This window comes from Anomaloglossus baeobatrachus, chromosome 2 (assembly GCF_048569485.1).
Source record: "Anomaloglossus baeobatrachus isolate aAnoBae1 chromosome 2, aAnoBae1.hap1, whole genome shotgun sequence".
Taxonomy (NCBI): domain Eukaryota; kingdom Metazoa; phylum Chordata; class Amphibia; order Anura; family Aromobatidae; genus Anomaloglossus; species Anomaloglossus baeobatrachus.
In genome coordinates, this window is record NC_134354.1 from 433,775,885 (window position 1) to 433,920,063 (window position 144,179).

The 144,179-nt window shown below is 44.9% G+C and overlaps 1 protein-coding gene and 1 long non-coding RNA gene across 2 annotated transcripts; both read right to left on the reverse strand.

Annotated features, from left to right (window-relative positions):
* Positions 1-14,664: 14,664 nt before the first annotated feature.
* On the reverse strand, positions 14,665-15,803 carry LOC142290226 (uncharacterized). The gene is made up of 3 exons (XR_012750246.1): positions 15,694-15,803; positions 15,190-15,373; positions 14,665-14,728 (listed from the first exon to the last, which is right to left on the reverse strand). It is a non-coding gene; the product is annotated as an uncharacterized LOC142290226 (long non-coding RNA).
* Positions 15,804-22,738: 6,935 nt separating this feature from the next.
* PPM1D (protein phosphatase, Mg2+/Mn2+ dependent 1D) lies at positions 22,739-80,657 on the reverse strand. The gene is made up of 6 exons (XM_075336244.1): positions 80,055-80,657; positions 53,056-53,281; positions 49,812-49,936; positions 45,034-45,221; positions 40,515-40,754; positions 22,739-26,463 (listed from the first exon to the last, which is right to left on the reverse strand). Exons 1-6 carry the CDS (start codon positions 80,419-80,421, stop codon positions 25,945-25,947), a joined length of 1,665 nt encoding a protein of 554 aa, XP_075192359.1. The 5' UTR covers positions 80,422-80,657; the 3' UTR covers positions 22,739-25,944.
* Between the last annotated feature and the right edge of the window lie 63,522 nt (positions 80,658-144,179).

A 144,179-nucleotide genomic window follows, 5' to 3' on the forward strand; every position in this document is an offset into this window, starting at 1 on the left:
GTCAAGTCACCGTTGTGACACCAGCTGTAGTGCAGATGTCACAGGGGGGTAAGAGTTGATCAGGAACTCCAATGACCTCCTGGACGTCACTGCACAGTGCACACATACAGCTTGCTGGATACTCACCTGTCCCTGCAATGCTCCGGCTTCCAGATCCTCGGGCAGTGAATAATCAATGAATATAAAGAGAGACGGTCAGGAGCGGGAGGTGGCAGAGCTGAAGATAACAGCGCTCGATACAGGTGAATATAGAACAGCTTTTTATTTCAAAGACCCGTGTTTTCTCCGGTACGTGTCACATGTATGACCATAACCATGTGTGTGGCTTGTACCTGATAAAACACGGACGTCTGAAACTGCCTAATGGGAAGAACCAATGCATCAAGGATTATTAAAAACTGACACATGAACCAAAAATAAGTCCATTACACTGAGGAGGGGTGTAACCATGAATTGATTTTCATGTATGGGGGAAAAAGAATATTTAAGGAAGGAACCTGCTGATGTGGTATATAGATACAAGACATCTTGGGCAAACCTACCAAGCTTTCCTTCAGGACACGCTAGTGATTTATTTTCATTTTGTCTTGAAGCAACTTTTTTCTCTGTAGTATCTGGAGCTCTTGTTCCATTGTATTTCCATCACGCATTTTTCAGTTTTTGGGGGTTCCCCCCCCCCCCCTAAGGCTATGTTCACACAGGGCTTTTTTTGGGAAGTTTTTTTTCTGACCAACACCTAATCTTGTGGCAGGAAATCTCCTTTTGAGTCATCTGCGTTTTTGGTGCGTTTTTTTTCTACAAAATGGGTTGTATCCAATGAAAAAACGTTGTAAAAAGATTGCAAAGAATTGACATGCTCATTCTTTGAAATCTGCAGCAAAAACGCAGCTATTTGCCAAAACCGGAAAAAAAAAAAAGGTATTCGTATGTGTGCATGAGATTTCAGAAATCTCAGACTTTGCTAGGACTGTAAAAAGCAGCGTTTTATTAGCATGGATTTGCATAAAACCAAGGCAAATCTGCAGCTAAAAAATGCAGCAAAAACTTAACAAAGGCCTGTGTGAACATAACCTGAGCCAATTTTGACTGCAACAAAGTTTGTTCTGCCCACCCCCCCACCCCCCAAAACAAATACATTTCAATGCAGTCTGTGAATGGTATTGCATAGTCACCCCTAAAAGTACAGCAACTAATAAGTCACAAAAATTCCAACTTGGTCTGAGTTTTTGCAGTACCATAGCGGGTCACAATGCGACCCTATTCATCTGCACAGCGATCTTTGGCTCCACAATCTATCTTGTGGCTAAAGTCTTTTGAGTAATCTTGGCTTAATCCTACACCTTAATAGGATTATAGCAATTGGCTAACTGAAGGTGGTGTCACACACAGCGACGACGACAACAACGTCGCTGCTATGTCACCATTTTCTGTGATGTAGCAGCGACGTCCCGTCGCTATCGCTGTGTGTGACATCCAGCAACGACCCGGCACCTGTTGTGAGGTCGCCGGTCGTTGCTGAATGTCCTGCTTCATTTTTTGGTCGTCGCTCTCCCGCTGTGACGCACACATCGCTGTGTGTGACAGCGAGAGAGCGACGAAATGAAGCGAGCAGGAGCCGGCATCTGGCAGCTGTGGTAAGCTGTAAACATCGGGTAACCAAGGGAAGCCCTTTCCCTGGTTACCCGATATTTACCTTCGTTACCAGCGTCCGCTGCTCTCGCTGCCAGTGCCGGCTCCCTGCTCTCTGCATATGTAGCTGCAGTACACATCGGGTAATTAACCCGATGTGTACTGTAGCTAGGAGTGCAGGGAGCCAGCGCTAAGCGCGGCTCCCTGCTCTCTGCACATGTAGCACAGCGACGCGTGTCGTTATGATCGCTGCTGCGTCTGCTGTGTTTGACAGCTAAGCAGCGATCATAACCGACTTACGAGGTCGCTGTTGCGTCACAGAAAATGGTGACGTAACAGCGACGTTGTTGTCGCTATGTGTGAACCCAGCTTGAGGCAGCCCCCTCAGCCACTGTCAAAATTCAAGGCTGGGGCTACACGGCAAGACCTCAAATCAGACAAGTCGCAAATGACTGGTTGTAAAGTCTAAAGGCTACTTTACACGCTGCGATATCGGTCCCGATATCGCTAGCGTGGGTACACCCGCCCCCATCTGTTGTGCGACACGGGCAAATCGCTGCCCGTGCCGCACAACATCGCGCATACCCGTCACACATACTTACCTGCCCGGCGACGTCGCTGTGACCAGCGAACCGCCTCCTTTCTAAGGGGGCGGTCAGTGCGGCGTCACTGAGCGGCCGCCCAATAGAAGCGGAGGGGCGGAGATGAGTGGCTGGAACATCCCGCCCACCTCCTTCCTTCCTCATAGCGGCCGGGAGGCAGGTAAGGAGAGCTTCCTCGTTCCTGCGGCGTCACACATAGCGATGTGTGCTGCCGCAGGAGCGACAAACTACATAGTTACTGCTGCAGTAACGATAATCGAGAATGGAACCCCATGTCACCGATGAGCGATTTTGCACGTTTTTGCAACGATGCAAAATCGCTCATCGCTGTCACACGCAGCAACATCGCTAATGCGGCCAGATGTGCGTCACAAATTCCGTGACCCCCAACGACTCCGCATTAGCGATGTCGCAGCGTGTAAAGCCCCCTTAAGGCACATGTTTGACCTGCGAAAATCCAACACATTTGGAACTTTTCTGCAACTCTGTAGTTACAATTAGAGTTGAGCGACGTTCGAGGTTCGCCAATTTCATGTTCGAGTGATTTTGGGGGTGCTCGAGATCGAACGCGAGCTTTATGCTAAAAGCTCGATAGCTCGAGTTACGTTCGAGAATGGTTCGCTAAGCAAAAAGCCTAGCTAATTACTAGCTGGCTTTTCACTGTAATATTATGAGTCACTCTGTGATTCACACTTATCTAATTTTCTAATTTCAGCGTGTATTGTGCGGGGGCGGAAGTTTAGATCAGTGCTGCTGGGATAATGGCGATCGCCTTTTTTTTTTTTTTCTTTTCCCTAAGCGTGCGTGCAGTGGGCGGACCAGCATGTTGGCCAATCCCAGACACACACACAGCTAAGTGGTCTTTTTTGCCAGACAAGCAAGGGCATGTGTCATAGGCTGTCCATGTCACATGTCCTTGCATTATAAATACGGGCATTTTCTCTCACGGCGCCATTATCTGCTTTCTGCGTGTAGGTGATAGTCACCGCTCACGCAGCTCCTGGTGCCGCTCCGGCTGTGTACGCTACACACACAGCGCCCTACAGATTAGGGACAGAAGTTTATTTCAGCCCTTTTCAGGGCTGATTTCCAGGTGCTCAGAGCCATAGGTGACAGTCAGGTCCGTGGAAACGCTGTATACAGCTTCAGATAACAGCGTCTGTGTACCTAAGCTCGGGGAATTCCTTGCTGCATTTCACCATTAGGAGGGATAGAAAGTGAGGCTTCCTTTCCTGTCCACTGACCCAGAGAACCCGGCCACTGTACCCACCTGCCCACTTTTTCCACGCTATTTTTTATAGCAAACAGTGCTGAATATAAGTGGCATCCAAACAGTGGCTGCTATACTAATTTTGTTTCCCACTGGTGCCAAGCAATTTTCAGCACCTCTGCATTAAACCCTGGTGCACATTTTGCTACGCTATTTTTATAGCAAACAGTGCTGCCAGTTTTAGGGCCATAGTTGCATTGTCAGGGATAGTCAGTGTTAGTTCTTCAGCTGTCAATAAAGTTAGACCACCTCTGAAATCTACACCACCTCTCAATTTTTGCTACCACATTAAGTGACTAATCTTGTCGCTAACAAAATGAGTGGCAAAAGGACAGATGCTGGTGGAAAGGGGAACAGGCGTGTTGGAAAAGGAAAAAAAGTTTGTGTCCGTGGGGAAGGTGGCAAAGCTACATTAACATTTGCTGAAGATAAGCCATCTTCCAGCAAAAGTAAGATGTCTACTACTTTCCGTGGACAATCCGATGTGCTCCCTTTTTTACGGACCCGAACAACTGTAAGAAAGGTAGATGATAAACAAAAAAAGAACATGCTTGAATGGATCTCAAGTGGTCCAACAAGTGCCCTCTCCTCCTCCACCTCAACTACCACATGAAAAAAAAAAAACAGTTCTGAGTTGTCATCCCAATCACAATTGCTTTCTCCCAGCTCTCAAGTCTCCACCCGCCCTGCACAGTATGGTGTACCAGAGATGGCTGAGTCTGCAGAGCTGTTCAGTCACACTATAGCCTGGGAATCAGAGGTCTGCTCCCAAGCTACAGTGAGTAGAGACCAGGAAATGGTCTGCAGTGATGCCCAGAACCTTTGTGACTCAGATTCAGGCCCTGATGACAAAGTTTCTGAGCATAATGTAGACCCTCATTCCCAAACTGTAACACCTGTTGGTGGAGACAACGAGGAACATACTGATGACGATCAGACGCAGATGCCAGATTGGGATGACAACTTAAATATTCGGTCAGGGCAGGAAGAGGCTAGAATCCATACTAAACACTTCAAAAGACCATTTTAAATTTGATTTATCAATCTTTATTAACATGATTAAAAAACATAAACACTAGACATGATAGACATATTTAAAAGTTAACAAAACAAGGTGCAGGATGGAGGGTCCACCATAGTTCATTTATTTATAGTATCACAGAGTATTTGGTTCATAATAATATTCTCATTTATTTATAGTATCACAAAGCATTAAGTTCATAATAATACTTTACTGATTTATGTGTACCATATATCATAATCTATATATCCCCTCTTGCTCCTCAAAAATCAAGGGGTTAAACCTCTGTTTATTATTATAGTATTCGATACATCAAACCCAGAGGATACAATTTCCCAAACTTAGGATACATAAGAGAGTAGGAAGCCTCTCCGTTCCTTTAAGATGAATTGCCAGAGACCTTCCCAAACAAGAGGCAGAAAACAGATAAACAGTTGGTTAATTTTTCAAGATACTTTACCTAGGCAGACCCTCCCCACACCACTCCAACGATCGTTTCACGTATCTTCGTCAGGGACTATTTATTTTATAAATAAATGAGAATATTATTATGAACCAAATACCCTGTGATACTATAAATGAATTAACTATGGTGGACCCTCCATCCTGCACCTTGTTTTGTTAACTTTTAAATATGTCTATCATGTCTAGTGTTTATGTTTTTTAATCATGTTAATAAAGATTGATAAATCAAATTTAAAATGGTCTTTTGAAGTGTTTAGTATGGATTCTTAATTGGAAACACTTTGGGACCACATTAGTGTTTTTCTAGTTGATAACTTCCTTATGAGTAAATACAGGAAGAGGCTAGGTCTGAGGGTGAGGGAAGTGCAAACACAACGCTTGATGATGAAGTTCTAGATGCTACTTACTGTCAACCCACAGTCAGGCACTTGAGGAGGTGAACAGAGGCGGTGGAGGAGGATGCAACTGACGACGAAGTTACCTTGCGCCTTCCTGGACAGAGGAGGAGTATTGGTAGCACATCTACAACTGCATCCTCAGCCACCACTCTGCCTCTGAGCACAAGTCAGGGTGGCTCTGCAGGTCGCATGTCCTCTAAGCCTTGCCTAGCCTGGTCCTTTTTTGACCTTGCAAAGGATCTCCCAAATTATATCAACTGGTTTGGAAGGGGAAACAAGTTTGTGTGTACAGCTCTCTGACATCGATAGCACCAACGTTGGATGAAGGCAACATCATGTCTACGCCTGCACTTTCCTCATAAACCTGCATTTTCCAGGGACACCCTACTCACCACCGTCGACACACAGCAGCCAGATCTCTGTCCCTCAGATGTGGACAAATAAAAGGCCATTTCCTGCGACCCATGACAAAGCTAAGAGGTTGACTTTATCCCTCTGTAAGCTCTTGGCTACCGAAATGCTGCCTTTCCGCCTGGTGGACACAGAGGATATTTGAGACCTTATGTCTGTCGCAGTGCCCCAGTACCAGATGCCCAGTCGCCACTACTTCTCCAAGAAAGGTGTGCCAGCGCTACACCAGCATGTCGCACACAACATCACCGCTTCCTTGGCAAACTCTGTGTGTGAACGGGTGCATTTCACCACCGATACTTGGACCAGTAAGCATGGACAGGGGCGTTACATGTAGCTGACTGGGCACTGGGTAACTATGGTGATAGATGGAGAAGGGTCTGCTGAACAAGTCTTGCCATCCCCACGACTTGTGCGTCAATCCTCTGTCTGTAGAAGTTCCTCCAACGCTTATGCCTCCTCAACCTCGTCTGGGTACTCCACCTCCGCCCCAAGCCTGCCGAGTCAGGCCATCAGCGTTGTAACTGCGCACAAGGAATCGCGCACACCTCCTTACTATGCTCGCAGCAGAGCGCAACGGCATCAGGCGGTCTTTAGCTTGAAATGTCTTGGAAATAAGTCACACAGCGGCTGAGTTGTGGGCAGCTCTGCTGTCCGAGTTTCATAAATGGTTGTCTCCACTCAACCTGCAGCCAGGTAAGGCTGTGTGCGACAATGCTGCAAACCTGGGTGCGGCCCTTCGCCTGGGCAAGGTGACACGTGCCTTGTATGGCTCACGTGTTGAACCTTGTCCAGCAATTTTTAACACACTATCCCGGCCTAGATGGCCTTCTGAACAGGGCACGAAAACTGTCTGCTCACTTCCGCCGTTCAACCGCCGCAGCTGAGCGACTTGCATCGCTCCAGAAGTCTTTCGGCCTGCCGGTTCATCGCCTGAAATGCGATGTACCGACACGCTGGAATTCGACTCTCCACATGTTACAGCGACTGTGGCAGTACCGCCGAGCCCTGGTGCAATACGTCATGACGTATAGCCTGGGCCAACGAGATGCAGAGGTGGGGCAGATCACCCTGATGGAGTGGTCTCAGATCAAGGACCTATGCACCCTTCTGCACAGTTTCGACATGGCGACGAATATGTTTAGCGCTGACAATGCCATTATCAGCATGACAATTTTAGTCATTTTCATGCTGGAGCACACGCTAACACTATTCGGAGTCAGGGTGGTTCAACAGGAAGGGGAGGAAGTACATGAGGATTCATATGCGCAAGGGTTAACAACGTCACAAAGGTCCAGACATTCATCATCACCAAGGCGGCAGGCATGGGATGGTGGGGGAGAGGGATTAACAAGGGCGCATGGTAGCAGGCAAAATGTTGAGGAAGGTACAGGAGAACATGAAGAAATGGAGGACGAACTGTCCATGGACATGGAAGACTCAGCGGATGAGGGAGACCTTGGTCAAATTTCTGTTGAAAGAGGTTGGGGGGAGATGTCAGAGGAAGAAAGAACGGTTAGCACCTCTATGCCACAAACACAGCAAGGACTTGGTCCACATGGATGCGCAAGACACATGAGCGCCTTCTTGCTGCACTACCTACATGACCCTCGGATTGTCAAAATTAGAAGTGATGATGACTACTGGGTTGCCACACTATTAGATCCCCGGTACAAATTTTGTGAAATAATTCCAGCCATAGAAAGGGACGCACGTATGCAGGAGTATCAGCAGAAGCTGTTACTCAATCTTGGCTTGGCTTTTCCACCAAACCCCAGTGGTGCACGGAGTGAATCTTACAGTTGTAACTCGACAAACATGGGACGTTCTCGTCATCAACAGTCTAACCGTACCAGCAGCACTGTATCTGGTGCTGGTAACAGCAATTTTATTGAATCTTTTCATAATTTTTTTTTTTTTAGACCATCCTTTGCAAGGCCAACAGAGACAAGAAGTCTGACACATAGTCAACTGCTGGAGAGGATGATACAGGAGTATCTCCAAATGAACATCGATGCCATGACTTTGCATCCTTGCTCATTTTGGGCATCAAATCTTGAAAAATGGCCTGAGCTCGCCACTTACGCCTTGGAGATCTTGTCGTGTCCAGCTGCCAGCGTTGTCTCTGAATGTGTCTTCAGTGCTTCTGGGTGTGTGCTGACAGATAAGCGCACACGTCTGTCCAGTGACAATGTGGAAAGACTAACGTTCATCAAGATGAACAAGTCATGGATCCGCAAGGACTTTACTACCCCTGTGTAATCCTGGGGAGAGTAAATGCTTGTGGATTTGGAATGTGCTTGATGCAAATCTACCTGTCAAGTTTGCAACTGGGGCACAAGTGCTGCCACTGAAGGGGTGGGTGTGGCCCAGTTTTTGGAAAAAAGGGAGACTGCTTGGAGTAACCCTTGCGGTGTTTTTAAAAATGAGCCAAAATGAACAAGTCATGGTTCAGCAAAGACTTTGCTACCTACCCCGGTGTCATCCTGGGGACAGTTAAGGATGGCGTATTTTTGAATGTCCTTGATGCAAATCTACCTGTGAAGTGTACAACAGGGGCACAAGTGATGCCACTGAAGTGGTGTCTGTGGGGCCCAATTTTTGGAAAAATGGGAGAGTCTGCTTGGAGTCCCCTTGCTGTGTTTTACATGATTTTAGAAGGGCATGCCATGCCTATATCTGTGTCTCCTCCTCTCTTTCCTCATCCAAATGTTTAGTTTTTGCATGAGTATTTGTCCTTATCACTGTCCCATGTGTTTGTGTTGTCTTGGGAGTTGGCACCTTTTGGACAACTTTGAGGGTGTTTTCCAGGTGTGTTTGTGATTGCCTCCCATTGTTTCCTATGGGGTTCGAGAGTTCGACGAACGGCTCATCGAACGGGGCATTGTTTGACGAACCGAACTCGAACTCTAGGGGGGTGGCTCATCTCTAGTTACAATGCAACAATATAGGGAATTATTAAATGTGATGCAACAGTGCTGGAGAAAGACATGGGACCGCACATCAAATCAGTTGATCTAACACAGCTAGTCAGAAATGTAAATATTTGAATATGAGGTTCTTGATGTAACATTCTGATCAGATTGTATGGCGTTCACTGCCACGCCACAGTGAACCTCTGATTAGTTCACTAACTTACATGAAGCCTTAAAGTGTGGCACTGTGCGCTAACCATCGGAGCAGCGACGATGCACCAGCAGGACAGGCGACCTGATGCCTCACAACAATATGCTGCAAGGCTGAGTGCCCATGACTCCAGGCCACACTGCCCCACCAACCTAATACCACCACAACAATGGCCGCCACACAGCACCAACACCCTGTGAAAGGAGCTGGAAAACTCCCTTCACAAGCTCCCAGGATGTGAACTGAGAGCAAAAAAAAGCAGAACCCCTCTTCTAGTCTCATGCTAATTAAAACCGCCTGTTTCAAATGAGAGGAGTGGTGTTTCAAGTATAAAAAAAAACAACAAACCATTCAAGTAGCATAGGTTACTTTCACACATCAGTTTTTTTCCATCAGGCATAATCCAGGAAAAAACGGATCCGGCGCCGGATCAGTTTTATCCCCATTGATTTGTATTAGCGCCGGATTGTGCCTGATGGTCTTGCGTTGCATCTGGCTTTTGGCGGATCCGTCTTAATTGGCTAATGCGGCGGCCGGATGGAATGTCTCTTGTAACGTTTTTTGTATGACAAAAAAACGCATGGCGCCGGAGTCGGCGCAATGCGGGGTGATTTACAATGGAAGTGTATGGACGTCGGATCCGGCGTAATGCGGAAAAAAACGGATGCGGCCGCCGGATCTGTTTTTGTAAAGTGAACATGCTCCAATTTATTGAAAAAAAAACGGATGCAAAAAAAATGGATGCGCCGGATCCGTTTTTTTGACAATTCAGGTATACCAGATAAGTAAAAAAAAAAAAAAAAAAAAGCATCAGTTTTTGCATATTTTGCGCCGGATCCGTTGCATCAGGCACACGCCAGATTGTGCCTGATGCAAAAAACCTGATGTGTGAAAGTAGCCTTAGCTGGAGAAAGACATGAGCGGCACATCCAAAACTTAGTTGATCTAATGCACTAGCAAAAAAAAAAAAAAAAAAATTCCTGCAACTGCCAGTACACAGTGTCACAGTGGCGGTGGTTGGCGCACAGCGCTGTACCTTTTTAAGGCATAAATAATGTCGGGACCCACTCAGAGGTTCACCATAACATTCAATCATCTGTATTAAGATTAGCTCTCCTTGAAGGAGGATGGGTATCTCATCTACAACCTAGTAAGGTTAGTACCCTATAAGTTAATGTCCAACTTTTCAATGCGATCAGAAATAAATTTCAATACAACCAAAGACTCATACACGGAACCTGTTTTAGGCCCTGTGCACACGCTGCGGATTTACTGCGGAATTGCTGCAGAAAATGTGTCTAACATTGCTGCAGTCATTCCCAGCAAATCCTATGGGTTTTAAAAAAAATGCTGTGTGCACAATGCGTTTTTTTTTTTATACTCGCAGATTTTCCGCTGCGGAATTAATGAGCATGTCACTTTTCCGCAGGTACCTGCAGTTTGTGCTATACATAATGGTAGAAATCCGCAGGGACCAAATTGCGGTAAGTCCACGCCAAATCCGTACAAAATTCGTGGCAAACCACGGTAAAACCGCATGTGGATTTCGTTGCGGTTTTTTTACCGCGGGTGCGGGATTCTTTTAAGAGGGTCCATTTTTTCTTTCTTAGGCTATGTGCGCACTAGAAAGTGACTAAGTGTGTTTTCTCCCTTTTTCTGTAGAGCAGAGCCTTGGTGATGAGTGCAAAATACTTGACGCAGCTTTATTGCCTAAAACCCATTATTCTCAGGCATCATTTATATTTTGGTCATTTAGAAAGAAAGACTTGGTCAGAAATTAACTACGTAGGGTAGCTACGTTACCTAGGTGATACTTGCGAGAGGCCCTAATTGGAGATTAGCAAACCCAATGTTCAGTGTTCATACCAAACACAGACTTTACCCCCCCAAAAATGTGAGTGCTTTATGTATGTTGACCACTCGCACAAGCATTGCTGTGCTCGGCCCAGTGCGAGCCACTTGCAATGTTTGCATGGCTCGCACTGGAGGTAAAATCAGCGTTATCAGATGTAGTATGCAACAAACAAACAAAAAAAAAAAAGGGAAAACCCCCACCTCCAGAAGTGTTCCGTTTATGGCTGGCTGCACGTGGGTGGGCAAGAGCCAAACTGCCAATTAGTGACTTGAAATGAGGTCCGGATCCAGAAACTAACTTTATCTAAAGTGCGGCCAAACCAAACAAACAGGTCGTGATTCGTTAAATAAGTTTTTCCAGAATTCTGGCATAGATTGTGCTGAAAAGTCACAATTTTTCCAACTTTTGCCATTTTCATGCTAGTTTCTCCCATCTCTGCCAAAATGGGCATGACCTCATGCCACAGCTCATGAAGAATACTGGCATTGCACACTTTGCCCGATGTGAGGAGTACCAGGTCTGCAGTCACAGTGACTGCAGACTCATACCAAACCAAGAACCAATTGAATGACCAAAAAGTAAAGATAGCTACACTCATTTAAGCAGTAGGAACCTATAAAGATGTGAGTGAACCAGCCAATATAAAAGTATATAATCTTTATTGAAAAATTTGTTAAAAGACAAACACATAAAACAGACAATGATGAGGACACATACAATTAACCTCAGGTGAACCAAAATATACAAGCAATAAATAGCATAAGTGCATAATGGTCATGTATCGGAAAAAGTGTGCACCAGAAAGGGGTGCTGTCAAAGTTTCTTTAAAGAGCCAATAGTCTTTAGGTAGATGAAGAGTGTCCCAAAGAACACCAATAAGATGGAACTGTATTAAATTTCAAGCTAAACAAAGCTTTTTTCTTCATTAAAGACTAAATGTATGAGAGCCACAATCCCATTGCTACAAAACGTGGCATATAACAGGGGAAACAAAGAATACATGTGTCTATGATATTAACAGGATATAATCCTATAAGATGCAAACATAATAGTTTATGAAAAGCGAATCCTGAATGGATCAGGTGGTATAACCACAACAATGTTTCCAAATGCCTACAGTCCCAAAAAGGGGAGAAGCAAGATCTCAACCATACATGTAAAGAAAAGGCAGAAACTGACACAAAAAAAAAAAAAAAAAAAAGAAAAAAAAAAAAAGTGTCAAAATATAACACTTTTTTCCACAGGGCTAGACTAGGAGGCCATATTCCCAGTGTTATAACAGATAAAGAGGCGGAATGGCTGCATTACCACAGTACTATACCTTTACAAGGAAACAGAGTCAGCCATAGGACCGACCCAAACACTGTGGTGAATCCACAAAAACACACACCAGAAGGGTGTTACAGGGCCCAGACTAAAAAGCCATATTCCCAGTGCTATAGCCGACAGAAAGGCGGCATGGCTGCAATACCACAGTAAAATACCCCTACAAGGGAACAAAGTCAGCCATAAGAACCAACCTTAGCACTGAGTGGCAAGCCCACAAAGACACAGACCAGGAAGATAATAACCTGAGGATAAAGGTACCCCGACACGTGTTTCGCAGAAAAGCTTCTTCCAAGGGGTGCTGATGCCAGTCAATACCCAGGTATATATACCCCCACTCACCAGCGTGATGTGTAACAGCGGCGCTCAATCACAGCTCCACGATCGTGCACATGGGGTCTGGCGTCTGACATCATCATGATCCGCCCATGTCAGACACATCATAGCATGGGAGGAGCATGGTGAGGTAAGGAGACACGTCGCCCCACAGCACAGAAAGTGGGCGGAGAACTGAGCGCTCAACACACACAGGGAGATGCAAAGATGTTGCCATTGAGAACAAAGCAAAACGTGTCAGTGGCACACCATTTAGAGAACATTCATACAAACAGAAAATGTACAGAGGTGCACGTAGGGTTCAAACCCAAAGAGTATAAGAAAATTATTCCAATTATTTAATAATTTTATAATAATGAAAAAAGTGTGAACCAAGTGTATAGATATCTCAATACACATGTATATCTTAGTACAAACATGCATACAAGAGTATGCACTTAGATGTCCCTGCAGGGATTCTTCACATAAATATATAATAACCATGTGAAAATTATATTTATAAAATACAAGTCTAAAGTGCATAATACAAAAAAATTGCTGTATTACAAAATAGCAAAAAAAGTGCATGGTGCATGTAAAATAGATACAAAAACACATAATAAAAGGTGTAAAGTGCAAAGATGACCCAACATATGTTAAGAGAATCTGAGAAGCCCGTATGCAGTGGCGCACAACGAAAGTCAGCAATACCAATGCTTGATACATATTGTGCAAAAAAGGGTGTTCGAAACCAAAGCAGGGACAATGTAAAAAGAAATAGAAGAAGATATAAATATATATACACATTGGAAATTAAAAAAAAAAAAAAAAGAAAAAAAAAAAAAAATACATGTGAAACCAAACAAAAATCTTTATTGAAAAAAAAAAAAAAAAAAAAAAATTTTTTAAATATTTTTGGGTAGAAAATTTGAGTAGAAGTACTCATCTATACATACGTGCACATATACATACATACACACATAAAAAGAGATAAAAGTGTGCCAGAGTTATTACATTAAAAATACAAGACAAAAAGTGCAAAAATACATATAATAGTGGTTAAAAATCCGCTTGTGAAGATATCAACAGGGATGGAACAAAAACAAAAACAAACAAAAACAGGGGAATTAGAAACAAATTTATTCATAAAAATACAAATTAAAATATACCAATGGGCATAGACTAAAAACACATATAAAAATGAAATTATAGGAATGGGACAAAACTCAAGACGTCATTAAGACCATATGGACGAACAGAACCAATCTTAGAGATCCAACGGGTTTCTAGTTGAGCTAACCGCTTCTTAAAGTCACCTCCTCTGTTATCCAGGATCACCTTATCAATTCCAAAAGCCCGCAACCCACTGCTATTACAGCCATGTTTAGACTTAAAATGTCGTGGGATAGGTTTTAGGGTGGAGGTATCCTGGATAGTAGCCGCCTTTTCAATGTCACGCACATGTTCTCTAATACGTGTTTTCAGTGGTCTAGATGTAAGACCAACATATATAAGATTGCATGGGCAAGTGGCATAATATACCACATGCGTCGTGTTACAGGTCATGTGCTGAGTAATCAGAAATTCGTGATTTCCATCACTGGACTTAAAATTCAAGGCTCTGACCATATTCGGACATGCAACGCAACTGCGGCATGGATAGAAACCCCATTTGGGTCCCGCTGTTCCAAAAGGATTGGTCTTGGGGCCTTCATAACAACTGTGTGTAATGAGATCCTTCAAATTAGGAGATCTCCTATACGTAACAGCAGGGGTCCGTGGGAGGTATTTAGATAGAGTAGCATCAGACCGAAGGATAGGCCAAAATTTCTCCAAAATTGTTTTAACCTCTTGCCATCTGTTGTTGTAGGTAGAAATAAATCTTACCTGCTGATCATTCTGCTTTTGCCTCTGTGAGTGTAACAAAACTTCTCTCTTAGTGTTCTTGGCTCTCAAAAACCCTTTCTTAATGCTCCTATTTGAGTATCCACGATTTCTAAAGCGATCGCTCAGGTCCTCAGCTTGTTTGTAAAAGGTATCTTCAGACGAACAAATTCGTCGAGTCCTCAAAAACTGGCCTGTTGGAATACCAGAAATAAGGGAATAAGGATGCGATGAAGTGGCATGTAACAATGCGTTAACAGACGAGGGTTTCCGAAAAACCTCAGACTGTAAAAAGCCATTAACATCCTTAGAAACCAGAACATCAAGAAATTCAATACTATATTGACTATACTTATATGTTACCTTGATGTTCATGGAATTCAAATTGAGCTTCTGCAGAAACGTAACCAGATCACCCTCTGAGCCCTGCCAAATCATAAAGACATCGTCAATATAACGGGTCCAAACAAGAACTTGTTCCATAAACTCAGAAAAATCAGGTGAAAAAAAGATACCCCTCTCCCACAGCCCCAAGAATAAATTTGCATAAGAGGGCGCAAAAGCCGCCCCCATTGCAGTACCTTGGAGCTGCAGGTAGAGGGCGCCCTTGAACAGAAAATAATTGTGGGTAAGGGCAAAATCAACAAGGGAAAGGAGAAAATGAATGTCATCTTGATCCATCATGGTCAAATTTAAAAAGGTCTCTACGGCTCTCATCCCATCATGATGGCGTATAGACGTGTACAATGACTCAATGTCACACGTCACCAGCCACATATCATCATCCATTTGAATATTCTCAATTTTACGGAGAAAGTCATTGGTGTCTTTCAAAAAGGATGGTAGATTTTCCACTATGGGTTTCAGATGGAAATCTATATACCTACCCACAATCTCACAAAGACTTCCATTTCCCGACACAATAGGACGTCCAGACGGTGACACTGTGCTCTTATGGACCTTCGGCAATAGATAAAGACAAGCCGTCCTAGGAGACTTAGGAATGAGACCTTCTTTCATCTCCCTATTGATTGTGCCATTTTCACAGGCCTCCTCCAAAATGGCAGATAACTGTGTGTGAAAAGAAGAAGTCGGATTGAACGTAAGTTTCTTGTAACAAGTACCATCATTCAGCTGTCTGAATGCTTCCTTTTCATACATCACGGTGGGCCATACCACAACATTACCCCCCTTATCAGCGGGTTTGATGATTATATCCCTTCGTTTTTTCAAGTCCTGTAGAGCCCTTCTCTGAGATTTGGAGAGGTTGTCATTTGGTACCTTAGTGGAAATTCTACTGAACTCCTCAGAAACCAGCCTCACAAATACATCTATATCGGGATACATGGTAAGAGGAGGAAATTTCTTGGGTTTCGGAATCATAAACTTACCACATTCAGTCGGGGCATCCTGTTCACCACCCAACTCTTTGAGAATTTCAATAGCCTGTAGTTCTTCACTGGACCACCCATCTGATTTTTCGTGAATTTTCTTTAAAACCAATTTGCGAGCGAAAAGGTGTAAATCCTTTATGGCTATAAAGGAATCAAACGAACAAGTGGGGGAGAAACTCAAACCCAAACTCAAAACATCAATTTGGTCAGTAGTAAGAGGGATATCAGATAAATTAATTACCTTCAGTTTAGTGTCCGGAAGGTGAGGAGTCTTTTTCTGTACAAAACCCTTGCCAACGTATTTTCGTTTTCCAAAACGATCATTCGTGTTGCTCCTCAGATTGTATGTTTCTGATTCATCCTCAGTAGAGGAGATAGACGTAGATGCTATGGATCGTCTGTGATGTCCCTTATTTTGTGTCGTCCCCTGCCATCTGTAGACTCTCTTAAGTTGATAGTCCTGGAGGTCTCTCTGGAACTTTTTGACTTTTTGTTCTTGGACTTCTTTCTCCCAAATAAGAAATTGTTTGTCCACTTCTAATTTAAAGGATTCCATGCTCAGTGTGGACAGGATCTCATTCAATTTCGTCTGGTTATTTTCAATCTCCTTTTCCACAGAAACTAAACTGCTTTGGTTAATCTCAATTAGCAGTCGGATTAAATCCTTGGAGCAGGTATCACAAACCTGTTCCCACTTGGTTCTGAAATCAAGGTCTTCTACAGGGAAGGAGGGCAAAATTCTCACCCGAAGGCCCCGAGGTATCAAATTTTTACTCAAGTATTTTTCAAGGGTAGCTTTACCCCACCAGATCCTAAGTCGTTTCTTTAACAGATATTTCAAATTATTTTTAATTTCAGAGGAGTGTCCCATTCCTACTGTGTCACTGATCGTGACCTCATCATTAAACAATGTATCAATACTGGACAGCCAATTCTTGTCACGGGATTTAATATCCATAATGGGTCAATCTGTAAACCACAGAAAAAGATATAAGAACCAATTGAATGACCAAAAAGTAAAGATAGCTACACTCATTTAAGCAGTAGGAACCTATAAAGATGTGAGTGAACCAGCCAATATAAAAGTATATAATCTTTATTGAAAAATTTGTTAAAAGACAAACACATAAAACAGACAATGATGAGGACACATACAATTAACCTCAGGTGAACCAAAATATACAAGCAATAAATAGCATAAGTGCATAATGGTCATGTATCGGAAAAAGTGTGCACCAGAAAGGGGTGCTGTCAAAGTTTCTTTAAAGAGCCAATAGTCTTTAGGTAGATGAAGAGTGTCCCAAAGAACACCAATAAGATGGAACTGTATTAAATTTCAAGCTAAACAAAGCTTTTTTCTTCATTAAAGACTAAATGTATGAGAGCCACAATCCCATTGCTACAAAACGTGGCATATAACAATTTTGGAGAAATTTTGGCCTATCCTTCGGTCTGATGCTACTCTATCTAAATACCTCCCACGGACCCCTGCTGTTACGTATAGGAGATCTCCTAATTTGAAGGATCTCATTACACACAGTTGTTATGAAGGCCCCAAGACCAATCCTTTTGGAACAGCGGGACCCAAATGGGGTTTCTATCCATGCCGCAGTTGCGTTGCATGTCCGAATATGGTCAGAGCCTTGAATTTTAAGTCCAGTGATGGAAATCACGAATTTCTGATTACTCAGCACATGACCTGTAACACGACGCATGTGGTATATTATGCCACTTGCCCATGCAATCTTATATATGTTGGTCTTACATCTAGACCACTGAAAACACGTATTAGAGAACATGTGCGTGACATTGAAAAGGCGGCTACTATCCAGGATACCTCCACCCTAAAACCTATCCCACGACATTTTAAGTCTAAACATGGCTGTAATAGCAGTGGGTTGCGGGCTTTTGGAATTGATAAGGTGATCCTGGATAACAGAGGAGGTGACTTTAAGAAGCGGTTAGCTCAACTAGAAACCCGTTGGATCTCTAAGATTGGTTCTGTTCGTCCATATGGTCTTAATGACGTCTTGAGTTTTGTCCCATTCCTATAATTTCATTTTTATATGTGTTTTTAGTCTATGCCCATTGGTATATTTTAATTTGTATTTTTATGAATAAATTTGTTTCTAATTCCCCTGTTTTTGTTTGTTTTTGTTTTTGTTCCATCCCTGTTGATATCTTCACAAGCGGATTTTTAACCACTATTATATGTATTTTTGCACTTTTTGTCTTGTATTTTTAATGTAATAACTCTGGCACACTTTTATCTCTTTTTATGTGTGTATGTATGTATATGTGCACGTATGTATAGATGAGTACTTCTACTCAAATTTTCTACCCAAAAATATTTAAAAAATTTTTTTTTTTTTTTTTTTTTTTTTTTTTCAATAAAGATTTTTGTTTGGTTTCACATGTATTTTTTTTTTTTTTTTCTTTTTTTTTTTTTTTAAATTTCCAATGTGTATATATATTTATATCTTCTTCTATTTCTTTTTACATTGTCCCTGCTTTGGTTTCGAACACCCTTTTTTGCACAATATGTATCAAGCATTGGTATTGCTGACTTTCGTTGTGCGCCACTGCATACGGGCTTCTCAGATTCTCTTAACATATGTTGGGTCATCTTTGCACTTTACACCTTTTATTATGTGTTTTTGTATCTATTTTACATGCACCATGCACTTTTTTTGCTATTTTGTAATACAGCAATTTTTTTGTATTATGCACTTTAGACTTGTATTTTATAAATATAATTTTCACATGGTTATTATATATTTATGTGAAGAATCCCTGCAGGGACATCTAAGTGCATACTCTTGTATGCATGTTTGTACTAAGATATACATGTGTATTGAGATATCTATACACTTGGTTCACACTTTTTTCATTATTATAAAATTATTAAATAATTGGAATAATTTTCTTATACTCTTTGGGTTTGAACCCTACGTGCACCTCTGTACATTTTCTGTTTGTATGAATGTTCTCTAAATGGTGTGCCACTGACACGTTTTGCTTTGTTCTCAATGGCAACATCTTTGCATCTCCCTGTGTGTGTTGAGCGCTCAGTTCTCCGCCCACTTTCTGTGCTGTGGGGCGACGTGTCTCCTTACCTCACCATGCTCCTCCCATGCTATGATGTGTCTGACATGGGCGGATCATGATGATGTCAGACGCCAGACCCCATGTGCACGATCGTGGAGCTGTGATTGAGCGCCGCTGTTACACATCACGCTGGTGAGTGGGGGTATATATACCTGGGTATTGACTGGCATCAGCACCCCTTGGAAGAAGCTTTTCTGCGAAACACGTGTCGGGGTACCTTTATCCTCAGGTTATCTTCCTGGTCTGTGTCTTTGTGGGCTTGCCACTCAGTGCTAAGGTTGGTTCTTATGGCTGACTTTGTTCCCTTGTAGGGGTATTTTACTGTGGTATTGCAGTCATGCCGCCTTTCTGTCGGCTATAGCACTGGGAATATGGCTTTTTAGTCTGGGCCCTGTAACACCCTTCTGGTGTGTGTTTTTGTGGATTCACCACAGTGTTTGGGTCGGTCCTATGGCTGACTCTGTTTCCTTGTAAAGGTATAGTACTGTGGTAATGCAGCCATTCCGCCTCTTTATCTGTTATAACACTGGGAATATGGCCTCCTAGTCTAGCCCTGTGGAAGAAAGTGTTATATTTTGACACTTTTTTTTTTTTTTTTTTTGTGTCAGTTTCTGCCTTTTCTTTACATGTATGGTTGAGATCTTGCTTCTCCCCTTTTTGGGACTGTAGGCATTTGGAAACATTGTTGTGGTTATACCACCTGATCCATTCAGGATTCGCTTTTCATAAACTATTATGTTTGCATCTTATAGGATTATATCCTGTTAATATCATAGACACATGTATTCTTTGTTTCCCCTGTTATATGCCACGTTTTGTAGCAATGGGATTGTGGCTCTCATACATTTAGTCTTTAATGAAGAAAAAAGCTTTGTTTAGCTTGAAATTTAATACAGTTCCATCTTATTGGTGTTCTTTGGGACACTCTTCATCTACCTAAAGACTATTGGCTCTTTAAAGAAACTTTGACAGCACCCCTTTCTGGTGCACACTTTTTCCGATACATGACCATTATGCACTTATGCTATTTATTGCTTGTATATTTTGGTTCACCTGAGGTTAATTGTATGTGTCCTCATCATTGTCTGTTTTATGTGTTTGTCTTTTAACAAATTTTTCAATAAAGATTATATACTTTTATATTGGCTGGTTCACTCACATCTTTATAGGCTCATACCAAACCAGCAGAAACACCTTTTAGGCCCTGTGCACACACTGCATTTTGCTGTGGTTTTTGCTGCAGAATTGATGCGTTTTTTGTTCATGTAGTCCTTCCCCAGCAAAGTCTGAGAAATCCAAAATGCTGTGCGTACAGTTATTTTTTTTTTTTCCCTACAGGTATTGCTGCAGAATTTCTACAGCAAAAAGCAGCATGTTACTTCTTTTCCACAGGTACCTGAGGTTTTCCCGTGTCTTGCCATTGATAATGATTAACAACCACAGGGACAAAACCGCATGCGTTGAGTATGTTTTTTGCCGCAGGTGTGGAGTTCTACCAGAGAGTGCTTTTTTTTGCTGAAGAAACATATCTACCCAGTGTGCACAGGACCTTAATGTTTCACTTGCAGCTTGATGCATGAATCTAGGTTTTCCAGCATGGCAGGCCTCATGACAGACTGACAGTGGGTTTTCTGACCTGAATTAGACTACCTTTTTTGTATATCATTACACCTGCAGCATAGCCAGTCTGTACACAGAAGTCTGAATTCTGCTTGCTGGTGGTATTGAAGGCTAGCACTAATGGTTCTAGCATCGCTGTGCATTTAGTATAATTTAATAAGGAAAATTTTGCCTCACATTGTGTAAGTGCTATACATACCGATACGATTGGGTTCTATATCTGCTTGTACACTGTGCAGAATTATTAGGCAAATGAGTATGTTTTATCACATGATACGTTTTATACATGTTGTCCTACTCCAAGCTGTATAGGCTTGAGACCCAACTACCAATTAAGTAAATCAGGTGATGTTCATCTCTGTAATGAGCAGGGGTGTGGTGTAATGACATCAACACCCTATATAAGGTCTGCTTAATTATTAGGCAACTTCCTTTCCTTTGGCAAAAGGGGTCAGAAAAGAGGTTTGACGGTCTCTGAAATGTCCAAAATTGTGAGATATCTTGCGGAGGGATGCAGCAGTCTTGAAATTGCCAAATTTTTGAAGCGTGATCACCGAACAATTAAGCTTTTCATGGCAAATAGCCAACAGGGTCACAAGAAGCGTTTTGAGCAGAAAAGGTGCAAAATAACTGCCCATGAATTGAGGAAAAGCAAACGGGATGCTGTTTACCACCAGTTTGGCCATATTTCAGAGCTGCAATGTTACTAGAGTATCAAAAAGCACAAGGTGTGCCATACTCAGGGACCTGGCCAAGGGAAGGAAGGCTGAAAAACGACCACCTTTGACCAAAAAAAAACATCAAGAGTGGGCCAAGAAATATCTTAAGACTGATTTTTCAAAGGTTTTATGGACTGATGAAATGAGTGTGACTCTTGATGGGCCAGAGGCTGGATCAGTAAATGGCAGAGAGCTCCACTCTGACACCAGTAGGGTGGAGGTGGGGTACTGGTATGGGCTGGTATCACAGATAAACTTATGGGATCTTTTCCGGTTGAGGATGGAGTAAAGCTCAACTCCCAGACCTACTGCCAGTTTCTGGAAGACAACTTCAAGTAGTGATACAGGAAGAAGTCAGTATCATTCAAGAAAAACATAACTTTCATGCAGGACAATGCTCAATCACATGCCTCCAACTACTCCACAGCGTGGCTGGCCAGTAAAGGTCTAAAAGATGAAAAAAATAATGACATGGCCCCCTTGTTCACCTGATCTGAACACCATAGAGAACCTGTGGTCTCTCATAAAATGTGAGATTAACAGGGAGGAAAAACAGTACACCTCTCGGAACAGTGTCTGGGAGGCTGCTGCACGCAATGTTGATTGTAAACAGATCAAGCAACTGACAATCTATGGCTGTTGAGTGTCATCATAAAGAAAGGTGGCTATATTGGTCACTAATTTTTGGGGTTTTGTTTTTACATGTCAAATGTTTATTTCTAAAATTTTGTACAGTTATATTGGGTTACCTGGTGAGAATAAACAAGTAAGATGGAAATATTTGGTTTTTATTAAGTTTCCTAATAATTCTGCACAGTAATAGTTACCTGAACAAACAGGTATCCTCCTAAACTAGCCAAATCTAGAAAAAAAAAAAAAAAAAAAAAACACACTGCCAAAAATATTAAGCTTTGATATGAGTCTTTTGCGTTGATTGAGAACATAGTTGTTGATCAATAATAAATAAAAAAAAAAATCCTCTAAAATACAACTTGCCTAATAATTCTGCTCATGGTGTATTGGAATGCAGTGCTAGCATAATGGAGAGAGAAGATGCTGATATACCCTTGGGTTCCATACACCGGATGTTGTATCAGGTGTTGTCGATGGCGCATTGTAAATGACGCGGCTGGTATGTATAGTGACGCATTTACTTCCGGTACAGGGATTTTTGGGAATATAAGTCACTCGTATACTGATGTATTCCAAATCCTCCACTGGGGTGGCGGTTTCTCCGGTTGTGAGGTTCTGTATCTTATCCAGCCTAAGTTTATGGTGTGTGTATATAATATAATATATGAATTCTGTGTGCCTCACACGTGGTATTGGTCCACTTGAGCTTAGTGACCAAGGAGCATATGTGTTATCTTTTATTTTTTTACGTTTTTAATCAGTGATCTTTCATCACTTCTTAATGAGCACCTATTGAAGGTTTAATTTTGTTTGGTTTTTTAATGTACTAAAATAAAGCAAAAAAAAATACAGTTCTGCTATTTCTAAATAACTAAATGGCAAGCAGCACCTATATAAATTAAATTTGGGAAAATTTAGACATTGCGTTTTATTAAAAATAGGTAGAATAAGAACAGAGCTGCTTCAGTGATTTTATTTGAGATTTTGTACAAATCGTTGTATGCAGTTGTATCACCCATTCCTGCAGTGATAAATAACTTATATTCATGGATGTCTTGAAGGAAGTATATACAACTCAGTTTTTAAAAAGGTATTTAAAAACTCAATTACAGTTAAAATAAACAATTTAAATGTTTACAATGTACCAAAATCCTACCAACCAGTGGCAACATATGAACAAAAACAATTTATAGAGTTGCACAATAGACCATGAAAAGATAAATATATAGTACACAGTGTATGTAAAAGATTCAGAAAATAATCATTTCCAGATACTTCCTATATGAAACTTGTTTATCAAAGTGATTCAGCAGAGGTGAGCTGTTCCCATTAACCAATGTTCGTTGCTGGAAAGACTGTTTTACAATTCATAAAGTGTGTTTGTACTATAAAAACTAATTTACTGTGAGCCACATCTATATAGTTAATGCTAATTGATGCAGATCTGCAAAGCAGTGGTAACTGACTGATTAGGATAAAGATGTTGTCCAAGATTATACAGACTGCACCATATTTAGGTGTCTGGTACTGCAGCTCCACTCCATTCAAGGGAACCGGTCAGGTGATTCATGCTGCCCAAACCATAAGCAGCATAAATCAGAACCTGGTTGCAGGATTTAAAGCCAGGTATTTTTCCCTGAAATTTTCCAGTATTTGTGAAAATACACTTTGAAGATTCATCCGTTACTATAGGCAGAGACCAGACTAGCCCGGTCCTGTTAGGTGATCAACAGGTCTCTCCTTCACAAGTGCATAGGATGAAACTTGTAAATTACCTGCAGCGGCAATAGGAAGAGTTGGACTAGCCAGATTCTCTGTTGGAACTTCAAAATAGATTTTATTAGAAACATGGTTTTCAGAATAAACTGGGCTGTAATTTGTTAGCTGCAGCATGATTCACCTGGCATGACTCCTTTAGGGTATGTGCGCTGGTCTCTGCGTTCTATTCCGCAGCGTTTAAGTCACTGCATGTGCGTTTCAAAACGCCGACGCTTATCATTGTGCATGCGGAATTCATGTGTTCTGGATGCTTGCTCTGCCATAGACACAGTGTGAAAAGCATCCGGAACGCACAAATGTAGTGACATGTTGCTTTTTAGAACATAGCGTTTTGGCAAAATATTTCAGCAGCCGAAACGTAACGTGCGGATAGAATTTGCATTATCATCATAGATTGTGCTGGGGACGCAGGACGCATGCTTTTATGCTGCAGTGCAGAATGCATCGTAAAAGCATGAAAAAGCACACTTGCGCACACAGCCTTAAAGTTAACAGGGTTGAGTTGCAATACCACCTGTGGTTACATCTGTCACTGTTTGGAAGTTTTGGGGTTTTTTTTTTCTAAACTTGAGCAACCACTTTCAGAATTGTAGGTTTCCCATTCGCATAATAGTGGATTCACACGCAACAGATTTTGCTGCAGAAATGTAATTCATCTCAATCCATTAGTTTTGTGGCAAATAAATAGATTTCATTCAGACAAACAAGTCAGTGCCAAAATCAAAACCTGCAGCCTGAGGCCACCCAAAGACTACATTCACACACCCATGTGAATATTACGATCCAAGGGAAATGGACTGGTTTTTGTCCCAAAGGGCCATGATAACACGCCATGTGGGCCGACTAGTCTGGGGAAACTAAGGGGTACTTTGCACACTACAACATTGCAGGTGCGATGTCTGTGGGGTCAAATCAAAAGTGACGCACATCCGGCGTCGCTGTTGACATCGGAGTATGTGAATCCTTTTTACTACGATTAACGAGCGCAAAAGCATCGAAATCGTATGATCGGTGTAGCGTCGGTCATTTCCATAATTTCGGAAGGACAGATGTTACGATGTTGTTCCTCGTTCCTACGGCAGCACACATCGCTGTGTGTGAAGCTACAGGAGCGAGGAACATCGCCTTACCTGCGTCCCGGCTACAATGAGGAAGGAGGTGGGCGGGATGTTTAAGTCCCGCTCATCTCCGCCCCCCCTGCTTCTACTGGCCGGCTGCCGTCGCACGACCCGCCCCCTTAGGAAGGAGGCGGGTCGCCGGCCAGAGTGACGACGCAGGGCAGGTAAATGCATGTGAAGCTGCCGTAGTGAAAATTATCACAAGATATCGGAGCTGCGACGGGGACCATCGCACTCTGCATCGCTACCATTGGCTTGCGATGTCGTAGTGTGCAAAGTACCCCTAACACCCGATGGACTAGCCAAGGGTTCATTTGCATCTCAAATAGACCTTTAGAAATACTTTTTCTAAACATGTTTGTGTCCATGTCCAATGTCAAGTTTCCTTTAGGATATTGATCATAGTACACAGCATCTTTGTTTTTGACTTTACGTTTACTAGACTATTCAGTACAAAAGTAATGATAGGTGTGGTTTTGTTAACTTTTACGGGGATTCTGGTCATTGAATGTTAGCAAGAGCTAATACGGGCACGTAAATGTACCACATCCACACAACAGGTTTGATAGAAGCAAGGATAATTTAGAACTAGTTTACCAATCTAAATTTATTTCTTCATGATGTGATCACTTCCAAGATTTCAGTATTATTACTTGGATCTTTGATTTATTTACATAGGATAAACTAAACGTCAAATGTAGACATGTGTCAACTTTTGTAAACAGAATAAAATCCTGATCTTTACTATTACTTTAAGAGCAAACTCAATTGCCTTATCCCACGCTAATTCTGGCTGCATTATGACTAGGAAGCATTTAGCAAAGAGCAGACATGGCTGGTAATAAAAAAACAAAAAAAAACAAAAACAAATTGTCAATAATAGATTATTATTCCAATATACTATGATAGTTGACTTTAAAATAAGAAATGGTTATAAAATTAATTTATACAATAAGATAATGTCACATTCATTTATGTACATCATAACTGTAGATTACCAAATTAGGCAAGTGATCCTAAAGTGGAATATTTAAATATATAAAAATTAAGTAAAATAGAAGTAACATTATTACTAGCACCTATCTGCAGGATTGGAGGTCCATAAGCCTGCAGCTGGAAGTAGACTGGTATGTCGTATTAAATCACTGAATGAGCCCAAGTCTTGAATGTGAAGTGCTGGCTGACAACAAAGTGTGTATTGCATTAAAAACAAAACTCCTTAAGTTACCTAGGAGTTAATGGTTAACCATAAAAACAAGACAGGAAAGCATTTAACACACACATATACTTTTACGGGGCTGATGTAATAAAGGATGTCCAAGTTTCTTCTGCCCTCGAAGACTGCGTCTCATTATCACCCTGTCTGTACTTCTCCTCTTTGGGGTAGTAGAAGGGCTCTCGGTTATGCCCCCACCTCTGGTAAAGGTCCTTCTTGGCTTTTTCAAAGCAGGGCCGCAGTTGGACTCCTCCAATGTCCGTTTTAATGACAATTGTTCCATTTCAGTTTTTGGATTACTACTTCGCGTTCTAGTACCTTTTGCACCAACACTTGATGATGCTTCAGGAAAAAGACATGTTGGGGAGAGGCTTAAGGAGCTACTGCCCCATTGTGAATGACTGCCACTTTCTTCGGGTTTTCCTAAATCCCCTAGGGAAGAGGTTGAGAATACTTTTGATCTGCCTGACTCTGAGCCCCACTTGCTAGAAGTATCAGAAAAGGCATTTCGGCGGATGAGAGTTGGAAGAGAATCAGAAACGGAAAGTCTCCACCATGGATCATCCTCCAACATCTAGAACAAATGGAAAAAACAATCATATTAGAGTATTCAATTTACTACTATTTATAGAAAAACTGAAAAGTATTTGATAAAAGCCTTTCATTTTGCTATATTCAACTTGTTTTCAGTTCTCCAACCAGGTTTTGACCACACTGTAGTAACCCATAAGCAGAGAAACTAATGCAGAAAATAAATTTACATTGGATGTAAAGCTACTGTATTCAGAAAAATAAAGTTACTAGTGTGTTACATAGGTTGAAAAACACCCTAGGTCCATCTAGTTCAACCATCCTCAATCAAATTCTACATTTTGTCATTTATAACCGACAATGTTGTGTGCACCGAAGAAATCATCCAGCCCTTTTCTAAAAGCTGTTATAGTATCTGCCTTGATAGGGAAATAGTGGTATATCCCTTGGCACTTATGCAGGTCACATCGAGTTGTTAGAGGTAACCAAGTACAGTTCAATAATATCTGACCCCAGGATTTAAGAAGTGCAAAAGCTGGTAGGTGCACACTAGCTCCAATTAGCCTCTCCAACGTATTCGAAGGGAAGCAATGGGTTGTCATTGTTATCATAATAGCGATGCGCATATACAGCTCGCTGCCAGAGATGTTAACCCCTTAGTGACCCATCACGTACTGGGTACGTGGGCAGTCCGCGGCAATCCACACACATCAGCTGATTTCAACAGCTGACATGTGTGGCTGCTAGTCGCCAGTGGAACCACGTTCCACCTGCGACTATTAACACTAGAAGTCCCAGAGAGGGGTCATGTAACATTTCTACCATTGGAACCCTATGGAGCTCGAAATTCCAGATACTTCTAGTGTTAACCCCTTACATCTCACTGCCAAAATCTGGTAGCAAGATGTATATGCGCGCAGCCATTATGACTTACTCCACCTTCATCGGAAGTGACATGATCACATGATTTCCAGTGGTTGCCATGGTAGCACAGGGTCATGTGATGACGCCTATAGCTAACATGAGTCAGTCACTTTCTTTCAATGCTGGAATAGTGCCAGCATTGAAAGTAAAGCAGCATATCTGCAGATTTCAGCTCTGTAGCTGTAATCTGGAGATATGGAAGAGCGATCAGACAGCTGATCCATATAGCCCCCTAAAGGGACCTAGGAAAATATTAAAAAAAAAAAAAAATAAAAAAATAAAATTAAAATTTAAAAATAAAACCTAAAAGTTCAAATCACCTTCCTTTGAAAATTAAAGGGTTAAAAAAAAAATATACACATTTGGTATCGCCGCGTTCAGAAACGTCCGATCAAAATATAAAATTAATTAATCTGATCGGTAAACTGCATAGCGTAAAAAAAAATTAAATGCCAAAAATACAATTTTTGGATCGCCGCAAATTTTGTGCAAAATGCAATAACAAGTTGATCAAAATGTAACGTCAGCTCGAGACCCAAAAAAAATAAGCCATAACAGCCATAGATCCAGAAAAATGAAAAAGCACTACAAGGTTTCTGAAAACAGCACAAAACGTGCGCCACTTTTTTTGGCCACTTGTGAATTTTCTTAGAAACAAGTAAACCTATTCATGTTTGGTGTCTACAAACTCGCACCAACCTCAAGCATCCCAGCGACACATCAGTTTTACCCTATAGTGAACACGGTGAATAAAATATCCCAAACACTATTGTGCGATCACACTTTTTTGCAGTGTTCCAGTATATGATAAAACTTATGGTTTCATTTAAAACTACAACTCAACCCGCAAAAACCAAGCCCTGTATGGGAATATTGATGGAAAAATAACAGTTACAGCTCTCGGAAGAAAAGGAGGAAAAAAAAACGCAAAACGGCCGGGAGCTTAAAGGGGGTTAATAGTCGCAGGTGGAAAGCAATTCCACTGGTGACTAGTAGGCACATATGTCAGCTTTTGAAATCAGCTGACGTGTGTGAATCGCCGCAGAATGCCCATGGCAGGGGGCGGTGATTAACCGCACACAATCCATGACGTACCAAGTACATCATGGGTCGCTAAGGGGTTAAACCAGGCCTTAAAAAAAAAAAAAAAAAAAAAGCATTTGACAATAGTGTATGCATAAACAAAATGTGCATTAAAATATGTCCACTAGGAATGTATCTAGAGGAGTTTGAGGGGGAAAAAAAACCCCCTCACATTCTATGAAAATCCTGAAGAAAAAAAAAAAAAATGCTTGAAAAGTATATATCTAGATTGAAAACTGCAGGTTTGACAATCTCTTATCAGCTGCAGATCTCCCACCTCTCTTTACACTGAGCACTGTATGATCCCACCTACACCACTGATTGGAAGCTGTGTATAGGCAGAAATCTTCCAGTGGTGGGGTTATACAGAACGCATGAACATAGAAGACTATAGGGCAGCAGGTTTATTACAACCCCTGGCAAAAATTATGGACTGACCTGGCTCTGAGGATGTTCAGTTTTTTTACTTTTGTTAAAAAAAGGAGATCACAGACATGGCACAAAACTAAAGTCATTTCAAATGGCAACTTTCTGGCTTTAACCCCTTAACGACCGCGGGCAGTAAAATTACGTCCTAAACGTCATAATGTTACTGCCCGCGGTCCTCCGGCGGCAGCATGCCGCAATCGGCGCACATCTCAGCTGATTTTCACAGCTGAGATGTGTGCCTGCTAGGCATGAGCAGAATAGTTATCTGCTCGTGCCAATTAACCCCTTAAATGGCACTGTCAATACGTGATCACGGTAAAGTTTTACTTACCGCCCGATACCGGAAGTCACGTGATCGCATCACGTGACTTCCGATAGTTGTCATGGTAGCACAGGGTCATGTGATGACTCCTGTACTACACATGACTTGCTTTCACTTTCGCTGTGCCAGCGGCACAGCAAAAGAGAGAGAGCGTATCTGCTGTTTACAGCTGTGTAGCTGTGATCAGCAGATCGTGCAGAGCGATCGGATTGCTGATCGCAATAGCCCCCTAGGGGGACTAGTAAAATAAAAAAAAAAAAGTTTTAAAAAATTAAAAAAAAACAAAGTTCAAATCACTCCCCCATTCGCCCCATTGAAAATTAAAGGGTTAAAAAAAATAAATAATATATACACTTTTGGTATCGCCGCATTCAGAAACGCCCGATCAAAATATAAAATCAATTAATCTGGTCAGTATACGGCATAGCGGCAAAAAAAATTCCAAACGCCAAAACGTCGTTTTTTTGTCGCCACAACTTTTGCGCAAAATGCAATAAGAGGCGATCAAAACGTAGCATCTGCGCAAAAATGGTACCGTTAAAAACGTCAGCTCGAGACGCAAAAAATAAGCAGTCACTGAGCCATAGATCCCGAAAAATGAGAACACTACGGGTCACGGAATATGGCGTAAAACATGCGCCACTTTTTTTGGACAAACTTCCGATTTTTTTTTAACCCCTTATATAAAAGTAAACCTATACATCTTTGGTGTTTACGAACTCGCACTGACCTGAGGCATCACACCTACACATCAGTTTTACCATATAGTGAACACAGTGAATAAAATCTCAAAAACCATAGTGCGGTTGCACTTTTTTTGCAATTTTTCTGCATTTGGAATTTTTTTGCAGTTTTCCAGTACACTATGTGGTAAAACTGATGGTTTCAGTTAAAAGTACAGCTCGTTCCGCAAAAAATGAGCCCTCACATGACCATATTGACTGAAAAATAAAGTTAGTCTCAGAAAAAGAATGGCGAAAAAAAAAAACGGAAAGCGAAAAATCGGCCGGTTGTGAAGGAGTTAATACTAAAAAAAAAAAAACACACACAAACATAACAATGTGCTAGCCAGTAACTCTTACTTTTCAAGACCAAACAGAGGGAAAAATTATGGAATCACCCTGAAAATGTTCATTCCCAAAACTAACACCTGCATCAAATAAGATCTGCTAGTAAGTGTGCATCTAAAAAGGAGTTATCACACCTTGGAGAGCTGTTACATCAAATGGAATGACATGAATCATGCCTCCAACACGAGAGATGTCAATTGAAACAAAAGGAAGGGATTACAGTATCAAACTCTTAAAAGAGGGTAAATCATCACACAATCTTGCAAAAGATGTTTGTTAACAGTCAGCAGTGTGTAAAATCTACACCAAATACAAACAACATGGGATGGTTGTTAAAGGCAAACATACTGGTAGACCAAGGAAGACAGAGTCAAGACAGGAAATTTAAGGCAATATGTCTCCAAAACAGGAAATGCACAATAAAAACAAATGAACAAATGGGAGGAAACTGGAGTCAATGTCAGTGACTGAACTGTAAGAAACCGCCTAAAGGAAATGGGATTTACATACAGAAAAGCTAAACAATAAAAAGATGACTGCCTGAAGGGAACATGTAAATTTCCACAGTCATCGATTATATGGGGCTGCATGTCTGGTAAAGCCACTGAGGAGATGGCTGTCATTACATCTTCAATAAATGCCCAAGATTACATTGAAATTTTAGACACTTTTCTTATCAATTGAAAGGATGTTTGGGGATGATGAAATAATTTATTAAGATGATAATGCATCGTGCCATAGAGCAAAAACTGAAAACATTCCTTGAAAGTAGACACATAAGATCAATGACATGGCCTTCAGATAGTCCAGATCTCAGTCCAATTGAAAATCTTTGGTGGAAGTTGAAGAAAATGGTCCATGACAAGGCTCCAACCTGCAAAGCTGATCTGTCAACAGCAATCAGAGAAAGTTGGAGCCAGATTGATGAAGACTACTGTTTGTCACTCAATAAGTCCATGCCTAAGAGACGGAAAGCTGTTATAAAAGCCAGAGGTGGTGCAACAAAATACTAGTGATGTATTTTTTTTGTTTTTCATGATTCCATAATTTTTTCCTCAGAATTGAGTGATTCCATAATTTTTCCCCGTTTGGTCTTGAAAAGTAAAGTTACTTGCTAGCAAATTATGTTTTCAAGATTTTTTAGTGTTTCTTAAAGCCAGAAAGTTGCCATTTTAAATTACTTTAGTTTTGTGCCAGGTCTGTGATCTGCTTTTTTTTTTTATACAAAAGTAAACAACTGAATGAACATCCTCAGAGCCAGGCGATTCCATAATTTTTGCCAGGGGTTGTAATACTCCGTCTAATGAATCTCCTGTTGATAAAGCTACAACAAGCAGTCCAGTAGTAAGTGATATCACTGGAATCAGGGTCTCTTGCTCACAGATGGGATAGCCAAAACCTGGCGACAGATTCCTTTAATGCTGCTGTGATTCTCCCACTATGCTGATTTAATGTCTGTAAAGGACAATGTGGCATGTGTCTTTTTATAGCCAGTGACTGGCCCCAGTGGCGATATCGCTGTGGATGGAATATCACCCCTGTGGCCAGTGAGACTGGCTGTCATGCTCATCTGACGTTTCATTATGCTGGAGCATTTGAGGGAAAACAAGTAAAGAAATATATAGCTTCTAAATAACCCATCTAAAATCATTAACATTCCATTGTTCATGCTCATCATGATTTCAACAGATTAATTATCTTACCTGTATTCTGTTAAATGGGTTCTTCAGTAATAAAAATAATTTTTTAAATAAAGTGGCTATATACTTTATCTAACTGGACAAAACAAATGCAATTTTCTATTTATTCTATAGCTAAATTAAAATGATTGCCCCATTGTTATACTGACTGAAAGCAGTCCTAGAATGTTAGGACTAGTGACTGTGAGCATGTGCAGTAGATACTCTGCCCAATCTTCATATATAGGAAGAAGCTCTCTTGAGATATTCTAATACAATACATTTTTAGCCAAACACTTGGATTGAAAATAGACTCGTGTGAACGTAGCCTTACAGAGCGCATTGTAATTCTTTAATGATCTCCCTAGACAAACGATTAGGATTTGCTAATGAAACATTAAAAAGGGGTGGTTCACCCATATTCATTAATAGCCACATCGATATGTTGAGAAACAAGATTTCACCCAAATACCTTGTGTTGCTAATAGTGCCTGTGAGCGGCGCTACTGCGGACCGCTTTCCCCCCCCCCCCCCATCACCTGACCGGTGATGTGACATCAACTTCCTGCTCACCTGACATCACCACGGCCGGCCCCAGTCTCCGTGAGTCACTGGGCTGTGGCTGGAGTTTCACCGCTGATCACAGCCCAGCATCTCCCTGCTCCCTACTTCACTGCAGAGCACGCAAGCAGGAGCGATGCTGGGCTGTGATGAGCGGTGAAACGCTGCCCACAGCCCAGTGACTCACGGAGACTGGGGCCGGCCGCGGTGATGTCAGGACAACTGGAAGCTGACCTGATATCACCAGATCCCCGAGGTCACAGAGCCCAGGGGTCCCACGCTGACAGAAGAGCAGTCCGCAATAGCACCGCTCACAGACACTATTGGCAACACAAGGTATTTCAGAGAAGAAGGGAATTTTGTTACTTACCGTAAATTCCTTTTCTTCTAGCTCCTATTGGGAGACCCAGACGATTGGGTGTATAGCACTGCCTCCGGAGGCCACACAAAGCAATTACACTAAAAAGTGTAAGGCCCCTCCCCTTCTGGCTATACACCCCCAGTGGGATCACTGGCTCACCAGTTTTAGTGCAAAAGCAAGAAGGAGGAAAGCCAATAACTGGTTTAAACAAATTCACTCCGAAATAACCTCGGAGAACTGAAAACCATTCAACATGAACAACATGTGTACCCGAAAAACAACCAAAAATCCCGAAGGACAACAGGGCGGGTGCTGGGTCTCCCAATAGGAGCTAGAAGAAAAGGAATTTACGGTAAGTAACAAAATTCCCTTCTTCTTCGGCGCTCCATTGGGAGACCCAGACGATTGGGACGTCCAAAAGCTGTCCCTGGGTGGGTAAAGAAATACCTCATGTTAGAGCTGCAAAGACAGTCCTCCCCTACGGGGAGGCAACTGCCGCCTGCAGGACTCTTCTACCTAGGCTGGCGTCCGCCGACGCATAGGTATGCACCTGATAATGTTTGGTGAAAGTGTGCAGACTCGACCAGGTAGCTGCCTGGCACACCTGTTGAGCCGTAGCCTGGTGACGCAATGCCCAGGACGCACCCACGGCTCTGGTAGAATGGGCCTTCAGCCCTGATGGAACCGGAAGCCCAGCAGAACGGTAGGCCTCAAGAATTGGTTCTTTGATCCATCGAGCCAGGGTGGCCTTAGAAGCCTGCGACCCCTTGCGCTTACCAGCGACAAGGACAAAGAGTGCATCCGAACGGCGCAGGGGCGCCGTGCGGGAAATGTAGATTCTGAGTGCTCGCACCAGATCTAACAAATGTAAATCCTTCTCATACCGATGAACTGCATGAGGACAAAAAGAAGGCAAAGAGATATCCTGATTAAGATGAAAAGAGGATACCACCTTCGGGAGAAACTCCTGAATGGGGCGCAGCACTACCTTGTCCTGGTGGAAGACCAGGAAGGGAGCCTTGGATGACAGCGCTGCTAGCTCAGACACTCTCCGAAGAGATGTGATCGCTACCAGAAAAGCCACTTTCTGTGACAGTCTAGAAAGTGAAACCTCCTTCAGAGGCTCGAAGGGCGGCTTCTGGAGGGCAACTAGCACCCTGTTCAGGTCCCATGGATCTAATGGTCGCTTGTACGGGGGTACGATATGACAAACCCCCTGCAGGAACGTGCGTACCTTAGAGAGTCGTGCTAGACGCTTCTGAAAAAAGACGGATAGCGCCGAGACTTGCCCCTTAAGGGAGCCGAGCGACAAACCTTTTTCTAACCCAGATTGTAGGAAAGAAAGAAAGGTAGGCAATGCAAATGGCCAGGGAGACACTCCCTGAGCAGAGCACCAGGATAAGAATATCCTCCACGTTCTGTGGTAGATCTTAGCGGACGTGGGCTTCCTAGCCTGTCTCATGGTGGCAACGACCCCTTGGGATAATCCTGAAGACGCTAGGATCCAGGACTCAATGGCCACACAGTCAGGTTCAGGGCCGCGGAATTCCGATGGAAAAACGGCCCTTGGGACAGTAAGTCTGGTCGGTCTGGTAGTGCCCACGGTTGGCCGACCGTGAGACGCCACAGATCCGGATACCACGCCCTCCTTGGCCAGTCTGGGGCGACGAGTATGACGCGGCTGCAGTCGGATCTGATCTTGCGTAGCACCCTGGGCAAGAGTGCCAGAGGTGGAAACACATAAGGGAGCCGGAACTGCGACCAATCTTGCACTAAGGCGTCTGCCGCCAGAGCTCTGTGATCGCGAGACCGTGCCATGAAGGTCGGGACCTTGTTGTTGTGCCGGGACGCCATTAGATCGACGTCCGGCCTTCCCCAGCGGCGACAGATTTCCTGAAACACGTCCGGGTGAAGGGACCATTCCCCTGCGTCCATGCCCTGGCGACTGAGGAAGTCTGCTTCCCAGTTTTCTACGCCGGGGATGTGAACTGCGGATATGGTGGAGGCCGTGGCTTCCACCCACATCAGGATCCGCCGGACTTCCTGGAAGGCTTGCCGACTGCGAGTCCCCCCTTGGTGGTTGATGTATGCCACCGCTGTGGAGTTGTCCGACTGAATTCGGATCTGCTTTCCTTCCAGCCACTGCTGGAAGGCTAGTAGGGCAAGATACACTGCTCTGATCTCCAGAACATTGATCGGAAGGGTGGACTCCTGCTGAGTCCACGTACCCTGAGCCTTGTGGTGGAGAAAAACTGCTCCCCACCCTGAGAGACTCGCGTCTGTCGTGACCACCGCCCAGGACGGTGGTAGGAAGGATCTTCCCTGTGACAATGAGGTGGGAAGAAGCCACCACTGCAGAGAGTCTTTGGCCGTCTGGGAAAGGGAGACTTTCCTGTCCAGGGATGTTGACTTCCCGTCCCATTGGCGGAGAATGTCCCATTGAAGCGGGCGCAGATGAAACTGCGCAAACGGAACCGCCTCCATTGCCGCCACCATCTTCCCGAGGAAGTGCATGAGGCGTCTTAAGGAGTACGACTGACTTTGAAGGAGAGCCTGCACCCCAGTCTGTAGTGACCTCTGCTTGTCCAGCGGAAGCTTCACTATCGCTGAGAGAGTATAAAACTCCATGCCAATACGTTAGCGATTGGGTCGGTGACAGATTCGACTTTGAGAAGTTGATGATCCACCCGAACGTCTGGAGAGTCTCCAGTGCAACATTCAGGCTGAGTTGGCATGCCTCCTGAGAGGGTGCCTTGACAAGTAGATCGTCCAAGTAAGGGATCACAGAGTGTCCCTGAGAGTGCAAGACTGCTACCACTGCCGCCATGACCTTGGTGAACACCCGTGGGGCTGTCGCCAGACCAAATGGCAGAGCTACGAACTGAAGATGGTCGTCTCCTATCACGAAGCGTAGAAAACGTTGGTGCTCTGTAGCAATCGGCACGTGGAGATAAGCATCTTTGATGTCTATTGATGCTAGGAAATCTCCTTGAGACATTGAGGCAATGACTGAGCGGAGGGATTCCATCCGGAACCGCCTGGCGTTCACATGCTTGTTGAGCAGTTTTAGGTCCAGAACAGGACGGAATGAGCCGTCCTTTTTTGGCACCACAAAGAGATTGGAGTAAAAACCTTGTCCTTGTTCCTGAAGAGGAACAGGGACCACCACTCCTTCTGCTCTTAGAGAATTCACCGCCTGCAGAAGGGCATCTGCTCGGTCGGGATGTGGGGAAGTTCTGAAGAACCGAGGCGGAGGACGAGAACTGAACTCTATCCTGTACCCGTGAGACAAAATGTCTGTTACCCACCGGTCTTTGACCTGTGGCAGCCAAATGTCGCAAAAGCGGGAGAGCCTGCCACCGACCGAGGATGCGGAGGGAGGCGGCCGAAAGTCATGAGGCAGCCGCCTTGGAAGCGGTACCTCCGGCTGCTTTCTTGGGGCGTGAGTGAGCCCGCCAGGAATCAGAGCTCCTTTGCTCTTTCGGAGTCCCTTTGGACGAGGCGAACTGGGGCTTGCCCGAGCCTCGAAAGGACCGAAACTTTGACTGCCACTTCCTCTGTTGAGGTTTGCTTGATCTGGGCTGGGGTAAGGAAGAGTCCTTACCTTTGGACTGTTTAATGATTTCCGCCAATTGCTCACCAAACAGTCTGTCTCTAGATAATGGCAAGCTGGTTAAACATTTTTTAGAAGCAGAATCTGCTTTCCATTCCTTTAACCACAAGGCTCTGCGCAAAACAACAGAGTTGGCGGAAGCCATTGCGGTACGGCTCGTAGAGTCCAGTACCGCATTAATAGCGTAGGTCGCAAACGCAGTCATTTGCGTAGTTAAGGACGCCACTTGCGGCACTGCTGGACATATGAAAGAGTCCACCTGTGCCAAACCAGCTGAGATAGCTTGGAGCGCCCACACGGCCGCGAATGCTGGAGCAAACGACGCGCTAATAGCTTCATAGACAGATTTCAACCAAAGGTCCATCTGTCTGTCATTGGCATCTTTAAGAGAAGCCCCATCCTCCACTGCAACTATGGATCTAGCTGCAAGCCTGGATATTGGAGGGTCCACTTTTGGACACTGGGTCCAGCGTTTGACCACGTCAGGGGGAAAGGGATAACGTGTATCCTTAAGACGTTTGGAAAAACGCTTGTCCGGATTAGCATGGTGTTTCTGGATTGATGCTCTGAAGTCAGAGTGGTCCAGAAAGGTGCTCAATTTACGCTTGGGATACAGGAAATGGAATTTCTCCTGCTGGGCAGCTGCCTCCTCTGCTGAAGGGGCTGGGGGAGAGATATCCAACAGCCTATTGATGGCCGCTATAAGGTCATTTACCATGGCGTCACCATCTGGCGTATCCAAATTGAGTGCGGTGTCAGGGCTAGACTCCTGATCACCCACCTCTGTCTCATCATATAGAGACCCTTCTCGCTGAGACCCTGACCCGCGTGATGACGTGGAGGGTCTCTCCCAGCGAGCTCGCTTAGGCAGCCTGGGACTGTCATCGGAGTCAGAGCCCTCAGCCAGTGATGCCTGGGACCCCCGTGAAGTACGGATTAGTTCCAACTGAGGGGGACCGGGGAACATAGGGACAGTAGTGTCCATGGTCTGAGCAACTGGCCTGGACTGCAAGGTCTCCAGGATTTTTGTCATAGTCACAGACATCTTATCAGCAAAGACTGCAAATTCTGTCCCCGTCACCGGGGCAGGGTTCACAGGCGACTCTGCCTGGGCTACTACCACCATAGGCTCTGGCTGACGAAGTGCCACTGGGACTGAACATTGCACACAATGAGAGTCGTTGGAGCCTAATGGTAGATTAGCCCCACATGCTGTACAAACAGTGTATACAGCCCGTGCCTTGGCACCCTTGCGTTTTGTGGATGACATGTTGTTGTCTTCCCAGAGCAATATAGGGTATACAGCCAAGAAGCGACCGTACAGTGCAGTATATATCTATAGATATCTGGTACAGGAAAAAGTACACCAATACACACTGTGGCACAAGAGGGGCCAGCACTAAAGTGCTGCTTACCGCCCGCTAAACGCGGGTGTGTGGTCCAGAAATCCCTAGTCTTGGGTCTCCCAGAGCCTGTGTCCGTCCTCCAGCCAGAACTGCATGCAGGAATGGCTGCCGGCGTCCTGTGGAGGGGGGGGCGGGCCCTGGGCGTGCCAGACCAAAAGCGGGAAACCTGTGTCCCACTGTGCCAAGTGAGAGGGCTGGAGCATGTAAATAAGGCTCCAGCCCTCGGCGCTGAGTAAACGTACAGCGTCTCTCCCCTTCCCTGATTGACAGGGAGGGGGCGGGAACGAAGCGGAGCTAGGCCGCAAAAGCCGGGGACTAAATTTATCAGCGCCGCCGCCGTAAAAGCGCGGTCGGCGCTAAGTCCCCGGCGCACTACAAGTCCCAGCCGCGCCGCCGCTCCGAGAGTGGCCGGCGCGGTAGTTCCCAGCACATGAAGTCACACAGCTAAGCTGCTGTGACTCAAACCCCAGCGTTACTGTCCCCGGCGCACTAACACACCCAGCAAGTCTGGTGTGTGCGTGCCCGCCTGAACGGGGACACAGAGTACCTGAAAGTTGCAGGGCCTTGTCCCTGAATGGTACACAGCTCCGTATCCAGCAGGTTCTATGGGTCTGTGGATGGAGCCCGGCCTCAGGGCTTGGGGGCCGGTAAGATCCCACTTCCACAGAGCCCCTCAGGGGGATGGGGAAGGAAAGCAGCATGTGGGCTCCAGCCTCCGTACCCGCAATGGGTACCTCAACCTTACGAACCACAAGTGGGGTAAGAAGGGAGCATGCTGGGGGCCGTATATGGGCCCTCTTTTCTTCCATCCGACATAGTCAGCAGCTACTGCTGACTAAACAGTGGAGCTATGCGTGGATGTCTGACCTCCTTCGCACAAAGCAGAAAACTGGTGAGCCAGTGATCCCACTGGGGGTGTATAGCCAGAAGGGGAGGGGCCTTACACTTTTTAGTGTAATTGCTTTGTGTGGCCTCCGGAGGCAGTGCTATACACCCAATCGTCTGGGTCTCCCAATGGAGCGCCGAAGAAACCTTGTTTCTCAACAGAATATCATTGTGGCCAATAATGAAGAGGGGTAAACCACTTCTTTAATAAGAACACTTCATTTATTTTTTTTTTTTAATCCTGAAGGACCCCATTAAAACACTTAAAAAAAAATAAAAAAATCTTAAAATAAGCAAAATCCTTAAAGGGAATGTATCGTCAGAAAAAAATAAACAATTCAATAACTGAAAAAATGTAAAGTAATAATATTTTAATGTTTTGTATACATTTTTTTTTTTTTAATTGAGCAAAATATAAAAAAAAAAAAATTAAAGTTTGATATTTTCCACTGTTAAACACTAGGGGGAGCAGCTTCTGAAATCCTACAGAAATCCAACTGTAGAAAAAAACTCAGATAACAGCTGCAGTAAAGTTGGCGGAGTTTGCTCTTCTGTGTGTGATGGCACCCCTCCGCCCTCCCAATCTGAGTGTTTACAACAGAGAATGACATGTAGGGACATCGTGCAGAGCCATTTTGTTGGTGACCACAAATGTCTAAAGTGTCACCAAGGACAGCAGGAGTATCACCTAGGACAGGATTAGATACACAGCTCAGCAGACAGTATCACACAGGAGAGGATTAGATACACAGCTCAGCAGACAGTATCACACAGGAGAGGATTAGATACACGGCTCAGCACAGTATCACACAGGATAGGATTAGATACACAGCCGTGCAGACAGTATCACACAGGATAGGATTAGATACACAGCCGTGCAGACAGTATCACACAGGATAGGATTAGATACACAGCCGTGCAGACAGTATCACACAGGATAGGATTAGATACACAGCCGTGCACAGTAGCAGCGGCGGTACTCACATGCAGTGGCGCGCACACACACACACACACACACACACAAACACACACAAACACACACAAACACGCAGAGCGGTGGCTGGGGAGAGCGGAGGGAGGGGGTGTCATCGGAGACGATAACGGGGAGGGGCGGCGGTAGCAGTAGCGGGGGCTGGGGAGAGCGGAGGGATGGGGTATTATCGGAGACGGTAACGGGGAAGGGGAGGAGAGGCGGCCCATACTCACATATCCCAGCGGTTGACAGGGGTATAGTGGAGCAAACTGCATACACTGAGCGCCACAATGATGGCGCCGATCTCCTCCCTCTGCTGTGATCTGGACATCCCAGGGGGTGCGTCCAGGTCACAGCAGATGCCCACTATAATGTAAATGATGGGGTCGGATCCCGACTACAGTTCTCTATGCACAGGGGCTGCCATAAAAGGAGTAACTGTCGTTACACACACACACACACACACACAGCAAAACCAGCTGCCTCCAGTAAAATTAGAATTAAAATAAAAAAAAACTAAATAAGCAGCGATTTTTATTTTGTATTAAAAATACTTGATTTCATAATCACTATTTTTAATACAAAAATAAAAAAACGCGATACCTTTTTAGGATTATATGTATTTAATGGGAAGGTAAGTCCATATAAAAATAAAATTTTATCTATTAAAATAGAAGTATAAAATCTACAGGATAAAATAGCCCAACAATATTTCAATGTCCTTTTCTCTTCTTTCAAATTGAAAAATGCGCACTGCTAGAATGCGGAGAATCGTAACCGGCTGTTACCTTGATTGGTGGCGTGGAGCATGGCGATGTGGACATGAGGTGCGTGTCCTGGCTGTTGTAGTGTGTACTGTCAGATAAGTTAATCACGAGCTCTTCATTAGCACAACACCTTTGCTTGTCTGATTGAGAAGAGATGCAAATGACAATGGCACTGGTGTTGTCGGCTCGTAGCATACGGTGTCTCCATTGGGTAAGTGCACGACTCACAAGCGTTTTTGCAAAGGATTGTCTGCTCTCTCCCTGAAAACCAAAGTAACAATAGTTTAGAAAACATGAGAAAAATACCCCAAACCATGAAATTATTAATTTCTAACGCCTTACCACCAAAGCCAGTTTTCATCTTGACCAGGCTAAAGTTGGGACACTGTGGTAGAAATGCTTATACATATCCTAGAGATTTGGGGTTATTGTTTTATTGCTTGTTTGTTTTTTCTGACACAACTTTATTGTTGCAGGAAAAACTTAGAATTATATAGTTTGCACTTATTTACAAAAAAACCCCCACAAATGTGATAGTCGGAATTTTTTTATGCCATTAGAGCACAACTCCCCATTTTTTTTTATTATTATTATTTCAGTGCTGGAACGGCGCGTTAAATCCAAGTCTCCTGCCTCAAGTCTTGTACTCGCTCTCCCGCGGCTTCACCATTTTTCAGTGTCGCTGCAATCTCGCGGTGTCTTCTTGACCTCATAACTTGTAAGTGGCAGGAAGTCAGAAATGACATCAACAACGCTCAATACAAGTCTATGAGAGCCAGAATGAGGCTCTCACACTTGCATTTAGTTTTGACCCTGGTGCCTGCTCCATGAAACACGGGGGCAGCCGGCAGGTCACAAAGTGCTGGAGACTGACAGGAGCAGCAGTGATAGTGAAGCAACCAGAAAGTGAGTATTTGATAGGGGTCTTTGATTTACAGCACCACTCCAGTGGTAAAAAAAATAAATAAAATGCTGGACTGGTGCTTTGAACAGAATTTGTCACCAGGGTTTCGCTACCTCTGATTCCAGCAATGTGTTAATTGCTCGTCCGCCTTCTGTCATTTTGATAAAAATCACTTAACTGCTGCATATGCGCCCTCACCACTGAATGGCAGCTTACAGCTCACCTACAATTAGTATTGGCGATGCGTTATACTGAGCTCATGATATACTCAACTACTGGGTCATAATCTCTTGCTGATAAGGCCATGTTCACACAGTGCATCTTTTGGTGCGTTTGAGGTCACAAAGATGCACCTAAATGCATGCATTTCCTTCTCCCAGCAAAGTCTGACATTTCCATTTTGCTGTCCACACTGCATCTTTTTTTGGCTGCGTTTTTGAAGATGCAGCACGTCAATTCTTTTTGCGTTTTTCCAGCGTTTGAGCCCTTCCAGTCAATAGATTTGACTTAAACACATTGGGCAAAATGCAGTAAAAATGCGGCAAAGAAGCATATGTTTTTTGATGTGGTTTTGCAGCCAAAATCGCTGCATCGTTGTAGTTACAAAAGATGTACTAGCCTAATTGACATGCTGCATCTTCACACTGCTTTTTTTTTTGTCTGCATCTTGGCTGCGTTTTTGGACAGCAAAATAAAAATCTCAGACTTTACTAGGGGAAGGAAATGCATGCATTTAGGTGCATCTTTGTAACCTCAAAAACAGAGTAAAACATGCACTGTGTGAACATCGCCTAAATCTGAATTTATCAAAACTACACCAAGCAGCCCAGTAAGTGACATAGCTGGAATCAGGGTCTCTGCCCCTACATCATGCTGCTCTCAGATTAGGTGGTGAAACCCTGGTGACCGATTCCCTTTAAAAACAGTCATACTAAACAAAATAGTTAATAAATAGCCTTAAAGTAGACACAGGATAAATGCTATGTGCCCACGTTGCGTCCTGTCCCTGCAGAAATTTCTGCAGCGATTTGAACAGCACATGTGCACTTCAAATCGCTGCAGAAACAATGAGTAATGAATGCAGTGAAAAAGCAGATTCCATGCGCTCTGGATGCAGCCTCTCCCATAGACAGAGCGGGGGCTGCATACAAAACGCATGAAAGAAGTGACATGTTGCTTTTTAGAACACAGCGATTTGGCAGCATGCAAATCGCTGCGTTCTAAAACGCAACGTGTCCATGGATTATGCAAAATCTTCATAGATTGTGCTGGGGACGCAGGACGCATGCAGTGTTACGCTGCGGTGCAATACGCCTATATCTGTGGACACAGAGCCTACATCTGCATTATAAATCTCTTTTTTAGTATACTAGAAGGGTTAAAAGTTTAGCAGCAAATTTCTATACTTTAACAAAATATACAAATCATTTTTTTTTAAGGACCACTTCACTTTTCAAGCGACTTTGGAGGAGCCTTTGTCAGAAATCCCCCCAAAAAAAGATCCCATTTTAAAAACTACACCCTTCATGGTATTGAAAACTGCATTCAGAAAAATTGTTAATCCTTCAAGCATTTCACAGGACATAATGCATAAGGAAAATAAAACACTAAAAATAAGTGAGGATTTATTTTTCTTCCCCAAAAATGTTAGTTTAGCAATGTCAAAACAAAAAGTTTGGCGCTAACAGACAAAAAATGACTGCACAATTTGTTATTAGGGCTAAGCGGCCCCGGACTGTTATAGTCCGTATCCACGTGGTTTCAAAGATGCCCGGGCCTGGGATTCCGGGTGTACGATCCAGATTCAACTATGGGGAAATTAAAGGGAAAATAAAAAAAACAAGAATTAAGCGAGAGTGTCATACTTAGAGACTTTGTGTCATGGCGGCAAACTGCTTCTGGATCACGCATCCACTTCTTGTACTGCGTAATAGGCTCATTGCATACACAACTTTCCGTGCTTTCCCCGCCCACCAGCCGTCCCGTCTGTGATTGGTTGCAGTTACAAGCCCCCAGCCGGTGACAGTGACTGCCTGCAGTCATAGCTCATCACGACTCAGTCAGTCATTGTCTGCACTCACAGCCGGCAGTCGTGTTCTATGGCCGCTCGCTGTGAGATGTACCAGAGCTGAAAGCGGCGTGGGACCTCATGTGGATTACGCCGGGTGTGTTGGGGGTTAATAAAGTGGTGAAGGAGGGTGTGTTTTTGTATTTTAGTCCAAATAAAAAGGATTTTTTCCTCTGTGTTTGTACTTATTTACTTTCATGTGCAGGTTATTGATGCAGGTATCTCATAGATGCCTGTGCCATCACTAACCTAGGGTTTAGTAGCAGCTATGCGCTGTTATTAACCCCTGCTATTACCCAGATTGGCACCACACCAGGGCAATTCGGGAAGAGTCGGTAAAGCATCGGGATTGTTATATCTAATAAATGCGGCAATACCGGGGTGGCTGCGGGCTGAGAATACCAGCCCCCAGCTGGCTTTATCTTAGCTGGGTATCAAAATTGGGGGGGGAACCGCAAGTCTTTTTAAAAAAATCAAACAAAAAAAACCAAAACCATGCAATTTCTCTTAGGCCGGCGTCACACTTGCGAGGGACTTGCACGAGTCTAGCATCGCATCACCAGGAACAGCCGCACACTCTTCTGACAGGAGCGGCCCGCATGTATTTCTGTGTACATGCACACTCACCATACTGACCCATAGACACTTGTACTGCTTTCCCTGCCCACCGGCCGTCTTGGCGCCTGTGATTGGTTATAGTCAGCTGACACGCTGCCACTAAGGGTGGGGGCGCATCTAACTGCAACCAATTACATGCGCCTGTGGGTGGACAAAGCAGTGAATATTCAATTGTCGGCTCCAGGAGGGAAAGTGTAACCCGGAAGGAGTTTGCCACCATGACACAGCCTCAGTGAGTAAACCGCACACACTCCTACCTCCCTTTCCATTCCACCAACGTTTTTAATCTCTAGATTCTGGTCCCCATAGACTTATATGGGTACTGGATTCTGGAGCGGATCAGGGTTTTTTTTTTGTTTGTTTTTTTTTTTTCAATTGAACAGGGTCCCATTTTTTTGCGAGTTCGACCAGCTCTAGAACTTCTTAATAGGCAGATTCCCCATTTGTAATCTTTTTTTTTTTTTTTAAATTAGGTGCCACTATTGGACTTCAGCCTTCATTTAACGGATTATTAGTCTGATGTCCTCCTAAACTTATACATTACAGGGTATTAGACCGGTCAGTGCTACGTTGACAGTTCACCCGTTAAACTCTGCCTTTGGCAGGACATAAGCCTATGTACCTGGCACATCATGTCACTGGAGGGGCTGCGAGAGATCCACATCCCACTCACAGGCTTCTGCATGTGGCGGTCGCTATTGATGTGGCACTTAGAAGGTTAAACAGACAGGGACAGTGCTGGCCCTGATCTCTGCTGAAGGAGCACAGCTGTCAGTTACGTAAAGTTACAGCAGTGATCAAATCATCACCAGGACATACCAATATACCCATTCGTGGGAACCTCTTCTCAATTACTATTAGGTCTTACTGTATGTCAAAAATAAGTGGGGGGGGGGAAGGGACCCAGATTAATAAAACGTGTACCACATCTTAGAAATGTTCATGCTTACATTAACATAGGACTTCTCTTGCTCTTGGCACAGTGAAACTGCATCCTGTGCCGTGACCATGTTCCAAAGACCATCGCTGCCAATAATGATAAACTTGTGCTTCTGTGGATCAATCGTGTGCACACTGGTGTCCGGCTCTGGAGATACCACAAACTCACCACTGTAGAAATCATAACTCCATAGATCACCTGAAAGTAGAAATAGTGCCAAAAGGTTTCATTACATTACAAATAACAGTTATGAATAGTTTAATAAATGAAAAAAACTGAAATCATCTCGTTAAAACTTTAGATTTTGAGGTATCTATCCACAATCACCTATCCAAAGGAAAAGTAATATCAGGAGAGGTGTCCCTGGGACGTCCACTAATCACAAATTACTTTCTTACAAGGACTGTAAAGTGTAACACATTCCTGTTTTCCTCCTTTTCTATTTTGTAGAACTGATTTTTGCACATTTCATGTCTATTTTTTTTTTATGTACTAAGCATTGTGTTTATTAGAGCCTAAAACTTTTATAGTTTTGACTTGATAACCTGAGTGTCTCTGTAGAGACGGCAACGTGTCTATGTGACCTGTGTATGGCTAGAGTGGAGCACGTTGAGTACATTGTGTGTGCGGCATTGACACATACCCATTTGGTCAGTGGCAGCAGTAAGAATTGTGATGGGGTACATGTGGTGCTCAATCTGTAGCCTGTAGAGTGGCTTGACCCGATTGTCACATCCACGTCTACACCCTGTACTCTAAGCCCATCTCGAGGTGAGCTGTAGGCTCGGACACTTTGAGGATACCCCAGAGTTTCCCCAATGGACCCAAGTTACAAGATACCATCTTCATTCCAGGAATCAGTGACAAATTCCAGCATCATCTATTATACAGTCATATGAAAAAGTTTGGGCACCCCTATTAATGTTAACCTTTTTTTTTTATAACAATTTGGGTTTTTGCAACAGCTATTTCAGTTTCATATATCTAATAACTGATGGACTAATAATAATATTTCTAGATTGAAAGGAGGTTTATTGTACTAACAGAAAATGTGCAAAATCCGCATTTGAACAAAATTTGACCAGTGCAAAAGTATGGGCACCTCAACATAAAAGTGACATTAATATTTTGTAGATCCTCCTTTTGCAGAAATAACAGCCTCTAGTCGCTTCGTAGCTTTTAATGAGTTCCTGGATCCTGGATGAAGGTATATTTGACCATTCCTGTTTACAAAACAATTCCAGTTCAGTTAAGTTTGATGGTCGCCGAGCATGGACAGCATGCTTCAAATCATCCCACAGATTTTCAATGATATTCAGGTCTGGGGACTGGGATGGCCATTCCAGAACATTGTAATTGTTCCTCTGCATGAATGCCTGAGAAGATTTGCAGCAGTGTTTTGGATCATTGCCTTGCTGAAATATCCATAGCCTGCGTAACTTCAACTTCGTCACTGATTCTTGCAGATTATTGTCAAGAATCTGCTGATACTGAGTTGAATCCATGCGACCCTCAACTTTAACAAGATTCCCAGTGCCGGCATTGGCCACACCGCTCCAAAGCATGATGGAACCTCCACCAAATTTTACTGTGGGTAGCAAGTGCTTTTCTTGGAATGCCGTGTTTTTTTGCCTCCATGCATAACGCCTTTTTGTATGACCAAACAACTCAATCTTTGTTTCATCAGTCCACAGGACCTTCTTCCAAAATGTAACTGGCTTGTCCAAATGTGCTTTTGCATACCTCAGGCGACTCTTTGTGGCGTGCTTGCAGAAACGGCTTATTTCACATCACTCTCCCATACAGCTTCTCCTTGTGCAAAGTGCGCTGTATTGTTGACCGATGCACATTGACACCATCTGCAGCAAGATGATGCTGCAGGTCTTTGGAGGTGGTCTGTGGATTGTCCTTGACTGTTCTCACCATTCTTCTTCTCTGCCTTTCTGATATTTTTCTTGGCCTGCCACTTCTGGGCTTAACAAGAACTGTACCTGTGTTCTTCCATTTCCTTACTATGTTCCTCACAGTGGAAACTGACAGTTTAAATCTCTGAGACCACTTTTTGTATCCTTCCCCTGAACAACTATGTTGAATAATCTTTGTTTTCAGATCATTTGAGAGTTGTTTTGAGGAGCCCATGATGCCACTTTTCATAGGAGATTCAAATAGGAGAACAACTTGCAAGTGGCCACCTTAAATACCTTTTCTCATGATTGTATACACCTGCCTTTGAAGTTCAAAGCTCAATGAGGTTACAAAACCAATTTAGTGCTTTAGTAAGTCAGTAAAAAGTAGTTAGGAGTGTTCAAATCAAGAAATTGATAAGGGTGCCCATACTTTTGCACCGGTCAAATTTAGTTTAAATGCGGATTGCACATTTTCTGTTAGTACAATAAACCTCATTTCAATCCAGAAATATTACTCAGTCCATCAGTTATTAGATATATGAAACTGAAATAGCTGTTGCAAAAACCCAAATTGTTATAAAGAAAAAAGGTTAATAGGGGTGCCCAAACTTTTTCATATGACTGTATTTTTCCCCATTTTACCCCAAGTTTTCTACTACTGTAATCATATAAAAAATCTGAAAGAATTCTTAGTGTCTCAGGAAATTAGCAATGTCCCTTTCCTTCTTAATATTGGCTGTTAGGTAATTAGGTGCAGTAGGTATCTCCTGACTATGAAAAGGGACTGAAAAAAAATAAAAATAAAAAATACTAAGCTTCCCCTCTCACTCATACTTCCTACAGACCAATGTTCCAATGTGACCGATGCTGCCTGTGATTGGCTACAGTGGTCATTTTCAACACAGGAGGCTTAGCCATATAGTGATAAAGGACCGTGCAAGGGAGTCATTGAAGCACCAGTGAAGGCAAGTGTATAGTGACATTTGTTTGTTCTCTTTACTAATCCAATGTGGGGTTTTTTAATTCAAGATTTAACAGATAATCAAAATCAAAATGCAAAATTGGAAATAAAAACAAACATCAATATAGACAACCACCCAAAAAAAAAACCAAACAAAAAAAAAAAAAAAAACTTACATACATATAATATATATACATATATACACACACACACACACACACACACACACACACACACACACACACAGTGCAGATTAAAAGTTTGGACACACCTTCTCATTCAAAGAGTTTTCTTTATTTTCACGACTCTGAAAATTGTAGATTCACATTGAAGACATCAAAACTATGAATGTTACACATGTGGAATGAAATACTTAACAAAAAAAGTGTGAAACAACTGAAAATATGTCTTATATTTTAGGTTCTTCAAAGTAGCCACCTTTTGCTTTGATTACTGCTTTGCACACTCTTGGTATTCTCTTGATGAGCTTCAAGAGGTAGTCACCGGAAATAGTTTTCACTTCACAGGTGTGCCCTGTCAGGTTTAATAAGTGGGATTTCTTGCCTTATAAATGGGGTTGGGACCATCAGTTGTGTTGTGCAGAAGTCTGGTGGATACACAGCTGATAGTCCTACTGAATGGACTGGTTAGAATTTGTATTATGGCAAGAAAAAAAAGCAGCTAAGTAAAGAAAAACGAGTGGCCATCATTACTTTAAGAAATGAAGGTCAGTCAGTCCGAAAAATTGGAAAACTTTGACAGTGTCCCCAAGTGCAGTGGCAAAAACCATCAAACGCTACAAAGAAACTGGCTCACATGAGGACCGCCCCAGGAAAGGAAGACCAAGATTCACCTCTGCTGCGGAGAATAAGTTTATCCAAGTTACCAGCCTCAGAAATCGTAGGTTAACAGCAGCTCAGATTAGAGACCAGGTCAATGCCACACAGAGTTCTAGCAGCAGACACATCTCTAGAACAACTATTAAGAGGAGACTTTGTGCAGCAGGCCTTCATGGTAAAATTGCTGCTAGGAAACCACTGCTAAGGACAGGCAACAAGCAGAAGAGACTTGTTTGGGCTAAAGAACACAAGGAATGGACATTAGACCAGAGGAAATCTGTGCTTAGGTCTGATGAGTCCAAATTTGAGATCTTTGGATCCAAACACAGTGTCTTTGTGCGACGCAAAAAAGGTGAACGGATGGACTCTACATGCCTGGTTCACACCGTGAAGCATGGAGGAGGAGGTGTGATGGTGTGGGGGTGCTTTGCTGGTGACACTGTTTGGGATTTATTCAAAATTGAAGGCATACTGAACCAGCATCTTGCAGCGGCATGCTATTCCACCCAGTTTGCATTTAGTTGGACCATCATTTCTTTTTCAAACAGGATAATGACCCCAAACACACCTCATGACCTGGCCTCCAGTTACCATACATGAACCCAGTCGAGATGGTTTGGGGTGATCTGGACCGCACAGTGAAGGCAAAAGGGCCAACAAGTGCTAAGCATCTCTGGGAAACCTTCAAGACTGTTGGAAGACCATTTCCGGTGACTACCTCTTGAAGCTCATCAAGAGAATGCCAAGAGTGTGCAAAGCAGTAATCAAAGCAAAAGGTGGCTACTTTGAAGAACCTAGAATAAACGACAATTTCAGTTGTTTCACACTTTTTTGTTAAGTATTTCATTCCACATGTGTTAATTCATAGGTTTGATGCCTTCAATGTGAATCTACAATTATCAGAGTCATGAAAATAAAGAAAACTCTTTGAATGAGAAGGTGTGTCCAAACTTTTGGTCTGTACATACATACATACATACATACATACATACATACATACATGTATATGTATTTATCACACACACACACACACACACACACACACACACACACACACACACAATGTAGGTTTAACACTAACCAAGTGCACGAGCAACGGCGAGGAAAGGGATTTGGTCTATTACAGTACTTCTTCTCACAGGACCATTGTGTGTCAAACGTGGTCTTTTCCACACGACTCGGTTTACTCCGGATTTATTAATTACACTGCATGATATAAGGAACAGTTACATATTTATAACAATTACCATGATAAATGCACTGCTCACAAAAATTAGAGGGTATTACAAAATGGATATGAAGCGATTTAGAAGAAAAAAAAAATCTCTCTCTCTCGTCCCCGATCCGGATCCCCATTGATTTACATGGACGTGGATTCCGGATCGGATCCGTACTTCTGCGACAACCCGATCCGCCGGACCCGGATTATAACCGATCCGCTCAACCCTATTGATTATATGTTTCTGTTATTTAAAAAAAAAAAATACAGAATGATAAAAAAAAAAAAAATTATAATAATAGGGAAAAATAATGAAAATGACATTTGCACCATATAGGAACTAGGGCAATATAAAAGTGCTTTGCTACACTGTGGAAACTAACAGCAGAAGAAGAAATTGATTTGATAGATTAGGACAGTGAGGTTGCCCGGCCTTCAGGTACAAGTCTACAGTCACTACCCACTGACCCTGCCCAATGGCTGTTCTACTAACCAAACTAGTTGCATCATACATACATATATAGCAAGTGAAATAAGTATTTAACAAACACACCACCAATTTTCTAAGCAAATATATTTCTAAAAGGTGCTTTTGACATGAATTTATCACAAGATGTTAACGGCTCATCCAGTCCACACAGGCGAAAAAAATCAAACCATAGATGGCCATAAATGGAGTTATGTGTAATAATAAAAAATGACATGGAAAAAGTAATGAACACGCTTACTGAAATGTATTTAATACTTTGTACAAAAGCCTTTGTTGGCAATGACAGCTTCAAGACGTTTTCAGTTTGGAGAAACTAGTCACCTGCATTGCTCAGGTGTGGTTGTGGTCCATTCTTTCACACAGTTTTCAAATCCTGAAGGTTTCGTGGGCTCCTTCTGTGAACTCTGCTTTAGTTCCATCCATAAATTTTCTATTGGATTCAGGTCAGGTTGTTGGCTCAGCCGTTCTAGCAGCTTTATTTTCTCTCTCTGAAAGCAATTGAGTTTCCTTGGCTGTGTGTTTGGGGTCATTGTCTTGCTGAAATGTGTCCACCCTCATTTCATCTTCATCATCCTGGTAAAGGTCAGCAGATTTTTATCAAGAATGTCTCAGTACATTTGTTCTTCCTTTAATCACATGAGTGCCAGTGCAGTTTGCTGAAAAACAGCCCCACACCATGATGTTCCCATCTCTAAACTTCATTGTAGGGATGGTGTTTTTGGGGCGATATGCAGTGCCTTTTGGCTTATTATTTTTCACTAAATTGCAGAATACTTTCTAATTACTGAAAGATTTCAGGTGGTGTCATGATTTTCCAAGGCTTTTTACACCTCTTTCTTCATGTGTAGAATATGCTTTCCCTGTGTCATTTCTCACTATTACATGGTCACTAAATTTATGGACATCTGTGGTTTGATTTCTTTATCTGTGTGCATTGGATGGGTTGTTACCGACATCTGGTGAGAAATTCATGCCAATAGCTCCTTTAGAAAAATATTTACTGCACTTAGAAAATTGGCGACATGTAGTCATGAAAGACCACTACCATGCTCAGGTGCTCTGTAAACTTAACGAGCAGTTGGGTGCTTGGATGGGCACAACTCAAGTATAATGGAAGTCATTTTTTCAGAGGACTTCCCAGAAAAATGCTCAAGTTTCCCATTGACTTCCATTATACTTGTGTACCCAAGTCGCACCAATCACAGCATCCAACTGCTCGTTATAAGTACCAGAGCATGGTAGTGCTCACTCATCACTAGTGACATGTTTAATACTTTTTTCACCCAATGTATGCAGTGTGTCCACCCATATCCTGTTCACCGCCATTAACTTAAGAACGGCGGCAGCTATAGGCATAGAAGTGGTGTCTAGGTATAGTAAAGTAGCCATGGGCTACGCAATGAAACCATCTATAGTGCCACCTGGTGGAAAACAACAGATTTAGCATTTTTATCTTGAAAACTGAATGAGAGAGAGAAAAAAAAAAAAAAGTGAATTACAAAGTTGTAGGGCATCATCAATTCAATACGAATCGACACCTTGCATACAGAAATGCTATGATTAGACATGTAAAACTCACAAGGCTGCGGAAGTGAAGCGATACCTCATGGAGACCTTCCTACAAGACATTGGGTATGGTGGCTGTGTGGAGTGGCCTCCACGCTCACCTGACCTGACCTCATTGGACTTCTTTCTGTGAGGTCACATCAAACAGCAATGTGTGCGACCCCTCCACCAACATTGCAGGACCTACGACGACGTATCACAGATGCTTGTGCAAACGTGTCACCTACCATATACAGTATGCTGTCCAGAGTCCAGATGTGCATTGCAGCGGACGGTGGCCACTTTGAGCATCAAAGTTAAATGAGCGCCATATGCGTGACCAGCATTCAATGTTATGGGGGGTCATGGGTTTCATATCATAGCATTTCTGTATGCAAGGTGTCGATTCGTATTGAATTGATAATACCTTACAATTTTTTAATTAACTTTTTTGCTGTATCTCGTTCCGTTTGAGATAAAAATGCTAACTCCGTTGTTTTCCACCAGGTGGCGCTATAGGTGGTTTAATTGCGTAGCGCATAGCTACTTTACTAAACCTAGACACCACTTCTATGCCTATAGCTGCCGCCGTTCTCAAGTTAATGGCGGTGGACAGGATAACATTGGATAGACACACTGTATATGTATCTTTAAATCCTTTCATTATGGATGTCAAAGAATCTTTCCCCTTGACCAGTATTTAATTGACTGACTCGGGTACAGAAAACTTGAAAATGGTAGAACAATTTTACAGGCAACATATAATCTCCAGGGATCATTAGGAGCATCTATACTGAATTACTGAGAGAAGTGTTAAAGTAAAATAGAATTTGGCACACTCTGTAGAACTGTTTAATGTTCTTGCGAAGCAAACTAGAAGGGGGTTAATATTAGAACAGAAGTACTGTTGAGTTTATTAAAGGAGTTGTTCAGTCATCACATACTGATAATCTATCATGGAGATAGTCTATCCATACAAGACAAAGCCACTAATCAGTGGCTTTAAGCAGCGGTGGCAGCTGTGCCGAACAGTGCGGTAACATTAGGCTAATCCCAACCAGTCAACATTACCTGCCCCCAAGGCCTTCAATTCTCTCCCTTTCTCTGGGTAGCTCAGGTTTGTGATCTTGCGTTACTTCTACAGCCTTCAGGATTTCTTTAGGACTATTCTGCAAGCCAAACACAACGCCTGAATCTCCAACATGGGCCACGTACAGCTTATCCCCACGAATTATAATGACGCTAGCGGTAGTTCCTGAGGTGCTTGGGAGACCAGTCAAAGTTTTTGGCCATTCAGCTGAAAAAGAAAGAAAAATCACTGGTTATTAAAAGGTTTTTTTTTCTTTTTTTCAATAGTTTACAAAACACTAGCAATAGACCAACATGCTACATTTTAACTAAATTATTCCTTCAGTTAAAAAAATTGAAATCGAAGGTTACTATTAAAAGTGAACCTGTCATGCCAAAATATGCTATTAAACCTATAGACATGACATTATCACGTTCTAAAACTGCCCAGCCGCTGCACTGAAGCCCAGCTATTGGGAGTAAATGAACTTTATTTTTCCCAGCAGCCTCAGGCTTTCAGTCATAGAAGCACAACCAGAGGAGTTACAGTCACCACTCAGTACATAGTGAGCGGCTGCTGTACCCACAATCCAATACTCACTTCAGGCTCTACATTGCACCAGTGTACTGCCAGGGCGTGGTTACAGGAACTGCTCACTGTATACAGAGCAGTGACTGAAAGCCCGAGGCTGCTGGGAGGATTAAAGTTAATTTTCTCCTGCAGTGGGGCTTTCAGTGTGCCTGCACGGCAGTTTTAGAATGCCATTAACCTGCAGATTACCCCATATTTCCATGTTAATAGCATATATTGACATGACAGGATCTCTTCAATGTAGTTTTTAAATCAATAATATACACGAAAATAAGAAACTTTAACTTCTTTCTCCTCCTGGTATAGTTACTCATTCTCAAAATTTTCAGGTCTGGAGTAAAATCTCTGTTCAGTGGTCGGCCAGCCCACGATAATTAAAAGGGGTTGTCCACTACTAGGACAACCCCTTCTGATTCCACATTTCCCGCAGGTAAGGTAAAATAATAAAGCATATACTCACCTCCCATACAGACGCCCTTCCAGCTGTGTCCGGGCTTGTGGCACCGGGGCTCAAGTGGGGTTGTCACATCAGACGAGTCCACTGGCCATTCAGCACTGGCTTCTTTCTGCCCGCATTCGGACCAAAATAGTTAATCAACAGGAAGTGAGCATGGTGGCTGTGTTCACTTCCTGTTGATTATTCATTTGGTCCGAAGATGGGGAGAAGGAACCAGCGCACTTGGATGCGATGCACACCTGATGTCACAACTCCACAAACCCAGGGACCACAAGCGCGAACATCGCTGGAAGGGTGTCTGTACAAAAGGAGAGTATAGGCTTTGTTATTTTACCTGGGGAAACATGTAGAATCAGAAGGGGTTGTTCTAGAAGGGGACAATCCCTTTAACCTGTTAAATCCCGATGTTAAACTGTGACGGTGAAATTTAAAACACATGCCGGCATGAGGGGCCTACAACCTACAATAGCCCTCAGTCCAGTAGACCACTGCGCAACCAGCTCTGTCCTCACCTATTGTACCATCACCCATTCCCTGTAGACTGTGAGCCCTCACGGGCAGGGTCCTCTCTCCTCCTATACCAGTCTGTTTTGTATTGTTAATGATTGTTGTACGTATACCCTCTTTCACTTGTAAAGCGCCATGGAATAAATGGCGCTATAATAATAATAATAATAATAATAATAATAATAATAATAATAATAATAAGGGCTCCATTTTAAGCTCTCGTCAGTGTGCCCATGAGTGATCACAGGTAGCCAATGGGTTGCGTGAAAGCAGGGGGTCTGCTGAAGACCTCCATGCTGGTCATAGCGGCGATACTTTGAAACCCTGTTTGTGGGCTGGGCTTCAAAAAGGAGATTGATTTTCACAATATGGACAAATGATATGGGCAATGCTGTATACAGCACAAGTGATAAGGCGATCACAGCTTAAAGTCCCCTAAGGAGACTAAGAAAATAATCTTTTGCCCCATTAAATAAGAATAAAAAAAAACGTAAATACATTGGATTTTTTTTGCACCCAGTGATAACAATATCAAAATCTGATCGGTAAACACTTTAAAGGGAACTTGTCACCTAAAGAGCGGTCCGGTACATTAAGGTACGAACAGAGTTGCTGTCCTCTGGTCCGGCACCTCCTCTATTCTTGCTGTCCTCAGGTCCGGCACCTCCTTTATCCTTGCGATGGCAGTACTCCTTGCTTCGTGTGGATGCCGCATCCTACGTCTCCACACAGGCCAGCATTACAAAAGGGAAAGGTCAAAGAACGCCTGCACATTACATTACTTTGCTCGGCCCTCAGTAGAGCAGAGCAAAGTGCGCTGGACCACAACGAAGGCCACTGTGTGGAGGACAGTGGACACGTCATCAACACGAAGCAAGGACGACGGCAATTGACAGAAGAAAGGAAGCGTCAGATATGAGAACAAGGATAGAGGAGGCACTAGATGCCAATCGGACTGGACCATATCGGACAGGACCGCCCGGCCCCCAGGTGAGTAGGTGACATATTCCCTTTATAGGTCGCTGCAATACCAGAAAAAAAAAAGCTGTAACAAGCAAACAAAACATCATATCTATCCCAAAATGGTAAAAACAGTTCTCCCCCCCCACGAGAATTAAGGTATCACACAGCTTCATCAACTGGAAAATGAAAATATTAGGGGTCTTGGAAAATGGCGACAAGCCTCAATTTTTTTTTCCAAATGACAATTTTTTTTATGGCTCTGGGGAGAAGGGAGGAAAAAAAAAACAAACCCAAAAACAAAAATTGGCCTCGTTGTGAAGGGGTTAAAAGGGCGGTTCACCCATATTTTTTATTTGCTAGATCGATATTATATTGAGACGCAATGTTTGTCTCAAATACCTTATGTTGGCAATAGTGCCTGTGAGAGGCGCTATTGGAGACCGCTGTTCCCCACTCTGGTGACCCCCGGGGTCTGTGAGCTTGGGATCCGGTGACGTCACATCAAGTTCCTGACAAGGCACATTCCTGCGGCCGGCCGCAGTCTTCCTGAGTCACTGAGCTGTGGGCGATGTTTCACCGCTTGTCACAGCCCAGTGTGTCTTCTGCTTGCAGCGCTCTGCTGTGAGGGAAGAGGGAGCTGATGGGCTGTGACGAGCGGTGAAACACCGCCCACAACCCATCACACACGGACACTACGGCCGGCCGCGGTGTCAGGAACTGGACATGACATCACCGGATCCCCAAGGTTATGAAGCTCAGGGCCACAGAGTGGGGAACAGCGGTCTCCAATAGCGCTTCTCACAGGCACTATTGCCAACACAAGGTATTTGAGAGAAACATTGTTTATCAATATAATATTGACCTAGACAATGGGTGAACCATCCCTTTAAATGTAATGAGAATATTGATGAATTTCCCACTTTCAGGAGACAGTGAACTTGCACGTCTATGTTCCAGACAGCTTAGGCTAGTTTCACACAAGGCTTTTCGCCGGATTGGGCGCATTCCAGTACAGTGAGATACAGTACAATGGCATCGTGACTTCCGGTTCACATGCTCCGGTCACATGACAGCATGTGACCGGAGCTTGTCGCGATGCCATTGTACTGTATACACTGTACTGGAGTGAGCCGAATCTAGCGAAAAGCCGGATGTGTGAAACGGCCCTTACTGCTGCGAGCCGTTCTTTATGAAACTTATTAAAAAGAGTTGACCAACAAAAACCTGGAAAGCAGTTTCAAGTGGCAACATCATCAATACCGCCTAATGTCACAGACCGCAACATCATCAATACCGCCTAACGTAACACACCTCAACATCATCAATACCGCCTAACGTAACACACCTCAACATCATCCATACCGCCTAACGTCACACACCTCAACATCATCCATACCGCCTAACGTCACACACCTCAACATCAATACCGCCTAACGTAACACACCTCTCACTAAGAAGCAGCTCCAACCGTCACATTGGGCCAGTTCACTTATGACCACATATAGCAGTATAAATTTGAATGATGGTAGAAATACCATATGGACCTCAGCAGGAAAAAAAAAAAAAAAAGGTTCCCACCCCAGCGTTAGATGTTTGAGTGCATGTATAATGCTTTGGGATTCTTCGTATTTTAAAGCCGTCTGTGTCCAACACATCAATTAACAGACCAAGTCTACAGTACAGGACATACAATCATTAGGAATGGTTCACAGAAATATACATCCTAAAACCTATATATTTAGTACTGTCAACGTGAATGTATAAAACAAGCAAATAAGGATGTCCACAACAATTTACCATAGGTTGATAAAGAGCAAGTCACTGGATAACACCCATAACGTGTACATCATAGTAATGGTTATAGCCCTTTAACAGAATAAGTATGGATATTGGGCTAAGTGATGCCATAAGGTCCCAATAGCGAGTCCTTTAAAGCACCACTCCCAGTTTTGTTTTTTTATTTCACCGCTGGAGTGGTGCTTTAAATTCAAGTCCCCTGCCGACGTCTTCATGTTTCCAGGATCGCTTTGGTCGGTGTCCAGCAGTTTGTGATCTACAGGCAGCTCCAGTATTTCATTAAGTATACCTGGGGTCACAACTCAATAATACTCTATGAGAGCCTCATTTGGACTCTGACAGACTCGCATTAAGCGCTTGAGACGTAATTTCTGACTTCCGGCGGTGACGATAAAAGATGAAAACGCTGGAGGGCAAGTATAAGATCAGGGGATGGGAATTAGATATAAAGCCACACACACATTGCACCCCCACTCAAAGCTGGCTGGCCCTAGTAAGCAGCACTACATAAGGGCAAGAGTCCAGCACAGCCTTATAGATTTATATGTGTGTCAGACTTGGCTGCCATGGTAACACTTTAAACTGGCAGAGGCAGCTTCTTCATCTACACTGCATCCTAGTGGTTTAAGAAGGGCACTCCAACCATTAGTTTTTATGCCAGTATGTGGAGACAGCAATGGGGATGCACAGTACACTACACAGTGAAAAGGAGGGGTTAAAAGGGACCTTGTCAGCACAGAATGACTGGACCTGTGCTGAACAGATCAATATAAATGCCTTACGAGAAGGCGCAGCATGAAACCACCGCCAGCCAGCAACATGTTCGCTGGTCAGTGGATGTTTAATAACTAGTTTCCATATGCAGACCCCACTTCAGATATGCACTGATCTGGACATGCTGCATCCTAGATGCAGTGTGTCCTCTCCTGTGGGGCTGCGAGTGCTGTCCACAGGAGACCGCAGCTGCCCATGCCCAGTGTCCTAGATGCAGTGTGTCCTCTCCCGTGGGGCTGCGAGTGCTGTCCACAGGAGACCGCAGCTGCCCATGCCCAGTGTCCTAGATGCAGTGTGTCCTCTCCCGTGGGGCTGCGAGTGCTGTCCACAGGAGACCGCAGCTGCCCATGCCCAGTGTCCTAGATGCAGTGTGTCCTCTCCCGTGGGGCTGCGAGTGCTGTCCACAGGAGACCGCAGCTGCCCATGCCCAGTGTCCTAGATGCAGTGTGTCCTCTCCCGTGGGGCTGCGAGTGCTGTCCACAGGAGACCGCAGCTGCCCATGCCCAGTGTCCTAGACGCAGTGTGTCCTCTCCCGTGGGGCTGCGAGTGCTGTCCACAGGAGACCGCAGCTGCCCATGCCCAGTGTCCTAGACGCAGTGTGTCCTCTCCTGTGGGGCTGCGAGTGCTGTCCACAGGAGACCGCAGCTGCCCATGCCCAGTGTCCTAGACGCAGTGTGTCCAGTCCCGTGGGGCTGCGAGTGCTGTCCACAGGAGACCGCAGCTGCCCATGCCCAGTGTCCTAGATGCAGTGTGTCCTCTCCCGTGGGGCTGCGAGTGCTGTCCACAGGAGACCGCAGCTGCCCATGCCCAGTGTCCTAGATGCAGTGTGTCCTCTCCCGTGGGGCTGCGAGTGCTGTCCACAGGAGACCGCAGCTGCCCATGCCCAGTGTCCTAGATGCAGTGTGTCCTCTCCCGTGGGGCTGCGAGTGCTGTCCACAGGAGACCGCAGCTGCCCATGCCCAGTGTCCTAGATGCAGTGTGTCCTCTCCCGTGGGGCTGCGAGTGCTGTCCACAGGAGACCGCAGCTGCCCATGCCCAGTGTCCTAGATGCAGTGTGTCCTCTCCCGTGGGGCTGCGAGTGCTGTCCACAGGAGACCGCAGCTGCCCATGCCCAGTGTCCTAGATGCAGTGTGTCCTCTCCCGTGGGGCTGCGAGTGCTGTCCACAGGAGACCGCAGCTGCCCATGCCCAGTGTCCTAGATGCAGTGTGTCCTCTCCCGTGGGGCTGCGAGTGCTGTCCACAGGAGACCGCAGCTGCCCATGCCCAGTGTCCTAGACGCAGTGTGTCCTCTCCTGTGGGGCTGCGAGTGCTGTCCACAGGAGACCGCAGCTGCCCATGCCCAGTGTCCTAGACGCAGTGTGTCCAGTCCCGTGGGGCTGCGAGTGCTGTCCACAGGAGACCGCAGCTGCCCATGCCCAGTGTCCTAGATGCAGTGTGTCCTCTCCCGTGGGGCTGCGAGTGCTGTCCACAGGAGACCGCAGCTGCCCATGCCCAGTGTCCTAGATGCAGTGTGTCCTCTCCCGTGGGGCTGCGAGTGCTGTCCACAGGAGACCGCAGCTGCCCATGCCCAGTGTCCTAGATGCAGTGTGTCCTCTCCCGTGGGGCTGCGAGTGCTGTCCACAGGAGACCGCAGCTGCCCATGCCCAGTGTCCTAGATGCAGTGTGTCCTCTCCCGTGGGGCTGCGAGTGCTGTCCACAGGAGACCGCAGCTGCCCATGCCCAGTGTCCTAGACGCAGTGTGTCCTCTCCCGTGGGGCTGCGAGTGCTGTCCACAGGAGACCGCAGCTGCCCATGCCCAGTGTCCTAGATGCAGTGTGTCCTCTCCCGTGGGGCTGCGAGTGCTGTCCACAGGAGACCGCAGCTGCCCATGCCCAGTGTCCTAGATGCAGTGTGTCCTCTCCCGTGGGGCTGCGAGTGCTGTCCACAGGAGACCGCAGCTGCCCATGCCCAGTGTCCTAGATGCAGTGTGTCCTCTCCCGTGGGGCTGCGAGTGCTGTCCACAGGAGACCGCAGCTGCCCATGCCCAGTGTCCTAGATGCAGTGTGTCCTCTCCCGTGGGGCTGCGAGTGCTGTCCACAGGAGACCGCAGCTGCCCATGCCCAGTGTCCTAGACGCAGTGTGTCCTCTCCTGTGGGGCTGCGAGTGCTGTCCACAGGAGACCGCAGCTGCCCATGCCCAGTGTCCTAGATGCAGTGTGTCCTCTCCCGTGGGGCTGCGAGTGCTGTCCACAGGAGACCGCAGCTGCCCATGCCCAGTGTCCTAGATGCAGTGTGTCCTCTCCCGTGGGGCTGCGAGTGCTGTCCACAGGAGACCGCAGCTGCCCATGCCCAGTGTCCTAGATGCAGTGTGTCCTCTCCCGTGGGGCTGCGAGTGCTGTCCACAGGAGACCGCAGCTGCCCATGCCCAGTGTCCTAGATGCAGTGTGTCCTCTCCCGTGGGGCTGCGAGTGCTGTCCACAGGAGACCGCAGCTGCCCATGCCCAGTGTCCTAGACGCAGTGTGTCCTCTCCTGTGGGGCTGCGAGTGCTGACTGCAGAAGACCACAGCTGCCCGTGCCCACAATCAGTGTCCTCTCCCGTGGGGCTGAGTGTGCTATCCACAGGAGACCGCAGCTGCCCATGCCCAGTGTCCTAGATGCAGTGTGTCCTCTCCCGTGGGGCTGCGAGTGCTGTCCACAGGAGACCGCAGCTGCCCATGCCCAGTGTCCTAGATGCAGTGTGTCCTCTCCTGTGGGGCTGCGAGTGCTCTTCGCATGAGACCGCAGCTGTCCGTATTGACATGCTGCAGTTTGGGAAGACACACCGCAGGTCAGTTAACGCTGTAGGAAGAAGCACAGTGGGCAGGAGATTTCTAGAAATCCCATCCACTGTGCTTGTACTGTACAACGCAGTGTTTTGGAAGCAGTGAAAACACTGCATCTAAAACGCTGTGAACCCGGATTATGGGCACACAGCCTAATAGATCTTCCTTTGTGCATAGGCTGTTTCCACCAGCAGAGGTTCATGTGATAATAAGAACGATGAGCTTTTGTAAAAACCAAGAGATTATGTGTATAATATATATATATATATATATATATATATATATATATATATATATATATATATATATATATATATATATATATATATATATATATATATATATATATATATATATATATATATATATATATATATATATATATATATATATATATATATATATATATATACACACACACATACATATACATACATATATATATATACACACACACACACACATATACATACTTTTTTGAAGTAAAAGCTTAAATCTAATTCTCATAACAGGTTAAATTGGTAAATGAAGCAATCTTCTAAGCCTCATCTGTGCATGTAAAAGCTGGTGGATTAGCCTCAACCATGGCACAGATTGGCTGCATGCCCCTGTGGTACAGCAAACAGCCCGGTGGAGGACAGGGCTGGGGCAGAGGATCATTTATGCGGGTACTGCTGCTTTCATTTATATTCTACATAAAGAAAAACGTTCCCCACCCTTTTTTAAATGCAATAGTGCCCTATAGAAATGAAAATCAAACAAAAAACACCTTATCTTCGCCTCCTGCACTGGTACAAGGTTGGTGTGGGTGTATGTATATATACACACACACACACACACACACACACACACACACACACACACACATACATACATACATACATACATACATACATACATACATACACACATACACACATACACACACACACATACATAATATATACAATTGAACAGATGTTTTACTTGTTAACCAGGTGATCAGCAGCTATGTATTCTGCACGATTATTGTGAAGTTATCGCTCCTAGGAACTCTCCTTCACAATAAACCTACCTTCATGATATCCGCCACCCTCAGCAATCAGCTGTTAGGTTTACATCTGACCACAGCTGCATCTAAAACAGAGCTGCAGCTCTCCATTTCTATATCGTGGCTGTTCGTGGGTGCTGCAGAACACTAGTTCTTTTTGGGATAGGAGCTAATCTGCTGGAGCTGACAGAGCCCACTGCACATTGACTAGACCTGCACACTGCAGCTCCATTTAGATTTGACATAAGGCCGCCTCCACAGCTAATAACAGCTGATCAGTGGGGATTTCAGGTGTTGGACGCCTACCAATCTATAATCGTGACTTATCCTAAAGTTATGTCATCAATATCTTGCAACTTTTTAATGATGAGCTGGTAAAATAAATAATCAAGGAAAACCAAGGTCCCAGAGTCTGGAGGAAGAGTGGAGAGGCCACAATCCTAGCTACTTGGGGTCTAGTGTGAAGTTTCCACAATAAGTGATTGGGGAGCCATGTCATCTGCTGTTGTAAATCCACTGGTTTTTTTTTATCAAGACCAAAAGTCAGCACAGCTATCTACCAGGAAATGTTAGAGCACTTCTTGCTTCCCTCTGCAGACAAGCTTTTTGGAGATGGAAATTTCATTTTCCAGCAGGACGTGGCACCTGTCCACTCCACACTGCCAAAAGTACCAATACCTGGTTTAATAACCACAGTATGACTGTGCTTGATTGGCCAGCAAACTCGCCTGACCTACACCCCATAGAGAATCTATGGGGAATTGTCAAGAGGAAGATGAGACACCAGACCCAACAATGCAGACGAGCTGAAGGCTACTATCAAAGCAACCTGGGCTTCCATAACACCTCAGCAGTGCCACAGGCTGATCGCCTCCATGCCACGCCGCATTGATGCAGTAATTTATGCAAAAAGAACCCCGACCAAGTATTTAGTGCATTTACTGTACAGACTTTTCAGTAGGCGCTAACATTTCTGAGAGTAAAATAATTTTTTCAGTTGGTCTTATAATATTCTGATTTTCTGAGATAATAAACTTTTGGGTTTTCATTGGCTATAAGCCATAATCATCAACATTAACAGAAATAAACACTTGAAATAGATCACTCTGTGTGTAATGACTATATAATATGTGCATTTCCTTTTTGTATTGAATTACTGAAATAAATTAACTTTTTGATGATATTCTAATTTATTGAGGTAGTACAGTGCCTACAAGTAGTATTCAACCCCCTGCAGATTTAGCAGGTTTACACATTCGGAATTAACTTGGCATTGTGACATTTGGACTGTAGATCAGCCTGGAAGTGTGAAATGCACTGCAGCAAAAAAGAATGGTATTTCTTTTCTTTTTTTTAAATTGTGAAAAGTTTATTCAGAGGGTCATTTATTATTCAACCCCTCAAACCACCAGAATTCTGTTTGGTTCCCCTAAAGTATTAAGAAGTATTTTAGGCACAAAGAACAATGAGCTTCACATGTTTGGATTAATTATCTCTTTTTCCAGCCTTTTCTGACTAATTAAGACCCTCCCCAAACTTGTGAACAGCATTCATACATGGTCAACATGGGAAAGACAAAGGAGCATTCCAAGGCCATCAGAGACAAGATCGTGGAGGGTCACAAGGCTGGCAAGGGGTACAAAACCCTTTCCAAGGAGTTGGGCCTACCTGTCTCCACTGTTGGGAGCATCATCCGGAAGTGGAAGGCTTACGGAACTACTGTTAGCCTTCCACAGCCTGGACAGCCTTTGAAAGTTTCCACCCCTGCCGAGGCCAGGCTTGTCCAAAGAGTCAAGGCTAACCCAAGGACAACAAGGAAGGAGGTCCGGGAAGATCTCATGGCAGTGGGGACATTGGTTTCAGTCAATACCATAAGTAACGTACTCCACCGCAATGGTCTCCGTTCCAGACGAGCCCGTAAGGTACCTTTACTTTCAAAGCGTCATGTCAAGGCTCGTCTACAGTTTGCTCATGATCACTTGGAGGACTCTGAGACAGACTGGTTCAAGGTTCTCTGGTCTGATGAGACCAAGATCGAAATCTTTGGTGCCAACCACACACGTGACGTTTGGAGACTGGATGGCACTGCATACGACCCCAAGAATACCATCCCTACAGTCAAGCATGGTGGTGGCAGCATCATGCTGTGGGGCTGTTTCTCAGCCAAGGGGCCTGGCCATCTGGTCCGCATCCATGGGAAGATGGATAGCACGGCCTACCTGGAGATTTTGGCCAAGAACCTCCGCTCCTCCATCAAGGATCTTAAGATGGGTCGTCATTTCATCTTCCAACAAGACAACGACCCAAAGCACACAGCCAAGAAAACCAAGGCCTGGTTCCAGAGGGAAAAAAAATCAAGGTGTTGCAGTGGCCTAGTCAGTCTCCTGACCTTAACCCAATTGAAAACTTGTGGAAGGAGCTCAAGATTAAAGTCCACATGAGACACCCAAAGAACCTAGATAACTTGGAGAAGATCTGCATGGAGGAGTGGGCCAAGATAACTCCAGAGACCTGTGCCGGCCTGATCAGGTCTTATAAAAGACGATTATTAGCTGTAATTGCAAACAAGGGTTATTCCACAAAATATTAAACCTAGGGGTTGAATAATTGACCCACACTTTTATGTTGAAAATTTATTAAAATTTAACTGAGCAACATAACTTGTTGGTTTGTAAGATTTATGCATCTGTTAATAAATCCTGCTCTTGTTTGAAGTTTGCAGGCTCTAACTTATTTGCATCTTATCAAACCTGCTAAATCTGCAGGGGGTTGAATACTACTTGTAGGCACTGTATATATTATATACACAATATATACACACATACATAAACACACATTTTTGACATTTTCATGTCAGTTTCAAAGAGCCCAAGCAACATAGGGTATTATTGTGGTATGTATCCACCTTCACAAAAGATGCTCCGACATATGTTTTCACATTCTATTTACTTTTTACATGTCAGGAAAAACACAGGAGCAAACTCTGAACACTACCTTACACCAATGGAAACTGGCGAGAAATTTCTGCAATTATTTCACAAAATGGCGCGTTTAAATGAAGCTTCTTCCACCAGTACTCGGCCAAATGTCCTGACAACAAGTTTTGGGACGTGCCACGCATCTTTCTCAGTATTTCCGTCTTCACATGACCCCAATGCGCTGAGTATTAGCACCAGTTATCGGATCAACGAAATTCTGCTCATGATTGACGGTTTGATGCACATAATTGAACATGGGCCAGTTATTTATATTTCGATAAGCGGCCCACTGATCAGAGATGATCCTAGAACCAGGCGCAATGTGACGCTGAATAATAGGTCTTAACGTTGCTTCGTTACGGCGAAGGACGTGAAACATGCGTAATTCTTGCTCGCCATTTGCATGCTTCCACACCATGCCGAAGATCCATGGACCAACGATGCGGTTTCCAAAATTCTGGCGAGCTGGAGGGGCACGATTTCCAAGTAGCAACCTTCCACGGTTATATTTTCTACGGCCTCATGAGACTTTCATCTATTTGAATAATTTCGCCAGGACCACCCATTGGCTGTGCGTCGTTCATCGCACGATGGCAAACTTCTCGGATGTAATTTCTCCAGTCGACAATGGTACCCCCCTGTAAAACGACTCCTTGAAGCATCGACTTTGTTTGTGCCAATGATATTTTGGTCCAAAAATACAGAATTGCTAGCGCAACTTTAATCGAAATTTTGGTGTGCGACTTCCTATCCGTAGCCAAAGTAGCAAAGAAAGAGCGCAATTCATTTGCTTGAGAAGCGCCTCGTATTTCGCCACCAACCAATGCATTCTTTGCTGCTCTCCATTTCTTGCACTTGTTGCAACGAAATCCTTCGTAATCCTTTTGGCGCATGTATTCTAGTTTTTTTGGCTGATGTTTCCAGTGCAGGTTGTTGTCGTCGTCGTGACAGAAGCAAACCATTTTGGCGCGCAAATTCTTAAGCCTGCTCCTCTGTCGAAATCAGATAAAAATATTCGGATCTTGTAGAGCCATATTTGGATCAAACTGACTGGAGCATGTCAGAGTATCTTTTGTGGAGGTGGATACATGCCACAATATTTGGATCAAAACTGACTGCTCTTAGGTTAGTGGATACATACTGGAGCATGTCAGAGTAGTTAGTGGATACATACTGGATGTCAGAGTATCTTTTGTGGAGGTGGATACATGCCACAATAATACCGCAACATAGGCAGAACTAAGGAGAAGATTGGACGGGGTATGGATACACCGTCAATATCGGATTTATATCTTTATGAGTTAGGGTGCTTTCACATCAGCGGTATTCTGCCGCACTGCCGGATCCGGCACAAATGCAGTACAGTTCCCAGGCATCGCAGCAAGCTCCGGTCACATGCTCTCACATGACTGCATATGACCAGAGCTCGCCGCGATGCCAGTGAACTGTATTGAACCGTACTGCATTTGTGCCAGATCCGGCAGTGCGACAGAATGCTGCTGATGTGAAAGCACCCTTATACGTAACATGTCTCCAGCGTGCTGTATGTAGCAGAGCTGAAATAGTCATGGGAGCTTGTGTGGATTAAGTCAGAACTGAGTGTTACGGGTTAATAAATTGGAGTGAAAGGGTGGGGTTTTTTTTAGTTCAAATAAAGGATTTTTTTCGTGTTTCTGTTTATATCTTTTCATTTACAGATTACTAATCTAGAGCTTAATGGCAGCTGTGAGCTATCATTAACCCCTTATATTACCCTGATTGCCACCACACCAGGACAATTTGGATGAGCTGGGTAAAGTGGCCTGTAGACATGTTTTATCTGTACTGGGTATCACTATATGGGAGGACCCTATGACAATTTATTTATTTTTATACCACCATAAGTATGCACACAGCGAATGTTTTCCAAGCAGACACACACGTTTTCTCACAGGGTGGGGACGCAGTCTGACTGCAACCAATCAGATGCCAGGACCGCCGGTGTGCAGGTGAAGCAGTGCATATGTATGAGGGTAATGAGCGGCCTCGGAAGCAGTGTTACCACTGCGGGGAATATGCTGTAAGTCTAACGCGCCTGCTCTAATCTCCCTAGCCCTATTTACTACCATTTTAAAGCACAATATACGAGTCCCCATACACTAAGGGCTCATGCGCACATAACTGCTGAATATTCTGAAGTGATTTGACAGCACATGTGCGCTTCAAATCGCTGTAGAAACACTGCATAATGGATGCAGTTTTTCTGTACAAAAGAAGCGGATATCATGCGCTCTGGCTGCTGCCCCCACCATAGACAGAGCGGGAGCTGCATCCAAAGTGCACAAATTAATTGACATGCTCATTTTATGAACGCACGGATTTGGGTCAAAATTGTAGCACCCAAATCGCTGCGTTCATAAAAGCATCGTGCACACGTGTCATGAACAATCTACATAGATTGTGCTGGGGACGCAGGATGCATGCATTTACGCTGCAGTGCAATACGCAGCGTAAATGCATGCAATTACGCAACATGCGCATGAGCCCTTATATGGGAAGCAGCATCCAGGCAGATATCCGGGACCAATTCCAGTCCCGAACCGGGTTTTTGTTTTGTTTTTAATTCTGATCCTGAATATCTGCGGGTCTGTATGTCGCCAGTGCTCATACATCTTAAGGGCTTATTAAAACTGTCTTTTCCATGAGAAAAAAAAAAATAAAAAATTTCCTTAATATTTTGACCCGTTTTATCTAGAATCTACCATCAGAGTTTCATGAGTTATCCTAGAAAAAAAAAAAACAAAAAAAAAAAACAACTGATGGTCAAGTGGGGTTTCTATAAGAAAAGTGGTGGCAGAAAATGTATTCTCTATACACAATAATGATTGATTTCATGTTCATAGGCTGCGTCAGATATGATCATACATTTTGCATAAAGTAGGAGAAGAAATAACTTTAGTCATAAACAGAACATTTCACGGTGTGACCTAATAAAGGATAATGACAGCTAGGCAGAAATAATGACAGCTGTGTTATATGAGGGTGGACACGCCTGGGCTAGGATACTCCTGGAACTTGTTATGAAAACTCTCATCTGGACATGTCCCGGCAAGAAACCTGGCTGTCAGTTCAGTCCTCCCTCCCCGCGTGCTGACTATCACCCGACGTCACCAGATACACAGGCTGGCTGCTTCTGTAGACAAATAATGCTCATCCTAGAACCAGCGCTCAGAAGATTGTATTCCACAAGGAGCAATCTTATCATTCTGGTCCCCACATAGCTTCTCATAAGCCAGATCAGAAACCCACACTTTGCACTGACGAGGGGCAATCACCCCGAAACACAGTGTCTGCAAATTGGGCTTCTGATCTGGCAATAAATCCTAAAGGCCCTGTCACACACAGAGAAATCTGTGGCAGATCTGTGGTTGCAGTGACATTGTGGACAATCAGTGCCAGGTTTGTGGCTGAGTACAAATGGAACAATATGTCCATGATTTCACTGAAACCACAGATCTGCCAAAGATTTATCTGTGTGTGTAAAGTGGCCTTAAGTCTTATGCGGGCGTCACACGAGACGATATATCGTGCGATATTTCGTCGGGGGTCACGTCGTAAGTGACGCACATCCGGCATCTTTTGATATATCATAGCGTGTGACAGCTACGAGCGACTGAACGAGCAAAAATACTCTCCTTATCGTTGCTCATTGACACGTTGCTCATTTTCAAAAAGTTGTATCTTCTCTGCGCCGGTTGTTCATCGTACCCTTGGCAGCACACATCGCTCCGTGTGACACCCCGGGAACGATGAACACAGCTTACCTGCGTCTCACCGGCAATGTGGAAGGAAGGAGGTGGGCGGGATGTTTACGTCTCGCTCATCTCCGCCCCTCCGCTTCTATTGGCCGGCCGCTGTGTGACGTCGCTGTGACGCCGAACGTCCCACCCCCTTCAGGAAGTGGATGTTCGCCACCCACTTCGACGTCGCTCAGCAGGTAAGTGCGTGTGATGGGGGTTTAACGACTGTGCGCCACGGGCAACTAATTGCCCGTGACGCACAAACGACGGGGCGGGTGCGATAGTCTCGTGTGACACCTGCATTAGGCTAGTTTCACACTTGTGTTGTTTTCCTTCAGTCGCAATCTGCCGTTATGCTTCCCATAGACTTGTATGGACGACGGATTGCAACTGATGGACCTGTGTTGCTTCCGCTGGCCGACGCTGCGTTCCTTCCACCGGGCGGAAGGAAGGCAGCATGTAACATTTTTTGGAGCAGCGGAATCCTTAGGATTTCGCTGCGCATGCGCTCTCTGCACACGTAACCAGGGTACACATCGGGTTACTAAGCAAAGCGCTTTGCTTAGTTACCCGATATTTACCCTGGCCACGTGTGCAGGGAGCCCGACACTTCCCCGCTCGGCCACACACACACACACACACACACACACACACACACACACACACACACACACACACACGTCCCCAGCCATGCAGTCCCCGACACTGACGTCCTCGGCGCCATGGCCCGCTCGGCTCCACCCACCCCGCACTCCGCCCTCATTCTCAGCAGCCAAACGGTCAGCTGATCACCCGGCTGCTGGGAGCGATCAGCTGATCGTTCACAATAGTCTGCCGCCGGTAAAACTGTAAAAAAAAAAAAAAAAAAAAGAAGAAAAAAAGGAAAGCAGATTCCGTTGTTTTGTACGATCCGTTGCGCCACTATATGCAACGCATCCGTTGCATCCGTCACACAACGCAATGCAACGGATGCCATTCAACGCAAGTGTGAAACTAGCTTTATGAAAAGGCTTGTTTAAAAAGTCACATTTGACTTTTAGGATTGCTACTTCCAGTAGGTGGCGCTAGAGTTCGTCTCCTTCCTCACTGGAGGGACAATTTGAATCATTCTGGTAGGAATTTCGGTCAGTTTAGAAAGAAAAAAAAAAAGGCATCATCCCACAACACTCATCTAAGGCACACATATTAGGCTGCTTTCACACATCCGTTTTTTTGCAGTGCGGCACAATACGGCGCTTTGCAGAAAAAAACGCAACTTTTTTTGCCGCCGGTTGCGTTTTTTCCGCATAGACTTGAATTAGCGCCGTATTGTGCCGCATGGCCTTGCATTGCGTAAGTTTTTTGCCGGATGCGGCATATTTAGCCCATGCGGCAGCCGGATGGAACGTTGCCTAGCACGTTTTTTGAGAGACGACAAAACCTCCGTGCCGGATCCGGCACGATTTATAATGCAAGCCTATGGCCGCCGGATGCGGTTTTTTGCACTGTGCATGCTCAGTATCAAGCCGCATCCGTCAAAAAACGGACGGGCCACATGGAAAAAAACTTATGCAACGGATCAGATTTTTCCGCCGCATCCGTTGCCTAGGTTTTTGAGCCGGATTGAGCCGCACTGCAAAAACCGGATGTGTGACAGCCTAAGGCCCTGTTCACACTATGTATTCTATGGTTTTGTTGGCAATTGCTCTGATTCAGACGGAACCCCTGAACCCACTGTAGACAATGACAACTCAGCTTTCTCTGAATGCGTCCATTTCTTGAGAGGGGCACAGAAACATGGTCTCTACATTGTAAGGTTTTGGCTTTTTTTGAGGTTAAGGCTAGTTTTACACTTGCGTTGAACGGTATCCGTTGCATTGCGTTGTGTGACGGATGCAACGGATGTGTTGCATATAGTGGCACAACGGATGCAACGTATCGTACAAAACAACGGAATCAGCTTTTTTTTTTTTTTTTTTTTTTATAACACACAGTTTCACTGGCGGCAGACTATGGTGACCGATCAGCTGATCGTTTCCAGCGCCGGGTGATCGGCTGATCGCTTGACCGCCGAGAATGTGTGCGGGGAGGCGGAGTGGGTGGAGCTGAGCGGGGCCATGGCGCTGAGGACAGGTGTATAATATTTCATTTTAACACTGCAGTCACACATTGCAGTTTTGGAAAACCACGGCAAACCAATGCATCTTAGGGTACTTTCACACTTGCGTTGTTTTCCTTCCGTCACAATCCGCCCTTTTGGAAAACAGCGGAATCCGTTAACGGATTCCGCTGTTTCCCATAGACTTGTATGGATGACGGATTGTGCCAAAAGGACCTGCGTTGCTTCCACTGGGCGACACTGCGTTGCTTCCGCCCAGCAGGAGGAACGCAGCATGTAACGTTTTTTTGAGCAGCGGAATCCTTAGGATTTCACTGCGCATGCTCTCTCTGGCTCCCTGCACTCGTAACCAAGGTAAATATCGGGTAACCAAGCAAAGTCCTTTACCCGATATTTACCATGGCCACATGTGCAGGGAGCCCGACACTTCCCCGCTCGGCTCCGCCCCTCCCGCACGTGTGTGTGTGTGTGTGTGTGTGTGTGTGTGTGTGTGTGTGTGTGTGTGTGTGTGTGTGTGTATCAGAGACACAGACATACATATACACATACATATATATATATACATACATATACACACACACACACACACACACACAGTGCCTACAAGTAGTATTCAACCCCCTGCAGATTTAGCAGGTTTGATAAGATGCAAATAAGTTAGAGCCTGCAAACGTCAAACAAGAGCAGGATTTATTAACAGATGCATAAATCTTACAAACCAACAAGTTATGTTGCTCAGTTAAATTTTAATAAATTTTCAACATAAAAGTGTGGGTCAATTATTATTCAACCCCTAGGTTTAATATTTTGTGGAATAACCCTTGTTTGCAATTACAGCTAATAGTCGTCTTTTATAAGACCTGATCAGGCCGGCACAGGTCTCTGGAGTTATCTTGGCCCACTCCTCCATGCAGATCTTCTCCAAGTTATCTAGGTTCTTTGGGTGTCTCATGTGGACTTTAATCTTGAGCTCCTTCCACAAGTTTTCAATTGGGTTAAGGTCAGGAGACTGACTAGGCCACTGCAACACCTTGATTTTTTCCCTCTGGAACCAGGCCTTGGTTTTCTTGGCTGTGTGCTTTGGGTCGTTGTCTTGTTGGAAGATGAAATGACGACCCATCTTAAGATCCTTGATGGAGGAGCGGAGGTTCTTGGCCAAAATCTCCAGGTAGGCCGTGCTATCCATCTTCCCATGGATGCGGACCAGATGGCCACGCCCCTTGGCTGAGAAACAGCCCCACAGCATGATGCTGCCACCACCATGCTTGACTGTAAGGATGGTATTCTTGGGGTCGTATGCAGTGCCATCCAGTCTCCAAACGTCACGTGTGTGGTTGGCACCAAAGATCTCGATCTTGGTCTCATCAGATCAGAGAATCTCAACCTAATCCACCAGCTTTTACATGCACAGATGAGGTTTAGAAGATTGCTTCATTTACCAATTTAACCTGTTATGAGAATTAGATTTAAGCTTTTACTTAAAAAAGTAAAGAGACGTTAAAATCCACGAACAACCAAAACTAAGTAGAAAAAAAAGCAACTTGAGTTGAGCATGAGCAAAGAGATCTGCATGACAGTAATCCAGGGCCGGCTGACCTAAGCAGGAAATCTCCGGTACCTCTGCTGTAGTAGGGCTGGTGCAATGTCATTGTTGCAGCTTGACATGTGCATGGCATTGAGCCGGGTCTAACCAGAAGAGGCAGAGGGTTTGAGCACCCAGAACTCCACAAATGACAGCCTACGGCCCTGTGCACACTATAAAATGTTGTTTTCTTAAGAAAATTCCAGACCTTCTGAAAGATTACCGCACCTACGGTAATAAAAAAAAAAAAAAAAAAAAAAAAAAAAGCAGCAAACTGCATGTGGTTTTTCCCTGCGGTTTTTGACCATTATCTATGGTACCTGTGGAAAAGAAGTGACAAGACGCACAGGTTTTGCTGGAGAAGGACTGCAGCAAGGTTATGAACATTTTCTGCAGCAAAACCGCGGCAAAAACCACAGTGTGCGCCCAGGGCCTAACAATTCCACTAAGAAAGGACATAATTTACCAACAGCATATATGTTTGCATTTTTTTTTTCTGGCAGCATGGAAAACAAAGGTCAACGCTTGGGGCGACCAGTGGCCAAAAAGTAACAGCAATTTTTAAATAGCCGACGAACATGGATTAAAAAGACAAAAACTAAAGGTAGTTTCACACATAGCGACGACGACAACGACGTTGCTGCTAAGTCACCATTTTCTGTGACGTAGCAGCGACGTCGCTGTCGCTGTGTGTGACATCCAGCAACGACCTGGCCCCTGCTGTGAGGTCGCCGCTCGTTGTTGAATGTCCTGCTTCATTTTTTGTACGTTGCTCTCCCGCTGTGAAGCACACATCGCTTTGTGCGACAGCGAGAGAGTGATGAATTGAAGAGAGTAGGGAGCCGGCGTCTGGCAGCCTGCGGTAAGCTGTAACCACTGTAAACATCGGGTAACCAAGAAGCCCTTTCCTTGGTTACCCGATATTTACCTTAGTTACTAGCGTCCGCCGCTCTCACGCTGCCAGTGCCGGCTCCCTGCACACGTAGCTGGAGTACACATCGGGTAATTAACCCGATGTGTACTCTAGCTAAGAGTGCAGGGAACAGGGAGCCGGCACTGGCAGCATGAGAGCGGTGAACGCTAGTAACCAAGGTAAATATAACCAAGAGAAGAGCTTTCCTTGGTTACCCGATACTTACCTTAGTTACGCTTCCACGCGTCGCTGCTGGCTGGGGGCTGGTCACTGGTCGCTGGTGAGATCTGCCTGACAGCTCACCAGCGACCATGTAACAACGCAGCAGTGATCCTGATAAAGGTCAGATCGCTGGTTGTGATCACTGCTGCGTCGCTATGTGTGACACCACCTTAAAAGGTGGGGTCACACACAGCGACGACGACAACGTCGTCGCTGCTACGTCACCATTTTCTGTGACGTTGCAGCGACGTCCCGTCGCTGTGTGTGACATCCAGCAACGAGCTGGCCCCTGCTGTGAGGTCGCTGCTTGTTGCTGAATGTCCAGCTTCATTGGTCGTCGCTCTCCCGCTGTGACGCACACATCGCTATGTGTGACAGCGAGAGAGCGACGAAATGAAGGGAGCAGGAGCCGGCATCTGGCAGCTGCGGTAAGCTGTAACCAGGGTAAACATCGGGTAACCAAGGTTAGACCTTTCCCTGGATAGCCGATATTTACTTATGTTATCAGCGTCCGCCGCTCTAGCTGCCAGTGCCAGCTCCCTGCTCTCTGCACATGTAGCTGTAGTACACATCGGGTAATTAACCCTATGTGTACTGTAGCTAGGAGAGCAAGGAGCCAGCGCTAAGCGGTGTGTGCGGCTCCCTGCTCTCTGCACATGTAGCACAGCGACGCGTGTCGTTATGATCGCTGCTGCTTCTGCTGTGTTTGACAGCTAAGCAGCGATCATAACAGCCACTTACAAGGTCGCTGTTGCGTCACAGAAAATGGTGACGTAACAGCGACGTCGTTGTCGCTATGTGTGAACCCAGCTTAAGAGTGGACATTGATCCTGCTGTGCTGCAGAGATCTGCGCAGTCACTTTATCACAATGTGGGACCATGATAAGACGTCTGGGAACAGAGTGAAGACATGAAAGATGAGCAGTCATATAAATGCTCAGATGAGCCAAACAAGGACAATGCATTTGACCCATATTTTATTCTCATAATCTCTAGGAACGTCTGTCTGTATGAAGAAGCATCAGTGCCAGAAAAAGGTTTCTTCAAAGGATTCCACTTGGCACCAATGAGTTTCCATTCTTTATTCCCTGTATTTTGATGCACTCATCACAATTTTTATTAAAAAAAAGTGTGAATTATCAGCTGATTGGCCGGCGGCCAGTAAAAAAGTAAACAAAAACAAACAAAAAAAACCACAACAGATCTTTTTTGCAGCATCAGTCACATCAGTTGTGTCACTATTTGCAACGCATCCGTTGTATCAGTCACACAACGGATTGCAACTGATGCAATACAACGCAAGTGTGAAAGCAGCCTTAAAAACGGAATAGAACCAGTTTTCCCCTCAGGTCTCAAAAGCCACGGTGCCTGGTACTAAAAGAGCTCACAAGGCAACTTATTCCCCCACCACAGTATCACATTCCTATTTTGCCCCTGATAACATGCTCTTATAGGAAGCTCTCAAATCATGAGTGTGAACATACCCTTAACCATCTGACAGCAAAAAAAACAAAACATTAAGACGACACATGAATGACATCTGAGGTTTTGTTTTAATTTCTTCCATGGACCCATTGTTTTTAATGGGCAAGTTTGATCTGTGATATGGATCAAGAAGCGAACACATCAAAAATATATAATTTTTTACATTTTATTTGTGGGGGGTGGGGGGGGGCACTTAATACGCAACTTTCACCACAAACATGCATGAAGCCTTCATCCATGACACTCATCTATGAAAGTGGTACTGCCAAGCTTGCTCAGCTATTCACGTAACTCCCATAGAAGTTAATGGAGAAAGCCATACAACTGCAGTCTGAATGTGGCTGCCAATCATCCTCGGGTGGCATGGGGGAGATCACTACGCCATAGTAAGGGCAATAACTCATACTTAACACAATACATAAAAAAAAGGTTTTATTTTACCGTACACTTTGGGTTTCATACAAAGTACAGACGCACCTCCAGGAGAACAGGTTATATACCATATTTTTCAGGATTATAAAACACGCTTTTCCTCTTAAAAATTTGGGAGGAAAGTGAGGGGTGCGTCTTATAATCTGAATGTAGCTTACCGGGGTGGTGGAGAGTGGTTGCAAGAGGCTGGGGGAATGCTGCAGCGGCTGCTGCGGGGGTCTGCAGTGACTGGTGCAGGGTCTGTGGGGGCCGCTGTGTGGTGCCTGCAGCCGCTGTGCGGTGTCTCCGGTGGCTGGACTGGCACTGCGGGTCGGGACGTGAGGATTTCAAATAATGCCGCCCGGAGTCGGTACCTGCGCAGATGGAGCTCTCGGCTCAGGCTCTCATATGCGCAGGCGCCACCTCCAGCCCACTGATCTCACTCCAGTGAACTTCAGCAAACTGGCGCCCAACGGTGGCGCTTGCGCAGATGACCTTTCGGCTTGCCATTGAGCCTAGAGCTCAATCTGCGCTGACTTTGGGCGCCATTTCTCTGAAGCTTTCACCGCCCACTGCTGCCCCAACACAGCACACAGAGTCTCCGCCGCAGCCCCAGCGCAGCCTAGTTTCTGGGACACCCACCGCCCCTGCCTCCTGTGAAGACTCCACCACCGCTACTGCCCCCTCCAGTAAGACACCACCGGATTACAAGATGGACCCCATTTTTTCCTATGATTTTGGGGTGCGTCTTATAATTCGGTGCATCTTAAAAACAAAAAATATGGTACTTCACATAGGAAGACCAGTCACAGAAATTATTCTATTTGACTATCTCATGGACTACTCACACAAGATCTACTCGGAGCAGCATTATTAGGGTACATGCCCACGATACGGAGACACTGCGTTCCCTCCTGTGGAGACGCGAGTGCTCTCCACAGGAGATTGGAACTGCCTGTGCCCACAGTCAGGGTTCGAGGCACTGTGGACTTTAGCTCTATTCTCCCCGCTGAGAACACTCACCATCTCCACAAGCATGCATTAAAGGGTACCTGTCAGGTCAAAAAAAAGCATTCTGACTTACAAGCAGCAGCCTGTGTGAGCTATTAACCCCTTCCTACCCATCCCTGTTAAATTGTGTAATATGAAAGTAATAAAATACGTTTTATTACTTACATATTCCCCATGTAAATAGCATAGGAAGGTCTCTAGCCCTATGGGCATCTCATCGCCTTGTGGGCGTGATACCATAGATTTACATGAGCGACATCAGTTTTGCAGCTTCAAAACCTCGCCTGCGCGCGCTTACCGTTCTCGTTGCCTTCTCATCCTGGTGCTTGCTTCTCGGCTTCTGACGCGCACTGCGCATGACAGGAACCGCAGGAGTCTTCTGAGCATGCGCAGCGCACGTAAGAAGCCGACACGCAAAACCAGGATGAGGCAGCGAGAATATAAGTGCACGCGCGACATTCTGAAGTAACGACGGTCACGTCGCTGAGGTAAATCCATAGTATCACGCCCACAGGAGCATGATATCATGGAAAGCATGTAGAAGCCCACAGGGCGATGAGACGCCCATGGGGCTAGAGACCCTGTCATTTACATAGGACATATGAAAGGAATAAAACGTTATTTTATTACTTTCATATTACAAAATATAACAAGAATGGGTAGGAAGGGGTTAATAGCTCACACAGGCTCCTGCTAGTAGGTCAGAACGCTTTTTTGACCTGACAGGTTCCCTTTAACATGCTGTGCCTCAGGAAGCCGCGCCGCAGGTCAGTTTACGATACGGAAAAGAAGCACAGTATCTCTATAAATCCCATCCACTGTACAACGCAGCAGTTTGGACGCAAACAAAACACGAGTCCAAAACGCTGTTATTCCTGATTGAGGGCATGTAGATACTAACAGGCAGCAATGCATTACACACATACACACAATATAAATTGCATAATGTATAGTAGAAAATACATCAATACCGTCCTGACCGATACCTAGTAGCTTTACCATTGTAGGCAAATGAGGCTTTATCTCAGGGGCGGACACATACTGAGGGATACCAGTCACAACCCTCCAGGACAAAGTCGGACAGGTTTTAGTATCCAGACAATAAGCATTTATATAGACAGCAACATTCAAGCTGGGATTCGTCCGGCACACCACCGTATAATGCCTGCATGGGAGAGGTGTATATATAACTGGCGTCAAACAGGTGGACAAGGGGAAACCCAATTTACAGAGATCTGTTGACAGGATCTGGCAGCAACGTCATTCACAAAGAACAATAGACAGCATGCTGGCACCTCACCCAGTGTGCCACCTCACTGATGGTGCCAGACTACAACAGTCACCTTTTCTGAGTAACAACACAGATCGATCGTATTCACAATATTTACATCCACAGTTGTTTATACCATGATGCCTAACCATAAACACAAGCAAACGTACAGGCCTCCTAGCATCCATGGTGTGTGGTACACCAGTCATCTCCATAGGGCATAGAACTGGATAGATCCTGCTCCGCACCATCGATCTGCATATTCTATCAAAACAAAGGCCATTAATCCCCTGCAGCCAGCAAGGGGTGACCAATAATCTCTCCTGCCAGATCTAACTGCGTGCGCCACACTGATGCCCTCCTGCCAGATCTAACTGCATGCGCCACACTGATGCCCTCCTGCCAGATCTCACTGCGTACCCCACACAGATGCCCTCCTGCCAGATTTCACTGCGTACCCCACACAGATGCCCTCCTGCCAGATTTCACTGCGTACCCCACACTGATGCCCTCCTGCCAGATCTCACTGCGTACCCCACACTGATGCCCTCCTGCCAGTTCTCACTGCGTGCGCCACACTGATGCCCTCCTGCCAGATCTCACTGCGTGCGCCACACTGATGCCCTCCTGCCAGATCTCACTGCGTGCGCCACACTGATGCCCTCCTGCCAGATCTCACTGCGTGCGCCACACTGATGCCCTCCTGCCAGATCTCACTGCGTGCGCCACACTGATGCCCTCCTGCCAGATCTCACTGCGTGCGCCACACTGATGCCCTCCTGCCAGATCTCACTGCGTACCCCACACTGATGCCCTCCTGCCAGATCTCACTGCGTGCCCCACACTGATGCCCTCCTGCCAGATCTCACTGCGTACCCCACACTGATGCCCTCCTGCCAGATCTCACTGCGTACCCCACACTGATGCCCTCCTGCCGGATCTCACTTCGTGCGCCAGACTGATGCCCTCCTGCCGGATCTCACTGCGTACCCCACACTGATGCCCTCCTGCCGGATCTCACTGCGTGCGCCACACTGATGCCCTCCTGCCAGATCTCACTGCCTGCGCCACACTGATGCCCTCCTGCCAGATCTCACTGTGTACCCCACACTGATGCCCTCCTGCTAGATCTCACTTCGTGCGCCAGACTGATGCCCTCCTGCCAGATCTCACTGCGTACCCCACACTGATGCCCTCCTGCCAGATCTCACTGCGTACCCCACACTGATGCCCTCCTGCCAGATCTCACTGCGTACCCCACACTGATGCCCTCCTGCCAGATCTAACTGCATGCGCCACACTGATGCCCTCCTGCCAGTTCTGTGTGCCCTAAAATGATACCCTACTGCCAGATCTCACTGTGTGCGCCAGCCTGATGCCAGATCTCACTGTGTGCACCACACTGATGCCCTCTTGCCACATATCAGTGTGTGTACCCTAGAATGATTCCCTCCTGCCAGATCTCAGTGTGTGTACCCTAGAATGATGCCCTCCTGCCAGATCTCACTGTGTGCGCCAGCCTGATGCCCTCCTGCCAGATCTCACTGCGTGCGCCACACTGATGCCCTCCTGCCAGATCTCACTGCGTACCCCACACTGATGCCCTCCTGCCAGATCTCACTGCGTGCGCCACACTGATGCCCTCCTGCCAGATCTCACTGCGTGCGCCACACTGATGCCCTCCTGCCAGATCTCACTGCGTGCGCCAGCCTGATGCCCTCCTGCCAGATCTCACTGCGTGCGCCAGCCTGATGCCCTCCTGCCAGATCTCACTGCGTGCACCAGCCTGATGCCCTCCTGCCAGATCTCACTGTGTGCACCAGCCTGATGCCCTCCTGCCAGATCTCACTGTGTGCACCAGCCTGATGCCCTCCTGCCAGATCTCACTGTGTGCACCAGCCTGATGCCCTCCTGCCAGATCTCACTGTGTGCACCAGCCTGATGCCCTCCTGCCAGATCTCACTGTGTGCACCAGCCTGATGCCCTCCTGCCAGATCTCACTGTGTGCACCAGCCTGATGCCCTCCTGCCAGATCTCACTGTGTGCACCAGCCTGATGCCCTCCTGCCAGATCTCACTGTGTGCACCACACTGATGCCCTCCTGCCAGACCTCACTGTGTGCACCAGCCTGATGCCCTCCTGCCAGACCTCACTGTGTGTACCCTAGATTGATGCCCTCCTGCCAGGTCTCACTGTGTGCACCAGACTGATGCCATCTGGGGGGCGCTGTGGACACTGGCAGGTGCCCATCACCATGCACAGGGTGTAATGATGCAGATCAGTACTAGGGCAGTCATTGGCACAAGTTGAGGGATGGCTGGCATATACTCACGGAGTTTCTTCCACATGGCATGGTGGCAGGCGATGAAGCCCTTGCGGATGGCAGCACACACTTCCTCCGGGTCGCGGGACATGAAGCCCTTCTGTCTCCTGATGAAGCCCCATAAGTGCTCCCTGGCGAAGTGAGCGGCTTCCCGGCCTCCGTGCCCATCAAAGACGGCGAAGAAGCCCACACACTGGCCGCTCCTGCCCGCCCGGGCTCCAGTCCGCTCTGCAGGGTCTTCGTCCTCTTCCTCTTCCCATGACAACTCGCCCTCTCCGGGCTCCGGCTCCACTAAGATCTGGGTGACGTCCTCCATGTACTTCCTGCCTCCTTGGTCCGAGGACACACTCACCCGCAGAGTGAAAGGACTCTCCATGTCCCCTGCTCAGCTGCCTGGACCCGGCTGTAGACGCCGTCTTCCTCCTTGACAGGATAGTTGTTGTTGGTTTTTTTTCCCAAGACCGCCCGCTTCCTTGAGCGGCTAATAAATCGGCTGTTTGCACCGCCCGCCCGCGCTTCTTATTGTTTATGTTCAACACTGTCCCGACCTGTCCTACAGCCGCTGTGACGTCACGATCCAATGGAACACTCAGCTGTGCTGCACGCACGGTCCTCTACCCGCCCCGGCGAACTACGCATGCGCGCTAACAGAAAGGAAGCCACTGGCAGCACAGAGGAGGCGGGGAGAAGCTGGGAGGTTCTCGAACTTTCTGAAAAGGCAGCGCACGTCCATCTTTGAATTTGGGCAATACACAGTGCGAGGCCGTAGTGTAATAGTGGCTGCTATCTGCATAGTAGGCTGAGGGCTTTCAGGACAAACCCCTACAAGGATACATGAATACCCTTCCTACCTTCACAACGTGAGGCGGACGTGTATTTAGGGGATGTCTTTTGGGATCAGCAGGGGCTCTTTCACTTTCCAACGTCAAATTAGCCTAAAGCGGCCAATGAAAACAGCTTAGGCTGGTTTCACACTACGTTTATTTAACATCCGTCCATAACGTTTTTTTAGCGGAAAAGCGGATCCAGTGCAAATGCGTTTTCACTTCAATGCATTTGCAATGGACTCGCGTTAACATGTGTTCACCTGCGGTTGCGTGCGTTATAGTAAGGATCCAGCGACTTGCAGTTTTTTAACATCTTTCAAAAACGCTACTTGTAGCGGTTTTGAGCTGCGTCCAAATACTGCAAGTCACCGGATCCTGACTAAACAGCACGCAAACGCAGGTGAACGCTGGCGTGCTGATAGACAGGATCCTGCTTGCTCTACTGAGCATGCCCAGAACCAGTCTCGCGTGATCTGTCTCTCTCCTCCTCCCTCCCTCACCCTCTCTCTCTCTATCTCTGTCTTTCCCCCTTCCTCCCCTCCCTCTCTCTCCCACCTGAGAGCTGCGGACACTCGTAACCAAGGTAAATATCGGGTAACCACTTCTCTTAGTTACCCGATGTTTACGTTGGTTACGCGTGCAGGCAGCCCTGCTCCTAGCAGCTGCAGACACTCGTAACCAAGATAAATATCGGGTATCCAAGCCTGATGTTTACCTTGGTTACCAGCGTCTGCAGCTGTCAGAAGCCGGCTCCCAGTCTAGTTCCCCTCACTCCCGATCACATGACTCCAATGCCCGCCCCTAAACATCCAGTGACAGGATCCTGCAAAATAACAGATGCGTTTGCATGCGTTTTTTGCTGTAAAAGCAGGATCCGCTTTTGCAGCAAAAAAACGTTCCTGACGCATGTTAAATAAACGTAGTGTGAAACCAGCCTTACACTTCTCTAGGAAAATGAAAGCTTTACTCTGGTTGCTACTGGCTATAAGGAAAGTGTCACTGTTGACCACCATACATTAGGCGTTTGTTGCCCTATTTGGCTGTCCCATACACAGGCGTTACTATTCGTCAGCTACTACTGTGTTGTCTACCATGTGCCGCCACCATACGTCTAATCATGGCGTTGTCAGGAATTCCTGCCGTGGTCACGGGCGTCCGATTACCAGACTTCTCCACCGGACTGTTTGCTCTGGGGCGCAAGGTTTGGGTTGCGCGACTATACACAATAGTACCTTGTGTGTTCTTTGTGGAACGCCGCACCTCTCGCGTGTTTTTTGGCCCTGGAAACATGAGACAATATGTCTAGAGATTGCCAGGCAATGCAGGATGCAGCTGTGCTTGGTGTAAGCCAGTGGTGGGCATGTGTGCACCATGGACATGACTGGGAGAGATGCATCACCTGGGTGTAATCTTTCGCATGCCATTTTAACCCAGTCCAATGCTGTTTATTATGTTCCATTGAGCAGTATGTGGCTTCTGGTTGCTTCTCAGCATTTGGTAACTGTTATTTCTGGTTCCTCGTCCCTGGCTATATCCCGGGTTTTCCCTTTGATATTTTTATTCAGTACTGTGCCGCTAGTTTTGGATTTACTTTTTACCTGACCCTGACATCGTTTGCGTAAGCAGAGGCCAGCTATCCAGTGACAGCAGACTGGGAAGGGCTCTATTAAAGCCGCCCTCCCTTCAGGACCTGGTGAAGAATACCCTGGCCATTAAGGACTTGCCTAGCAGTGGTGGTTTGTGCCAAATGCAGCTGTGACTGCGCTCTTGCTGGTCCGATGCGAGTCTAAACAGGATTGGTCTCTTCTTGTACATATGATGAGAGGTTGAAAAAGTTAGATTTGTTTAGCTTAGAAAAAAGACGTCTCAGAGGAGATCTCATTTATATGTATAAATACATGTGTGGTCAATATAAAGGACTGGCACATGACTTATTTCTTCCAAAGACAATACTAAGGACCAGGGGGCACTTGCTAAGGATAGAAGAAAGGCGATTCCGACAGCTAAATAGGAAAGGGTTTTTTTACAGTTAGAGCAGTCAGACTGCGGAATACCCTACTACAAGAGGTAGTAATAGCAGATACTAGAACAGCTTTTAACCTTCGTCCGGCCGAGTAGGTACAATTGTAACTATTCCGTTTTAAAATTGCAATACATTTTTTTTTCCAAAAGCCGTAGAGGGCTGAAATTTCGTGACATCGCTGCAGTTTTGGTCCAGAATATATTGGCCAAATTTCAATAAAATATCTCCACCCCCTTCCGAGATAAGGGGTCGCTGTTAACGTTGTAAAATTATGCAGCCTGACGAAGGTTAAAAAAGGGCTGGATGATTTCCTCAGTGCACACAACATTGTTGGTTATAAATTACTTGATGACAAAATGCATAATTGGTGGAGGAAGGTGGAACTAGATTGTCCTAGGTCTTTTTTCAACCTAAGTACAGTGGTGTTCATAAGTCCTGCATAGGCTTAAAGAAAACTATATATTTCATACTTCTGCATCTACAGTGAAACTGGTGGAACATATATGTTTTTGTAATCCCTCATTGTATGCCATACTCATTTTTGAATGTCCCAAGTGTATAAATTGTTATGATATGTGCATTTTTGATATTTTTTTACAGCATAACCATACCTACACCAGTACAGTGTGTAGAATGGTGAACAGGTTTCTAAGTTCATTAACTTCCAATGCAAGTTCACACAGACTAAAATTTTACTTTTTAAGATTTATTATTTTATATGTAATTCAGAGTCCTGAAAAGGGCTTTTTGAGTGCATCTTTACCTTCTAATACTTTATTGGCCAGCCTTTGCTCTTGAGCACCAACTTGCATATCTGTGGCATTGAGTGAATAAGCTTCTGCAGATGGTCACGAGTGATGATGTGGTTCCAGGCCTGTATCAGAGCCTCAATCAACTCTCTCTTGGTCCTTGGCTGTTTTTTAGATATCTCTATTGATACCTTGTGCCACAAATTTTCAACTGGGTTGAGGTCCGGGGACTGGGCTGGCCAGTCAATAGTAGCCACCTTGTTCTTTTTTTTTTCCATTCCGTTACTGTCTTAGCTCTGTGACAAGGAGCATTATCATCCTGGAAGATATAATCCCCTGAAAACAGGTGTTGAGCAGAAGGCAGCATTTTCTTATTAAGGATGTCCATGTATTTTTTGCATTAACCATACCCTCCACAATATGAAGCCTTCCAACACCATTGGCTGCCATACAGCCCCAGACCATTACTTTCATCGGATGTTTCACAGAGAAGCTCAAACACTCTGGCTTGTACTCTTCATGTGGAAACCTTCTCACATAAGACTTTCCATCATTTCCTAAAATGCAACAAGTGCTTTCATCACTAAATAGCACTTTTTCCCACTCCTCCTTCCTCCATTTTGAATATTTCAATGCCCACAGTTTTCGCCTTTGTCTTTGTATGGCTGTCATCAATGGCTTCTTTTGGGCCTTGCACCCTCTCAATCTTGCTTCCAAACATCTCATCCTAACAGTTGATGTTGCTAAATCAATATTGCACTTTTCTTGCCATTCTCGCAGAAGCTGAGGAGAGGTGAGCTTTCCATTGGCAAGGGATGTTCTTATCAGTACTCTATCCTCCCTTTTAGTTGACTTTCTGGGCCGACCAGATCTGGGCCTGTCCTGGGTAATTCCAAGCTTCTTATGTTTCTGCAAAATTCTTCCAACTGTCCTCTGATTACAGCCGACCTTCCTTGCGATCTGGGGGCCAGTATAACCCTCTTCATGTAGCACCACAACTCACACACGATCCTCCGCTGACAAAAATCTGAAGGCTCCCATCATAAAGCTCTACAGTATGATTCACTAGATAGACCTACAGATAAAACAAACAAACTAAGCAGCAGATGTGAGGCAATGTAATGGAATGTGATTGGCTGCCATATCAAGGTTATGATTGGTCACAAGAACCTCATCTGTGATTGGCTAATTTTGGATCTGAAGCTGTACAATATTTAGTTGTGCTTTCAATTCCCATATTGTTGCAATAATTTCAGGCAAAACTGCTTCAAAAGCTAAAAATATTACAGGGAGAGAATGCAAAATTGTTTTCTGAATAACACCATATATAATATGTCATAATAGCATCGAAGATATTCAACAGAAAACGTTTAAAACTTGAAAAATCAATTTTTCCTATGCAGGACTTATGAACACCACTGTAACTACAACATAATAAACAGCCTAAAAAATAAATAAATGGACCCGGTTAAGCAGCTTGCTGACCAAATGTTCCATGATCTGGCTAATACTATAGGTCAACATAGTTGCACCCTTTCTCACGGTGCTCCCACAGTGCAGCAGATTTCTGATCCCATTTCTATCATGGCGGGCACCGCTATAGAACCAAAGGTTCCCGTCCCTGATTTTTTTTTAGTTGGGGGAACATAAGCAATTTACTAATTTTGAGCATGGTTGTAAACTCTATTTCCAACTCTGTGAGGAAAAAACGGGTTGGGTTCATAATTTCTCTTCTTAGAGGGGACACGCCATTCATGGGCATATTCATTATCACCTGACTCAATCGTTCGTTGGTTAATGAATTTTCTGAGGCCACAGGACAAATTTATTATGAACCAGACCATGCAGCTTTAGCTGAGTCTAACCTCAGGGCTTTATACCAGGAAGACCTCACTATGGAGGATTTTTGCTCCCAATTTTGCAGATGGTCTGTATAAACTAGGTGGAATGATGCTTCTCCTCCGTAGTACCTTCCTGGCTGGTATTAATGATCAGGTTAAGGATTTGCTCTTCCATCACACTCCCCCTTGGTCTCATAAAGCCGCCATGACATTAGCAGTCCATCTTGACAGCACAAGACGAGAACGGTTTGGGCAGAAATTATCCTCTGAGCGGGACCTTCCCTCTGCATTCCTGGAGGTCGTTGGTGAACCCATGCAGATCAGCAGAGTGGGCACCTCGCTAAAGTTAAAATAACAAAGATGGAGGTAGCGGCAATGCCTTCTCTGCGGCTCCCTTCATCACTTTGTCTGTGAGTGTCCACAACTAGAGCCGGCGGAAAACAACCACACCTAGTCGGGCCATAGGGACTCCCTGTCTAGGTGTTCAGGTATCCCTAGAAAAGGAGAGAAAACAAAAATGCAATCAAACGCCCATTGATGAAATAGTTAAATTCTTTATTTAAGAAAGATGCAAGTGACAGTGTTTTACTCAGACAACATATAGGGGGCACATAGTCTAGCAAAAAGTGAAAAACAGCACAAAATTATAAGGTACCCCAATAAATAGCACCCAACCAAAATAAACACTACAATGAGTGAATCTGCATAGGGAAAAAGAATAGTGTCAAGAAGGAATAAGGACCAATAATGATTATACATTTGAAGGCAGAGTGGAAAAGCCTAAGGAGCTCATCTATGCCACCAAAATAGACACTATAATAAGTGAACATGCACTATATATATATATGAATAAAACAAGCTGTCACTTGCACCTTTTCTTAAATAAAGAATTTTCACTATTTCATCAATGGCCGTTTGATCACATTTTTGTTTTCTCTCCTGTTTATATTGAGCTAGCGATTAGTCCCAGGTCCTCACTGCCTGCATGTCACCAATTTGGTAAATTCAAAAAAGTTTATTTTTTTTCATTAATGTACACTCTGCACCCCATCTTGAAAGAAAAAAAAAAACAGAAATGTAGAATTTTTTACAAATTTTTTAAACAAAAAAAAAAACTGAACTATCACATGGTCATAAGTATTCAGACCCTTTGCTCAGACATTCATATTTAAGTCACATGCTGCCCATTTCCTTGTGATCCTCCTTGAGATGGTTCTACTCCTTCATTGGAGTCCCGCTGTGTTTAATTAAACAAATAGGACTTGATTTGGAAAGGCACACACCTGTCTATATTAGACCTCACAGTTCACAGTGCATGTCAGACTAAATGAGAATCATGAGGTCAAAGAACAGCCCAAGGAGCTCAGCGACAGAATTGTGACAAGGCACAGATCTGGCCAAGGTTACAAAAGAATTTCTAGAGTACTCAAGGTACCTAAGAGCACTATGGTCTCCATTTTCCTTAAATGTAAGACGTTTGGGACCACCAGAACTCTTCCTAGACCTGGCTGTCCAGCCAAACTGAGCAATCATGAGATAAAAGCCTTGGTGGGAGAGGTAAAGACGAATCCCAGGATCACTGTGGCTGAGCTCCAGAGATGCAGTAGGGAGATGGGAGAAAGTTGCATGAAATCAACTAGCACTGCAGCCCTCCACCAGTTGGGCCTTTATAGCAGAGTGGCCTGACAGAATCCTTTCCTCAGTGCAAGACATATGAAAACCCACATAGAGTTTGCAAAAAACCACATAAAGGACTCCCAGACTATGAGAAATAAGATTCTCTGATCTGATGAGACGAAGATCGAACTTTTTGGTGATAATTCTAAGCGGTATGTGTAGAGAAAACCAGGCACTGCTCATCACCTGCCCAATACAATCCCAACAGTGAAACGTGGTGACAGCATCATGCTATGGTGGGTGTTTTTCAGCTGCAGGGACAGGATGACTGGTTGCAATTGATGAAAAGATGAATGCAGCCAAATATAGCGCTATCCTAGAAGAAAACCTCTTCCGGAGTGTTCTGGATCTCAGACTTGGCTGAAGGTTCACCTTCCAACAAGACAATGACCCTAAATACACAGATAAAATAACAAAGGAGTGGCTTCAGAACAACTCTGTGACCATTCTTGACTGGCCCAAACAGAGCCCTGACCTAAACTCAATTGAGCATCATTGGGACCTGAAAATGGCTGTTCACCAACGTTCACCATGCAACCTGATGGAACTGAAGAGGATGTGCAAGGAAGAATGGCAGAAGATGCCCCAAATTCAGGTGTGAAAAACTTGCATCATATCCAAGAAGACTCATGGCAGTACTAGCAAAAAAGGGTGCTTCTACACAATACTGAGCAAAGGGTCTGTATACTTATGACCATGTGATATTTCAGTTTTTCTTGTTTACATTTTTTTGTACATGTCTGTTTTTTTCTGTCAAGATGGGGTGCAGAGTGTACATTAATGAGAAAAAAATGTAGCTATTTTGAATTTACCAAATGGCTGCAATGACACAAAGAGTGAAAAATTTAAAGGGGTCTGTATACTTTCCATACCCACTGTATAATTATTTACAATCATGCTATGGGTTTGGTTGTTCATTTTTATTAATTCCTAGAAAAAAAAGTTACTTATGCCAATTATTTATTTTTCTTATAAATATTTTGAGGGTTATGCTTTTGTGGATTATGGGGCTGAGATTAATTTTGGTAGCCAAGGATCTGGGGATTCCCCTAGACTCCTTAGTTGCTTCCATAAAGCCATCTTCCCTGGAAAATTCTCCTTTTACCAGAGTGTTGGGTTCCGTACTGTGGAAGCCATTGTCCCTCACCACAGGTTGTCTTCACAGGGAAGAGATATCCTTCTTCATCCTACAGGACCTCCTCGCTGCAGTTGTTTTAGGTCTCACATTGCTTTGTGCTCACAATCTAATTATTGATCGGGAGGGAGGGGATATTGCCAAGTGGTCTTCCAGGTGAAGGTCTTCCACTCACTCCCAGTTTCTTTAACCAATTTATTGGGGCAAGTTAGTTCACTAAGCTGGATTTCATGGGAGCCAAAAAAATAATGATAAAAAAAAACAACTCCCCAGAAAAAGCCATTAGCCAACAAGGGTCAAATAGCAAATTCACTCGCAGGATGCAGTAGGCCCCCTATGATAAGGGTGGAGGTAACACAGGTGAAGAATACCGATGAGACAACCATTCACAGCCTACCTTTTCATGGAGGGGGTGGTTGCTCTTATTAAACATGCAGGATGCAGCCGGGCCCTTTGGGCTATCTGTCCTGTGGGATACACTTATATAGTGCTGGGTAGTTCACCTGGTCAAATAGTATGTGCGTCATCATTGGGCTGTAAGCCAGACACTGCATTAGGGTATGTGCGCACGTTGCTTTTTACCTGCTTTTTACCTGCTTTTTTGCTGCTTTTTCTTCTGCGCTGTTTAATGCCAAAATGGATGTGTTCTTCTATTCAAGCAAAGTCTATGGGAATTTGGGTTTCTTGTTCACACTATGTTGTTCAAAATGCTGCCTTTTTGTGGCAGAACTTTGGTCAAAAACTCAGCTTTGCAGTGCAAAACCCAAATGGCAAAAACAATTGACATGTTGCTTCTTTGAAAAGCTGAGTTTTTGACCAAAGTTCTGCCTCAAAAAGGCAGCATTTTGAACAACATAGTGTGAACAAGAAACCCAAATTCCCATAGACTTTGCTTGAATAGAAGAACACATCCATTTTGGCATTAAACAGCGCAGAAGAAAAAGCAGCAAAAAAGCAGGTAAAAAGCAGGTAAAAAGCAACGTGCGCACATACCCTTACACATACTTGTGTGACTGGTGCCTTATGTAAACCTCATCTGTGAGTATGTTTAAGGGCTCTTCTCCACTTGCGTTTACAATTTGACAGCGACACTCGGCTACAAACGTGAGTCATGTGGTCTGCGTACGGTGTGTGTTTTTTTCCTCACATAGCATCTGTATGACATGCGAGCGTCATGCTGGTGCTATGTGAGTGTTTATGCATACCGCGTCAGACTGGCTACTGGAGGAATCTCCAGTAATACCAGGCCTGGCCTCGGTTACCTGCACTGAACCCTGGATCTGTCACCTGAGCTCCAGAAATCAGCCCGGTCTGTCTGCAACTGTGCTGAACTGAACAGCATTCGCCGGGGAATCAATCACTCGGTGTTCGCTGTTCAGGCTGCACTCTGGAGCTCAGGTGACAGCTCCGGAGTTCAGTGCATGTAACCGCGGCCAGGACTAGTATTACTGGCGATTCCTCCTGTAGCCAGTCTGACACGGTATGCAAGTGTCAAGGATCCGTGTGACATGCGTATGCCATCTGTATGACATGCGCATGAAACCTGGATTCTGATTTTTTTTCTCGCTCCCATAGGATTGCATGGGAGTGCGAGAGCTGAGACTCGGTGAAATCAGAGCACGAGACGTGCCGTAAAACATTTAGCAAGAGGACACGGCCTCATAGCTTAACACTGGTGCGAGTGCGATCCGATTTTCTATCTTATCGCACTCGCACCTAGAAATCGCAAGTGGAGAAGAGCCCTAATACTTGAAACCATCCTCTCCATGAAATGGTAGGCTTTAGTGGTTGTCTCAACGGTATTCTACACCTGTGTTTCTCCCACCCTTATCATAGGAGGCCTGGTGCATCCTACGAGTACATTTGCTATGTGACGCTTGTTAGCTAATTGCTTTTTCTGGGGAGTTGGGTTTTTTTTATCATTATTTATTTTTTTACCTCGGGAGCCTATAACCTTGTTCGTCTCAAAATGGGGGCAATGAATGGAAAACGACCCTCAATACCCCAAAAGGTCATTATGGGTATTGTGTCATGGCCTTTTGGCTTTGTAACACCTCAGTAGTGTTGCTGGTGTTGGTTACAAGAGAAAAAATTTTGGTACCGTGTTAGCCAGCCAATCGATCAATTGGTGTTGGTTAATGATGTTTTACGGGATTTCCTGGGTATTTGTCATTCGTTTACATTGATGATATCCTCATCTTTTCCAGAGACTGTGCAACACATAGGGCCCATTTGCACACATTTGTGAAAAAATAAGAGGATCATCACTTGTATGTCAAACTAGAGAAATTTGTATTTAAAGTGTAAGAGTTGGGGTTCCGGGGAGTTGTCCTCTCCCTAGGGGTTTTTGGATGGAACTGCAAAGGTAAAGCCAGCTTCACTGGACCCAGTCATGCAATCTCAAAGCTTTACAGTGTTTCCTGGGTTTTGCTATTACAAGAGGAGAATATATCAATGGGTTCTCCAAGGGTTCTTACTCATAAAGGTGCAGATGTCCCTAACTGTAATTTTACTGTGATCAAGGCAAACACCAAGAGATTACTTTTCAGGCAGGCATGGCATGGCAGGAAAGCCCTGTTCTTTACGAGATTTAATTTTTCTATTTCTTACCTCCCTGGGTCCAGGAGTATACAGGAGGATGCTCTCTCTCGGAGTCTTTGTACCATCCAGTCTGAGGTTTTGCTCCCATAACCAGCGAGCATGGGGGGCACATCTGGCTTGTGCTGATTTTTTTTAAATCAAAATTAGCCAAACGAGACTTGGTACATCCACTTACTTCTGAAATCTAGATTTTCATCCTAGGTTCCCATGCTTTGAAGTTGGGGGCACCATCTCAGGAAGGTCTTGGCGGAGGCTCTAGTATCGTCTCAGGAGAGCAGGGGAGACCATGAAGAGGCTGGCTGATAAATGCCAGCAGCAGGGACTCGAGTTCAGCATTGGGGTATAAGGTCTGGGTGTCGACTAAGAACCTTAATATTAAGGTGCCTGACCCCAAGTTGGCACCTAGGTTTATCAGACCTTTCCCATAATCAAATTCATCAATGCTGTGGCCTTTATGGTCAATCTTCCTGCCTCCATATTTCCAATGTGTTTCATAAAAGGTTGCTTAACCCCTTCCTGACCTTTGACGTACCCCGTAGGTCATGGTCGGATAGGACTTCCTCACCCATGATGTGCATGGCACCCCATGGTGATCGCGGGTGCACAGGAGCTGACGGCTGAGCCCCAGTTCTCAGTCAGGGATGGTCCCCGTGCCGACCCTGGCTGTTTAGCCCCCTAAATGCAATGATTGATATCAATCGCAGCATTTAAGATAATGGGAAAGAGATCACACTCCCTTTCCCCTCCAATTGGTGCTCCCACGATGTAATCATGAGAGATTGCTCGTCGCTATGGTGACTCGAGATCGTCATGGCTACCTTCGGGTCACCCAGCTACTGGAAGCCTCTGGAATTGTGCCAGGAGCATAATCCCTGAAGCTTCTGAAAGTGCATCTCTAACAGCTGCACTGTACTACAATGATCGAAGATTGCAATACAGTGCAGCTGCGATCAGAGCAGCAAATGTTAATGTTCCATATAGGGACTAAGTAAAAACAAATTAAAAAGTAATATACAAAAAATAAATTATTCCAGTAAATATGTTTATTAATGTAAAAAAACCAAAATAAACAAATGTGTACATTTTTTGTATTGCCACATCTGTAACAACCCAGTATATAAAACTGTCATACTAGTTAACCCCTTCACACTGTAAAAAAAGTAACAAAAACAGTTTTTTCATCATATAGTTTACAAAACAAGTGAAATAAAATGCGATCAAAAAGTCATATAAAAATGATACAGGTGAAAACGTCATCTTATCTGCCATACAGCTCAGTCAGCGGAAAAAAATAAAAAAAGGCTATAGCTCTCAGAATACAGCAATGCAAAAACTATTTTTTTATTTTCTATAAAATAGTTTTTATGGTGTAAAAGTGGCAAAACATTAAAGAAAAGAAGAAGAAAACTATACAATTGTGGTATCGTTGCAATCGTACTACCCCAAAGAATAAAGCTATCTTATCACTTTTACGACACGGTGAATGGCATAAAAAAAAAACAACTAACAAGCAATTTCTGAATTGCTGTTTCTTCTTTATTATGCCTCACAAAAAGCGGAATAGAAAGTGATCAAAACATAATGGTACCAATAAAACTCCAACTCAACCCAGAGAAAAACAAGCCCTCATATAACCATCAGCAGAAAAAAAAAACATCAAAATTCGATGATGCAAAAAACCTATATTTTGTAAAGAAGCATTTTTTTTTAGCATGACAGTAGTCAAACCTAAAAAACCTATATAAATCTGATATCATTGTAATCGTACTGACCTCTGGAAGGAAGCCACCTAATCTCTTATACCACAAGGTGAAAAGCATAAAACATAAATAAATAAAACCAATTCTTCAACTGCTATTGATTTTGTCCATTCTGCCTCCCAAAGATCGCAGTACGGCATGGCTCTTAGTTATCCTGCGCTCTACGCTGAACTCTTACACTGGGGATTACATGCAAATCTCTGAAACCTGATTCAGACAAAACTCCTTACAGAAAATTCACTGTAAAGAGGCACAGGGAGTCACTTTGCACTCCTGTCTGTCCTATGGTCCAGCGGTGTCCATCTTTTTAGGCTTCCTTTGAGGCATGCACAAAAATGCAGTCAACAGTTTTATTCACCTTTGAAAAGACGGACACCTCTGTACAGAGGCCAAACGGAGTCCGGAGTAACTCTGCTGCCTCATTAGCGAATGGATGCGTCAGGGGTTTTATCATGGGGTGTGAAGAGATGACCAGGGTTCCTAAACTGGCCCTCAGGCTAGGGGGCCCTAGATCTCCCTGATCCCAGAGATATGTCTGATGATAACGACTATGTCTGGGCCGCCTTCCTTGCCCTGCTCCTGTACAGCCCTGATCTAATACCCCATTTCCCTCACCCCAGAGGAGGGCTGGAACAGGAGTGGTAGAACCCACGGAAAAGGACAAACATAGGAAACCAAAACTAGATTACACAGCATGCTCACACAGAGGTATTAAACAACAAAGCGATAAAAAGCAAAATAAGACCAGGGAGGAAAAAGCGAGACAACAAGAGAACTCCAGGCACAAAGCAATACAATCACCAACAGGACTGGGATACAACAGCACACGGACCTGTGTAGTTAAAGCTATAGCATGGGAACCCAAGCTCTTCCATCTTTAAAAAGGCGGGAAGTGACTTTGATAGGTCTCCCACAACATGCGATCCAAGAGATAACAAGCAGGAGTATGGTAGGAAGATGGAAAATCAAAGATGTGTGATGTCTGTAGCGGTATGTTTCTACTACAGACATCACACTGGTATGTTGACACATACCAGAAGAAGCTCTCTGGCAATTGCATAAGCAAAATTGTCAGTGAAGAGCAATTATCCTTTCTTGCAGACCTGTGATCAGAGAGGAGGTGCAGGCGATAGTTTCCAGTTTAGTCCTCTCACAAGTTCCTCATGCAAGCTACCGGCACAAGAGCCCTAGATGGGAAATGGAGCAAAGTTCGGAGGAGGATCAGTCTCTACTCAGACGTTGAAGTGGAAAAAGAGGCAAGTCCCACCAGAGGAAGGAAAGAAATTTCTTCATTTTGTCAGAAGATATGGGCGAATTGTTGAGAGCATCTTATTTACCATTGGTCAAATTTGCTTTATATAATCGTAACCTGGAGTCTACTGGCAAGTCACCATTCTCTGGTGCATACAGTTTTCATCCTCCATTAGTTACCTTTAGTGGTAGGGGTGCTTCGGGAGTTCCTGAGTAGGAGCGTTTCACCTCATCGCTCTCTTCAGTATGGGAAGTGGTTCATAGTAATTTGAAGCTCATGGGAGACAGATACAAACTTATGGCTGACAAAAAACGCTTGCCTGGTTTGGACCTAAGTGTGGTTGTCTACCAGTAACATAAAGTTGAAAATTCCTTCCTGGAAGCTGGGTCCTAGGTTTATTGGTCCCTATAAAATAACCGCCATCATTAACTCAGTAGCATTTCATCTAGGGTTACCTTAGATTCTTAGGATCCACAATGTTTTCCACAGGGCACTGCTCAAAAACTATGTGGAATCTATGGAGTCAACCCCCTCGTCGCTGGCCCCAATCATGGTTGATGGTAATTTGGAGTTTAAAATAGCTAAAATTGTTGACTCTTGTTTTCTACGCCGTTCCCTTCAAATCAAAATCAAATCTTTATTTTTATATAGCGCTAACATATTCCGCAGCGCTTTACATACATCAGGAACACTGTCCCCATTGGGGCTCACAATCTAAAGTCTCTCTCTGTATGTCTTTGAAGTGTGGGAGGAAACTGGAGAACCCAGAGGAAACCCACACAAACACGGGGAGAACATACAAACTCCTTGCAGATGTTGTCCGTGGTGTGATTTGAACCCAGGACCCCAGCGCTGCAAGTCTGCAGTGCTAACCACTGAGCCATCGTGCCGCCCATTCCCTTCAATACTTGATGCACTGGAAGGGTTATGGACCAGAGGAAAGGATGTGGGTCCCAGCATTGGATGTGAATGCTACAAGATTGGTTCATTCATTTCATGCTTCCCATCCAGATAGGCCTGGTTCTGAGTGTCCAGAACCTACTTGTAGACGGGGAGGTACGGTCATGGGTGACAGATAGTTATGTGGTTTCTGGCCATAAAAGGTCACAGCATTTGGCTGGGCAAAATGTTCCCTGACTTTCCATTGGTCCTGCTGTCAGTATTCATTGAATAGGTAGCTTTTATTTGGGATTTTCATCTCTCCCCCTTATGGGACCCAGCAGAGGCTCGCCTTCCACCCAGCTGCTGATCATCAGTATTCTCTTGGTGCTTAAATACTCCTTTCTTCCTTGGGCTCGTGCTGGTGATATTATTCAGTTAATACAAGCCTTGGTTGTAAGCAGGTGGCTTGTACTCCTCTGTGGTATTGTTCCTTAAAACTTTGCTGAACGTCTACCTGTGTCATCTGTAGATAAGTAGTTCATGCATTTTTCCCCTGTGTGTACTCCTTGTGTCTTCCATAGTGTTTAGTGGGGTTGACAAAGAGCTCATCCCTTCCATTCCTTATTTAGGGCCCAGCACTAGGATACATAGCATCAATTATCCGGCTCAGAGCATAGGTGAGGGTGATGAGGGTCCCCAGGGACCAGCGGTAGGTTTGGTCAGGGGTCACCATCTTCCCATTCCCTAGACAGAGGGTTTCCCTTCCCTTTCACTGTTCGCTTAGTACTTCCCCGGACCTAGCGTGACAGAAAGAGAGGAGAGTCAGCACTTCCTTTAAAATCGTGTGTTCACTCTTTAGTGACAAAAATATCCATTAAAAACAATGTGCATCCATTAAAAATGTATAGTGTCTCATGTTTCTGGCTGCAAGCCCTTAGTCATAGAGTACGTACTTTTCATGGATGGACATCATTTTGAATGGATATTTTTGTCACTAAGAGTGAACGCATGATTTTAGTGCTGATCCTCCTCTCTTTTTTTTGTGCTAATTGACCGGGTCAAATGGTTTGGGTTTTTTTCACCTACCTAACAAGATCCTGATATGTACAACAGCACGTTGAGGCATTTTCCACATATTTTCTTTTTAATCTGTCTAAAAAAATACTGTAGCCTTCAAAATACAGTGATGTAAAAAACCTTTAAATTGTAAAAAAGCGTTGTTAGTGTAATAGTAGCTAAAACAAAAAAAACTATATAAATTTGGTAACGCTGTAATCGTTAGACCTAAGAAATAAAGCCACCCTATCACTTATACAGTGGAACCTTGCTTAACGAGAACAATCTGTTCTGGGACTGTGGTTGTTAATCAAGGTACTCGTTCAGGAGAGCAAGGTTTCCCATAGGAAATCATTGCAATGCTGACGATCCGTTCCACAACTTCTAAAATGTCCCATCCTGGTCCCCTATTCTATCATTCCACACATGCACAAACACACACAAACACAAACTCACACAAACACACATGCACACACACATATTATATGCTCACCTTACCTTCCGTTCCATCGCCGGTCTGCTGGGACTTGCTGTTCTCTGGTACGGGGCCGGGCTGTGTAACGCGTTACCATAACGACGAGGCAGTAAGTTCCCGGCCAGAGCGCTGACGTCAAAGGCAGAGCCACTTGCCTCTGATTGGCCAGCGCTCTGCCTTTCATTAGCGGTGACAGGAAGTTCCTCCCTCGTCGCTATGGATGCAGAAACACAGCGTGGACTGGAGCGCAGCGGCGAACTACAGCACCCAGGAGGCCGGCGATGAAATGAAAGGTAAACATATGTTATATGCTCACCTTACCTTCCGTTCCATCGCAGGCCTCCTGGGTCTTGTAGTTCGCCGCGAGGACGTCGTGATGTACCCGTGAACTACAAGAACCATGAGGCCGGCGGTGGAACGGAAGGTAAGGTGAGCATAATACTGTATGTGTGTGCGTGCATGTGTGTTTGTGTGTGTTTGTGCGTACATGTGTGTGTTTGTGTGGACTGCAAGTGCGGGTCAGATTGTGGTGGATGCACGAAATCGGAAGTGTGTGCGGTGAGAATTTCGCTTGTCCAGCAAAGCTTTCTCGTAAAGCTGGTTACAAACTTACAGAAAGCTTTGCTTGTTAAGTGAAATTCTCGTTAAGAGGGTTACTCGTTATGCGAGGTACCACTGTATCTGTTATGCCCACACCGACATCCTCACACTGTCCTGCCCCCCTCTCCCAGCGAGGACGTCAGTATTCTTTCCTGTCTAGAAGTCCTGCGGTGGTCCCGTCTACATCCCATGCTGCTGTCTCCCAGAGCATCTGTGCACCTTGCAAGCCTCCAGCCTCTGCCCGTAGGGTGTGCATGCGGCCACACCCCCTTTTTTAAAAGGCCAGCATCCTCCTAACCCGGAAGTGCCTGCCAGGTCAGCTGGGAGGTTGCAGGTAGTTTAGGCACGTCTGCCCTATGGGAGGTGCCTGGGCAATGTGTTACTTTAGTTGCTAGTTCTCAGGTCCTCAGTGCTGCCTCTGTTACTGAGTAAGTATATTGCTGTTGCTGACTGAATCTCTGTTACAATGTCTTCCTATCTACAGCGCTGCTGCTACCATCCACTCCGGCTGTCTCCTACTATACCAGCTGCCGCAAGTATTCACGCCCACCGCTGCTGCCAAGATCCATCCCGGATGGATCCACCCCTCTGCCTACTGCTGCTGCCGTTTCCACCAGAGACTGTACTGTGTCCATGGTGCCAGCTGCCGTGGTACTACAGATTCCCTGGGGCTGCCCTCTGCCGGCTGCTTACCAGCGTGTGTACCTGCTTCCACTGTCGGACGCAATAGTGGAGACTCAGCGGCCTGTCAGTTCGCTCCCTCATGCAAGTCAACGGTACTTTCAGTCCAGTAGACCCACTAAACAGTGCTCGCTCTACAAGCATAACAATACCACAAGGTGAATGGTGTAAAAGATAAATAAATAAAGCTAATTCTTCAATTGCTGTTGATTTGTTCATTCTGCTTCTTAGGCCCGTTTCACACGTCAGTGAAAAACACTGACGTTTTTCACTGGCGTGTAAAACACGCACATGTCCCTGCGTGTGCCGTGAATCACGGCACACGTGGGTTCTCTAAGTGCAATCCGGGCTCCGTTCTCCGTGGCCCGTGATTGCACTTAGTAATCAACTGACCTGCGCCCGCTCCCGCTCTCCATGGTGCTGATCGCTCCCGCGGTGCAGCATCCGGCCGGCGCTGACCCCCGCAGCAGCTGCTTCCGGGTCGGCTGTGTCGCGCATCATGAATATGCGCGACAATAATGAGCCGGCTCAGAAGCAGCAAGCTGCACGGGCTGCAGAGGACATCGCTGGACGCCGGGTGAGTTAAAATTGTTTTTTATTTTAAAAGCACGTTTTTTTCTGGCACGTGTTTCACAGACCACACCACTGTGTGGTCCGTGGCACATCAGTGATGCCAGAAAAAAATGAACATGTCTCCGTGCGGCAATCACGCACACGCGGGTACGCCGCACGGAGACACGTGCAGTGAAAAATCACTGACGTGTGAGCAGACCCATTCATTATAATGGGTCTGCGAATGTCAGTGATTCTGGTACGTTTAAAAAAAAAGCACAAACGTACCAGAATCACTGACGTGTGAAAGAGGCCTTAAAGATCGCAGTAAGGTGCAGCTCATGTTTATCTTAACTCCTGCGATTACAAGTAAATCTTTGAAAAATGTGATTCAGACAAAATTCCCAACTGAAAATTCACTGTATTGAGGCAGATGGAGTCACTTTGACCTCACGTCTGGCGTGTGGTTCTGCTCTGCTGTTTCCATTTTTTCACATGTCTTTTTAGGCATGCACAAAAGTGCGGTCAGCAATAGTTTTGTGCACCTTTGAAAAGACATCACTGATTAGAGGCCGAATGGAGTGCGCTCTGCTGCCTCATTAGTGAATGGATCCATCGTGGGTTTCACCTGAACCATGTATTTTTCACGACAGTCTCCTGTCCTGAGGACACTTGTGACAGGTTTTTTATTTGATATCAGCAATATATTTTATTCACAGCACTTATTTGTGGGAATCTTGCTTATAGCAATGGGAGATACATGTCCAAACCAAGGGATCCTTTTGGAAACATGAACCAGCAATCAATATAGAAAACACAGCATCTTCCAGGGTGATTTGGTGGAAAAAAAAATGGTTTTATTCCATGTGCAACACGTTGAGACTAATACAACGGTTTGGGATTGAACTATCACATTACCTTGTGAGACTTTGATGAAATACATTTTCCTTCTTTTAGTGCAGCAAGTGTTAAGGACTCTTGCTGGTAGTTTCTTGTTAGTTTATCTCAGTTGCAACCGGTTTGTGATGACTCCCATTCCCTCTAAATAGTCACATGTCCCTTGACATGATGCCTGTTATAGAAATCATTCTGAATTGACAATATTTCAAACCGGAAGCATTTGGAAGCTGGTGGAGCCGTGTTGCCTGCAGCCCTGGTGTTTGACTGCAGCAGTGAAGTTTGTTGTATATTATTTTTGCGTATCTTGCCCTTTTTATCCTCCTTCCCCTGTGTGTTATTAATGCAGTGGTGTAGTCTAGTACACTCACTGGCCTTAGCACTAGCCAGGGTGACTGTAGGGACAGCTAAGGACTAGGCACGTGACAACGGCTGGGGGAAGGACCCACTTAGTAACGTTAAGGAGCTCAGGGTATAGACACAGGTTAGTGTCATGTGGTGACCCTACTCCCCACTACTTACCATAAGGCACTTCTTACCCTTTTTCCGTCATACACCTGACATTCTCTAGTGCGTGCATGACATCATAACCGGCCTCCAACATTTTTTCCTGAATCATTATGAGCTGCAGCTCTTGCACACCTGATGCAGACTATCACACAAAGTGATGGATCCATGGTCTCAGATTGTGCAGCAGGTGCAACAAATTGCGGGTCTCCTAGTCTCCTAGTCTCAGTTGACACCCAGTTTCAGCCAGAACCCAAGATTGCCCTCCCGGACAGGATTTCTATGGGAGGGATAAATTCATGCTGTTTAGGGAGGCTTGTAAGTTATACAGTGTGTCCACCCATATCCTGTCCACTGCCATTAACTTGAGAAGGGCGGCAGCTATAGGCATAAAAGTGGTGTCTAGGTATAGTAAAATAGCCATGCGCTATACAATGAAACCACCTATAGTGCCACCTGGTGGAAAACAACGGAGTTAGCATTTTTATCTCAAAAATGGAACGAGATAGAGGAAAAAGTGAATTACAAAGTTGTAGGGCATCATCAATTCAATATGAATCGACACCTTGCATACAGAAATGCTATGATATGAAACCCATGACCCCCCCCCCAAAAAAAAACATTCAATGCTGGTCACGCATATGGCGCTCATTTAACTTTGATGCTCAAAGTGGCCACCGTCAGCTGCAATGCACATCTGGACTCTGGACAGCATACTGTATCTTGCTGCATGTTGTGCAATATGGTAGGTGACACGTTTGCACAAGCATCTGTGATACGGCGTCGTAGGTCCTGCAATGTAGGTGGAGGGGTCGCATACACCTGCTGTTTGATGTGACGTCACAGAAAGAAGTCCAATGGGGTCAGGTCAGGTGAGCGTGGAAGCCACTCCACGCAGCCACCATACCCAATGACTTGTAGGAAGGTCTCCATGAGGTATCGCTTCACCTCCGCAGCCTTGTGAGTTTTACACGTTCTAATCATAGCATTTCTGTATGCAAGGTGTCAATTTGTACTGAATTGATGATGCCCTACAACTTTGTAATTCACTTTTTTCTCTCTCGTTCCATTTTTTAGATAAAAATGCTAACTCCATCGTTTTCCACCAGGTGGCGCTATAGGTGGTTTCATTGTGTAGCGCATGGATACTTTACTATACCTAGACACCACTTCTATGCCTATAGCTGCTGCCGTTCTCAAGTTAATGGCGGTGGACAGGATATGGGTGGACACACCGTATATCAAGCTAAACCCTTGTTCCTCAGAGAGTGAGGAACAGTGAATGGGCATTGTAGTTTCTCTTCTTCAGGGAGATCTCCAGTCTTGGGCCTTCTCTCAGCCAACCAACTCACATTCGTTGTGGTTGTTGGACAAGTTTTTTGCGGCTTTTACCCTAGTTTATGACAACCCTGATTGCGTCTCCATGACAGAGTATAAACGCTGTAAGCTAAAGCACGAGAGCGGCGAACGGAGGAGTATTGCCCTGAGTTCCATAAATGGGCCACTGAAACCCAGTGGAATGATTTTGTCCTTAGGAGTTATTCTTGGCAGGGCCTGTCAGGTAGGTTCAGAGACACTATGGCTCAGTATATTACTCCAGAGTTGTTAGAGGTTGCCATGGCCCTTGCTATAAAGGTAGATAGATGCCTCAGGGAGATATCTACAGTGACCCCACACCCTGTTGTTCTCCCTAGGGTGGAGGTTCCACAGGTGCATTTTGATGAAATCATGCAGTTGGGAGCTGCCTCACCTTATACTAGGTTGCTTACTGTTCACCTTGGGATGGGGACATGTTTCTACTGGGGTCTTCAGGGTCATTATTTTGGGGTTTGTCCATCAGTACCCAAGCAAGTTACATCTTTTATAAAGCCTCATCACCCTGGTCATATGGCGGAAGGCAACCTGGGTGTGTATATTTGCTCCATTTTTAAGTCTCAATTCACTCTATCTGCTGATGTGGTTATTAGTGCAAAACCTAAGACTATTTCTGTTCTTGTGAACCATGGAACAGGAGCCAACACGGTGGATTATTGTTTTCCTTAGTCCCATGATCTTACTTGTAGTGCACTAGCGAGATCCACTCCCATACTTTCCATCGATTCTGCTCCTCTCGGCCAGAGAAATGTTTCCCAAGTCGTGCCTAATGTGAACTTGTACATATGGACTCTTCAGAAAGCGCTCCTGTCCTGCTACATCTTGGAGGGTGGTCTACTCATTCCCATTGTTTTGGATCTTCCCAGGTTGATGAAACACAATCCTGTGATTGATTGGCGGTTTTGAGAAGTTATCAGCTGGAGCAGTTTTTCAAAAATAACTATGTACACCTATCTCTACAGTCCTTATCAAATCTACACCCTTTTCCCCCATCGACGTAGCGAAGGTGCTTTCATAAAGAAGGGGCAATATTCTAATATCAGGTTAAACCAATTTACGCCAACCAGTGGTATATATAGTGTGTCCCAATAGACCATCACTATTAGTGTATGGTTAACCCCATATACATCAGGGTCGGCTAATATAAATAATGAATGAAACACGATTCACAGAAGAAATAGCCACAACAACAATAAAAATTACATTTTTTATTAATCAATTATTAAAAGAAAAAGTATAAAATACAACAAGGAAAATTACAACAAAAAGGAGATGGGTCCGGCACAGCGATATAGCATTAAATAATCATAAAGCACCAAAATACATCATGAAATAAATTATTTAAGGTGCAACAAATATGTAAACTGCAGGATGATAGTTTCAGGTAAAAAAAAATGTAAATAAATTGGGATAGTTGGCAGCTACATACAGTTAGGTCCAGAAATATTTGGACAGTGACACAATTTTCGCGAGTTGGGCTCTGCATGCCACCACATTGGATTTGAAATGAAACCTCTACAACAGAATTCAAGTGCTGATTGTAACGTTTAATTTGAAGGTTTGAACAAAAATATCTGATAGAAATTGTAGGAATTGTACACATTTCTTTACAAACACTCCACATTTTAGGAGGTCAAAAGTAATTGGACAAATAAACCAAACCCAAAAAAAAAATTTTATTTTCAATATTTTGTTGCGAATCCTTTGGAGGCAATCACTGCCTTAAGTCTGGAACCCATGGACATCACCAAACGCTGGGTTTCCTCCTTCTTAATGCTTTGCCAGGCCTTTACAGCCGCAGCCTTCAGGTCTTGCTTGTTTGTGGGTCTTTCCGTCTTAAGTCTGGATTTGAGCAAGTGAAATGCATGCTCAATTGGGTTAAGATCTGGTGATTGACTTGGCCATTGCAGAATGTTCCACTTTTTTGCACTCATGAACTCCTGGGTAGCTTTGGCTGTATGCTTGGGGTCATTGTCCATCTGTACTACGAAGCGCCGTCCGATCAACTTTGCGGCATTTGGCTGAATCTGGGCTGAAAGTATATCCTGGTACACTTCAGAATTCAGCCGGCTACTCTTGTCTGCTGTTATGTCATCAATAAACACAAGTGACCCAGTGCCATTGAAAACCATGCATGCCCATGCCATCACGTTGCCTCCACCATGTTTTACAGAGGATGTGGTGTGCCCTGGATCATGTGCCATTCCCTTTCTTCTCCAAACTTTTTTCTTCCCATCATTCTGGTACAGGTTGATCTTGGTCTCATCTGTCCATAGAATACTTTTCCAGAACTGAGCTGGCTTCATGAGGTGTTTTTCAGCAAATTTAACTCTGGCCTGTCTATTTTTGGAATTGATGAATGGTTTGCATCTAGATGTGAACCCTTTGTATTTACTTTCATGGAGTCTTCTCTTTACTGTTGACTTAGAGACAGATACACCTACTTCACTGAGAGTGTTCTGGACTTCAGTTGATGTTGTGAACGGGTTCTTCTTCACCAAAGAAAGTATGCGGCGATCATCCACCACTGTTGTCATCCGTGGACGCCCAGGCCTTTTTGAGTTCCCAAGCTCACCAGTCAATTCCTTTTTTCTCAGAATGTACCCGACTGTTGATTTTGCTACTCCAAGCATGTCTGCTATCTCTCTGATGGATTTTTTCTTTTTTTTCCAGCCTCAGGATGTTCTGCTTCACCTCAATTGAGAGTTCCTTAGACCGCATGCTGTCTGGTCACAGCAACAGCTTCCAAATGCAAAACCACACACCTGTAATCAACCCCAGACCTTTTAACTACTTCATTGATTACAGGTTAACGAGGGAGACGCCTTCAGAGTTAATTGCAGCCCTTAGAGTCCCTTGTCCAATTACTTTTGGTCCCTTGAAAAAGAGGAGGCTATGCATTACAGAGCTATGATTCCTAAACCCTTTCTCCGATTTGGATGTGAAAACTCTCATATTGCAGCTGGGAGTGTGCACTTTCAGCCCATATTATATATATATAATTGTATTTCTGAACATGTTTTTGTAAACAGCTAAAATAACAAAACTTGTGTCACTGTCCAAATATTTCTGGACCTAACTGTATAAATATAAAGTGCAAGTAGTGTAATAAATATATCCACAAGGATATTAATATATTATTTTAACAGCTATACAGTGTGCACCCATTGTGCAAATAACCATTAACCCCTTCAGCCCCCGGGCACTTTCCGTTTTTGCATTTTTGTTTTTTGCTCCCCTTCTTCCGAGAGCCGTAAATTTTTTATTTTTCCGTCAATCTTGCCATATGAGGGCTTGTTTTTTGCGGGACAAGTTGTACTTTTAAATGAAACCATAAGTTTTACCATTTAGTGTACTGGAAAACAGCAAAAAAATTCCAAGTGTGAAAAAACTGCAAAAAAAGTGTGATCACACAATAGTTTTTGGGATATTCTATTCACTGTGTTCATTATGTGGTAAAACTGATGTGTCATTGTGATACCTGAGGTCGGTTCGAGTTTGTAGACATCAAACATATATAGATTTACTTGTATTTAAGGGGGTTAAAAAAAATCACAAGTTTGTCCAATAAAAGTGGCACATGTTTTACGCCATATTCTGAAACCCGTAGTATTCTCATTTTTTGGGATCTATGGCTCAGTGATGGCTTATTTTTTGCGTCTCGATCTGACGTTTCTAATGGTAAAATTTTTGCGCAGATGCTACGTTTTGATCGCCTGTTATTGCATTTTGCGCAAAACTTGCGGCAACCAAAAAACTTAATTTTGGTGTTTGGAATTTTTTTGCCGCTACGCCGTTTACTGATCAGATTAATTGATTTTATATTTTGACAGATCGGGCGTTTCTGAACGCGGCGATACCAAATATGTGTATATTTTTTATTTTTTTAACCCTTTAATTTTCAATGGGGGTGATTTGAAATTTTAGGTTTTTTTTTTTTTTTTTTTTATTTTTCTAAACTTGTTTTTTACTTTTTTTTTTTAAATTATTTTACTAGTTCCCCTAGGGGGCTATAACGATCAGCAATCCAGCTACAGAGCTGAGAACTGCAGATACGGTGCTTTACTTTCAATGCCGGCTGTATTCCGGCATTGAGAGGAAGTGAGTCATGTTAGCTACAGGCATCATCACATGATCCTGTGCTACCATGGCAACCACCGAAAGTCACATGATCGCTCACGTGACTTCAGGTGGGGGCGGCGGTAAGTGAAAATCATGGCCGCGCGCATATACATCTCACTACCAGACTTTGGCAGCGAGATGTAAGGGGTTAAATGTTCCGGGTGGAATGCGATTCCACTCGGAACATGCAGGCACACATGTCAGCTGTTAAAAACAGCTGATATGTGCACGGATCGCCGCATCCTGCCAGCGGCAGGGGGCGGGGCTTAATCTCACACGCTCCATGACGGATAGATCCGTCAAAGGTCGTGAAGGGGTTAAAGATGATTACCTGAGGCTATAGTAATGTCAGCTGTGTCGGCACCAGCTCCAAACAATACGCACGTGGCAATATCAATACCAATCAGAGACCAGCAGTTGACGGTATATGACAGCTGCTGGTCTCTGATTGGCCGGAGGATGCCATTGGTAGACTTCTGTAGAAAGCTTGTCTCTGCACAGCGCCACAAACCATTCAAGTGAAGTAAAGTTCTCTTGGCAGCCTGCAAGCCACAAGAAGCAGCCTCAGAGGCTTAATGCGGCCCACGGGCTGTGTGTTTGAGACCCCTTGGGGGAGTATCAGAATCTATAGAGTGAACAGCGTGTGATGCTGCCATGACAATCAACAGAAATCAGTGTTATAGTTTTATAATCAGCAAAATTGTTTTTAGGGTCATGCCATTCATGGAAGGATTTTCATGTTTGGTAGCTCAATCTCTCTGTAGGATTTGAAAGGGTCCTAGAATTCCATCAGTTTTACCCTGAGACCAAATGGCGCATAAAACATAGTAGGATCAAATTACTCAGTATATCCGTAGAGAAATATATTAGAGGGTATAACTTAAAAAAAAACATGTGGGTTTTTCTGTTGTTCTTGTGCCACATAGGCTCTGCAAATATGACACTCTATTCCAAACAGGCAAATTTGCATTCCAAAATTCAAATATTGTTCCTTCCCTTCCGAGACCTGCTGTTTGTGCAAACAGAACTTTTTGACCATATGTGGGGTATCACCGCGCTCATAAGAATGTGGGTAACAAATTGTGGGGGCCAGTTTTTGGTGTTACCTCTTGAAAAAGTGATAAATCTGTTGCTAAAGCAACATCTTTGTGAGGAAAAGAAATAATTTTCAATATGAAGACTTAATGTTATCAAATTCTGTGCCTGTGGGTTCAAAATGCTCACTATACCCCTGGATAAAATCCTTTCTGCTATTTAGGTACTTTACATGGAGCTTGCATTCTGCTTTAGCCAAATTTGCTTTCCAAAATTCAAATATTATTCTTTCCGTTACAAGCCCTCCCATTTGTCCAAACAGAACTTTTTGACCACATGTAGGGTATCACCGTGCTCATAGGAAAGTGGGTAAGAAACCGTGGGTCCACTTTTTGGTGTTACTGCTTGTAAAAATGAAAAATTTGGTGTTGAAGCAACACTTTTGTGAAAAAAAATGAAAGTTTTCAATATGAAGACGACCTATCGCTATCAACTTCTGTGAAGTATCTGTTAGGTCAAATCGCTCACTATACCAGTAGATAAAATCATTCAGGGATCTAGTTTCCAAAATGGGGTCACTTGTGCGGGTTTTCAGTTGTTTAGGCACCTTAGGAGCCCTGCAAATGCAACATGTTGCCCGCAATCTATTTCAGCCAAATTTGCTTTCCAAAATTCAAGTATTGCTCCTTCTGTTCCAAACCCTCCCATTTGTTCAATTACAGAACTTTTTGACCATATGTGTGGTATAACTGCACCCATAAAAAAATGGATAACAAACTGTGGGATCCACATTTTGGTTTTACTTCTTGTAAAAGTGAGAAATTTGGGGCTAAAGCAACATTTTTGTGGAAAAAAAGGAAAATGTTCAATATGTCAACCTACTGTTATCAAATTCTGTGAAGTACCTGTGGGTTCAAAATTCTCACGATACACCTAGATAAACTCTTTGAGGGGTCTGGTTTCTAAACTAAGGTCACTTGTGGGTGGTTTCTGCTGTTCAGGTATCTTAGGAGTCCTGAAAATGTAACATGGTGTCCGCAATCTATTTCAGTGAATGTCACGGGTTAGGGAAGGACACCGGGGAGGCTAAGCTGGCCCTAAGACTGTGGACACTGCGCTCACCCTAACCCCGGAGATACCCTTGAAGGTAGGGAAGTCCAGACCCCCGCCCTGGCCCTGTTTCCTGTCCTAATACCCCCCTCCCGTACCCCCAAACCTGGGATCGGCTGGACACAAAGTAACAACTTCAAGACACAGACAAGGGGATTAAACTGAAACACACACCACAAATATCCACAGAGGATAGACAAAAAGGCATCTGAGGGAATAAACTAAAAGGGGTAGGAGCAAGTTACACCAGGGAACTTTAAAACAGAGCAGACAACAAATCGCTGGTCACCAAAAAGAGGAATGCCACTGACACCGAGATATTGCAACAGCTTAGCAGATGCTATCTTCGGCAATGGCACAGAAAACTCAACAGACTTAAGTAGTAGGAGACCAGCTGGAAATGGTGATTAGCAAACTTGGTTCACTGAGAAGCCAGCCATTGCTCCAGGAGGCATTATCTTCTAAAGTGCCAGAAGCACTGGTAATTAAAACAACCGATGCCCGATAGAACAGACCTACTTATAGAAACCAGGTTGGTTGTTGTAATTGTGTACAGAGTCCAAGCAGGTAGCCGCAAACTATGGGTATTGATTCGGGTAACGCATGGTAGGTTGTGTAGTAGTGGTCCATAAACACGGATCCGCACCGAGCACGACAGCCAAATTTGCTTTTCAAAATTTAAATATTACTCCTTCCGTTCCGAGCCCTCCCATTTGTCCAAACAGAACTTTTTGACCATGTGGGGTATCACCATGCTCATAGGAAAGTGATAACAAACTGTGGGGTCCACTTTTTGGCATTACCGCTTGTAAAAATGAAAAATTTGGTGTTGAAGCAACATTTCTGTGAAAAAAATTAAACTTTTCAATACGACGACATCCTATTATTATCAACTTCTGTGAAATAACTGTTGGTCAAATCGCTCACTATACCAGTAGATAAAATCATTCAGGGATCTAATTTCTAAAATGAGGTCACTTATGTGTTTTTTGGCTATTTAACCCCTTCAGCCCCCGGGCAATTTCCGTTTTTGCGGTTTTGTTTTTTGCTCCTTTTCTTCCGAGAGCCGTAACTTTTTTATTATTCCGTCAATCTTGCCATATGAGGGCTTGTTTTTTGCGGGACGAGTTGTACTTTTAAATGAAACCATAAGTTTTACCATATAGTGTACTGGAAAACAGCAAAAAAATTCCAAGTGTGGAAAAACTGCAAAAAAAGTGTGATCGCACAATAGTTTTTGGGATGTTTTATTCACCGTGTTCACTATATGGTAAAACTGATGTGTGAGTATAATGCCTGAGGTCGGTGCGAGTTTGTAGACACCAAACATGTATAGGTTTACTTGTATCTAAGGGGTTAAAAAAAATCACAAGTTTGTCCAATAAAAGTGGCGCACGTTTTGCGCCATTTTCCGAAACACGTAGCGTTCTTATTTTTTGGGATCTATGGCCCAGTGACGGCTTATTTTTTGCGTCTCGAGCTGACGTTTATAATGGTACCATTTTTGCACAGATGCTACGTTTTGATCGCCTGTTATTGCATTTTGCGTAAAACTTGCGGCGACCAAAAAACGTAATTTTGGCGTTTGGAATTTTTTTGCCACTACGCCGTTTACCAATCAGATTAATTGATTTTATATTTTGATAGATCGGGCATTTCTGAACGCGGCGAAACCAAATATGTGTATATTCATTTATTTTTTAACCCTTTAATTTTCAATGGTGGGAAAGGGGGGTGATTTGAACTTTTAGCTTTTTTTTTTTCTTATGTTTTAAAACTTTTTTTTTACTTTTTTTTTTTATTTTACTAGTCCCCCTAGGGGGGCTATAGCGATCAGCAATCCGATCGCTATTATCTATCTGCTGATCACAGCTATACAGCTGTAAACAGCAGATTCAGTCACTTTGTTTTTCCCTCTGCTCTCGGCCGAGGGAAAACAAAGGTGAAACATCATAGCTGCAGGCGTCATCACATGACCCTGTGCTACGATGGCAACCACCGATAGTCACGTGATAACGCACGTGACTTCCGGTGGGGGCGGCAGTAAGTAACAAACATGGCCGCACGCATTTAGATCTTGCTGCCAGACTTTGGCAGCAAGATTTAAGGAGTTAATGGCCGCGGGACACGATCTTTGACGGATAGATCCGTCCAAGGTCTTGAAGGGGTTAAGTACCTTGGGGCCCTGCAAATTCAACATGTTGCCCTCATTCTATTTCGGCCAAATTTACTTTCCAAAATTCACATATTGCTCCTTCCATTTTGAGCCCTCATATTTGTCCAAACAGAGGTTTCTAACCACACATGGGGTAACAGTGAGCTCAGAGGAAACTGGGTAACAAATTTTAACACTTTTTGGTGTTAACCTCTTGTAAAAGTGTGACATTTAGGGTACGCTCACACGAGCGTGAAAATCGGACGAGTGCAATGCGAGAAATTCTCGCATTGCACTCTGACCAATGTTAGGCAATGAGGTTGAGCTGTTGGTCAGCTTTTCTAGTATACAGATTCTGGATGCGAGAAAAGCGGCAGCATGCTGCGTTTTGCTGCTACCGCCGTATCTCTCGCACCCATTCAAGTGAATGGATGAGAGAGATACATCGGACTGCACTCGGATGTTATCCCAGTGCAGTGCGATCTACGCACAGGCTGACAGTGGAGGAGATGGGAGGATTAACCCCTCCCTCTCCTCCGCAGCGCCTGCACTCAGCTTCACAGCTGTGACCCGATCGCAAGATCGGGTTACAGTCGCATGACACCCGGCTCACGCTCGCAGCAGAGCCTGAGCCGGGGGACATTAGCATATCGCATCCGATGCTCTCGCATCGGATGCCATACGCTCGTGTGAGTCCAGCCTTAGTGCTAAAGAAACATTTTTAAGTAACTGTATTTATTTTTTCATTACACTTTGCATTCATCCTGTGATGCACCTAGACGGTTAATAAACTTCTTGAATGTGGTTTTGAGCACTTTGAGTGGTGCAGTTTTCAGAATGGTGTCACTTTTCTGTGTTTTCTGTCACATAGGTCTCTAAAAAAGTGGTTTCGTAAATTTTGTTGTAAAAATGAGAAATTGCTGATAAACTTTTAACCCCTCTAATTTTTGGCTGGTGATTTACTAGGGAAGAAGCACACACACACCGCTATCTGTAACTTCCTCCAATTCCCCCACAATGGTATACTGCAGCACGGAGGTCCTTGTGTACTCAGGCTCACCACACACATATATGTTTCCTTGAATGTAAAACAAACAGATGCACATCTGTCATAGTATATCAGCACTTGCTGTTTCTGTACTTACTGTAGTTGTGAAACAGGAGGACACAGGCAACTAACAATTGTTGGAGTCCCAGAGGTGAAATCTGTTTTAGAATAATCTAATCGAGTGGTGTAAACTTTTTTTGGGATGAAATAATCCCTTAAGTCTATAACCAATTTTAAACATGGTGATAAAGAGAAATGTTGGAAGTTCCTGAGCTGCTAGTATTTGCGTCCTCTAAATTTCTGCATCTTTTATCATATACCGTATTTTTCGTTTTATAAGACGCACCGGATTATAAGACGCAATCCAAATTTAGAGGTAAAGTGGTAACAAAAAAAATTGTGGTCCATCTTATACTCAGGTGTTGTCTTACCAGAGGGGGCGGCAGGGGTGGTGGATCGGGGTCACAGGAGGCAGAGGCTGTGCTGCCAGTGGCTCAGTGGTGTCAGTGGTGGGTCAGTGACAGCGGCAGTGGCGGGTCAGTGACAGCGGCGGGTCAGTGACAGTGGCAGCGGCGGGTCAGTGGTGGAGCAGGCCAGTGCGGTGAGTGTCCCAGTCTCTCCGCAGTCCCAGTTCAAATGATAGTGCCTGGAGTGGCGCGTATGCAGATGGAGCTCTCATCCAAGAGCTCCATCTGCGCACGTGCTGGTTCCCAGTGCCATCATTTGAAACCGGGACTGCGCACAGACTGGGACACTCGCCACACAGCCGCCTGCCTGTGCAGAGTAGCAACCAGCAGGCCGCCCACCCGCACAGAGAGACAGCCGGACGCCGGCACCGACAGGCATCCAACCGCCCGCACGCAGCGACACACACTTGGCTGCCCGCATGCACCCGGCCGCCGGCACACAGAGCTGCACAGACAGCCCCCCCCCCCCCCTGGTAAGCTATATTCGGATTTTAAGATGCACCCCTCATTCTCCTTCTAAATTTTTGGGAGGATAAGTGCGACTTATAATCCGATAAATATGGTATGTGACTGAAATAGCTCAGTGACTAACTGCAGTGGTCACGTTATAGTTGTAAAATCCCCTCAGCTTGCCCAACTGACACCAGAAGGAATAAGAATGCTAACTGTAAAGATGGATATAAAAGTAATATATTTGATCTCCTTATAATATTACTAGAATGCGCTTTCCCTTTAAATTAACCGACCGACACATGCATCATCATGACATGTGCCGCAACCACCAACAAAATAGAATCGCAGGATTTGAATTTACAGAAAGAAAAAAAAAATATCAGTTGGTGCCAGTCTGCGATTGCTCTTTTAGAGATACGACCAGCTCCTTATTGATCTAAGAAGTGAGACTTATTGGAATATTATGTTCCCTGCTGATTCAGAGACAGCCCTCTACCTGCAGATTCAGAGACAGCCCTCTACCTGCAGATTCAGAGACAGCCCTCTACCTGTGGATTCAGAGACAGCCCTCTACATGCAGATTCAGAGACAGCCCTCTACCTGTGGATTCAGAGACAGCCCTCTACCTGTGGATTCAGAGACAGCCCTCTACCTGCAGATTCAGAGACAGCCCTCTACCTGCAGATTCAGAGACAGCCCTCTACCTGTGGCTCTACAGAGGTGAAAATCACTGATTGATGCATAAAATTGCTGATTTATGTCATCCCTGAAAGTTGGGGTTCTACATTGTCAGAAAACTGAAATAAATTGGCCATAATTAATAACTTTGATGACTATAAATAAATACTGAGAATTATTGATAATAATGTGTAAATATGAAGAAATTGCAATGACCGTGGATGAATATGGAGACCATCTTCTCCATAGTAATTTACAGAAATAATATATAGAAGTACAAGGTCATTATTAGACTGTAAATAATAGTTATCAGACGGTGCTGGTCCAGCTCAAGCTTTTATTTTAGATCGTTTGACATCTTACTAAACTAATTTATTATATTTGTAATAAATCTGCAATAAAAGTTGATATTTGATATCTGTGTATTGATCTGGATTATACAGATTTGGTTTGTGGTTACTCAGCTGCTATGCAATGGCAAGAATATTAGCAGTCTAATTTGGTGGGCTGCCATTTAATCACTTTATTAATATATAATATTTACATCATATATAGAGTAGAAGTATGAAGTATATTGTAATGGATCATCAGTTACTAATATATGTATATTAGTTTCCAGGAAGAAGAGGAAGAATGGCCACAAGGAAGCGAAAGAGAGAAGTGATAGCCCTTTATGAAGAGGAGTGGTAAGTAGATGAGATAACACCTCAGCCATCATCATACTCCATAAACTTACACCAGTAATCTATAGTGGACATTACAATCAGTACTATACGTAGTATATACAATGTACAGTACAAAACTATATCAGATCCCCCCACGGGGAAAACACATATCAGAATTAAAGGTTTCTACTATGGCTGCTTACAGCACTGAACTTATATGGAGACATAATATAACATATGCTTGAGGCCTAATACTATAATATATTTGTTCTATCACAGTTCCCAGTTTTCCACCCAGGAAGAGGCTAAGAAGAAGAAGATGGACGATGACATCCCACAACCAGAAGAGTGGGCAGCTTGCTTTCCTCACACTCCTTGATAAGACTCATTGCACCTTCCCAGTATACCAGAAAGGCAGAAATAGATTATATGACATAAATTTCTATATTTCCTTTTTAGACAAGTTAAAAACAAACAAAGAAGAGAGCTCCTGTGTGAATCTGCTAGACAAATTTGTAAGAAACAATTGAAAGCAGCTCATTTAGGTAGTTGTGCACCCTTGCACAACTCCGGTTAACGTGAGGATAATGGTTGCAGTCCGGTCCCGCAGAGGCGATGTCACCGCAAGGATGTCACAGTCCAGCGTGCAAGGAGGACCGGAGGAATCCTTCTGTAGCCGCTGCACCCCAGGGAAAGTGGACTTGTCACAAAGCTTGAGGAAAAGCGCTGGCACTGACAGTAGCAGTTAGGTACAATCCAAGTTAGAAACCTGCCGTGTCGGCGTGTAATGTAAGTTCCATTGAGAGAAATTCAACTGGGACTGTTGCTTCGCTCAAAGCCTCTCACCTGCAGCCGCAGGGATATAGCAAGTGAATTGAAGAAAAATAGAGGGTTAAAGAGAGGCGCTACAGATCAAATGAATGCAAAAATTTATTCTAAAAATAAGTGGAATTATAACACAATAAAATGTCCCCTTCCTCAGGTGTAAGTAACCACACAAAACCGGTGGATATATGTACACATACACACCAAGCAATTACACATTGATTGAATCGGACCAGTTGTATTCAAACATCCAGGAGGCATCCATCATTATTAAATGGACATACATTAAGGTACAGTATATGTGCTATTTCCTTTTTTTTTAATCTTCTTTTTATTATGCTTAAAAAAAAACCCCAAAAAAACCTTGTAACATACAATATGTATGTCAACAGTAATAATGACAAGTTTTAGAAAATCATTTACCATCATTTACATTCATCAGAACAAAACCCGAATACCCTCCCTCCCCCCTCCCTCTCTGCGTGCGTCCTCTAACTTATGTTGTCCGTTATTATGGAATTGGGTTACGTCCACTTATATTTTCCAATAAATACTACGATGTGTGTTCAAACTGGGATCTAAGTCTGGTTCTAATGACATCCGGCAATGTGGGTATGAATGTGGCCCATGTGTCAAAAAAAATTTTTTGGCAACTTTTCCTTAACTGAGAGCGTTCAGCCAGTCCATCTTGAACACAAACATAACCTTAGTTTGAATAAGTGATAATGATGGGAGTTCCAAACTAAGCCACTTATGTAATATACTTTTCCTGGTGGCCGAGGCCCATATAATAAGAGCTGCTTTAATATGTCTTGGTAGTTTTAGTTGGTCTTCTTCCAAAATATTACAAATAGCCCATTGCGGTGTCAGTGGGAATTTAATGTTATATTTGGATTGTAGAACTTAATGGACGCTCCCCCAGACCACCCTAATCTGCGCACATTCCCAACGGTGATGAAATAAGTCTGTCTTCTCTTTGCCACATTTGGAACAATTGTAATTTGCTCTTGAGTTTATTTTTGACTGAATATAGGGGGTGATGTAGGCCCTATGGAAAATCATTAATGCCATATCTGTGTAACTACTAGCTGATATAAATTTTCTTTGAATCAGTGTGGCCTTTAAAAAGTCCTCAGTTTCATATTCCGGTATGACCTCCCTCCATTTTGAGGGTCCTCCCACGACCAATGGGGTCTTAATCTCGCATTTATATGGCTTGTTGAGAAAACCTGTGTCTTAGCTTGTTTTAAGAATTTGTCTAGGTCTGACCTTCGCTCGGATCTTGGTTTACTAGCTATGAATTTCTGTGCAAAACTGCGAGCTTGGAGAAACAAAAAGGGGTTTCCAGCAAAAGCTTGGAAGCATTGTGATATTATTTCATATTGAAGTATTGAATACCCAGAATCTGTTAGGGCCAGGTGGACGGGCAGACCCAGGAGGTGGATCCACTGGGCTGAACACCTCACCGAGGGCAAGGTGCCCGGTAGCCGGAGCACTACAGGTAGCAGGACAGTCCGTTCAGAGGAGTGTAGAAGTCCCTGGGACCACGGAGTCACTGAAGGTAGTCCGGGTGACGGAGCTCAGGTTCGGAGGCCGAGATGACGTCAGGCAGAGTCCGGAACCGACGGAGCGAGAAGACGGGTCACCACAGGGATCGGAGATGGTATGAACTTGACGGGATGGCAGACCGTCACCGTTCGGGGTTCGGGTATCGTCAGAACCGGTTGGCGAGGCAGGAGCGGCTCTAGGAGAGAGATAGGTAAGTATACCACAAAACACAAGGAGACCTGACTCCTAGCTTAGCAAAACACGAAGAACAGGCCCCGCCCACTTGGAAAGGATCTCCCTATATACCCTGTACCTGATTCTTCAATATCCTGTTGGAGGACACTGGCCCTTTAAGAGAGGGTCAATGACAGCGCGCGCGCCCTAATGCGCATGCGCGAGGCCCGGGTGCCAGAAGCCAGAGCAGGGAGCGGTGAACAGGAGGCAGGAGAGCCGGGCTGGAGCAGAGTTGCCGACGAGCGCCGGGAGCGGGGACCAGGCTGCCTGGGGACCGCAGGTGATGGGGCATGGAGGCTGTGGAGCGGGGGACGCCTGGCAGAGGAGCCGGGAAGCGAGGCAGGGGAGCCGGGGAGCGTGGCAGGGGAGCCAGGAAGCGAGGCAGGGGAGCCGGAGAGCGTGGCCGGGGAGCGTGACAGTACCCCCTCCCCCACGCCCCCCTCCCCGCAACCGGGACAGGGAGGCACGTATCAGGGGAGTACCCACATTCTCCCGGGGTTCCCAGGACCTATCCTCAGGACCATACCCTGCCCAGTCCACCAGGAAGAACTGTCGGCCCCGTACGGTTTTCATGGCCACGATATCCCTTACCGCATAGATGTCATCATCAGCAATAGGAGGAGGAGCAGAACTGGCAGCAGCGGAGAAGGGACCAAGGACAACCGGCTTGAGCAGGGAGACGTGGAAGGAGTTGGGTATCCTCATCGTGGCCGGGAGCTGCAGCTTGTAGGAGACCTCATTAATCTTGCTGAGGACTTTAAACGGCCCGATGTAGCGAGGACCCAGCTTGTATGATGGTAGCTTCAATCGGACGTACTTGGAAGCAAGCCAGATCTCCTGGAGAGAAACACAGAGGATCCAGACGCCTCTTGTCTGCGTGTCTCTTCATCCGCAGGGAAGCACGTCCAAGGGACGTCTTGACAGAGTCCCAAATTGCCGTAAAGTCACGGACTACAGCATCAGCAGCAGGGACATCCGAGGAAGAGGATACAGGTAAAGGGACAGAAGGCTGAAGTCCGTAAATGACGTGGAAGGGAGAGCTGGAGGAGGACTCACTGACGTGGTGGTTATGGGAGAATTCAGCCCAAGGAAGAAGCGTGGACCAGTCGTCGTGATGGGCGTTAACGTAGTGACGTAAGAAGGAGGTCAAGATCTGATTGACTCGTTCCACTTGGCCATTCGACTGAGGATGGTAGGCTGAAGAAAAGTCCAGAGTCACTCCCAGATGTTTGCAGAGGGCCCTCCAGAAGCGGGAGGTAAACTGAGTTCCTCTGTCGGACACAATGTGTGATGGAAAGCCATGCAACCGGAAGATGTGCTGTATAGGCAGAGGCAGAAGACGACCATATGGCAGGTGTTTGGGCGTCTTGTTCCTGGCACAAGAGGAGCAGGCTGAGACAAAAGAAGCGACGTCCGTGCGAAGGGATGGCCACCAGTAGTGACGTACAATTGTACTCCATGTTTTCTTCTGACCAGCATGGCCGGCTATTTTCGAGGCATGGCCCCAGTGCAACACTTTTTGCCTGTCAGTCTCAGAGACATAGGTCTTCCCGGGCGGTATCTGGGCCAGGGTGACAGGGGCCACCGGAATGATTTTACTAGAGCAGATGATGGGCTGGGATGTCTCCTCCTCCTGCTCCATGGGCATGAATGACCTGGACAAGGCATCTGCTCGTACATTCTTGTCCGCGGGTCGAAAATGGAGCTGAAAATCGAACCTGGCAAAGAACAAGGACCACCTGGCTTGCCGTGAGTTCAGTCGCTGAGCGGACCGCAAGTATTCCAGGTTCTTGTGGTCCGTGTAAATGATCACGGGGTACACTGCTCCCTCCAGAAGGTAGAGCCATTCCTCCAGAGCCAGTTTGACTGCCAATAGCTCTCGGTCACCGATGGTGTAGTTGCGTTCAGGCGCTGAGAAGCTCTTGGAGTAGAAACCGCAAGTAACCATCTTCCCGGAGGAGGACTTCTGCATGAGCACTGCTTTGGCTCCCGAGGAGGAGGCATCCACCTCCAAGGTGAACTGTCGGTTTAACTCAGGACGGTGGAGCACAGGGGAAGAAGCAAATGCCTGTTTCAGGGAGCCAAACGCGGCGTCGGCCGCAGGTGACCAGTCCTTTGGATTAGCCCCCTTCTTGGTCAAGGCGGAGAGAGGTGCAGTCAGAGCAGAGAAGTGAGGGATGAACTGACGGTAATAGTTTGCGAATCCCAGAAAGCGTTGGATTGCCTTCAGTCCGGAAGGAGGGGGCCAGTTGAGAATGGAAGAGACCTTCTCTGGGTCCATCTGCAGACCGGTATCGGAGATTACGTAACCCAGGAAGGGAAGAGAAGACTGCTCGAAGACACACTTCTCGTACTTGGCGTACAGACGATTCTCTCTCAGTCTTTGTAGTACCAGCTGCACGTTCTCTCTGTGGGTCTGGAGGTCCGGAGAGAAGACCAGGATATCATCAAGATACACCACCACACAGACGTAGAGAAGGTCCCGGAACACGTCGTTCACCAATTCCTGAAAGACTACTGGTGCGTTACACAGGCCGAAGGGCATCACACAGTATTCATAGTGCCCATCGCGAGTATTGAATGCGGTCTTCCATTCGTCCCCAGAGCCGATGCGGACCAGGTTGTAGGCACCCCGAAGATCCAACTTGGTAAACACACGAGCTCCTCTAAGCCGATCAAACAATTCGGGGATGAGCATCAGGGGGTATTTATTTTTCACGGTGATTTGGTTCAATCCCCGGTAGTCAATGCATAGGCGTAGGTCGCCCTCTTTCTTCTTAACGAAGAAGAAGCCTGCTCCCGCAGGAGAGGAGGATCTCCGAATGAATCCCCTTGCCAGGTTCTCCGTGATGTAGGCAGACATGGCCCTTGTTTCAGCAGGAGACAGCGGATATATCCGTCCTCGAGGTGGTGTAGTTCCCGGGAGTAGGTCGATGGCACAGTCATAAGGACGATGTGGCGGAAGTACCTCTGACTCCTTTTTATCAAAGACGTCCGCGAAGGACCAATAGGCCGAGGGCAGTCCCGGTAGGGACTCCGGAACCGGAGGTCGTCGGATGGGCTGTATAGTCTTCAGACAGTTCTCGTGGCAAGAGGAGCCCCATCGGGTGATTTCACCAGTACACCAGCTGACTGATGGTTCGTGTGTCCGTAACCAGGGGAGTCCCAGCAGGATTTGATGAGACATGTGTGGGAGGACGTAGAGAGCGATGTTCTCGGTGTGCAGGGCACCGATACGTAGTTCCACCGGCTTGGTGATCCACGAGATGGTGTCAGAGAGGGGTCTCCCATCTACAGAGGCAATCACGAGGGGTTTGTCGAGTGGAGTAACAGGCACCTGGTACTTGTCCACCGTGGCCTGCTGGATGAAATTGCCTGCTGCCCCGGAATCGAGGTACGCCTCGGCCGTGAACCGCGTCTCTCCTGTTGTCACTTGAACAGTCCACGTAACCGGGTCTGAGAGAGTCCCAGCACCTAGGGTGGCCTCTCCTACCAACCCTAGGCTTTGGAGTTTCCCGGCCTCTCTGGACAGGAGCGTAGAAGGTGCGTGCCCTCTCCGCAGTAGAAGCAGAGGCCCTTGGCGAGCCGTTCTGCTCGGTGTTGTTCGGACTGCCGCAAACGGTCAATCTGCATGTGCTCGTGGACAGAGACACCAGACGACGCTGACTGAAGTACGGCGGGCTTCTGCGGAGGAGAGGAATGCCGTATCGGACGTCTCTCACGGGACACCTCTTTGGATCGTTCCTGGAATCTGAGGTCCACGCGGGTGGCTAGTGCGATCAGGGCATCCAGGGTGGAAGGAACATCGCGGCCTGCCAGCTCGTCCTTAATACGGCTGGAGAGTCCTTCCCAGAAGGCGGCGGTGAGGGCTTCATTGTTCCACCCCAATTCTGAGGCCAAAGTGCGGAAGCGGATGGCATACTTCCCCACCGTCATGGTCCCCTGACGTAGCCTGAGGAGTGATGAGGCGGATGCGGCGGCACGTCCGGGTTCGTCAAAGGTGTTTCTAAATGCCTGCAGGAAGTCCTGGATGTTAGTGGTCACAGGGTCCTCCTTCTCCCACAAGGGGTTCATCCAGGCCAGTGCCTCACCCTCTAGATGGGACATCACAAACGCCACCTTGGCTTGGTCGGAGGCAAACAAGTGCGGAAGCAGCTTGAAATGGAGGGAGCACTGGTTTAAGAATCCTCTGCAGGTCTTGGGATCTCCGGCATATCGGGGTGGAGAGGCCAAGCGGAGTTTAGAAGCTTCCGAGGTAGCCGCCACGGGAACCGTGGCCGTGAACTGTGCAGTAGTAACCTGAGATGCCAGGGACGTGGCAGATGCTTGCAGCGTGTGCAGACGGGTATCCACCGAGGACATGAAGGCCAGCATGCGGGACTGGGTCTCGCGCTGTCGTACGAGTTCCTGCTGCAGGGTGCCCAGCTGGGCCGCTAGTGCTTCGGCGGGATCCATGGCCTGTTCTTACTGTTAGGGCCAGGTGGACGGGCAGACCCAGGAGGTGGATCCACTGGGCTGAACACCTCACCGAGGGCAAGGTGCCCGGTAGCCGGAGCACTACAGGTAGCAGGACAGTTCGTTCAGAGGAGTGAAGAAGTCCCTGGGACCACGGAGTCACTGAAGGTAGTCGGGTGACGGAGCTCAGGTTCGGAGGCCGAGATGACGTCAGGCAGAGTCCGGAACCGACGGAGCGAGAAGACGGGTCACCACAGGGATCGGAGATGGTATGAACTTGACGGGATGACAGACCGTCACCGTTCGGGGTTCGGGTATCGTCAGAACCGGTTGGCGAGGCAGGAGCGGCTCTAGGAGAGAGATAGGTAAGTATACCACAAAACACAAGGAGACCTGACTCCTAGCTTAGCAAAACACAAAGAACAGGCCCCGCCCACTTGGAAAGGATCTCCCTATATACCCTGTACCTGATTCTTCAATATCCTGTTGGAGGACACTGGCCCTTTAAGAGAGGGTCAATGACCGCGCGCGCGCCCTAATGCGCATGCGCGAGGCCCGGGTGCCAGAAGCCAGAACAGGGAGCGGTGAACAGGAGGCAGGAGAGCCGGGCTGGAGCAGAGTTGCCGACGGGCGCCGGGAGCGGGGACCAGGCTGCCTGGGGACCGCAGGTGATGGGGCATGAAGGCTGTGGAGCGGGGAACGCCTGGCAGAGGAGCCGGGAAGCGAGGCAGGGGAGCCGGGGAGCGTGGCAGGGGAGCCGGAGAGCGTGGCCGGGGAGCGTGACAGAATCCATTAGGTCCGCCACAAAGACACACCCCTGTCTTGCTAGTATGTCGTATTGTGCTGGGTTCCTGCCCCTAAGAAATCTCGGGTTCCCTACAAAAGGCTGGAATGGTGCGTTACAGGCGATAGCCCCACATAATTTCCGTATCCTTCTCCATGTTTGAATCATCTGCCATATTGTTGGAAGCTCCCTAATCCCATTCGGAACTTCATCACCCTTCAAATGCACCAAAGCTGTTAGTGAAGTGTGGGGGAATAATTGTCATTCTAATTGAACGTTGGCAAAAAGGGAATTCCCCCTAATTCAGTCCAAAATGTAACGAAAATTTTCAGCAAGGTTGTATTTACTCAAATCTGGCATATTGATGCCCCCCTCCTCCTTAGGTAACTATAGTTTTGTTAGGCTTATGCGTGTACATCCCTTATGTCCCCAAATAAATTTGCGGAATGTGGTGTTTAAAAGTTTAGCATCAGTTTTATGAGGCAAAGTTTGAAATAGGTATAATATTTTAGGGAAGACTACCATTTTTATTAGGTGGCATTTGCCTGAAAATTAGATGGTTAGATGTTTCCAAGATTGTATTAGCTGTATCAAGGATGTAATCAGGGGTTTATAGTTGATCTTACATAGTGTTGAAGGATCCGCCGGCAACTGAATGCCTAAGTATCTTATTGAGTTTGCGCTCCATTTGAAAGGGAATTAAGAACTATCATTCCTTCCACATTTGAAAAGTGCCAGCGCCTCTGATTTACTATTATTAATTTTAAACCCAGTGGTCTCCCCAAAGTCTTTTAGTGTATTCATTATTCCCGGTATTGCTTGCATAGGATTAGCTATGAATAACAGTATATCATCCGCAAAAGCCAGGATCTTTACTGAGGTTGATCCTACCTGTGCTCCTTGAAATGATGGTAGCTATTTGCTTTTTATTTATAAAATGTTACAGAAACATGTTGGGAGAAGTGTTCACTTTCAGCCTCTTATAAATACACAATTATGTGATAGATAGCGTCACCGAGAACATGTCATGGCATTCAGGAATTCATGCTAACTGTAAAATGTTTAGATTAGATCATAATAGTTCACACCATATCTCACTGACTTCATATTAAAATTGCCCCATCCTGGACCCATTGAGAATAATATAAAGCAGGGGAAGACCCCTTTAGACACCCCTAAAACATGCTTTTCCCTCTCCAGAACAGGAAACTTTCCTGCTCTAGGGCTTATTACAATATAATATCTCACAGAGGTTTGATATCATGTTGCTTTACAGGAATTTAGTCTGAGAATGTTACATTTTAGAAAATGTACAGTAGTTCATAGTGAAATAAATGTATTTCTATCCCTTTTGTAGAAGATGAATACATCAAGTGCTTTCTAGCCAGGGACAGCTGCCTTAAGATTTTGGAGAAGGTATTATTGAAACAAGGGATAGAAAAACATACAAAACTGAGAAGATCCCTCATTGTGAGCTAAAGGGTCTTATGTTGCTGTAGTAGTGGACCGATAAGGATATACTGAGCACATATATATGTATAATACAGTATAAAGCCTCTACCTCTGCTTCCCATCCCATTAGTATCTCCTCACCATGGTCATCGAGTACTTTTGAAGAGCAGGACTGCGCACTGCGGAGTACAGAACTTTCTTCTTTCCATCTCTGTGAGTTGCTTCTAATATTAAATACAGTTTAAAAATATTTGTATAAATGATTTCTGTATCCAAAATAGCTCTTCTGTAATTTATTTGCTTTCATTATTTTTCCTTTCAGCATGTTAGCCAACCAATTTGAAGAGGATATTCTACATTAATGGGAGATCTACTGCTGGGCCCTTGGATGGACGTGGACTATGAAGAAGGATCGGCTCCTGCACATACGCGACATGTTGTTCACCAGGATGGGATTTTGGGCTTGGGTTGATCAGGCTACCTGTGATCTGTTTAGTAATATAAAACATGAATATTATACACTTTCATTAAAGCCTGTGGTGATTATAATAACTTATTTGATGTTTAATTCTAGATCATGGCACAAGACTCTGACCATTGGGCATGGAAGAGAGACAGGAACGTCCAGCACAGCTGGGCAGTACGGTGGTTCAGGAGGAATAATGCCCTTTCCTGCTCTCTGTGTAACATCGCTCCATCAAAGAGGGAAGATGCCAAGAACATCTAATGCCGGACAGACACAGAGAAAGAACCCGAAACAGCAGATTCATAAACATCTCTGGTAAGTATAACTTATATGTGGTTTATTTTTAAGATATATTTATAGTTAAGATATTTACCAGTATTTTGGATGAATTTAACTAAGATGAATCTTTCTCTTAGCTTATTCACCATTATTCATATTCTATCTTTACACTGAGCAACATAAAATGCTATAAGGGGTACTTTGCATGTTGTGACGTCGCTACTGCGATCTCGTCGGGGCCAAATCGAAAGTGATGCACATTTGGCGCCGGTAACGATGTCGCAACGTGTAAAGCCTAGAGGCACCGATAAACGATCGCAAAAGCGTCGAAAATCGGTAATCTGTGTAGTGTCGGTCATTTCCATAATTTCGCTGCAGCTATAGGTACGATGTTGTCCCTCGTTCCTGCGGCAGCACATATCGCTGTGTATGAAGCCGCAGGAGCGAGGAACATCTCCTTACCTGCGTCCCGCCTGCAATGAGGAAGGAAGGAGGTGGGTGGGATGTTTACGTCCCGCTCATCTCCGCCCCTCCGCTTCTATTTGCCGCCTGCCGTGTGACATCGCTGTGACGCCGCACGACCCGCCCCCTTAGGAAGGAGGCGGGTCGCCGGCCAGAGCGACATCGCAGGGCAGGTAAATGCGTGTGAAGCTGCCGTAGCGATAATGTTCGTTACGGCAGCTATCACAAGATATCGCACGTATGACAGGGGCGGGGACTATCGCGATCGGCATCGCTACAATCGGCTAGCGATGTCGCAGCGTGCAAAGTACACCTAAGTCTTGTTAAAGGGAACCTGTCAGCAGAAATTTCGCCCAAAACCTAAAAGATTCCCCCTCTGCAGCTTCTGGGCTGCATTCTAGAAAGGTCCCTGTTATTATTGTGCCCCATGTGAGACCAAAATAAAGACTTTATAAAGTAGTACCTTTTTGTATTCAGATACTGTAAATGTGACATCGCTCCTTTCCATAGTTGATGCCCACTGCTCCAGCCATCCCCGCGCATGCCCAGTGCCAGTCTCACGGGACTGAGCAGTGTGACCGCTGGTGACGTGTGCGCAGGCAAGTGATTATGGGCGGGGCTGTGATTGTTATCAGCAAGTACCCGCCCATAATCTCGTGAGCGCGCAAACCTCACCAGCGGTCACACTGTGCTCAGGGTAGTGCTAGACTGTATGGGCTGCTTCCAGGGATGATGTTCCTTTTGTCACGTGATAGGGGCGTGTTCAAAATACTATCACTGAGTTCCTGTCTGATTTTCAGGAGGAAAATGAACCTAAATCTGGTCCGCTTCCTCCACATATGGAGTGTGACTGTGCCATTGACTTGATACCAGGTAGTAAGTTCCCTAAGGGAAGACTTTTCAATCTGTCTGTGCTAGAACACGAGGCTATGAGGGCTTATATTAGGAAGGCCTTAGAGAAGGGACACATCAGACCTTCTTCACCTTTGGGTGCAGGGTTCTTTTTTGTGTCTAAGAAGAATGGCTCCCTGAGACCCTGCATTGATTATTGGGAGTTGAACAAGATTACGGTGAACTTCCAATATCCATTGCCATTGATTTCTGACTTGTTCGCCAGAATTAAGGGAGCATGTTGGTTCGCTAAGATTGATTTGAGGGGGCATATAATCTGGTTCGTATTAAGCAGGGTCATGAATGAAAAACGGCATTCAATTCGCCCGAAGGCCATTTCGAATACACCGGGATGCCGTTCGGACTTACGAACGCCCCATCTGTTTTCCAGTCCTTCATGCATGATATTTTTCGTTGTTTTATCGACAGGTTTTTGATTGTGTATCATCTGGACGACATTTTGATTTTTTCCCCGGATTGGGATTCTCATGTGGACCAGGTCAAGAACGTTTTTCAGGTCCTTCGCGATAATTCCTTGTTTGTCAAGGGATCCAAGTGCCTTTTTGGGGTTCAGAAGGTTTCTTTTTTGGGTTTCATTTTTTCCCCTTTCACCATTGAGATGGACCAGGAGAAGGTTCAGGCTATTCACAAATGGGTTCAACCCTTTTCTGTCAAAGGTCTCCAGACATTTTTGGGGTTTGCTAACTTCTATCGGAAATTTATTGTAAATTTTTCTAGTATCGTTAAACCGCTGACTGACCTGACCAGAATGTGGAGAACTGGACTCCTGAGGTGATTTCTGCTTTTTGGGAGCTTAAGAGATGTTTTACTTCGGCTCCTGTTTTGTGTCAACCGGATTTGTCTTGCCCTTTTCAAGTTGAAATTGATGCTTCTGAAATTGACTTGAAATTGGCTGTTCTGTCCCAGAGGGATCCTAATGATTCTAAATTGAGACCATGCGCCTTTTTCTCTCGGAAATGTTCTTCTGCCGAGTGGAATTATGATGTTGGCAATCGGGAATTACTGGCCATGAAATAGGCCTTTGAGGAGTGGAGACATTGGCTCGAAGGGGCTAAGCTTCGTTTTGTTGTCCTGACAGATCATAAGAATTTGATCTATCTTGACTTTGCGAAGAGGCTGAATTCTAGGCAGGCCTGTTGGTCTTTGTTCTTTGCTCGCTTTGACTTTGTGGTGTTCTATCTTCCGGGATCTAAGAACGTTAAGGCGGGTGCCCTTTCTAGGAACTTTGTCCCTGATTCTCTCGAACCCTCGGAGCCTGTTGGTATCCTCAAAGAGGGAGTCGTTTTGTCTGCTGTTTCACCTGATTTGAGACTGGCTCTTATAAACTTCCAGGCGAATAAGCCAGAGAGATGTCTTGCGGGAAGATTGTTTGTTCCTGAGGCATGGACTAAGAGGGTGGTGTCCGAGGTTCACTGTTCTGCGTTGCCCGGTCATCCTGGTATTTTTGGTACCAGGGACCTAGTTAGCAGATCATTTTGGTGGCCTTCTTTGTCCCGTGATGTGCGTGCCTTTGTGCAGTCCTGTGAGACTTGCGCGCGTGCTAAGCCTTCTTGCTCGCGTTCTAGTGGGTTGCTCCTGCCATTGCCTGTACCTGAGAGGCCATGGACGCATATATCCATGGATTTTATTTCTGAGATCCCCATCTCTCGGGGGATGACTGTCATCTGGGTCGTTTGTGACCGGTTTTCTAAGATGGTACATTTGGTGCCTTTCTCCAAGTTGCCTTCTTCCTCAGAGTTGGTCTCCTTGTTTTTTCTGCATGTTGTGCGTTTGCATAGCATTCCGGAGAATATTGTGTCCGACAGGGGGACGCAGTTTGTTTGCAAGTTTTGGAGGTCCTTTTGTAGTAAGCTGGGGGGTTAAGTTGTCATTTTCATCTGCATTTCATCCCCAGTCTAATGGTCAGACGGAGAGAACCAATCAGACCTTGGAAACCTATCTGCGATGTTTTGTGTCGGACGATCATTATGATTGGTTAGAGTTTTTGCCTTTGGCCGAGTTTGCCATTAACAATCTGGCAGTTCGGCCACTTTGGTGTCCCCCTTCTTTTGCAATTTTGGATTTCATCCTCACTTTTCCTCTGGGCAGGTTGTGCCTACTGCCTGCCCGGGTGTTGATTTGGTGGTTCAGTATTTGCAGCTGATCTGGGACCGTGTGGTTGATAATTTGACTCAGTCTCAGGAGAGTGTCCAGCGGTTTGCTAACCGACGTCAATGTGTTGTTTCTCGGCTTCGTGTGGGTGATCTGGTTTGCTTTCCTCCAGATTTATTCCTTTGCGGGTTTCTTTACCTAAGTTTAAGCCTCGTTTTATTGGCCCTTATCGTATAGTGAAGGTGATTAATCCTGTCTCTTTTCGTTTGGCTCTCCGAATACTTTCAAGATCCATAATGTTTTCCATAAATCCTTGTTAAGGAGACATGTTGAGCCTGTGCTTCCCGTTGCGGCCTCTCCTGACCCAGTGTTGGTCGATGGTGAGTTGGAGTATGAGGCGGAGAAGATCTTGGATTCTCATCTTGTTAGATGTCGACTACAGTACCTTGTGAAGTGGAAGGGATATAGACAGGAAGATAACTCTTGGGTTTTCGCCTCTGAGGATCATGCTGATAAGCTTGTTCGTGTCTCTCATCAGTCGCATCCGGATAGTCCTGGAGGTCCTGGTGAGGGTTCGGTGCCCCCTCCTCAAGGGGGGGTACTGTTGTGAATAATGCCTGGTGGAGTTCCGCTCTAGGACTCCCTCCTGTGGTCGCTGAGGGTAGTGGTTAGATTCTGTTCCCCAGTTCTACACACCTGGTTTGCAGCTCAAACCTTGATTTTGGATATAGGTGTGTGCTGGCTGTTTATCTCTGCCAGTTGTCTGAAATTCCAGAGACTATAGGAGTCTGTCTCTTGTCCCTCTGGCTTCCCCACTACAAAGCTAAGCTAAGTTCATGGTTTTGCTTCATACTTTTCGTGTGTTATTTGCTTATGCTTCTGTGAATTATCTCTGAATGTTTTTTTGTATCATATCCTGTTTTGTTTGTGCCTTCAGATAAGGAAGATTTATCTTCCTAGTCAGTCTTTGCTATTTATTTTAGCAAGGGTAAGGGTACCTTCACACTTAGCGATGCAGCAGCGATCCGACCAGCGATCTGACCTGGTCAGGATCGCTGCTGCATCGCTACATGGTCGCTGGTGAGCTGTCAAACAGGCAGATCTCACCAGCGACCAGTGAACAGCCCCCAGCCAGCAGCGACATGCAAGCGACGCTGCGCTTGCACGGAGCCGCCGTCTGGAAGCTGCGGAGACTGGTAACTAAGGTAAACATCGGGTATGGTTACCCGATGTTTACATTAGTTACCAGTGTGAGCAGGGAGCAGGGAGCCGCGCACACTGAGCGCTGGCTCCTTGCTCTCCTAGCTACAGTACACATCGGGTTAATTAACCCGATGTGTAATGCAGCTACATGTGCAGAGAGCAGGGAGCCGCGCACACTGCTTAGCGCTGGCTCCTTGCTCTCCTAGCTGCTGTACACATCGGGTTAATTAACCCGATGTGTACAGCAGCTACATGTGCAGAGAGCCGGAGCCGGCAGCACAGGCAGCGTGAGAGCTGCAGAGGCTGGTAACTAAGGTAAATATCGGGTAACCACCTTGGTTACCCGATGTTTATCTTGGATACAGCTTACCTCAGCTGTCAGACGCCGGCTCCTGCTCCCTGCTCGCTTCATTTGTCGCTCTCTTGCTGTCACACACAGCGATCTGTGTGTCACAGCAGGAGAGCGGCTTTGAAGAAAACGAACCAGGGCTGTGTGTAACGAGCAGCGATCTCGCAGCAGGGGCCAGATCGCTGCTCAGTGTCACACACAGCGAGATCGCTAATGAGGTCACTGCTGCGTCACAAAAAGCGTGACTCAGCAGCGATCTCGGCAGCGAGCTCGCTGTGTGTGAAGCACCCCTTAGTCAGCAGGATAATTGCTGGTTGTTTCCTACAATTTCACCAGAGTCTTGTACGGATTGTAAACGTGTGAGTATTAGATTACTCCTCCTGTTTTGCACACTCCGTGTAGGAAGTTTTGATAGGGTTTTTTCATACTGACCGCAAGAGTTCCCTATCCTTTCTTTTGTATTTAGTATAGAGTGGCCTCTCTTTGCTCCATCTTGCTCTTACTGTGTATGTCTTTTCATCTTTGCTCACAGTCTGTACATGTGGGAGGCTGCCTATTCTCTTTGGGGAAATATGTTCTGAGGCAAGAAAGTTTCTTTTCACTTTCTGCCTTGTAGGTTATGTAGTCCTCCGGCTAGGTTTGAGGCATCTAGGATTGTCAGGTATGCTGCCCGGCTACTTCTAGTGTGGTGTTAAGTTCAGGGCTTGCGGTCGGTACGTTATTACCTACGACTCTGGTGGATTGTGCTCATTGTAGTCATTGAACATCGGATCATAACAGTGTGGCCGTAGAACGTGACTGCCCACTGTGAGCTTTGGACATAGTGTGAGCCGTAGCAATGAGCAGTGACATCACTCAGGTTAGTTGCAATCACAGGTGGAGATTTTCCATGGCCCTTCTCCTGTGATCACAGGTAACATGACCTCAGGGGACCTTCAGAGGTAACGTCTCTGAGTTCAATGAGGTTCTCTGTGGTCTCATAGACCCTCCATGTTACTAATCTAGGGCTCAGTGACAGCTGTGGGCTGCCATTAACCCTTATTACCCCGATTGCCACCGCACCAATGCAATCAGAAATAGCAGGATAAAGTGCCAGGCTTGTTGCATCTAGTGGATGCAGCAATACTGGGTGGCTGCAGGCAGCTATTTTAAGGCTAGTGGCCCAATAAACATGGGTCTCCCTAGCCTAATAATACCAGCCCCCAGCTGTCGGGCTTTATGATAACTGGATATCAAAATTAGGGGGACCGCAGGCCAAATTTTAAAATTATTTATTTAAATATTAAAAAAAAAAAAAAAGCTGCATGTGATTCCTCTTATTTTCATACATAGCCAAGATAAGCGCATGGTGGGAGCAGCAGCCTGTAACCGTAGCTTCATCTGTGCTGGTATCAATACAGGGGGACCCTACACCATTTTATTGCTATTTATTTTACACTAGTATAAGAACACAGACAGTGTGTGATTCCAACCAATCACATACAGTTTCTTAGAGAGTGGGAGCGTGGTCCAACAGCAGTCAATCAGAGAAGCCCGTGGAAGGGGAAAGCAGTGAATATGCATGAGGGATAATTAGCAGACCCGTAAGTAGCGCTGCAAAGGCGGGGAGACTCGATACGTTGTGCTTTAACCCTTTTGCATCCTTTTTTTTACAGCGTTCAATCACAGCCATACCAATTCTTAAAATGGCTGTGATGGGCATTGAGAGGATGGTTTTTGCCATCCAAACATTTACCGATCCATGGAAACATCGCAGACTTTAGCAGTAAATGTTCAGATGTCCGATTCCGATCCAGTCCATCCAAAGATTGTGTGATTTTAACAAATTCCGAACTTTGCTGATCAGGATTGCTCATCTCTATTGGTAATGCTGTTGCACTATCGAAACTCTCTTGTCTAGCAGTAGAAGGTACCAAGCCCAATTGTTTTAGGCAGAGGGGGGAGGTATGTAAAATGGCTGCTTGTTACGTAGTCGATGGTTGGTTATCTTCTGTAATGTAAGCCAGCTGAACAAGCTCTAGTACATGTAGTACTAAGAAAATATGTTAGGGCATATTGGGGCCGGATTTTACGAGCAGCTGGTGAGACGGGTGGGTCTGGCTACTCACATACCTCCACGTTCGGCTGTGGTACTGTATATAAAATGAGACCAGATGTGTCATATGGGGTCTGTGTGTGAAGGTTGCTATATCTTCAGAGAGACATTCTGTGTGAAAGAAGAGCTTCTTTTCTTGAGCAGATGAGGCTGCAGTGAAACGGACTTATTTTCCTATTATGTACCTTTATGCCGGAAAAGGTTTGCGTTATGTTTTCTCCTGGAGCGGTTCATGATATCTGCAAATAAACCAGCTGGATTGTTTAAACAGACACCGTTTCTGTCTTTACCTCAACCTGCAGCAGAGTGAGTAGCCTTTTCACACCGCCTTAACAAATTGAGACCTCTAATTTCCCACCTAAAACATTAATTTCTAAATTTATATTCCCCAAAGCAGAATGTTCTCATGAACGAGTCCTTAATGAGTTACAAGTCTCTCATTCCATCAGTTTATCCCCTCCAAATGCGCCAAGTATGTCATCAAATTGCATAAAATGTATGAAAGCACAAAAACACGTGCACCTTTCTAATTTATGAGGCTAGGGACTGCAAAATCAACCCTCCAAACTGCTCGCAGACAATTGGCATCCCAGGTAAAATTGGCTAGGAGCTGATGACCCAATTTCTAGAAAAAGGTTACCACATGTATAGCAGCAATTATTACACTATGATCCCTCTATATAAATCCCTCCTCACTGCAAATACAGGGGGCTGTGGCACAGTAAACAAAAACATGTTAGTTTTCTATCACAGCTGGTGTCTAGACGTTTAAAGAAGGGGGCGTCATTCTCACAGGCTAGTGGGCAACTACTTGCAGTGAAGTGGAATGACCACAGGGATGTCTACATGGTCCCCATCATGCATGAAGACACCACTGTGACGGGTATAGACAGGGGCACCACCAGGGACAAAGAGAAACCCATCTGTGCGACAGATTACAACAAGTTCATGGGAGGCATTGATTTGTAGGACCAGGTGCTTCAACTGCACCTGGTGAAGCAGAAGATGAGGGCCTGATATAAAAAGGTAACAAAATATCTCATCTAGATGGCTGTCTACAATAGTTATACTCTCTATAAAAAGTCACAAGGAACACTCACATTTTTCCAGTACCAGGAGAAAATTGTTGAGTGTTTTCTATTTGACTTGTCGGTACAGGAGGCAGCCTTCGAGTCAGAGGATGTCCGGCGACTGTCCAAGCGACATTTCATGTTCTTCATTCCTCCCACCCAAAAAAGATGCCAGGTTTGTAATAAGCATGGTATGGGGAGTGATTCCCAGAATTACTTGCCCATGTGCCCATCCCAACTAGGATTTTTGGTCAGCCCCTGCTTTGACATATACCACACAACTTCCCATTATTAAATTGTCATCAATTACTCCAAATTGTGTGGTAGCATCTTTTTTTTTCATATAATTTATATTTTCTCTTTAGTGGGCCCCAGTAGAGATTCTATTTATTATTTGTCAAATAAAAATGACTATTTTCAACAGTAAAACACATTTTACCCCATTCCACCACGATCATCACATACCAAACTATTATTCGGACAAATCCCCATCCACGTTCCTACGTCTTCATACTCCAGAGTGTGGACTCCACAAATGTATTTGAAAAGTTTGATCATCTGACAAATAATTCCAGGAATTGATCACTCACATGCCAAACTATTATCCAGATAAATGCCCACGCCTGTATACACCAGAATATGGACCCCACAAATGTTCTTGAAAAGTCTTAGGTACATGCCCACAGTCAGTGTTTGCAGCGTTTTGGATGCAGCGTGTTTTTGATGCATCCAAAACGATGCGTTGTACAGTACAAGCACAGTGTATGGAATTTCTAGAAATCCCGTGACCACTGTGCATGTTTTTTCCGCAGCAAACACTGACCTGCGGTGCTGCAGAATATTACTAGTTTGTTGCAGAATCGCAAGCGTTCTCTGTAGGAAGAACACAGCGAGAGACTGCAGATCCCCGAAACCCTGATCGTGGGTACGGGCAGCTGCAGTCTCCTGGTTAGGAGACTTGCGGCCCCACAGGTAAGGACTAGAGTTGAGCGCGGTTCGCGGTTCTCCAGTTCTAAGCTCGAGTGATTTTGGGGGCTGTTCGAGATCGAACTAGAACTCGAGCTTTTTGCAAAAGCTCGATAGTTCTAGATACGTTCGAGAACGGTTCTAGCAGCAAAAAGCAGGGCTTTTTACAGCTACAGTGTGCAGGAGCCATCGCTGGCAGCCTGCCACAAGCTGGTAACCAAGATAAACATCGGGTATCCAAGCAAAGCGCTCTGGTTAGTAACCCGATGTTTATCTTAGTTACGTGCAGGAAGCCCACACTTCACCGCTCAGCTCGCTCCGCCCCCTCCTGCCCGCGGCATGTACACATACATACATACATACATACATACATACACACACACACACACACACACACACACACACACACACATGGTCCCGCTCGGCTTACCTGCGGTGATGAAGTCCCGCCATCCCGACCTCAGCGCTGTCACTGTCCTCCATGGCCGCCGCTTGTCACATCACCTCTCGCTTCCGACCCGAGACTGACTAGCGGTGACGTCACGGGCCTCTCGCGATACTTGGTGTGAAGGCGCCGGTCATTGAACTCAGTGACAGGTGCTGTCAGTGTGCTGGAGATCAGCGCAGGTAATGTACCTCGCTGACAGCAGCACTTGTCATCCCCTGCAGTGACCTGGGCTGACCCATTGATGTTAGCTCAGGTCACTGCACTGCTCTCCCAGCCAATGGGGAACATCCTGCTCTTCATTGACTGGGACAGTGTGGATCGTCATGGCAACCCCTTGGATTACACCAGACCTGGATTTGTTTTTCATTCTAATAAATTGGTTAAAGAGGGAAAGTTTTGGGGAGTGTTTTTTCAAATAAAAATGTGTTTGTCGTCTATTTTTTTTATTACTGACTGGGTTGGTGATGTCGGGTATCTGATAGACGCCTGACCTCACCAACCCCAGGGCTTGATGCCAGGTGACATTACACATCTGGTATTAACCCCATATATTACCCCGTTTGCCATCGCACCAGGGCGCGGGATGAGCTGGGGCGAAGCACCAGGATTGGCGCATCTAATGGATGCGCCACTTCTGGGGCGGCTGCGGCCTGCTATTTTTAGGCTGGGGAGAGTCCAATAACCATGGACCTCCCTAGTCTGAGAATATCAGGCCCCAGCTGTCTGCTTTACCTTGGCTGGTGATCCAATTTTGGGGGACCCCTACGTGTTTTTTTTTTTAATTATTTATTTAATTTAAAATAACAGCGTGGGGTGCCCTCAGTTTTGGATTACCAGCTAAGGTGAGGTTGCCAGCTGTGGTCTGCAGGCTGCAGCCGTCTGCTTTACCCTAGCTGGCTACAAAACTAGGGGGAACCCTACGTCATTTTTTTTTTCATTTTTTTGGCTAAATACAAAGCTAAGCACCCCTTAGTGCCACATGAAAGGCACCAAAGGGTGCTCCACTTTTTCTCCATTTTTTTCTCCACTTTTTCTCCACTGTTTCTCCACTGTTTCTCCACTTTTTCTCCACTTTTTCTCCATTTTTTTCTCCACTTTTTCTCCGTTCTTTTTCTATGGTCGGTCTACCCATTAGCTCTGCCATGCATACTGTAGCTCTACACCTACTGCACATGTTACTTTATGATTGACATCTCTTTCATACCAGAGCTGTCTAAGTCTACTCTGACCCCATATTTGTCATTACTATATTGTCCTTGTACTGTATTATGACATTTGTATCATGTGTTTCATTTCTTGCTGTGTTGCAATTTTTTTGCTGCATCCCAATTGTACCTCTACATTGTTCGAGTTTATGTTATTGTTCTCTCACTCTTATGTGATACTGATTATTGTCATTTTTCATGATTACATGCAGATAAGTCCAATCTGACGAAGGCTCAGGCCGAAACGTCATTTGTAACTTGTTTTGGACAAAAACATATATGCTTATGAAAAATTTTTTTTTCTTAATACGGACCAATAAAGAGTGATTTTGCATTACTATCCGTTGTGACTTACTGACTTAGTCTGGGAGATTTAGAGTGCCGAGGTTACTCACTAATTTTATCTATTATTACCTCTGAGCACCTATATACCAGTGAGCAGAGCTTCCTCTACAGTAGTTCTCCTGATTAGGCATGCCTTTACCTCATGAGCAGGGCATTGCAGCTTTGGTAGCAACCATTACGACATGGACTCTGCTGCTGTGGACCCGGGGAGAGTGAGTGCAGATTCATTGCACCCACACTCCTCACATGAAGGGTCCGCACTCCTAGAAAATGGGGGATACGTTCCCTGAGTGTCTCCCCCCCATAGTCTAGACGGTCCAGAGTCATCGTGGGACCCCTTTATTTTTTTTCTTACAATAAATTGGTGAAAGAGGAAATGTTTTGAAGACTTTTTTCAAATAAATTTCTTTTGTCGATTTTTTTTTTTTTTTTTTTTTTTGTTAGTACTGACAGTTTATGATGTTGAGTATCTAATAGACGCCATGACATCACAAACTGCTGGGCTTGATCTCAGGTTACTTTACAGCTAGTATCAACCCGATTTATTACCCCGTTTGCCACTGCACCAGGGCACGGGATGAGCTGGGGTGAAGCGCCAGGATTGGCGCATCTAGTGGATGCGCCACGTCTGGGGTGCCTGCGGCCTGCTATTTTTAGGATGTGAAGGCCCAATAACTATGGACCTTCCCACCCTGAGAATACCAGACCACAGCTGTCCGCTTTACCTTGGCTGGTGATCCAATTTGGGGGGGACCCTACTTTTATTGTGTAATTATTAATATTTATAAAATAATTATAAAAAAGAGCCTGAGGGGACCTCCACATTGGATCCCCAACCACGGTAAAGCTGCCAGCTGTGGTTTTCAGGCTACAGCCGTCTGCTTTACCCTAGCTGGCTATCAAAAATGGGACCCAACGTCATTTTTTTTTTAACTATTTTTTAGATAGAAAAAATTAATGGGCTTCCCTGTATTTTGATTGCCAACCAAGGTAACGGCAGGCAGATGGGGGTGGCAACCCATAGCTGTCTGCTTTATCTGCGCTGAGAATCAAAAATACCGCGGAGCGCTACGTCATTTTTTTTAAAGATTTATTTTTACAGCACTGTGATGTCCAGCAATCAAAATACAGGGAAGCCCATTTTATTTTTAGTTATTTAAATAAATAATTAAAAAAAAAATATATGGGCTCCCGCTGCATTTTTTGTATTGCTAGCTAAGGGTAATCCAAGCAGCTACTGGCTGCTAACCCCCACTGCTTGGTGTTACCTTCACTGGCAATGGAAAATCCAGGGAAGCATTTTTTATTTTTTTTGCCAAAAAACTACAAAAAAAGGACGTGAGCTTTGCCATATTTTTGTATGCTAGCCAGGTATAGCAGGCAGGTGGTGGAAGAGTTGGATACAGCGCCAGAAGATGGCGCTTCTATGAAAATGCCATTTTCTGAGGCAGCTGCAGACTGCAATTCGCAGCAGTGGGGCCCAGAAAGCTCAGGCCAACCTGTGCTGCGGATTCCAATCCCCAGCTGCCTAGTTGTACCTGGCTGGACACAAAAATGGGGCGAAGCCTACGTCATTTGTTTTCTAATTATTTCATGAAATTCATGAAATAATAAAAAAAGGGCTTCCCTTTATTTTTGGTTCCCAGCCGGGTACAAATAGGCAACTGGGGGTTGGGGGCAGCCGTACCTGCCTGCTGTACCTGGCTAGCATACAAAAATATGGCGAAGCCCACATAATTTTTTCAGGGGGCAAAAAACTTCTGCATACAGTCCTGGATGGAGTATGCTGAGCCTTGTAGTTCTGCAGCTGCTGTCTGTCTGTATGGAGAAGAGCAGACAGCAGCTGCAGAACTACAAGGCTCAGCATACTCCATCCAGGACTGTATGCAGAATTTTTTTGCCCACCAAAAAAATGACGTGGGCTTCGCCATATTTTTGTATGCTAGCCAGGTACAGCAGGCAGCCACGGGCTGCCTCCAACCCCCAGTTGCCTATTTGTACCCAGCTGGGAACCAAAAATATAGGGAAGCCCATTTTTTTTTAAGTATTTCACTTATTTCATGAAATAATTAAAAAACAAATGACGTGGGCTTCGCCCCATTTTTGTGTCCAGCCGGGTACAACTAGGCAGCTGGGGATTGGAATCCGCAGCACAGGTTAGCCCGAGGTTTCTGGGCGCCTCTGCTGCGGATTTCAGTCCGCAGCCGTCCCAGAAAATGGCGCTCTCATAGAAGCGCCATCATCTGGCGCTGTATCCAACTCTTCCAACAGCCCTGGAGCCGGGTGGCTTGTTGGGTAATCATGAGTTAATACTGGCTTTGTTTTACTAGCCAGTATTAAGCCAGAGATTCTTAATGTCAGGCACGTTTGACCCGGCCATTAAGAATCTCCAATAAAGGGTTAAAAAAAACACCACACAGAGAAAAAATACTTTAATAGAAATTAATACACAGACACATTAGAGACTCCATCTTTATTACCCCCTGTCAGCCCTCCACGATCCTGCTCTTCTGTCTTCTTTCTTTCTAGTGTAGTAGTAGTGACGATTGTAGTGAGGATGAGGTGCACCAGCTCATCACTTGGGGCTGGGGAACCTCATCCTCACTACAATCCTCACTACAATCGGGAAGCAGCGTGCAGCCTTCACTCCGTGAGTGATCAGTGCTGGCTGTCAGCGGTAACAGCGGTAACGCTGACAGACGCGTTACCATAGCAACGGTGCTCTCGGAGCCGCGGTTAGCGGTGACGTCACCGCTAACTGCGTTGCTATGGCAACGGTGATCTCCGTTAATGACCGGCTGTGTCAGCCGGTCCCTAACGGAACGGGGAGTCAACCGTGTGCTAGAGCATGTCGCCGGTACACGGCGATACACATATGTGCACCGTGTACCGGAGAGATGCACTCGCAGGTCCTACATGACGCGTCATAGTCATGTGACCAGTCTGTAGCCAATGAGATAATAGCCACGTGACTGGTCACATGGCTATTTTGACGTCACGATAGGTCCTGCATCTCTGCTGGCAGTGCAGGTCACCGGGAGGATTAAGCGATCATCGGATGGAATAGCGGCAGGAGACAGAGTGCAAAAGGGATCGCGGGGACCGGTAAGTGTTATGGCAATGTTTATTAACTGTTTGTGTACATTTATAATGCATTTTTATGTGTTTGTGATTGCCTCCCATTATAGCCTATACGTTCGAGTTCGGTTCGTCGAACGTTCGACGAACCGAACTCGAACGGGACCCCCGTTCGGCGAACCGGCCTCGAGCCGAACCGGGACCGGTTCCCTCATCTCTAGTAAGGACGCACCATATCCTTATTATTTCAAAACTAATTCCAGGACTTGATCACTCACATAACATTTTTTTTTACCAGCTTTAATGACCATGTCTTGCTAAACAAAACTTTTTGTTGCATTTATATTACTTATTTATATTGGTGATATGAGCACGATCATTTTATTGGAGAATCTCTAACAATGAGGCTGTTGTTTATTCATACATTATAGGCTTTATTGCATGGTTCTTGACGAACCTCCTATACTGGACAATACTTTCAGAATTCTGTAATGGATTGGTTGTTCTGTGCACATAGCAGTTCCTACCTTGGTGGACAGGAACCTGTTATGGTGTACCACGTAAACATGCGTTGTACGACGAGTCTCTCTTAAAGCTAAACCTGTCCTTCTAGCCCTGCTGGTGTTCTTTCTTCTTTGGAACAAGCACAAGTTTACCACATAGATGGCTGCATATTCCTCCACTTTTGTAATATTTTGGCCTTTACGCCACAACAGTTTCTTCTTCCTGCTGCAATATATGTAATTGTGGGACAACTGTTTTGTTAGCAAGACCCAAGTTTTTGTCATGGATGTATTGAAGAAAGCTGAGGACAGGGAATTAAGGAGGAATATAAGAGTATGGAGGAAAATAGATGATGAAAGAAGTCCACAACAACTCCAACCACTACACAATATAATCACCAGCATGACCGGGACACAACAGCACACAGACCAACACAGCAATAAACTATAGTCAGATTGGGAAGACAGATGCCCCCATCTTAAAAAGGTGGGGAGCTAATGTGATAGTTTTTCAATAACATGCAATCCCAGAAGTAATAAGCAGGCTAGCAGAGGCTAACTCTTGCTAGCCTGACCATGAATGAGCACACAGTTGGGCGACGCCAGAGCCTGCTTGTATAACACCAATGAAACCATAGGATGAAGCACGGGTCTCAAACTCAGCTGAGTATAAGGGCCGAAGATAGAAAACACTTTTCTTTGGAGGGCTGCAGTCTTTGCAGGACAAAGTGACATTTTTAGTAACACCCTTTTTCTTTTCTATATACCTCGGGATCCTATTTATTTAACAATTTTTGCTCATTTATTATTGTAAATGTGCACTTTTTAATTTCAGTATATATATATATATATATATATATATATATATATACAGTCATATGAAAAAGTTTGGGCACCCCTATTAATGTTAACCTTTTTTCTTTACAACAATTTGGGTTTTTGCAACAGCTATTTCAGTTTCATATATCTAATAACTGATGGACTGAGTAATATTTCTGGATTGAAATGAGGTTTATTGTACTAACACAAAATGTGCAATGCGCATTTAAACAAAATTTGACCGGTGCAAAAGTATGGGCACCTCAACATAAAAGTGACATTAATATTTTGTAGATCCTCCTTTTGCAAAAATAACAGCCTCTAGTCGCTTCCTGTAGCTTTTAATGAGTTCCTGGATGAAGATATATGTCACCATTCCTCTTTACAAAACAATACCAGTTCAGTTCTTGGAATGCCGTGTTTTTTTGCCTCCATGCATAACGCCTTTTTGTATGACCAAACAACTCAATATTTGTTTCATCAGTCCACAGGACCTTCTTCCAAAATGTAACTGGCTTGTCCAAATGTGCTTTTGCATACCTCAGGCAACTCTGTTTGGGGCGTGCTTGCAGAAACGACTTCTTTCGCATCACTCTACCATACAGCTTCTCCTTATGCAACGTGCGCTGTATTGTTGACCGATGCACATTGACACCATCTGCAGCAAGATGATGCTGCAGGTCTTTGGAGGTGGTCTGTGGATTGTCCTTGACTGTTCTCACCATTCTTCTTCTCTGCCTTTCTGATATTTTTCTTGGCCTGCCACTTCTGGGCTTAACAAGAACTGTACCTGTGTTCTTCCATTTCCTTACTATGTTCCTCACAGTGGAAACTGTTTAAATCTCTGAGACAATTTTTTGTATCCTTCCCCTGAACAACTATGTTGAATAATCTTTGTTTTCAGATCATTTGAGAGTTGTTTTGAGGAGCCCATGATGCCACTCTTCATAGGAGATTCAAATAGGAGAACAACTTGCAAGTGGCCACCTTAAATACCTTTTCTCATGATTGGATACACCTGCCTATGAAGTTCAAAGCTCAATGAGGTTACAAAACCAATTTAGTGCTTTAGTAAGTCAGTAAAAAGTAGTTAGGAGTGTTCAAATCAAGAAATTGATAAGGGTGCCCATACTTTTGCACCGGTCAAATTTTGTTTAAATGCGGATTGCACATTTTCTGTTAGTACAATAAACCTCATTTCAATCCAGAAATATTACTCAGTCCATCAGTTATTAGATATATGAAACTCAAATAGCTGTTGCAAAAACCCAAATTGTTATAAAGAAAAAAGGTTAACATCAATAGGGGTGCCCAAACTTTTTCATATGACTATATATATATATATATATATATATATATATATATATATATATATATATATATATATATATACACTAATATAATAGCTGTACTGCAATAACTGTTGTTAACAAAATAGAATGTATTAACAAACATTCATTCTGCACACAAAAACCATAAAACAAATAGATAGAAATGTAATTATTAAAAGGCAAAGACTAAGCTAGTAGAAGCATTTCACAACATATATTTCAACACCACAAATATTACACGCAGATTGAACTAAATTGGCCAAGTAATGTTCTCCGTCTGTCTCTTTCCAGGTCTGTCTCTTTCCCCGTCTGTCTCTTTCCCTGTCTGCCTCTTTCCCCGTCTGCCTGTGTCTGTCTGTCTCTTTTTTGTCTGTCTCTATCTCTCTGTTTCTTTCTCCATCTGTCTCTTTCTAGGTCTGTCTCTTTCCCAGGTCTGTCTCTTTCCCCGTCTGTCTCCCCGTCTATTTCTCTGTCTCTATCAAGGTCTGTGTCTTTCCCCATCTATCTTTGTCTCTCTGGTTGTCTCCTCCTTCCCTGTCTGCCTGTCTCTGTTCCTGTCTGCATGTCTGTCTGTCTCTTTCCCCATCTGTCTCTTTCCAGGTTTGTCTCTTTACAGGTCTGTCTCTTTCCAGGTCTGTCTGTGTCTGTCTCTTTCCAGGTCTGTCTCTGTCTGTCTCTTTCCAGGTCTGTCTCTGTCTGTCTCTTTCCCTGTCTGCCTCTGTCTGTCTCTTTCACCATCTGTCTCTGTCTGTCTCTTTCACCGTCTGTCTCTGTCTGTCTCTTTCACCGTTTGTCTCTGTCTGTCTCTTTCCCTGTCTGTCTCTATCTCTCTGTCTCTTTCCCTGTCCGTCTCTCTGTCTGTCTCTCTGTATCCGTCTCCCCACCAACATCTTATTACCTCACATATAAGCTTCTTATACTATGAATGTCTTTTGTTCCTATAGCAACCAATCACAGCTCCTACTAATAACCTGTAGTTCCAGGCTCCATTTACTTTAATAGAGGCATGTTTTTTGGACAGTAACTGTAAAGCGCGGGGTTACATTTTCATGTCAAAACATAGTCTATGACGTTCCCTGGGTCACATGAGGTGTCTGTGCAAAATTTCGTGATTGTAAATGCGACGGTGCGGATACACTTTTCGTTTCACTTTTTCCCCATTATGTAGATAGGGGCAAAATTGATTGGTAAATTGGAACGCGCGGGGTTAAAATTTCGCCTTACAACATAGCCTATGACGCTCTCGGAGTCCAGATGTGTCAGTGTGCAAAATTTTGTGACTGTAGCTGCGACGGTGCAGATGCCAATCCCGGACACACACACACACACACGCACACGCACACACATACATAAACACATTCAGCTTTATATATTATATATATATATATATATATATATACATACAGTACAGACCAAAATTTTTATCAGAATTTGTATTATGGCAAGAAAAAGCAGCTAAGTAAAGAAAAACGAGTGGCCATCATGACTTTAAGAAATGAAGGTCAGTCAGTCCGAAAAATTGGGAAAACTTTGAAAGTGTCTCCAAGTGCAGTGGCAAAAACCATCAAACGCTACAAAGAAACTGGCTCACATGAGGACCGCCTCAGGAAAGGAAGACCAAGAGTCACCTCTGCTGGAGGATAAGTTTATCCAGGTCACCAGCCTGAGAAATCACAGGTTAACAGCAGCTCAGATTAGAGACCAGGTCAATGCCACACAGAGTTCTAGCAGCAGACACATCTCTAGAACAACTGTTAAGAGGAGACTTTGTGCAGCAGGCCTTCATGGTAAAATAGCTGCTAGGAAACCACTGCTAAGGACAGGCAAAAAGCAGAAGAGACTTGTTTGGGCTAAAGAACACAAGGAATGGACATTAGACCAGTGGAAATCTGTGCTTTGGTCTGATGAGTCCAAATTTGAGATGTTTAGATCCAACCACTGTGTCTTTGTAGAAAAGGTGAACGGATGGACTCTACATGGCTGGTTCCCAACGTGAAGCATGGTGGAGGAGGTGTGATAGTGTGGGGGTGCTTTGCTGGTGACACTGTTGGGGATTTATTCAAAATTGAAGGCATACAGAACCAGCATGCCTACCACAGCATCTTGCAGCGGCGTGCTATTCCATCCGATTTGCATTTAGTTGGACCATCATTTATTTTTCAACAGGACAATGACCCCAAACACACCTCCAGGCTGTGTAAGGGCTATTTGACTAAGAAGGAGAGTGATGGGGTGCTACGCCAGATTACCTGGTCTCCACAGTCACCAGACCTGAACCCAATCGAGATGGTTTGGGGTGAGCTGGACCGCAGAGTGACGGCAAAAGGGCCAATAAGTTCTAAGCATCTCTGGGAACTCCTTCAAGACTGTTGGAAAACCATTTCCGGTGACTACCTCTTGAAGCTCATCAAGAGAATGCCAAGAGTGTGTAAAGCAGTAATCAAAGCAAAAAGGTGGCTACTTTGAAGAACCTAGAATATAACACATATTTTCAGTTGTTTCACACTTTTTTTAAGTATTGCATTCCACATGTGTTAATTCATAGTTTTGATGCCTTCATTGTGAATCTACAATTTTCAGAGTCCTGAAAATAAAGAAAACTCTTTGAATGAGAAGGTGTGTACAAACTTTTGGTCTGTACTGATATATATATATATATATATATATACACAGTATATATATATATATATATATATATATATGCTCACACACACTTCCCCTCTGTATACTATTCCCCCCCATATGTCCCCATCCTGGTATATATGTCCCCATCCTGGGCCCTTCCTGGTATGTATGTCCTCATCCTGGGACCATACTAGTATGTATGTGCCAATCCTGGTTTACTGTCCCCTTCCTACCATATATGTCCTCCTCATGGTATATATGTTCCCTTCCTGGTATATATGTCCCCATCGTGGTCTATATGTATTCATCCTGGGCCCTTCCTGGTATATAAGTATCAATCCTGGGACCCTCCTGGTATATATGTCACCATCCTGGTTTATTTGTCCCCATCCTAGTATATATATCCCATCCTGGAATGTATATCACCCTCCTGGTCACATTCTGGTATATCTGTCCCCATCCTGGTTTTTGTCTTTTTCCTAGTATATAGTCTGCCTTCTTTTATATGCCCCCCTCCTGGGCCCCTCCTGGTGTATATAAATCCTCCTCTTGGGCACATTCTGGTATATATGTCCGCATCCTGTATTTTTTCCCTTCCTTGTATATATGTCCTCCTTCTTGTATTTATGTCCCTTTCCATGGCCCCTCCTTGTGTATATATATATCCCTCTCCTAGGCACATTCTAGTATAATGTCCTCATCCTTGGTTTTGTCCCCTTCCTTGTATATATTTCCTCTCTTTTTGTATATATGTCACCTTCCAGGTCCCCTTATCATATATGTGCTGTCAAGTCGCTGCAGAAATTTCAGCATGTACGTGCGAACAAGACCTAAGTCCTCAGCACCTTGGTACATGCAAGCAGCACATGTGGAGATTTAAAGAGTCGGCGGCTAGCAAGACCGAGGCGGGCGCCCGAGCACTGCCACCCCCGGGAATCTTCCCGGGGTCCTCAGAAGAGGTCATCACAGGTGGCATGTGGCCTGCGAGCCGGAGGTTCCCAACCCCTGAGCTAAAGCAAGGGAGGGGCTGGGGACGGCTGCCTCCCTACCACCCACGGTGCTCTTCATCTCAAGGAGCGCCTACCTGTCCCCGCCGGATGCTGTGTCTTCGCCACCTCCACGTTGCCTGCAGCACTGTGATGAGGTTGCAGAGTGATGACCTCATCACGCTGGGCTGCGGGATGACGCGACACCTCCCTGCTCAGCTCCACTCACTTTGCTTCAAGCCACATGGCTAATTTGCATGCGATGCCCTAGAAGGGCTTCGCATGCAATTTTGCCAAGTGTGCAGTGGCTGAAATGACACAGCCGGGTCCCCCTGCTGCGGCTATGACTAGGGCATGGCGAAGAGGGGGGCCTGGCTTGCCTGGGGCTTCATAAAGCTAAGTAATTACTGGGGCTCGGGCGGGTCCCCCCTCTTCACCAGGCCCCCTACACTAGTCATGGTTGTAATGCCCTAATGGCAGCCCTGGATGAGATAACATCACTGCCGTCATCATACTCCATAAACCTATACAAGTAATCCATAGTGGACATTACAATCAGCAATACAAATAGTATATACAATGTACAGCACAAAACTATATCAGATTCCCCACGGGGAAAACACTTATCAGATATATTTTTACTACGGCTCCTTACAGCTCAGAACTTATATAGAGCCATAATATAACATGTACTTGAGGCCTAATACTATAATATCTATTTGTTCTATCACAATTCCCAGTCTGCCACCCAGAAAGAGGCCAAGAAGAAGAAGAAGTCTGATGACATCCCACAGCCAGAAGAGCGGGCAGCTTTCTTCACACTCCTTGGTAAGACTCCTTTCACCTTCTCAGTATTCCAGAAAACCAGAACTAATTATGTATAAAATGTCACAGAAACATGTTGGGAAAAGTGTTCTCTTTCAGCCTCTTATACAGTGCCTACAAGTAGTATTCAACCCCCTGCAGATTTAGCAGGTTTAC

Excerpts from the sequence above, each read along its gene's own strand:
- PPM1D (XM_075336244.1), bottom strand. The coding sequence starts at position 80,421 with ATGGAGAGTCCTTTCACTCTGCGGGTGAGTGTGTCCTCGGACCAAGGA. Across the intron at positions 45,222-49,811 it reads CGCCGTTGCTCGTGCACTTG|GTGATCTATGGAGTTATGAT; the intron begins GTTAGTGTTAAA and ends TTCTACTTTCAG. Across the intron at positions 40,755-45,033 it reads AAGAGAAGTCCTATGTTAAT|GGAGAGAGCAGACAATCCTT; the intron begins GTAAGCATGAAC and ends TTTGGTTTTCAG.